The 144,179-nt window shown below is 36.3% G+C and overlaps 2 protein-coding genes across 4 annotated transcripts; both read right to left on the reverse strand.

Moving 5' to 3' along the window:
* Window positions 1-14,100: 14,100 nt before the first annotated feature.
* On the reverse strand, window positions 14,101-71,915 carry LOC129271138 (uncharacterized). Of its 3 annotated transcripts, XR_010295025.1 has the most exons (41): window positions 71,463-71,915; window positions 69,252-69,415; window positions 68,532-68,638; window positions 58,912-59,063; window positions 57,658-57,797; window positions 55,736-55,857; window positions 54,780-54,913; window positions 53,558-53,703; window positions 53,039-53,145; window positions 52,658-52,797; window positions 51,859-52,001; window positions 50,846-50,952; window positions 50,335-50,465; window positions 47,337-47,669; window positions 41,969-42,253; window positions 40,924-41,058; window positions 40,285-40,434; window positions 39,475-39,606; window positions 38,546-38,716; window positions 37,978-38,109; window positions 37,303-37,599; window positions 36,270-36,623; window positions 35,615-35,789; window positions 34,419-34,501; window positions 33,574-33,830; window positions 32,938-33,025; window positions 32,340-32,416; window positions 31,831-31,867; window positions 31,023-31,120; window positions 24,506-24,631; window positions 24,084-24,232; window positions 23,399-23,534; window positions 22,636-22,785; window positions 21,970-22,069; window positions 21,117-21,181; window positions 20,576-20,704; window positions 19,408-19,533; window positions 18,396-18,547; window positions 17,706-17,841; window positions 15,232-16,904; window positions 14,101-15,086 (listed from the first exon to the last, which is right to left on the reverse strand). XR_010295025.1 is itself a non-coding variant. In XM_064106290.1 (40 exons), the coding sequence occupies exons 1-40, from the start codon at window positions 71,545-71,547 to the stop codon at window positions 16,602-16,604; spliced, it is 6,054 nt and encodes a 2,017-aa protein (XP_063962360.1). In that variant the 5' UTR covers window positions 71,548-71,915; the 3' UTR covers window positions 14,101-16,601. The 3 variants fall into 3 exon arrangements, 2 of the variants coding, with proteins under 2 accessions (XP_063962360.1, XP_063962361.1); XM_064106290.1 differs by having other exon boundaries at window positions 14,101-16,904; XM_064106291.1 differs by having other exon boundaries at window positions 14,101-16,904; window positions 69,252-69,409; window positions 71,463-71,911.
* Window positions 71,916-103,030: 31,115 nt separating this feature from the next.
* LOC129271142 (monocarboxylate transporter 12-like) lies at window positions 103,031-116,934 on the reverse strand. Its single transcript, XM_054908504.2, has 4 exons — window positions 116,597-116,934; window positions 113,629-113,769; window positions 105,648-106,529; window positions 103,031-104,603 (listed from the first exon to the last, which is right to left on the reverse strand). Exons 1-4 carry the CDS (start codon window positions 116,766-116,768, stop codon window positions 104,452-104,454), a joined length of 1,347 nt encoding a protein of 448 aa, XP_054764479.2. The 5' UTR covers window positions 116,769-116,934; the 3' UTR covers window positions 103,031-104,451.
* Between the last annotated feature and the right edge of the window lie 27,245 nt (window positions 116,935-144,179).

Raw genomic sequence — 144,179 nt, forward strand, 5'->3', positions numbered from 1 at the left:
TGATTTGAATAAAAAGAGAAAAATCCAACAAGCATAATGTTCACTGAAAATTTCATCAAAATCGGATGTAAAATAAGAAAGTTATGACATTTTAAAGTTTCGCTTAATTTCACAAAACAGTTATATGCACATCCTGGTCTGTATGCAAATGAGGAGAGTGATGACGTCATCCACTCACTATTTCTTTTGTATTTTATTATAGGAAATATGAAATATTCTAATTTTCTCCTCATTGTCAAGTGATACAACAATTAATTCCTCCCTGAATATGTGGAATTAGCATAGTTTAATACTATATGGTTCAGTCAAGTCGGTCCTTATTGTCAAACCTATAAAAAATGAAATATTGTATAATTCAAACAATAAAAAACAAAAGAAATAGTGAGTGATGGACATCATCGACTGACTCACCTAGTTGTGCATATCACTGTTTTGTGAAAAATAAGCGAAACTTTAAAATGTCATAACTTTCTTATTTTACATCCAATTTTGATGAAATTTTCAGCACTATGCTAGCTTGATTTTTCTCTATTTATTCAAGTCAGCATTTTCCTGGGGTGGACTTGACCTTTAAAACCTAATTTTTCCTCACAAAATACGAGACCAATGTTTTGTTTAGGAACCACAAGTGCACACATAAGTATTCATCAATAATCCATAAAGCATTTCATTTTATATTTGAATTTTAATACATGTGGGATAAAAGAGCGCTGTTGATCCAATGCCTTGCTCACTGGCATTAATGTGCTGTGGCGAGGGATTAAACCTGAGGGTTCTTTAATGTGTCTAGTCAGGTGCATCAGAATTTATCTATAAATATTTCATTTTATTTTTAAAAATGAAATTGGTATTCCGAGATGACATCTTAGTGATTTTACCTCTCAGATAGACAAAATTTGAAATTTTATCTGTGATAATTTTCTATCTTGTGCAATACGCGACAAAGCAGTGGCTGCATCCTGCGTAGACATATCCATCATGTATCTAACCATTGCAATGTGGATGATGTGTTTGCGCACATGATTAATACTTTGAAAGATAAAATAACTCCTTGACGTTCATTTCAGCAATATTTCAAGGTGAATTACATGTAGCTCCAAATGTTGAAATTCTAAATGAAGAAAAAGTATTGAGAAATACCTTACATTTCTCCAGTAAATTTAGGAATTATTTCACCAGTAGTTTTAGGAATTATTTCATAAGACTTTTCTCGATAAATATTGTCTTTGTAATGATGCTTACAATGATGAAATTCTTTACATTGAAAAAAAAGAGAGTATCGTAATTTTTTAAAAAGAAATCTCTGTAAAGATGCACTAGCCTATAGTGCAAATTGACGCAATCTCGCTCTTCGCTTTGCCATACCTCCTGACAGAGTGGATTTTCATTTGAATGAGATGAAAGTGCTATAACAGCATTTCTCATTGGATATTACTTCAAAAATTTGTGTGTCTTAAGATACAATTGTTCTCAGCATACCAATTTGGAGATTTTAAGGGTAATTCATCTCAATGATTTTAAAAGAGATAAAATATTTCATTTTATCCGAGATATATCTCAGATATTCTCTATATTATATATATATTCTCTATATTCTATAGAATGGATCTCAGAATACCACCCCTGATACATGTAATCCTTCCAAAGGGAATTTGAATTATGAAACTTGATGAAAACAAGTAAAAAACATAGTATCAAAGCCATTTTTTCTCAAAATAATAAACCACTACTTTTTTTTACTACATTATATATGGTAAAAAAAACTACAAATATCTGACATTGATTTTGTTAAATTCTCAAATTTTTCCCACAGAAAATATAGATTCAGTTAGATCTTTAACTTACTAACCCTGAGACATGTCAGAATTTTTTTGTTCCGGAATCCGCAGGTTTATGGTGTTGCATCGGTCGGAATCCGGTATCCCAATAAATGAATTCACCAACGGGGAAGTACAAAGAAGTCACAGATTATACAATATTGATTTCATTTTTAAACAAATATTCATTAAAAATATTATTGAGAAGACAGGAAAAAACTAGCCGATGTTTACATGGCCATCCTGTTTTCTTTGTTAGTAACTAAGCTACGAGACATATATAGAGTCTGCCGCCCTCTATATGCATTACATGTACGTAGCTTTAATAGCTACTAACTCCTTTTCGCTATTAACTCACCAAGGCTCTTCACTGTGAGTAGCTCTGTACTATTGTAATTTTTTTACAATTGTTATAATGTACATTGAAATCACAAAAAATGAGACGAAAATCGCTTACCTCGGCCTGGAAAGTGGTTTTGCATGTCTCTTCCATGGAAATAAAAGGAAGCTCAATGATGGCACTAATGAAATTCACAAGCTTAATTCAGCTTGCCGGTAGTTCTATAACTGTGTCTGAATTCATTGTATGTGCAATTCCTATGATTGTTGATAGAATATGGGCACCAATAAATGCAATACCTTTGAAAACATACTTTTAGATTATTATTGCTGATGATAACACCTTTTTAAAATCATTTCTAAAGCGACAACAAATAAATTAAAAAAAAATAGAAAAGTTCTACGAGCTTGAATGAAACCAGCAGTACAAGCCTTTGTTCGTTTATCAACAAACTGTCCACCAAAGTCTATAAATGAAAAGACTGGACACTTCGCCAGCTTCACGTAATGCTTTGTGTCGATTTGCATGTAAAATACCACTTTAGGTGCCTAGTCTTTCACTTGTAGTGTCTTTGATATGAATCTAAATTGCGTGCCCTCTTGTGGTGAAAATTACTGTCCCCCGAGTGCAACAGGACCCTCCTTAACATCAACAAAAACATTTTTTATTTCACACTCCAATCCAAGGTAAAGAGGAGTCAGGAGTAAAAAGCAGACCTGTCAACCTCTGGGAATGAAAAATTGTATTATGTGATAAAAACTGTATTCCCCCCCCCCCCCCCCCCCGCAAAACTGCATTTCATAATAAAATGTGCACTGCTATGCTGATAGCAGGCCTGCAAACATTTGAAAATAAAAAGCTTCTTATTCTTTTTATTTAAGCTAGTTTCAGTGTAAGATTTTTACAATAAATATGCATTTTGTCCCACCTTTGCCACTCGGAGTATCAGAGCGAGTTTTGGACCTTGATGTTAGGGTAGGTGGAGCCTAGTGTAGCGGAAGTGAATTGGAGTGGAGCCTGCATGAACATCACTTGAGGTAACTAAGAGTAAGATACATGTAACGTTAGATCTAACGTACATGTAAGGCCTACTTTCTTGGCAGGGGCAAGTGTTCTTCTTCTTCTTTCTCCACTTATATCGGAGATAAACAGCAGGTACATGTAGGGAGTTCGGTGAAATGCCACAATTTTGTCTTTGCACCCATGTATAAAAGCAGTATGAAGCTTAGGCCTGGGACGAATGTCATATTTACCATTCAAATATTTCCTGAAAGAACAATCCAATGATTCGATCGTTCGTTGGGAATCATGTCTTCTAAAATCACAATAGTTGACAGGTGACCCAAAATGCAGAAAATCTACAACTCTCAATGCCACTCTTTAATTGGACCTCACTGCATTGAACATCTAGGGTAAAGAATATTGTCTGTTTCTCCCAAATGAAAGTATGACTATTTGTTCCCCCTTTGATTTCTATGACTATGTCAAAAGAAATTACATGCAATGAGATTGTATCTTTCAGTTTGTTTCAATTAAAAATCTTTCCTGAATCAATGTTTTATGCACCCCTGACCCCCACATATGAATGAATCAGCCTAGATCATTGTTCACAGCTCAGTCCAACTACGTCTTTTTTTGTCTCTAATTCACAGTAAACAATTCATTCACGCTGTATTCTTTGTGACAGAGACACTTTTTGGAAAAAATTATCATCCCTTGCCTACGTGCCCCACCCAAGTTTGTGGCACTGCCCACGGTGCTACACACTGTATTAAAAAAAGAAAGTAATTGCAAACTATTATTCAATTCAAAAATTAAAATTCTTAAGTTCCAAATTAAAAATTTTGATAATTTCATTTGAACCTATAACTGGATCTACATTTGGAGACTATTCGAGACATGGGATGAATAGATGAAGGGTACTTTTGGAATTTTTGGGGGCCTCAGGGGAAAATTGGTATGCCTGTGTGTGGGAGTGGGAGGGGGGGGGGGCTAATACAGATTGCTTTGTTTTGAAATATGAAAGGGTTTCTGCATCCAAAAGGGGAGAGTTGTTCATCTGTGACATCATAGATCTTGGTCGCATTGCCAATGGGAGGATCTCCATAGCATTAGTGATCTCGACATTCAAATGCTCATAACTCTTCTATTGCTAGTCCTATTTTACACAAACTTTTGTTGATCTTATTCTTTGATTTTTCTGCTTTCACAAAAGCTTACTTGCTCCAAGAGTTTCATTCTCCTTTAAGCACCATCTTTTTTTTTTAATTTCACAAGCTTTACAATGGTCAATGGTATCAATTTTGTTGGGATTCCTTCAAGATTTTAAAAAAGACACTGAACTCCCTACAGCAGGATGCGTGTGTATTTGAGTTTTGTCAGAAGTGTATCAATCAGATATGATTATTTACGTCTGGGACCGACCTTTACTACTTTAACATCACCATCCGAAAGACGTGACCAGGGCTCGAACCTCTGCATCAATTTGTAACTTCCCCACATAGCTTGGATTACAGGCGCATGCCACAACCCCCAGTTATGCAGGGTGCTGCATAAAGTCTTAAAGAGTGTCCATCAGCATTTAAAGGTATTGTTTAACTTTGTGAGCAGCCGATTTAAAAAATTCTCAAATCAAGATGAAACATGTGTACAAGTGCATGTGTTAGAACTAATAAACCCTGAAAACAACCATTATTGAGAATGAAAAGCTAAAACTACAAGGCAAACCCCGATTTCGTAAATAGATGCCTAAATAGTACACATACATGTATAAGTGTAAGGGATGAAATAAAGATGGTGTTTTCGGTCACTTTATATTTCAATTTTTGAAGCACTAAATAATTATTTTCGAACGCAATTTTTTCTGGGCTTCATTTTGTAACATATCACAGACACAGGTGACAAGTGTGAGTGTGACCTTCTAGCTCAGATTTTTTAAAAGTCAAACCAATGTTAACCAATCACTTTAATGCCTGGTTTGTGCACTGGTGCAGCGAGAACCGTACGGCAAGGCTCGACATTAGCGGTGGCCCGGTGGCCACCAAAAATTAGCGGTGGCCCGCGGCCACCAAAAATTCACCTCGGGCAACCATTATTGATAAAAAGTTAAGTTTTGGTGGCCCGAATCGGGCAACCAATAATTTTCAAAGTAGCGCAATTTTTCTCCCAATTTTGCACGCATTTATCAACTTTCTTCAGCTCAAATTGCAAGCCAGTTCGTCATGCGCCCTTTTTGTTGATCTAGACACAAATACACACACACACAGTTTGCATATTAGGCCTACAGCTATAGCATACAGTAGCTATTATCCAGCCAGCCGCGCCGGCCGGCTGGCGTAAGCTTTGCATGAAGCCACTGCATACAGCTGTGCTCTAGATCTAGCTCAGCCTATTCAGACTCAGGGAGCTGCGATAAAAAATGTTGCTGCTGAGAAATCTTCCACAGAACTTTGAAAATCTAAGTCAAAGTCACCTTTTACACCAATGAAATGCAATTCTACAGTCTATATTACGAAAATCTGGTGTACCCTGATTATTTGCAAGTATTAAGAAGAGGAATTATGACCTCTCTTTTGACTAAAAAAGACCGATTTCCACATGAATTAATACACATAAAAACACATAGGCAAGTACATCACAGTCCCACGTGTGCATTTGTATGTATGTTGATACTTGGTTTCTTTCGAAGCTGTGTATTTTCTAGCCTTACACAAACAGACAGTTTCTTTCTTTCTTGTTTATAAATGACTTCTTAAACCACTCTTGAGAAAGTAAATACTTTGGGAAGGCATTTCATTGATATGAAATGTGATTTTTTTTTCCAACATTTTGGCAAATATAGGGAAGGACTTTTCTCACACTTTTTTTCCAGATATAGTTTTTGCCGTTTTCTTTTTTTTTCTTTCATTTTTTTTGACAGTGGTTAAACCATTTATACCCCTTCCCATTGAATATGCCTGATTAAAAAATATGTTTCTACTGAAAATAAAATAATACAAACTAAAGGATATAAAAATAGAAATGTGCCATTCCCAAAAGGTAAGTGAAAATTATATGCTTGGCTTTTAATTATATTCCAGTCAGAATAGACTGTTGCCACAGCTGTTAAAAAATATATGTAATGGCTTCTTAATTTTCCCCTTTTCCCCATTTTTATATTAACTTTGTTTTATTAATTTTTCTTTCATTTTCTTTTCTTTTTTCTCTCTAATTTTTTTCTTTAATTTTTTTCTTTTTTTCCCTGTTCTTTGTTTTTTTCTTTCTTCATTTCATTTCTTTTGTTTTATTTCACTAATTTCTTTTATTATATTTGTTTTCTTTTTGTTATATACTTTTTGAAAATTATTTTCGTTTGTTTCCCCCTTTTATGCATTGTTCTAATTTTGCAGCATATTTTTCTGTGATTTTCTCCTTCTATAATATGCTGCAAAAGAGAAAAAAGAAATAAACTGGATTTGGGGCATGCATAATCTAGGTTTTAGGATTCAAAGAGGAAGGAAGGAAAAACCATTGTTTTGTACATCTATCTGAGTTTGCTATGCACTATTTATTTACTTTACCATTATCTCTATACAGAGATTTAAAAAAAAGTCCACACAACCTGCGAACAATACAATTCATTTATTCACTTTCAATCATTTCATTTTTACAACGATAGAAACAATTATCAATTAGCAAAGTAAAATAACAGCAAACAAGGTTTACATACAAGATGTATAAAGTGAAAGGAACTTAGTGGTAGTGGCTGCAGAATGAATATTTCAGAAGTTTGTTTTATTCATTTATAATGTTTTTCTTTATATTTTTCGGGCCACCACACTTTAATATCGGGCCACCAAAAAAAATTATTTGATGGTTTTGGTGGCCCGAATGGGCCACCACCAAAAAAAGTTAATGTGGAGCCTTGCGTACGGTACGTAGATACCGAGCCTGTGGGGCTGTCCCTAGCGTAACCCAGGGAGCTCGTCCGTGTAATATTAGGCAGCGGGTACAGTACTCTCCAAAATGGGGTAGAATGGCCATGCCATGGGGTCGCAATAGCACCCCAAATAAAAAGGGGAAAAAATAAATTATGCACTTACATGTACCTTCGATTAGATCGTGACACAGAATCCTGACATCAAGGCACAAACTAGACCCTCAAAAAAAGGAAAAGTTCTGTCACGTTCGCTCTCCTTCTTTCAAAATTGAAAACAAAATGGCCGATCGATACCGAGGCGATAACGAACGTGACTGACATGGAGGTCTAACCTCGATGTCACTGTCAGGATTCTGTGTCACAATAGACCTTTATCCATATAGATCTAATCGAAGTAAGTGCATAATGTACTTTTCCCCAATTTATCTGGAGTGCTATTGCGACCCCATTCTACCCATTTTGGAAAATACCCATGTATAGTCACGTATTGTATTACCGGACACTATTATGATTCCGGACGCGCATATTACTGCGTTCTAAAACAAATTCGTACCGTAAGACTTTCGCAATTCAATTTCACAGAGCAATACATAGAACAAGATTGAAAAACAAGGCGAAAAATCCGACTTTTTTACCTAATTATCTCTAAAAATGACAGAAAATGCTTAAAATATCATATAACATAGTTTTGTATTAACAATTGATATGTTTTCTAACGGAAATATGGGCCTGATTTGCCGAATTTCAATCTCGTCCACTCCTTCGATCGAATGATGAGGTGTGGTGTATTGTGGGTGATCGTCGACGGCTAGTTCTCAAGGTACCCGTGCGCGAGGTTTACCGTGAGTAGAGCCGTCGATCGGTAGCGCATCGATAGAACTTGATGAGCGTCACGATACGAACGTCGAACGCGAGCATATTATCATTGGAAAGTGCCATGGAACATGCAGCTAACAAGACAAAATAAAATAAGTTATCAAACACGAATTTATTACCAACATCTGCTCAGATTCGATATAAAAAAAAGCAAATAATTCTTAGAATTTACTCATGATATGAGATAAGAAGAAAAAAAAAAAAAAAAAAAAAAAAAAAAATTGTTCTTACATCATTATATTCAAGGATATCTTTACCCGTCCGGCGCGCGTCCGGAATCATGATGTAATTTGTCGCGCACGAAAATAATTGTTTTTCGTGGAGGGGTATGCGGCAAATGCGATGCAAAGTACTAAATGGTTGGTATAATAAAATGGTAAATATAAAATAGTTTTATCATATTCATAATTTTCATAATATTTGGAATAGCAAGTGTGAATTTTTCTTGATTGTATTTCCTCTAGTTGTCATTTTTAAAGCACTGAAATAAAGGTGTCCGGCAATAGGATACACTGCCATAATTATATATCATGTAGGGCCTAGGCCTATATGCCTACCGGTATTACACGGACGAGTCTTGGGCTCCGGCCCGCTTCGCGCGCGGGCCGGGCCGGAGCTCCCTGACCCTGGCCTGGGTTATCCCAGGTGCAGATCACGGGAATTGCTACCGTATGTCTGTCTATAATCATTAATGAAAATGAAGGCTAATAACGGGATGATTAACTCGTCATTCTTACCTTATGATTTCAGAAAACATTCCTAGATTCGAGAGACACATCATATCCAATGACCCAACATATTTTTACAAAATTATACCAGTAGTATCACACGCCGAGTCAGTCGGGTTCACAATTCAAGCTTAATATTGACGTCATTTCAGTATGCTGTACTGTATGTTGTGTGTTGTGCAAATTGAACTGAGCACTAGCAGGCTGCGGCTGGGATACAGATGGCGCTCATTAATCTCTGCACCCTCTGCACAGAGAGTCTGTACCATTTCGCTACTCTGACTCGCCAGTCTGCATATGATTACTGTTTCCCATCACCATAAAATAAGTCGTGTAACTTCGATGGTATCGGTATGTTACTGCAGTAATCTATATAATTATACCAGGGAAGTCTTCCCTGATTATACAGACGCATTACACTTTACAGTTAGGCATAGGGCTTGATCCATTACCTTTGTATATTAAAAAAAAAATATTTGTATGTTTTATTAAATCATTAAGTCATAATCAAGGTAAATACCAATATTTACAACTTATTAAGACAGATCAGAGTTATTGTAAAGAAAAAAGCAATATTAAAAACTTCCACACATAAATAAAGTCTTTTGCCTTGTTACTTGATTTTACTCTGCGCACAAAACTTATATGCGAGCGTGCATAATAGACCAGCAAATTTCAGCAGTTAGATAAATTATTGCATGCTCTCGAAAGAAAGAGAGGGGTCTTTTAATCAAGGAGCTGGCGATTTCTCCATTTAATGCATTTCCATGACAACGTTGACTATATGACAATAGTGGTGATGGTAAAATACGTAGGCTACCAAAAAGCTTCGCATTTTGAAGTTCTTGTAATAATTATCGTGCACCAATAAGTTAGCGTGGATGTATCTCTCAACGACATTCAGATTCAGAGGTGGTTGGACCGTTGGAGAAAACTTATGTAGCCATGCACCACAGACCACATTTACATTGACTGTAAAAACAAATGTAAACTGGAGCCATATTGACTGTGAAAGCAACTGAACATGTAATAAACTGAAGGTTTATTGAATAAAACACCCTACTGTGGGTGAAAAAGAAATTGAAAAAAAAACTCTCTCCTCCCTAGAGGTGATAGAACAATGGCGTATAGAGATGGAGAGGGGCTGGAGTGAGATGGCCAAAGTATTTTGACCAAGAAAAAAAAATAATGGGAAAGGAAGGGGGGTGGGGGAATTATGATGTCTTTCTCTCGATATTATATCAAAAACTATCCCAAGATTCGATTTTTGCATAAAAAATGTATCCTTTTTTCGCTCGATCGCAATTTGGTAGAAATTTAGTCAAATACATGTTCTTTCTCGGCTCATTACGATATGGACCCTATAATTACAGCATTTATATGTTAGGTATCATATTTGCTTTACCCAATTATCAATTATTTTACTTATTGTCTTTATTATGGACATTCAATACTTGATTTTATCAAATCTATGACTATATCCGTATTCATGGGTTCATTCATGGCAGGTCACATGGGTTCCATAAGAAACTTATCAAACTTCACAAGCACACTCCACAAATTCCACTCAGTCAAAAAATTTTGACACATGCCAGCTTCAATAATCTTTACTAAGCACATGTCAATGATTAAGAGATTGGTTTAATATTAAAGAGGCTGTAGCACCTCAAATTAATTGGTTCCAGAATCCAAAGCCACATTATGGCAAAAGAAAGACCAATGAAAATGCGATGGGATTAAACAAAATGGTAATTCTTTGCTTGACTGCTCCATCCATGCATTATATATGCTTCGTTGATTTTAACTTCCTGTAACTTCTTATATGCTTTTCACACTGCACTTTTTCCCCTTAACCCCGGGAAATTGGTGGGGGTGGGGGGTGGTCTTAGCCCCACCAATTTCAAGGGGTTATAGCTTAGCCCACTTCGTTTTCACACTACGTTTTAGCAAAGTGGGCTAGCACGGTAAATAGTACGGTACTATCTTAACCTGCAAAAAAGCAGGGTTATTGTGATGCTAGCACCACAATTGCGGTGCTAAGAGATGCAGTGTAAAACGTAACTGGGCTAGAGAAAAGTAGGGCTAAGCATTAGCCAATCACAGAAGTCGAAATTGCACGTTAATCGCGCTCTGTATGGTGAAATCATCAATATTCATGAGCTGTTTGATAGTTCGGGGTTATTAACCCCGGCTAAGCAAATAGTATGGGGTTAAGAAAGACAGTGAATCCAAAACAAGATAGTAGGTCCTATGGGGTTAAGGATAGTCCGGGGTTAAGGATAGTATGGGGTTGAGCAAATGCAGAGTTTAAAAGCATATATAAAACATGCCGATGGTCATACTGTTAACTTTTGTAAACTGGTAAGTTTGTTTAATCCTATCTCATTTTCATTGGTCATTTTTTGCCATTCTGCATGGATTCCGGAACCATTTGATTTGAGGGGCTACAGCCTCTTCGTGACTAAACCAATCTCTTAATTATTGACACTGCTTAAAGCAAATATTATTGAAGCTAGCCTGTGTCAAAATTTTGTTCATTTTGACTGAGTGGAATTTGTGTAGTTCACAGTGTGTGAAGTTTGATAAATTTCGTTTGGAACCCAGTTTATATATCATGGACAAAGAGTTTGTGATACAGACACGACAGAATAGAAGGAGCAAAAATAGATGTTTTGGGGTACTTCAAGGGATACTCAGGGCTGAAAATATAATTATATGTATATTCAATAAATTGAGTAAAATTCGCGAAGCAAAATGCTGAAAAATTTCATCAAAATCTGATAACAAATACAGAATTTAGTGATTTTTAAAGCAATATTTTGTGAAAACGGTTACATGCACGTCGTCATAAATATCATGAATATTCATTAGGTGGGATGATGATGCCACATCCCCACTCTCCTTTGTCTTATGTTATTGCATGAAATCATAATTGTTTCATTTTTTCATACATGATTGTGTGAATCACAATTATGTCTGCCTTACAATGAAAATATATGTTGCAGCAATGAAATCAGTTGTTAATCCATTTTTTCTAGTTCTTAGAGGGAAAAAAATGAATAAACCTATTTCATAAATAAAATATAAAAGAACAAGTGGGGATATCACATCATCAGTGTGCTCATGGAATATTCATGGGAACATTCATGATGCCTAAAGCTGTTTCTCTGGGATGATGCAAATCTTTACAATGCCATAAGTTTTGTTTATATCTTGTCCGATTTTGATCAAATTTTCAGTGTTTTGTTTGTCTGATTTTTCTTTATCTGTTCAAATCTTTTTTTTCAGCCCGGAGTACCCCTTTCAGTGTACAAAGAGGAGAGTTGTTTTATTGTGTGGCATTCAAATCTTGATTGCATGTCGAATGGAGGATCTCCATACCATCAGTGATCTTGACATTCAAACGCTGTTTGCTTTTTAAAGCTTAAAAGTTTTTTATTATCATAACATTGTTTGTGCAATTTTTCTCAAATTTCCATTGATCCTATTTTTTTATTGTTCTGTTTTCAAGCAAACTTGACCCAATGGCTTCACTCTCCTTTAAGCTAGGGTTACACCGTAAAGCCCCACTTATTCCGAATCAAGCAGAATTGGCCTGAATGAAAGGACTATTGTTTGACCACCAGTTGGTCATTTAAATCTACTTCGAACACCATTCGAAAATACCCCTCGAATGTTTTGAACATGACCAAAACCTTCGGGACAGCCAAAAGAAATGACAAAAATATTTCGAATGCACTCAGAATGCAGTCAGAATATTTAGAATGCGCCTAGAATGTCCAAGAATGTAGCACGAATTATAAATCTGACTCCATTGCAGTTCATTTTGACTAGTGTATGATGATTCACCTGGTCAATTTACTGAATTTTAACTCCAGTTTGGTGAATTCATAAGTTCCTCCCAAAAATTCTTGGATTTTTTAAATATTTTTTTCGTCCGACTTCTGCTTGATTCCTGCTGATTCCGAATAAGTGTGATGTGGGCTTAACCGATTCAGCTCCCAAATCAGAGACGAATAGATCTGGAATAGGTCCAAAATCAGAGCAGAATCGCCAAGAATTAAACTCAAATGCCTCTCAAAATCAATATTTTGGAGGATGTTCGACTGATTTTGAACATTTCAAAACGAGCCGATTCCCTGCACGAATTGTCCCAAATGTACCCGAATGTACCCGAGTCCCTCCTAAATTTTCTCGAATGTACCCGAGTCCCTCCTAAATTTTCTCGCATTCGGGGAGGGAGAACAGAATACTCCCGAATTCGTGTATTCGGATTGATTCGCAGCTGATTTGGTTCGGGTGTAACGCTGTCTTTAGCAACTTTGATCAAGAATGGCATGAATGGGGATACAGACGAACTCGGACAAACGGATTTCCCAGATTTATCACGGCTTATACAGATTCGGGGTGGGGGCTTAGGGCCATAGACCCCACAATTTTCGCTACCTATAAAAACCTAGAGAAAGGTAAAGGAAAGGGGGAAAATTTATTTTATTGAATGAATATTTCAAAATCTACAACAAAATTATATTTTAGTAATAAAAAGGCAAAATTTTTACTCGCTTCGCAGCTTTTATTTTTTTTAAACAAGTGCACACCAAGTTAACAATAATGCCTATAGCATTTCCATTTATTTGAAAGCAGGATAAAAGAGCATTGCACATTAAATGCCTTGCTCACAGGCGTAGGTGCCGCGGCCGGGAATCGAACCCCGGACTTTTTATGTATATAGCCAGGCGCCTTAAACCACTTGGCCACGGCACCTCCGCTTTTATGAAATTTTGCCCCATACGCCACGTCTGGCCGTTCAGTTTTATCGGCTCATTACACTACTGTTCTCGTTCAGTAATCACAAAGGAATTGAAACAATAATACCAGTGAAATAAGTCCTTTAGTGTGTCAAGGACCCTGGATAAATTACATGTAGGCTATCTATAGAAGATATGAACCCCTTCGCGTTCATGTTGACACCCAAAGTCTTACAGATTCTGATTTGAGCATTCACGTTATTAAGGTGTGTACAAGATGACCGATAAGAGGAAAGAAAGGGTGTGTGTGTGTTGGTGTATGTGAGAGAGAGAGAGAGAGTGGGGTGTGTGAGGGGTGCGTCTGTGTGTGTGTGTGCTGGGGGTGGCTGTTGTTGACTTTGCTCCGGTAAAAAGATAATATATTTGAACGCTGTTGCCAGATTCTTAAATGGATGCGAATTCCCCATCCAGCATGTCAGGGGGATTATAATGTCACTGTTTTAACAGAACAACTTCTACACTGATACCCGATACCAATAAGATAAATTGCCTGATTCGCTGCGCTCATTCGTTAAAAATTTCCCATTTTGTTTTTAAGGAAGAAAGTAAGTGGTTGCAGCGCTGCAGCCAACGTCCTCAAATTGAGATTTTCTAAAACTCTTGAAGTCAAAGTCAAAGTAAATTATTATCATTTTTTTCTCATGGACAGCCAGTGAGTATCTTTATTGGAAACAATAAATCGTGAATAATGTATTTTATACATCTGAAGTTATATAAAAATAGATGGTATATAAACCGACTAAAAACTTACATAGAAAGTTATAAATTCTTGTTTGTTAACATTACATAAAATGAGTATTTGATACATATCTTCAAATGAAACATAAAAAACTACAAAAAAAGAAAAAAAATCCTTCATTGAATAAACTGTATATACATGTATATCATCCTCAATAAATCAGATAGTCTAATGGACCCTTTCCTCGTACATGTCATATGAAGAAAGGACTGCACACCTCCATTTAGAAAATATGTGTTTTTAAACAATAAATTACAAATAACAATAACCAAAATGAATATTACAATACCCTGTAGGCCTCTTCAAATGAAAATCAAACAAAACCACAAAATGGTAGGACAAAATAAACATTGGTTCATGAATTTGAAAATAATTTTTGTTTCCGATTTTTACTGTATTTAACAATTTCCTTTCATTGAACAAAGCAGTGGTCTGAAAGCATTACATTACTAGTAAAGCAGTTTTACAATATCGAACAGCAATAATTAACCTTACAATTGACATATTCAAGTGAAAAAAGGTGAACCGGTCCACAGATCTAGGAACAAACGATTCTATAAAACTATACGACCATCATTTTCCCGCAATTCTTATTAAGCAAGTTAAAACTAATAGTAATAATGCACATTTTCCTCTCATAATAAAATCTTAGTACTGTTACATATAATTTCCTTTAGTCAACGACTTACATGACTAAATTATTTCTGTAGACGAAATAATGTGACACTCTTAAATATATACCTACTAAGACACGATAGACACTTTAAAAGAACACAACTGAAGCTTTTTACAGATTATGAAGCATAGAATATAAAGCCAAATTGAATCTACGATTCATAACACAGAGAGCAAGGGAGCATGTCATCGCTTCATGAAAGGAATTGTCAGACATTTTATCTGACTGTTTTTATTGTAACAGTGTTCTTAGCCAATGAAAATCAAGGAAAGTTGTCATTCCCGACAACTAGTCGGACGTAAATGTTGATGAAACGCTCCCCCGGGAATCTAAAAACATGAAGGAAACATGGTCAAGCTTTATCGTTGCCGTATACACAGTAAACAAAAATTATACAACGCTGTTTACTATATGAACCTTACAGTAATTGTTTAAACAGTTTAAACAACTGTTTAAATCTTAAGCAACAAAGTTTAACTTTCAATATCTAATTTTCAATAAATTAAACATGATTGTTTAAACGGTAAAACAAATACTGTAAGGTTCATATAGTAAACAACGTTGTATAAAATCTTAAACAGCGTTTTTACTGTGTAGTGCCCATGGTCTTTTATTTCATACAATTATTTTTTGTGGTACCACCGTTGTGTGTGAATAATATTTCACAAATCAACTAGTTTAGCTTCTAATTTCATGATTACCTATTGCTTTACAAAAGCACGTAAAAGGAAACAAAAAAATAAAAATACACTTTAAATAGTCCTGGCGAAATCTTGCGAAACCTGATAGACTAGATTGTCATGAAAGTAACAAATTGAAAAGAGTAATGAAGCAAGAAAACCTTATCAAAGGGTTGACTTTGGGAGTCATCACATGATAAGCACACATAAGTGCAAATTCAAGAAACTGAAGACATCAAAACATTTGAAAATGAAAATATATAAGATCTTTGTTAGATGAGTAAATTGGTCACGTGCCAAAAATATACTTTCCAAGAAGATGGAATATAACTTAAAACGTCACGTAAATCGGGAAGAGAAAATTTGTCAGTGACTTGGCAGACCCACCATTCTTGCTCTCCCTTGTAATGAAGCTTTGGATTGTTAGAAATAGATCATATTTTATGCTCATATCATTTTTGCGGGTGTTTTTTAGGGCAAGGTGGTACAATAAACTCCAATCGTCGTTTGAACAACTTTTCTTCACAGAGGAAGCGGACATAGAAATCAGTTCTAGGACGGCTTCAACGTCTTTATCTGAATCGATTGGAAATAATGGTAGGCTAGAGTAGTGAATGCAATGATAAGAGATGGGAGTAAGACAGGGTTGTGTTTTATTGCCACAATTATTCGATATGTAGTGAATTTAGAATGTATTGATCGGAAGTCCACAAAGAGTATACGTGAACTTGTCAAGAGGAAAATATAATTGGATTAATTTCAAGAAGCATCTTACTACCCAGTTACGACATACACTCAATGAAACAAAATCGTCACTTGCAAATAAGGTACATGTAAGTATTTAGTGAACATTAATTTGAAATATAAATACTTAACAACAATAGCACAGTGACAATCCTGATAGTTTAATTATATTTTGCAATGATAATGATGACTTCATCTAAAGTTAAATAGGTTCGAGCACCATCTTCAAAATTTAGGTCCGACTGTCATTAAACTCACCACAAGTCAAGCAACAATTAAGATTCAAATGCAAAGTTTTCGTAGACTAAATACGGTTCTTGAGGCTTGGGCTTCGGTCTCCCCTGGTCCTTTGGCCTATCAGCATCTGGGGCATCTACGTTGCCGTATACGAGTGCGACGGCTCCAGGTCCTGCTTCATTGGGATCTGTGACCTCATATGGGTTCTCCTCCGGGTCAGGAGTATGGCGTTCTGTCTCTACATTGCCGTAGGTGTGATCGTCAACAGGGTATGGAAGCTGTTCATAGTTTTCAGTGTGTAGGTATGCACGGATGACATCATAGATGAAAGCATAGTCCTCCTACATACACAATACACAAATGAAAAGGAAAGGACAATCTATAAAGTTCGAGGTATATATTCTCGAATGAACAGACATTGGTAAATGAAACTAAGAACAGGGGGCATAAATACACGTAGTAAATGAATATGATTTATTAGTCAGGGGCCGCGGAACGGTTTTCAAAGTGGGGGGGGGGGGGCTGACCATGCAAAAAATCACAATCATATGGTCATTTTTACGTTTTGTACACGGTTTTGGAAAAAAGGCCCCCCCCCCCTTCAGCCCTCCCCCGCTTCCGCGGCCCCTATTAGTAAGAGGGAAAGGGAGAAAAAGAACAGACTTCTTTTTGTATTCCCAGTGTTGTAAACTTCTGCAGCTTTTTTAGAATGAGTTTTGTTCTGCGAGACTGTATAGACTGCTATTTAAAGAAATAGTGAAAAAAAGCCATATGGATGCACATCTTGTGCTCTAAACAAAACTGTGTCACAATCAATCTCCACTTTTAATATATTGTATAAAAATAAAAGTTGTTTTATATAGGCCTACTTGCATCCGAAATAAATCTTGTTTTGAATTATTACATTATTGAAATAATATTGTACCTAGTCCTTCAAAAATGCGTTTATTCATTCAAGAAAGTACTCAAAGAGGGTTCGGGATCTTCTTGGAACGGTAGATGTGCTTTCTGACTAATTGCAAAGGAAATAATTACCACTTCAAAAGTGTGCATCCTTTTCTTTTGGCGGGGTAAAGGCTATTGATATTTTGTCAATCCCCCCCCCAAAACACTCACACCATTTGAAAAAAAAAAATCGATACCTCTGTTTGGACGAACTGCATCCTATCAGCCCGCAAGATCTTGACTGTCTGGAATATATCGACTGAGTCACTCTCTGCTATTTGGGCAATGCACTCCATAGCACTGCAAAATACACCTGTACGTCCAACACCACTCCTTGAAATTAAAGAGAGAGAGAGAAAAAAAAGCACCCGTGTAAGGTATATGTACACGAAACGGTTGGTGTTTTATAAAGCTTTTCGTAAGTATACAGACGACTGGAGACCCTTCCTTGTACTAAATGATATATCCCTGTGTAGCTGACTAAGCACGTAAAAGCATGTTCTAATGGTCATGCGTAAAGTAATGCGCAGCTTTACGAAAGGATTCAAGGTTCAATTATGATATAAATATTATTTTTCCAAATGTTATAAAATCAAAATTTATATTGATGATAAGAGTTACATAATGACGAGACATTGAATATTTTTATTCATCACATGGTTTTACCTTTACAACTGAAATAACATGAAGGTAATTAAGGTTTGATATCAATATAACAAATATTGGTTTTGGATCATGTCCTTCATGTTACACAAGTTCCTGATCTTCTCTTGGCATTCATGCACACCTGTACCATTAAAAGAACGGTTGACATTGTTTCCTATACAATGAAGTCATATCATAAACTTTAATAGGGATAACACTTATTTCAAAGTACCAGCACTTACAAACAATGGACAATAATGGAAAATTTTCTCTCATTGTTGGTGGAACTTTTGACAGCACGGATTAGGCTCAGCAACGACCGTGCCCCAGACTTTCGCTCTGAAATACATTTAGGCCATCCATGGAACTGGTATTGAGTTACTGTGTGACTGGCCTGAAGAAGAAAGAAGAGATATTACATTAATAGTATTGCAGTTGTCATGTGTAGAATTATGTCATGTTATAGTTCAGTACGATATAGGTCTACTGTATTCTAAACTAAGACCTCGTAATCTTTTTTGTGTAGACATATTAAAAAAGGGAAAATATTAAACGAATATAAATAACAATATTAATAATAAATGGTCTCGTCAGATATCAAAAGTGGTTCTTGGATGCCCTATTATGAATGAAACAATATTTTGTATTATGAACAAGGATTATTATCAGTGGCGTACCTGGGATTTCTCACAGGGGGGCAAAACCGTCCGCCAAAAAATTTGACAAGACAAAAAAAAAAAAAAGGTCTTCAATCACAAATGAAGAAAAAAATTTGACAAGCAAAAAAAAAAAAAAAAGAAAGAAAGAAAAAAAAAAGGTCTTCAATCACAAATGAAGGATTTCGTACCAGAAAAAAATTTGACAAGCAAAAAAAAAAGAGTCTTCAAGCTCGTCAGGGGGGCAATAAAGGTCTTCACGCTCGTCAGGGGGGCAGGGATACGTCCTTTGCATGGGTTGTGGCTCGTCAGGGGGGCAGACTGCCCCCTCTGCCCCCCCCCGTAGGTACGCTAGTGGTTCTTATTATATATCGCTATTATCAACCTTCGTCTCATATTGTGATTAGCGTTTTGTCTGATTGATGGCACCATTGTTGTCAATAGTGAAAAAGTTTAGATATTACTGATACCCGTCCTAATGACAAAAATTTGCTGGATGAATCAGGGACTTCAAGTATCAAATGAATATCGTTCATCACAAATTTCGAGATATTTCTGACAGGCCAATACTTTCATCAGAAGTATTAAGCAGACGTACATGTGAGTCGCTGGTAACTTGCAGCTGTCGAACGGTCATGTCATCATCGGAGGATGTGGATAAGGTTGAAACAGTGTAAGATCCAAACTGAGCAGTTCCGTGGTCTTGCCAGTACTGTGCACAACTCTGATAGAAAGAATAGCAAAGGAAGTTAACATCACGCATGCTCCATTCTGGTTAGCAACTAGCAAGCGGTGGATGGCTAAATAGGCTTTAGTGGTCGTGGAAAAGTGGAATATATATTAAGTGAATACGTACATGACGTATGTATCGTTCGCAAGCTTGCAAACGAGCTACACGTCAACAAGTCGCCAACTATCAACAAGCTTACAGCGTGCTTACATTCTGTAAGGGAGAAATTAGATCATATACCGTAGATAGACGTGGGTAATGACAAATCCTAAACTAATGCTAATCGAAAACCTACAAGCTACAATGCACAATGAATGTTAAATGCATTTTCATCTTCTTTTCAGCTCTGAGATTTCTGGTTTAAAACACTCCTTAAATCAACGAATTTCGAAAATAGGCTTAGGTTTTTATTATCAAATGCCAACATTCTAAGACGTCATACTGTGTGTTCAGGACAGTTGTTACCACATACGTATAATACAGGAGGGAGTATATTCTTGATTATACAGTTAGCAGAGGAAAGTCTTTGACAATACCTAGTTCTCAAATGAAGACTCAACTATCTTGTTTATTTTGAGTCCCGTTTATATTTTGCGCAGCTTTCCACTTCAATCTGCATTCAAACTGTGCGTAACAGTTTGCCTGACATATCAATAATGACCAGACAAGGCCATACAAAGAAAAAAGGTGACCAAGAGCCGAGTCTTTATCCATTTTAACCTAGATAAAATCTAACCTTTCTCATCCATGTGGCACTTGGATTCATTTAGATTGATAAGACATATTTACGTCCTCTTTGCGAATACGACACAATATAAGGTGGGCTTTTATGATATCAGCTATGCCTTGGGGAAGGGAAATTTCATGAAATAAATCGTGATTATTCCCGACTACATGTATTTCAGTAATTCATATCAAAATAGTGAGTGGAAATCACTAATTGTTCAAAATAAATGTTCCTCAGAGCTGATACATTTTGTCTCGAAACTTTCTCCGACTTTGAGATAAGAATCAACAACAAAACTCAAAACATTACCTTGTCATCTTGACTCTTGTCGTTGAGCATGATGATAGTAGATGGTTGATTGTTTATAACCATGGAACAGAAATCAGATACAGTGTTTGGTAATGGCATCTGAGTTGTCAAGAAGGTACACTGCACTCCCTGGTTGTGAAAAGGGTAAACCACAGATTATTTCTCTTGTACTAAAAAGAGTAAGCTCAAACCCTATTTTTATCAAAAGAAAGGTTTTTAAATCGGGTTTATGGGATGCTGGGGGAAAATTTTGGGCTTTTTGAAAATGACATTGTTTAAATGATCTTAAACATGATGAAATAAATATGACATGTATATATAATATTACATTATTAAAGCATGATTTGGTAAATAATGTCATGTCTGTACTGTTTTACCTGTCGGATATTAGGAAAATGAAACGAAGCTGATTTGACATTTCATTTTTGTGCTACGAAGTAAGTCATGGATCCGTCACTGGATATATTGAGTTTTTTTTCAATGTTTATTTCTTGTATATGAAATAACAAGAACCATGACACATGAATGCATTATTTTTTACCTTGACATAACTAGCATTGATATAATCGTGATCCGGAGAGTCCAGCGTCACTCGATTTCTCTGCACTGTAAATGAAAAGTTGAAAAGACGAAGTGTCACTCAAACAAAATAGACACCCAATACACATTTTAAAGAAAATTACTCATAAAATATTTTAAAACTTCATAAAAAGCGAATCTGAGGGTTATGTCAAGGGTATTAACTAGTAATGAAATATGAATTATGTAAACCCCGTTAAAAAGCCTTCACCATTTTGCAAATCATCATGATCATCATCATCATCAGCATCATCATCATAGTCAGCATCATCATCATAAAAGACATCTTCCAAAGCTAACTCAAATATGAAATCGAAATTGCATATATTGACCAAAAGCTTTGAAAAGATATACAAGTACATGGTTACTTAAAAATTTGATTCTGTGCTATCGTGATAGAGTAAATGTCAATGATAATCAAAGTACCGATGCAAAATCTTGTCATTAGACTACACACATAAAAAAAATCTTCAATGCGCATGGCGCCTTTAAAACTAGCATTTCAAATCAATTTTCGAAACATACACATTGTGGAGCGTTGTAGCCCAGTGGATTAGTCTCCTGACTTTGAAACAGAGGGTCTTGGGTTCGAATCCCAGCAATGGCTTAATTTATCGTGCTCTACTCAACCCAGGTGAGGTGAATGGGTACCCGGCAGGATTAAATCCTTGAATGCATGAGCGCTGAAAGGCAGCTTGAGCTAAAGCCGGGATAATAATAATAACAAAGCGCCTCGGAATATAATATTTCTAGATAGATGGCGCTATATAAATGCCTATTATTATTATTTTATTAAACATACACATGATACTCACATGGGAGGTTGTTGCCGTATCTGTTTCGATTTTGATTATCTGCAATGCGTCCTGATCTTGTTTGTGAAGCTGGAGGATCTGCACAGATACTCTTTAGAGTCTAAATGGAGGTAGAAGGATAATATATTTGTTTAATTCGATTCATGGAAAGCTACTCGCATATGATGTCACAAATAAAGAAAAACTCCTATAACTTTTAAAATCTTTGATGGATTTTCCTCATATCTTCACCAATATTTCATCATTATTTGTATTAAAAAAACTTTTTGATATAATATATTCATAATCTGTTACAACACTACACAATGATACATTTTTAAAGAGATGCATACATGTATAGACTGTAATAGACAGATAGATAAATGTGGGTTCGTGAGTGTGTTTGTATGTGTGTAAGGGTGTGTGTGTACGAGTAAGAAGAGGACGGGGAGAGACAGGGAGATATAGGAGACTATAACAGCGGTAAACCTGGTTAACACTTTATCAACTGTTATCAAATCAGGGCCCATTGCATAGAAATAACCATTATGGTAACTTTGCCATGCAAAGGCAACTTGCATGAAATCAAATCCTTTATTTTGATTGGCTGTTGATCATCGTTACCATTGTATTACCATTGGATGACAAAGACACCATTTATTTATAATGGGGGCCAGAATGTGTTACCTCAAATTCCTTAGTCATATTGGATCGTCTATGTTCATCAAGAGAAGCGTGTAAATCTTGAAGATGATCAGTAAAATGAATAATAGGGATCAAAGTATTCCTCCAGAGAAGGTCTTCCAGTACAGCTCCATAGATGAAAGCATACTGTTCCTGTATTCGTGTAAGAAACATCTTCTCTTGAATAAGTGTTGGATGCATTTCTTTTGTTTATAAATGCTAAATGACAGCGATATTGATATCTGCATATCCTCATATTATGCAAAAAATATTACTGACAAAGGTTTTTAAAGTTCTGTCAATAATATCCTAAGGATTTGGTTTAAATTGATATATGAAATATCTACATGGATTAAGGGACTAGCAAGCATTTAGAAATAACGTAAGTTATTTTCTCCAAAAAACAATTGTCCATTGCATGATTACTTTGTGAATGAATTACCATACCGATTCCTTTGCACATCATCGTAAAATATAAATGCAATGTTGGCAAAACAACACATTTTGAGGTGGAAATCATGGGCCATGCTTTGAAATGAAAGTTAACTCTGCTAATGAGGTAAATATATAACAACATTATTTTCCTTTTATCGAATTACGCTAAGATTGCTAACTTGTTTGTTGGTATATGTCTTGATTTCTTCAATTTATTCAACTTAACTAATTAGTGGGATGGTGTGGACTTTCTAATGTTTTCTCAACTGTAATCATTGTGTGCAATTTTAGAATCACTCAGTGAACAATAACTAGAATTAATTTAACTGACCTGTGTCTGGACCATGTATGGTCGATTCTGTCTGATCTTTGTGACGAAGTTGAAGATATCTACCATACCAGTTTTCTTCGCATGAGCTACGACGCTATCAATACTGATCACCACACCCGTTCGTCCAACGCCAGCACTAAACAGAAATTATAATATTGGGACATTTCTAGAGATCATGAATGTCTGTTCGATACTTCGATTGTCTCTTGCTTGAAGCAAGAACTACTAAGAAATTTCTTGAATTAGACAAAATACAAGCCTGATTATATCATGGCAATAACATAGATTTCAAGGGATATTAAACTGATAAAAAATAATTTCCGACCCTATTATGTAAGTCATTCATGAACGAAGTTCTCTGTTTTCTACGGTTCATATGAACAGTTAAAATTCAATGAAATTATCATGGCTAGAGCAATGGGTAGAATAAAGTTTAAATTGGTAAAATTGGTTGATAAGTTTACAGAACTACCCTTCACTCGATTCTTGATAGCTTTTAGGCTTTCACAATTTGTTTACCCCTTTTCATTGAGCAATAACTGGCAGAAAACGTCAGCACTGTCACTCTTTGTTATTCTTCTTCAGGTACACTGCCCAAAGTAAGATTCAAACTGTCAGGGTTATTATTAATGAAAATTGGGTACATTAACGTCGGGAAACATGAGGGGTTGATAAGTAAACATACCTGCAATGGATGAGGAGTGGATTTGGGTTCTGTCCGTGATCATCCTTGACTTCTTTGATAAACTTCAGGAGGTATGAGGTATGTTTAGGAACACCCTTGTCTGGCCATACCCTGAAGTGAAATTGAGTGACGGTCCGCGATTCGTCACCCTGTGATGAAAGCAACACGTTTCTTAACATGAAGGCCAAGTTCACTCAAAAATGCAAAATATGATTAAAAGTTGATTCAATAGTGATTTACGAACGAAAATTACAAGAAAAATGTTAAAAATACCACCATACCACCATATCCAGTCAGGTGTCGGCGTACAATGGGGCAGAGATGTCCCTGCTTTTGTTTGAAGGCGATGGTGTTCCAAAATAATAAAAAATCCCTGGTCATAGAATCTTGACAATAAAAATGAAGGTAAAGTATATACACACCTTCTCCATTGACATCTTCCTTTTCACCCCACCGGTGCATGGTTCCAGCAACTCCAATACCACTTTTATTTTTCCAAACATCACTGAATCTCCTTGTTTACTGGGCCAGTACTGACGGCATTTTATCTATCGAAACAAACCGAACAGAAAATAATCGGGGACATCCCGATAGACCGCGGGTCCGATAGACCGCGGGTCCGTTAGACCGCGGGTCCGATAGACCGCGGGTCCGATAGTCCGCGGGTCCGATAGACCGCGGGTCCGATAGTCCGCAGTGTGTGTAAAATTATGATCAGATATATCAAATGTCATCGAGAGGTCCAAAGGTCAAATGATACGAGGCCATGGGGTTCTATCAGGTGCGGATCCATGGAGGGCCGAGGGGGAACTGCCTCACCCCCCCCCCCCCCACCCCCAGCTCAAAAAAAAAAGAGGGGGGAAGAGGGGAAAAGGGAGAGAATAAAAAAAGAAAGAGGAAGATGGGAAAAGAAGAGAATAGAAAAGAGAGTAAGAAGGAGAAAGGAAGAGAAGAAAAAGGGGAAAGGAAAGACAAAGAAAAAAGGGAGAAGAAAAGGGGAAAGAAGAGGGAAAAAAGAGGAGGGAAAAGGAAGTGAAGAAAAGAAAGGAGAAAGGAAAAGGAGGAAAAAGAAGAAAAAAAAAGAGGAACGAAGAGAAGAATATCTAAATAGAGAGGAAGATGGGAAGAAAGATAAGAAAAAAGAGAGAGAGAGGAAGAGGGGAAGAAGAGAAGAAAGAGAGAGAGGGAGGAAGGGGAGAGAGAGAAGAAAAAATATTAAAAGAGAAAAAAGGGAGAAGGAAAGAAAAAGAAAAAGGGAGAAGTAAAGGGGAAAAGATAAAAAAAAGTGGAAGAGGGAAAAGAAAAGAACGGAGTAAGGAAAAAGGGAAAAGAAGAAGAAAAAAGAGCGAGAGTAAGTGGGAAGAGAGGAAAAACGAGAAAAGAGGGAAAGAAAAGACAGCAAAAAGAGAAGAAAAGGGGAAAAGAAAAGATGGGGGAAAGAGAAGAAAGGGGGGAAAAGAAGAGGGGGAAAGAAAGAGAGAGAGAAAGGAAGGAAGGGGAATGAGGATAAAAGAAAGAAAAAAGAAAGAAAAGGAGATGGGAAACGGAAGAGGGAGATGTTGACCTGGACGTCGATTTGATGGCGCCAAAATGACGTTCGAACTATGGGGCGCCGAATTGATGTTCGATCGCGCTAGCGGGGCACCAAATTGATGTTCGAACTAGGGGAGCGCCAATTTGAATTTTGACCATAATGCGACAAATACATGTTTCAGAGAGGGGAGGGAGGGCAAAGTTATATTTCACATGATGGGGGCGCCAAGTTTATGTTCAACCGAGGGCGCCAAATTGACCTTGAACTTAGAGGGCTTCATGCAAATTCATTTTCGACCGGGGACGCAACATTGCCTGTTTATAGTAAAATATATGTCCTGCCAAAAAACTTCAATTAATGCGGCTGAATTAAAATATCCCGTTTTTACGATAACAGAAAAAAAAATGTTTTCGAGTTTTAAGTCTGTTTAGCGAGATAGATACCCTGTTCAGGGTCACAAAAAAGGGTTATTGTCAAATTCAGCTCGCGCTACGCGCTCGCAATATTTGATTAATGAGGTATGCATCCTCTGCTTCAATCCCACATGTAAGTGTTAGTGTTTTTCAAGTCAACATACATAGGTCGATCCAGGGGGCAAAGATTTTGCCCCCCCCCCCATGGTGGCGCAAAAAGGGGTAAGAAACAGAAAAAGGGAAGAGAAAAGGACAAGCAATTAGAATAGGAATTGTACCTTAGTCCTTCTTAAGTCAGTAAATACAGCTCAATAGGCTGATATAGTTTAAAATATCAAGTTTTGATATCAATATACAAAACATAATTCAGCTCGGACATCGATCTTTCATTATTTTGTTTTATTTACCAATTTATGTTTTAAGTGCTCTGGAAAATGTCCGTTTTATGGTTTGAATCAACATTTGCAACATTTTGTGCGCTCGCACTATATGCCAAGTAGGCCTATGTATTGTCTTTTTATATTTCATATAAGATTCTCTAAATATACCTTTTCAGGTGTCTCGATTATAAAAAAAAATAATAAAGGCCTATGAGCTAGCGCTGTGCGCTCGCGTTTTGATTGGTGAGTTATGTATACCTATATATTAATTTTATAACAAACTACTTAAATCCCCCCATTAAAAGAAAAATCCGGATCGCGATTTGCGCTCGCATTATTTGCTAAAAATATATCAACCAATGAATCCTATTCATGATTACAAAAATACTTAAAATATCCAGTTTTCATGCACTGTCAACAAATTTCACACACTCATTAGGCTTAACAGATTAATAAATATGAAATAAAATTTGTATAAATTCATTATAACTAAATTGTCCCTTTTTCAGAAATAAATTTTTAGGAAAACAAAGAGAAGATAGTCATCATTCTTATATGATGACAAAATGTCCTTAGGCCTAAAATGTCTCGACCCTAGGTCAAATAAATAATAAAATATCAGCTCGCGCTTCGCGCTCGCATTATTTATATAGTGCTATCAAATTTCCCTATATACACAGTGCTGTAAACAGTGCTTAAATTGACCCTTTTCATATCGGAATTTCAAATATTATTTTCAGCTCGGGCTCTGCGCTCGCATTATTGATTTTTATGATGAAAAATGAAATGTATTCAGATTGCCAGGATTCTGTCTAACTCTAAAACACGCGCACGCATGTTTTTAGGATACAAAGCTTGATCTTATTCAAAACGTGCTAAAATTATCCAGTTTCGAATCAGAATATCAAAAAAAATTTGCTCGCGCTTTGCGCTCGCATTATTATTGTAGGAAGATACCAAAAATTACCCATCCTTTTTCATGATTGACAAACATGAATCGAATGTCCCATTGGGGGATTTGAAATCTCATCTTTTTAGGTTGGAATATCAAAAATGTTCAGCTCGCGCTTCGCGCTCGCATTATTTAATCGTTGAAATACGTATCGTCTTAATGGCTAACTGCAAAACATCCTTAACATGTCCCTTTTCGACCAGGCCAGAACGAATATTTAACATTTCTGCTCGGCTTCGCGCTCGTGGTAATTATCTAGTTATATACGCTGTTCAGGTTCACAAACATTGCCCAAAATGTTCAATTTTCAGGACAAAATACATGAAATTTCATTTTTAGATTACATAGGGCTTAAGAGATTACTACACATTTATGTTGCTTATAAAGTAAAGCTAGGAAATGACTGTTAGGACATGGGTGTTTTGCCCCCCCCCCCAAAAAAAAAAAAAAAGAAGAAGAAGAGAGAATCAAGACTAAGAAAAAATAGAGAGAAAAGGAAAGGGATAAGGATGAAATATAATATTATTTTCCAAATAATATGTCAAAATCTATCACAACCTTGTATTTTTGTAATAAAAATGTCAGCATATTTGCTTGCTCGCTTCGCTCACTGGCAACTTCTTATTATTTTTATGCGATACACCATATCGAGCCCCCTCGAAATTGTTGGCTCATTACGGCACTGGGACAACCCCTTCAAAGAAACAAAAAAAAATCAACTTTGAGCGGCCGATCGGGGAAAATATGGGTGAAAAAATGGCCCCTCCCCCTAATGGCGGAAGCTGGGTCCGCCCCTGACTTAGGCTTTCAGGATATAATACATGATAAATCTATTAAAAAAAAATCAGATCGCGCTTCGCGTTCTCATTATTTATTTAGGCCTTGTGAGATACCTCAATTTGTTTTTAAGAATGAAATATCAGATTTTCTTTGACGTCTACCCCCCCCCATTTCATTTTTTTTTAACTTGGTGCCCTCGCCATCCACCCCCCCCCCCCGTGCACCCATGCTGAATAAATACGCCACTGATGAGGAGAATTAGTCGATTGCTTCGAGATTGCATTATTCCCAAGAGGTTATCATTAATATTATTGAAGGGTATTCTAACACAACAGTACAGAAACTACAGCTCCCGTTCACAGAATATTCTAGTAGGGCCTACTCTGGTAAGAAGTTAAACCAAATTGAACCCCCCCCCCAAAAAAAAAAAAAAAAAAAAAAATCGCTCGTGCTTTGCGCTCCCATTGATATTACATTATATATTCATGGATTTTTTTTCAAGAACACATGAAAAAGTGGTCTTTGGTTTTTTTTAAATGTGATTATAAGATAATTCAAAATCCATTTAAGGCACTTTAGTTAGCCTGGCCGGGAGGGAGTGGGCGCCATTTTTCGAAAAGTACACATAATTATGGGCGCCAAAAATCAGGTCAAATTTGCCCCCCCCCCTCCCTCCCCACGAAATCCTGGATCCGCGCCTGGGTTCTATAACAATAACCCAATTAGGGCAATCACCCCCTGACAACTACTTCAAGGAAAATATTATCCCCATATTTTTACCGGCGGGGACTGATACCCCCCCCCCCCCCGGAAATTTACCCTCCAGATAATTACCCCGGATAATTACCCCTAGTATGGAGCCTTGAAAATGCCATTAACGTGACGACATGGCGTGGTACTTTATCTTGCCATGTCTTAATTAATCATTGGCGGCGGAAGGCAAAAAAATTTAGGGGGGTCCACCTGAAATTTTGGGATGGACACAGGTAAAAAAATTGACAAGCAAATCAACCAAAATTTGTAGGAAGGACCACCAATTTTGAAAAAAAAATTGACAAGAAAAAAGGTTATAAACCAAAATTAGGGGGACAAAAAGATTTTAGGGGGGGTCCACCTCAATTTAGGGGGGACGTAGAAAACAAATTGACAAGCAAAAAAAAGGTTCTCAACTAAAAATCTAGGGGGGACCGTCCCCCACATCAAATTTAGGAGGAAAGGTCCCCCCCCCCCGCTTCCGCCGCCTAAGTAATTAATACGCTTATTATTTTGACATAGCGATATATTCTATCTTGTCAGGTCGATATGTCCACATGGCGAGATATGAAGTGTACAAGCCCCGGCGAGAATCCCGATATATCGCTAAGTTGACATGTAACTTATTTAAGTCGACTTGGCAAGATAAAATATCTCGCCATGTTGACATATAACTTTTTATAAGTGGACTGACTTAATTGGCAGGAGAACTTATCGCGCCATTATTTAGTCGACATGGCAAGATAAAGTATCTCGCCATGTCGTCAAGTCGATGGCTCCGTATGGCGTCTAGAGGGTAAATTTCCGGGGGGGGGGGGGGGTAACAGTCCCTGACGATAAAATATGGGGATAATATTTTCCTTGAAGTATAGATGTCAGGGGGCGATTGTCCTTTGGGTCATCATTATAGAACCCCAATGGACTCGTATCATTGGCCTTTTGACCTCTTGATGGCATTGGATCTCACTATATCCTGACCATAATTTTACACACACCGCGGGCTATCGGACCCGCGGTCTATCGGACCCGCGGACTATCGGACCCGCGGTCTATCGGACCCGCGGTCTATCGGACCCGCGGACTATCGGACCCGCGGTCTATCGGACCCGCGGTCTATCGGACCCGCGGTCTATCGGGCTGTAACCAAATAATCAACCTAATTGCTTCACCCTTGGGCGAAATAGATATGTCCGATATATAACTGCTTCCTACACTCCTGACATCATCAGACATCTTTTTAATGGATTTGAAAGGTTACAAATGTAACTTGTTGCTTCTATTGAATATTTGTTTTCTTTTCAAAGAAAAGCTTTATTCACTTTTCTCCACAAATCATATAATCAAATACAATATGCATGTAATACATAACAAATATATCATACATACATAGAAAACCAGAAATTTAAATAAATTTGATGTGCCTGGATCCATTAATATTTGCAATAAACTGAAGTTGTCGTATATTCACAATGCGTTACTCATGTTGGTATTTTAATTTCTTTTGAAATGAGGAAAATGTTAAATAATCTATTAAACATCGAGTTGAAAAAAATAACATTTAGCATATATAATATGAAAATTACAAGAAGAATAATTTCCGCCTGGTACGCAAAATATTAAATCATTAAAAGATAACATGTTGAATATGTTGATAGCCAGTGTAAATATTTTTCCCTATATAGCTGTAATATAAAAAACCAAGACCGTGGTAGATAGGGTCTGTGTCAAGAATTTCATGACAATTGTAGCATATTGGATAAAAAAAAAGTTGGTTGATGATCTTTAGGATTATTTTTAGATTGACCCAATTTTTACCGGATCAATGTACCCGCAAAGTATTAATTTATCAATAAATGGATACATAAGGATCAGGTAAAGTGACCTTGGAATAGCCTTTTAAGATAAAAAAGATATCATGAGCCTAACTTTTCACAAACATGACCTCCGTGGATTACTGTTATAGCTCTACCCTTTAACTGACTCTACCAACACAAACTACAGACGTTATAAAGTTACCTGTTAGAAAGTTGTTGGTATCCCGTTCAACAACTTTGATTTTATCATGAAGATTAACTATTTATTAACTAAGTGAATTATTGAAGAACTCCTCCCCTGTATTTCCCCTACCTTGTCCCCTTCTTGAAGCCTCGTAACCATGGCAATGGTCGTCACATTCTCCTGCCAGACCATCCTCCAGAAATCATCTACAGATGCATTGTTGGGCCCTAGACAAAACAGTGTATTATGAATTATATTTCAGGTATCGAATTATTTATTATCCTGGTTACATCAGAACAGGGTACATCAATAGCAATTACTTCAGTGTGGTTTTCTGTTCTAATTGTTGTAGAATTTAGTAGTTTGTACAAAGTAAGGTTAAAGTAATATTCAACGTTTACATTCATAATGCGATGTATGCCCAAGTGACTTTGAATCGACCTTTACTACGAAAAATGTAAATGTAGGCCGATATGGTTTTCACAAAAATACACAAACAAATCATCCCGTGTAAATACTGTTATCAATATCATTATTCTTTTTTTTTTTTTTTACATAACTGTACATGTCACAAGTGAGTCAATCCCAATTTACAATAAACTAAATTTTTGATGACTGCCGATCATTGAATAAATTTTCAGCATTATGCTTGTTTGATTCTCTACTGATTCAAATCAAAATCTTTCATTGGTGGTCTTAAAAGCTTTAGAAATCTTCGGTATCATTTGAATAAGTAACGAAATTGACTTTTCTTTAGTGTATTTAATGTGTAAACAAGTTACTGTTAAGTAAATGCAGCATGTGCAAAGTAAGGTGTTGCTCAAGATTTGAACGAATTTTGAAACAATTAAAATCGCTTACCACTAAATAACATATTAATATATATAATAAATCTGATAGTTTGTAAATCTTAAATATGAATGTAGTTCCGACATACCTTGTGATGCAATGTAAGCCTTGTCATTTTCAAAACTCTGTGTGTAGGGAAAAATAACAGTGATCCAATAATCATCGCTTAGAGACGTCGTTCGATGTATTAAGCGCAATATAAAAGCGGATAATTATTATTACTATTATCATTATTATTATTATTATTATTATCATTAACCAATTAAACAAACTTCATACTTATTCGCGTACGAGTAATAGTTAATTGAAACTTTGTATACATACAATGCATATTGTAATTGTAATACAGTTTCTGAACCCCAAAATAAAGATGAGGAAAAGAGGAAGAGTCAACTGTCCGCATGGGTGTGTACCATATCCCCGTTCACGCATCTTTTAGGTGAGAGTGGGTCCATTAGAAAAAATGCGCAGTGTATACATGTGTGTGTCCTTTATTCATCATTTCATTTCTATTTTATTATCCATCTCTTTTCTCTATCTTCCAACAACGAAAGAAAATTGTCTCTTTGTCTGTATCTCTTGATCTGCTATACTTACAGGAATGTAAGATGCGTTGAAGTAATCTGAGTGGGGATCGTTGTTGATGACAGCCAACTTTACTCTTGCTGAATCATCTGAAAAAAAAGAAGAAAATTGTCATTTTGACACAACAAATTAATTCTAGCAGATTTTTTTTTCATTAAATGAAGTCAAATATTCTATTTTTTATGTAAAAATTGAAATATACTTTTAAGGCGCAGCAATGCTACTCATATATTCAATTTTAAATAAACGTTTATCTTCTTCCATTTTCACAAGATATCAATTTTTAATATGATCCATACAAAATCATTTATCATAAAAGGCTTTAAATATATAAAAGCTTTGTTAACAGAAGATGGCATAATTCCCCCAAAGCAAAAAGCTTGTGGTGGGATATGCCTGAAACACAAATACAATACAAATACAAAAATATATGATTAAATTCAAACACGGAACGGAAATGAATTTGCTGTTGGAGGTGAGTGTAGATGTAAACTGAAATCTACGATAAGTAATAAATGACAATCATGACGGAAGATACTCTTCTTTCTTACTTCTGGTCTGTCAACTTTAATCTCTATCAATCCTTCATCCAATCAGGTAAGATACTCACATGGTAAGATATTCTTGTATCTGTTCTTCTTGAAATTAATCTTCTCTTGAGCCACTGTCTGTGGATAGATATCTGCAGCAGGTAGGTCCTAGGAATAAAATGTAAATAAAGTTGTTAAAAAAATAACGAGAGGTTGGTCACATAAAATATTTCATGAAAATGACATACCTTATAGTGTGAATGTGCCAATGGATGGGAGTCTTGAACAAAATGGTTATAGGAATTAACATGTTGCATTATACTGTTAAGATTCTGAGTAAAAAAAGTAATGAAGAGGGAAAGAAGAACTCAGCTCCCGGTATTATTCATTTTGGGTAGCCACTTCAGCTCCTATGAACTTTTCTCAAAGTGGGCAGTCACCCGTTTCATGAGGCAGGGGCAGGCGCTCTTCCACTCGACCCACAATGTGCGGTTGAATTCAAGGAATAATAAGATTCCAAAGCTAAATGTAAATTTAGGATATGTCGCTGGCTTCCATCATGTTCATTTATCAGGAACCTGCAAAGGTACATCTGTACATGGAGATCATCAAATGTCAACTAGTGCTGACTACCTTTTAAAAATACTTTTAACTGCTCTTTTGAGCAAAATGTTAGTTCGTCAAACATGAGAAACTTTTTTCAGTTAGTAACATACATGGAATTCTTCTGAGAAGAGTGCAGTGTGTCTGTTCCTGTTGACATATGCAGGAAACTGAGCGACAGGAATCGGCTTGGGTGTGGAAAGTGGTTTGCTGCTTGGTGACCCTGGGCCACCATCGGTAGCATCAGGTTCTAAGGTTTGCCGATGAGAGGGCTTGGCGGCTATAGCTGGTTTAGGTCTGGTGGTGCTCCGGGGAAGTCCCTGGTCGACATGGTCTGGGTTTAAAACGGAGGCCCGGCTGTAGTCATTTTCTGCCAATTATAAAACATCTATATATGTCAAGATTTCACTCCTTTCATTACCTCGGTTTTTGTTACAGAATAAGGAAAGAGAATCACCACTCATATAGTATGTTTGGTTTGGAAACAGTGCATTTTTTTTTACTTGGATCGCATGAGATCATTTATTTCCACTATCAAAAGTCAGAGGTATTAACATTGTACTCTTAGACATAACTAGTGCCTACTCGCTGTAATGTGTTGCAAAGAAAGAAGGGGCGACTCATTAGGATAGCAGACCCACCTGTGCAACATCTTTCCATTCTCTGATCCGTCTCGATCTGTAATTTCTCATTCACACACACACACGCGCGCGTGCACACAATCCCCCACCCACACACCTTAACACACAAACAAGCACATCAGCATAAATCTACATCACGCACCCGTGCTTTCCGCCTCATACACACACACACACACACACCCACACACCTTAAATCGCGTGCAATTTTCCTTTTGCACTACTGAATTTGTGGCCAGTCGTTCTGCATTGAATGATGTATAGTTATGGAATATATTATCTATTTATATTTTTAATATGAATATATCATTATGCCAAACCTCCATCTAATGACGTGTCTTGAAAGTAAAGCGATGCCTCTTTGTCCTCAACGTAAGCATTTTTAGATGGTTTATCATCATTTCTTTGAATAAAAAGAAATATAGCAAATATTAAGAGTTTCAAATAAAAATTATGTAACACATGGGAAAGGGCTATCAATAGGGGTCATCAGAATCAGTCCATTGTTTGTAATATTATGCCCTTTCATGGAAATGGATGGGAACTTATTTCAACTGACTTATAAAATGCTCTATTATTGATAACAAAGACTTATCCATGTTTCGTCATCGAAACACACCTTTTCTTCTCCGAGAAAATGTGTATGTAATGCGTTTTTTTTTCTTTCAAAATTAATTCAAAGATTAGACTAAAGTTGACGTTAAAGGAGAATGAAACCCTTGAAACCAGCTGAATCCATATCAAAGAGAAAACTCCAAGAAACATATTGTTGAAAGTTTGAGGAAGATTGAATGAATAATAAGAAAGTTATGAGCATTTGAATATTGAGATCACTAATGCCATGTAGATCCTCCCATTGGCATTGCGACCAAGATCTGTGATGTCACACACGTACAACTCCCTCATTAATTTAGTACTTATTTCACTTATATTCTCACTTTTATAGAGTCTATCACAAGGTGAGGTGTTCTCTTTATGAGAGGACAAGTACAGAGGTTTTACAACATTATATCATAAATGAATCGTTTGTCATATGATTAGAATGAGCAAAAGGAGATGTTTTGGGGTATATTTTCAGTGTCCAAAAGGGGAGAGTTGTTCATCTGTAACATCATAGATCTTGGTCGCATTGCCAATGGGAGGATCTCCATAGCATTAGTGATCTCGACATTAAAATGCTCATAACTCTTCTATTGCTAGTCCTATTTTACTCAAACTTTTGTTGATCTTATTCTTTGATTTTTCTGCTTTCACAAAAGCTAACTTGCTCCAAGAGTTTCATTCTCCTTTAAGGTGTGTATAGATTTTATATGTTATTCATGGTTTTAATTTAGGCGATCCTTGGATATTAAACTATAAGCCTCTCAGATATCCAGTATTTTTTGCTGTCACATAATGAAACGTAATGCAGGCCCTATTCATATAAATTTATCCATTGCAGTATAGTGAACAATTATACTGTTAATAGGTGGAAGTATATCTTAATACAACGTTTATGAGAGTTGACCTGACTAACCTCCGTCGTCTTAATACAATGATGACTAATACAATGATGACCAATATGACGACGATGCCACCTACGGCTCCTCCAACTGCCGGTCCTATAGAACTACCAGTTGGACCGCCAGGCAATTTAATCATCGAGGTAGTTGAATCGGGTGAAGGACTTGGTGTAGTCGGAGGCACAGGAACTGAAATTATGATCCGAGTAGTTATTCAGTAATATCATTGACAAATCGCCTCTAATATTATCTACTAAAGGCATAGAGCTCGGCTCTGATTACGGATGTGAAAATAACAATCAATTCTTTTTAAAAAACTTTTTTTTCTCTGATCAACCTCTATAACTCTTCATTAAATGAATGGTGCATAATATAACTCAAGACAGAGACGAGCAAAAGTTAATACCTTTTGCCATGTGTACCCTCTAATCTTTCTAAAAACATTTTTTCTCTGATCAACCTTTATAAATTTTCATTAAATGAATGGTGCATAATATAGCTTAAGGCAGAGATGAGCCCAAGTTAATGCCCTTTGCCATGTCTACCCTCTAATATTTGATGCATGTTTGTGTGAAGGAAAAAAAGTTAGATGAAGGGAGCATAAAAGCAAGAAAGGAGAAAGAGAGAGAGGGGGGGGGGGTAAGTTGAGAGAAAGATAGGAAAACATACGTCTTTCTGTTGTCAATGTTAATGCTAGACCCGGTTCCCCTTCACCATTGACACCATCTCTGATCGCTGCAATCTGGACAGAGTAGGTTGATCCCGCTTCAAGTCCGGTGGCATTGTATACGATCATCTCCGTGGCATTCTCAGCAGATCTCTTCGATACCGAACCATCGTGCGAGCTTGGAGACTGAACCTCGTCTGTAGACAGGAGATCGGCTCCTGATCGCACGAAGATCTTGTAGCGGACAACGGGTCCGTCACCAGTGTCACTGTTAGGGTCCCATTGTCTCCAGCCAATCACAGCGTGGTAGTATCCACGACTAACTAGTTCAGGTGTGCCGGCAAAGCGTGGCAAATCTGCAAGGAATAATTAACACGGATAACTTTACATGTTTCCCTTAGCATGATAACCTATTGAATCACATCCCCAGTTTTCCATGCTATGTTAGCCACCCTCCGAGTATTTTGTTGAACATCAGTAGGCAATTCATCTTTATCATTTATATGGCAATAGGTGTCACAATAACCATGGCCAACAACTCGACCTTAAATGAATTGTTACTGATAATTGGGCAACCCCTTTTATGTGGGCATTATATGAATGATTTGTCATTGTTTTTAGTCACTATGAACAGTTGTTAAGAATGGCGGGAAATGTGGTCGGATGTACTAAAAAAAATGATAATTTTCATGAAAATACTTGCTCATGCTAAAAGCTAATTGCAATGCAATCGTGTCTGTTGTTATTGAAATCATGTGACCATTATGGTTATGTAATGACACTGTTCTTCCAAGACTCTGAAACATGCACCAAAAGCTCAATTCATTTTCCTACAACTGAAATATTCAATTGAATCGACTGGTATAGGGTATTTGGTAAAATATCACATATCATAAAACCGAGATAGTATAAAATATCTCGCATATATAACTTGGATATTTCGCTTCAATGAAATAAATACTCTAGAGATTCAAAATATAAACTAAAAACGCTTGGAGTGAGCATTGATTCTGTCTGTCAATGCAAAAGGCCTACCAAAAAACTCTCGAGGAGGCAATCTGGCAAAAGCAAACGTTGATGCATCTCCAGGAACGCCAACGAAACAGTAAATCGGTTCCTCCTGACCCAAGTACTCATGGTTAAAAGAATTGTTGAGAGATGTCCCTGATGCATTTGAACTGTCTCTGTGGCTAATCCAATGTTCTTCAGAAAGTGATCCTATCGATGCCTTCACGTAATCAGAGGAAACATTTTGACCTGGTGGCACAATGTAGGAGCAGGAGAAAGCAGCCACCCCTGGATTGGTCTTCTTCGAGCTTGCTTCAAACCGATCTAGATTTATTGGACAAAATATGCAAGTAAGAGACTATAACTCATACAAGAGACTCTATGATGAATTAAAATTAATTTAAGTAATACAGCATAATAAGCACGATGGCGTTGTCCTTAATTACATATTATCCTAGTTGGCTTGTCTTAGGACGGGAATATCGTTATCCCAGTAAACCCCACATACGCCTAATACTTTGACATCTTTTGTGAACATCGTCAACAGATCCTTGACAAGGGTCAATGTATACGCTGTTCGACTATTAACCCATGCATTCTGCTAAAGTGGCGTTTATACATATCGTCATAATCTGCTATAAGTGAATATTATTGGTTCATATGTACTTCAATAGACCAGGAGATCTTATGTGGTTGAATTACCCGTTCGGCATTGATCTCCTGTCCATCTAGGATGACAGATGGATGAAATGCAGTTCCCGGTCAGAAAGTTACAATCATCAATCCCTCCAGAACAATGGCATGTCTCTGAACAAGAGCTGTGACATCCTGAAACTAAATCATATACATATTATCAATCAGAGGAAACTCATACATGGTAGAACCGAACCACAACTGTATGAAAAGTAAACGAATATATCCAAATTTGTATATAGGAAGTTTAATGTGCAAAAGAAAGAAACGGGAAATTCTTAGAAGTTATCAAAAAGGGGTTTTATTGTTTACAAATATTAAAATGATTGACAGGCCTAATTTCAGAAAAATGAGCGGTAAATGTATCGGAAAAAAATCATTTTCAGACGATGCATAATCATTAGCTTCCTGAATATATTCTTTGATATAAAATTCTAAAGTAAAAAGTTACATAAAATAGTTTATAAAGTTTGTGACAATAGGAGACAGAAGAAAAAGGCTGTGCAGCAAATGATTAAGATATGGGGATAATTCAAAAACCTATTGCCAGATTTCTTTAAATAAATCGACTAGTTACATGTTATACAGTTGGATGGAAATTCAACAGAGTCGGTGACATATCCTTTCTCACAAAGCCCTTCAGCTTCGTCACAGTATCCAGAATCTTTATGGCATGATGTCCCATTCCTGCAGTTGCATTTCTGAGTGCAGTTGGTCCCGAAGTATCCCGTTGGACAAACAGAAGGAACTTGAAGAAACGAATTGGCAAGGTAAAGTATTACTTGTACGTGTTCACATTGATAATAAGAAGGATGTACTGAAGTAAAGATTATACCGAAATATCTTCTTCTAGTAATCTTATACTGCCAACAATCAGACAGAAAAGAACATAATATAAGCGTTTCCAAGACCATCGCGCCATTCTTTGCGCAATGTCCTTTTTTGACTTGTTTGATTTCTTATACGATCTTTCCGATCTTATTTTCATGATAAGCAAAATATCTTCCAAATTATTCTTTGAATAGATTCTATCACGAGCGGATCAATGATTTTCCAAAAGGAGGCATATTTTCTTCCTTTAAGAAATGGTCTTCTCTGTGCCCCCAAGGGTCGGAGGTGCTCCCATCCCCCTGGATCTGACTATATTCCAAAGCGAATCCAGCTCTCATTGTTAAACGCTTAGTGCTTAGTAACTGCGGATTGATTTTTCATCATTGACATGAGAGAATTGGTATGACCAACCAAAGTGACCAACTATCAACATCACTCCTACTGGTACGCTTTTGACAGCGTATCTCGTTTCCGTTGCTCGTGCAGCGCTGATGGCGCAGCGGCCCTCTAAAAGTACATTTTCAAGAAGTCTTCCAAGGGGAAGCATCGCGAAAACAGAGCAATCGGTTTCTTGTCTCCGCCCATCTACACTGGGCATGCACGTATATGAGATGTGACATTTTCCTAGCATATCCTATAGTTGTTCACGATTTAAAGAAAGGAAAATGAGAGTACCTTGGCACGCTGGTCCTGACCATCCTTGAGCGCAATCAGCAGGACATTCACCAGTGAAGTCATTACAGTCTGCTTGACCATCGCAATGGCATTCCTGACGGCAATCAACGCCAAACCAACCACCTTCGCATGCTGAAAGAACAAAACATTTACAGATAGGCCTTTGTCGATAAAAGACTATACCAACGTCCAAGGCATAAACAAATCTACATATGACATGTATGAAGAGTTTGGTTGCAAAAGGGGTTAGGTCCACTTTGAACCATTCCGAGAAAAATCGTGTTTTTTATTCTCACTTATTGCCATATTCTTATGAGAAACTAAATTGTCATGATTTACTACCCTATCATATGAACATAAAACTGGGTATAAAAGAAATCTACCTGTCTTCAATTTCTTCTTTTTTTCTTCAAAATTATCATTGTGGACCTAACCCCTCTTTCAACCAAACTGAAATGGACCCAAAACCGTTTGAAAAAAGTGATTTTTCTTTGCCATTTTTGTTCACTTTTTAATGGGAATTTCAACTTGTTTTCAAACAAATCAAATTTGATGAAAAATGGACCTAACCCCTTTTTCAACTGAGCTCTTCATATCATATATTTCTACTTAAGACTTCATTCATTCTTCAAAAAATTAAAATTTTCCCAATTTCTATAGTAAATGAATCGTCCACCTTGGTATTTTCTATTTATTATATATTCTATTCGGACATTAAAACATAACAGTTCTAAATCTGATAAAAAAGGGCTATTTTGATCTTCTTTTAAAAGTAGACGTGCGTGATCAAGATATAGATTCAGTACTTACTTTCATTACAGTAGATTCCTTTGTATCCGGCTAAACAATTGCATCCATACGGATCAGGAAGACATATCTGAGAACCGGCACACTGGTCCAAGTACTGATCAGTTCCACATTCATACTCACAATCCCATCCAAATGTATGCATCCCACACGCTGTAAGAATCAATTTTCTAAAGTTATCAATTTCCTCAATTTTTTTTATTGCTATAAGGTTTCCACTCTAAAATCTATGTTCGTCTTTGGCAATAGTTGGATTAAATGATTTTAGCACCAGTTTATCCAAATGGAAATGTTAATATTTAACATGATTAAAATAATGGATAAGCATATACTGTTTTTCCTTAGAAGTTTACCAATGTTGCTTATAACAATTCAACAGGTGCAAATAGTAATAAGCAAATTATTGTTCATTTTTTTGTCCTAGATATTCTTTGTGATGACTTTTGATGACAAACATTTTAATTGAATCGTAACAGCTACTACAATAAAAGAAAGGTATATGATGGTTAAAAACAGAAAAATACTTTCACCAAATAAGAGTTATAATATACATTTTTCACTGTTTAATCCTCATTTTATTCATAATTATTGTATCATTAGAGTAAACCCTGATAATATTAATGGAATCAGTATTTTAAATACCTTGTAGGCAATTTGCTCCAGCAAAACCAGGAGGACAGATACATATACCTGATGATTCGTGACAAACACCTCCATTGTAACAATAATCGCACAACTGATCGCATAATGGTGGGTTCCATCTTCCATCCGGGCATTCTATAAAATGCAATCAATCAAACAAATCAGGCCTAGGTAAATACAAACACGAATTGTGTACCAATTAATGTATAAGTCTCCAGACTAGGGCCAGGGTTCGATGCCCATCCGCTGACAGGAAATGAATCTACGATCATCAGTGTCCGCCAATGGGCACCGGACATGGGAATGGCATGAAACGGTCCGTTTAGGAAATCACGTTACTCCGACCATGCCGCCCTTCATCCGACCAAGATACTTGTGGGAACCAGTATATTTATCTTGGTCGGATATAGGTTGGAGTAATGCTGTCCAGACGGGCAATACTCCGACCTTTCCCCCGACCCTTCCTCCGAATAAAACAGCCTACCTCATGGTCGTGATAAGATAGATTTCTTTGGAATTTTAATATATGCATAACAGCTTATTAATTTCACTAGGATCCCAAGTCTGAACGAGGCTAAACATATTGGCCCGTATTCTGATGTCAGGTTTAACTTAAGCCATAGCCCAACTCTGTCGGCTAAAATTATGGGAAGCCAAAAGTGTCAAAATTTGTATTACATTGTTCGTTTCTTATGTTAACTGTGCTCTTTCCTGATTCTTTGATGGTGAAGACAATTATCTTATTAATACTTCCTAGACAATGGAGGATAATTGAGAGTCAAATGAGCTGAAATATGACATATCCTGATAGTGATTTATGTCAAAATTGGCTATCCATACTTAAACTACAACTTTAAAACCGACTTAAGAATACGGGCCACTGTCTTTGTTTTGGCGTTTTGTTACTTTCACCAAAAATATTTCATTTAGCTGGGAGGCAAACGTAAATAGATTTTTCTTCCATTTTTCAAATCGAAATCCATGTTTCTAAAAGTTAGCAAATGAAAGCGTTTTCATGGTTAATGAGTTATGGAAGAAATCTAACCTTTCACGATAAGTCTGATGAGACTGAATTGACGTTGGTCCAACATATTAGACATGTATGTCACATACACACCAGCGTCCGAGAGAGATGCAGATTGAATCGTGTGTGATAGACTACCCGAACTAGATGCGATGAGTGAGTTATCCCAGTCTTCTTCATCGATTAATAAGCCCCACCTAGCCCCGGTTCCGTCTTCCTCTCCTGTTGGTCGCATTACACTGAGTGTGATATTATCTCCCATGTTTACTGTCTTTGTAAATCGACCATCCAGTGGTTGCAAATCACCTATTCAAATGAATGAAAATAAAATAATGGTAGAAGATAGAAGAATGATGAAAGTAGAAGATATAGAATGGGGAAGATGTGGAAGAAGAAAAGGAAGCACACACAAAAGGAACAAGAATAAGAAGACAATGGAGGATAATTGAGAGTCAAATGAGCTGATATATTACATATCCTGATAGTGATTTATGTCAAAATTGGCTATCCATACTTAAACCACAACTTTAAACCCGACTTCAGAATACGGGCCACTGTCTTTGTTTTGGCTCATTGATTCTCCTACTATTGGGCACACCCGCGCCACACCCCCTGCCACACCCCCTTCCACGCCTTCTACCGGTGTTCAGTATGACGCAGAAGGACCACCTCTTATTGATCGCATTGTCACAGCGCAAGTGCATCGGGATCCCGACGACGATGATTTGGTTATTCCTTGATCTGAATGGCATGGAACTATTTTGAATAACGAATTGCGAAAGGTATGAAAAACATTATTTATTCTACTTATGTTTAGCGAAAACACAATTCTACTGCCACAGAGTTCTTGTTCGCGATACTAAGTCTTTCGGTGGAATCTTTCGGTGGAATGTTACAGAAGTTACCTTTACTCATTCACGGAAAAAGAACCGATATTGAAGCAACGTTAAAAGTTGATCTTTCGAACTTTTGTGTACATAGACACTTTAATTCATTTTCATGTTATGATGGACAAAACGTTCAAATTCAAGCTATTAATAGTACGATTGAAACGAACCCATTTGTAATTTCATGTAAACACGCTGTAGGTTAACTTTTAGGTACTATTAATGAATACTATGACTGAGACAGGAATTTATTCTATGAATGCCCGTGGTCTAGGAGACCGATTTAAACGGATACAGGTGTTATCTTGGCTACGCATAAAAAATGCTAGTATTTTCTTTTTACAAGAAACCCACTCTACCATTGCTAATGAGAAAAGTTGGGTAGAGGATTGGGGAGTGGGTTCAGTTATCTTTTCGCATGGAACCTCCAATAGTCGAGGAGTATGTATTCTTTTGAAAAACGTTTTAGATATTACTGTTAAAAAAGAATATCATGATGAGTTTGGTCGTTTTGTAATATTAGATACCATTTTAAATCAACAAAAACTCACACTGATAAATGTGTATGGTCCTAACGATGATAATTATACATTTTTTAATGAAATACTTCATAAGTTACATGAATTTGATTGCGAATCGATTCTTTGGGGTGGGGATTTTAATCTGGTTTTGGATGTAAATAAAGATAAAAAAGGTGGCCGCCAAACCACACATTTGCACTCGTTAAATTCAATTGATATAATAATGGATGAATACAATTTAGCAGATATTTGGCGTTTTCATAATGCGGATGTCCAGCAGTTTACTTGGCATTCAAGAAATGTATTCTGTCGCTTAGACTTGTTCTTAGTATCGCACAACTTGATTACATAAATTGATAATTGTGATATCCTACCTGGTTTCAAAACCGACCATTCGGCGATATTTTGTAATTTACATTTTTTAAATAAAACTAGGGGGAGAGGTTTTTGGAAATATAATACTTCATTATTGCAAGATGAAACATACACTGAATTGGTTCGAGATTGTATAAAAGAAAACAAGAATATGTTTTTGAATAATTTAGATCCTAATACGTTCTGGGATTTTCTTAAATGTCAAATTATATCATTGACGATTGGCTATTCAATAGAGAAAGCCAGGCAAGGTAGAGCTCGAGAAAAAATATTATAGCTAGACTCAAATCCCTTGAGTCCAGTTATTCCCAGAATCAATCTGAATTGGTTAAAAATGAGATAATATCTTGTAAAGAGGATCTTGAGATGTTATATGAGAGAAAGACGGCAGGTGCAATTATAAGAGCAAGAGCTAATTGGATCGAAAATGGTGAAAGAAACACACGTTATTTTATAAATCTTGAAAAAAGGAATCAACGACAGAAAGTCATAACTAAATTACAAATTGATAATCATATAATCGTGACTTCACAAAAACAAATATTAATTGCTCTTAGAGACTATTATCAATCTATATTCACATCATCTCACCCATCTCAAAATGATCTTTACGATATTTTACCTCATGGTGATGAATGCAATATTTTATCACCAGAGTTACAAAAGAAATGTGAAGGTGTTATAACAATGCAAGAATGTGTTAATGCTCTGAAATCAATGAATAACAACAAAACTCCGGGAACGGATGGGGTCCCGTGTGAATTCTCTAAATTTTTCTTTAAAGAATTAGGAGATGTTATAATCAATAGTTTTAATTATTCCTTTATACAAGGTAAATTGTCATTGGATCAGAGGAGAGGAATTATTCACCTCATTCCTAAAAAGGACCAAAATCCTTTGCTTTTAAAAAGTTGGAGGCCCATCTCTATTTTAAACACCGACTATAAACTTCTTGCAAAATGTTTAGCTTTGAGATTGCGAAAGGTGTTAGGAAGTATTATTAATAATGACCAGACAGGATTTTTACATGGTCGGTATATTGGTGAAAATATTCGCTTAGCCTTAGATATGATTGAATTTACAAATGAACATGATATTCCAGGTTTTATGTTAATGGCCGACATAGTAAAGGCATTTGATAAATTAGAAGGGTCCTTTTTACTTCAAGCTTTGAAATATTTCAATTTTGGTGAAGATTTGATAGTATGGATTAGAGTTATGTACAATGATATATATTCTTGTATTTTGAATAATGGGCATGCTTCATAATTTTTTCAAATTTCATGTGGAGTAAGGCAGGGCTGCCCTTTAAGTCCTCTTCTTTATATCATTTGTAATGAAATTATGTGTTTATGGATAAGGGGAAACAGTGATATTAAAGGTATAACAGTGAATGGAATAGAAATTAAGCTTAACTCTTATGCAGATGACACAACATTTTATATAAATGACGTCAAGTCTCTTATATTTTGGATATATTTAAGGTTTTTTCAGGGCTTTGCATTAATCGAAATAAATCTGAAATTGTGGCACTGGGTTATTATAAAGCACATCCTCCAGACATATCCTTTTCCGGATTAAGATTTTCTAATGGCCCATTTAGATTATTGGGAGTATATTTTTCACCTGACTTAAAAGACATATTTGAATTGAATTTCATTCCAAAGCTTTAGAAAATAAAAAATGTTTTAAGAGTACGGAAAATGAGAAATTTAACTCCAATAGGGAAAATAATTATTTAGAAGTCACTCGGCCTTTCACAAATTATATTTCTATTGTCTGTATTACCAAAACCTCCAGAAGATTTTTGAAAGAATTAGAACATTTAATTTACTATTTTATTTGGAATGAAAAACCGGATAAAATCAGTCGTCTTACAATTATTGGAGACTATAGTCAAGGTGGATTGAAAATGTTACATTTACCTTCCGTAATTTCTGGCTTGAAAATTGCGTGGGTTAAACGTTATATGAGCACAAAAAATAAAGGAAAATGGAAATGTTTTTTCAAACACAACTTGGTCACCTTTGGAGGAGAATTGTTTTGGACATGTAATTTAAAATACGATGATCCCAAAATATTACAAATAAAAAATAAATTCATTCGAGAAATCTTAATTGCTTGGAGTTATTTAACTTTCTCTCCTAATTTATCTGTTATGGAATAACTCATTGATCAAAGTAGATGAGAAAGTTATATATAAACAACTTTGGCTTTAAAATGGGATCATCAGTATTAAACATTTAATGGATGAACAAAACAATTTTCTCTCACATACAACTTTTTTACAAAAATACAAAATTAATTGTAATTCTTGAATATTATTCATTGATTTCTGCAATACCCAATGAATGGAAACATTTTCGTCAACATCTTGTTGAGAGTAGAACAACTCAAGAAGATTTGTTGTATAATTTAAACAATGTTTTTAAGGTATGCAAGTTTATCCATAGAATTTCTGTTGATAAAATCTTAAAGTCCCCTACTTCGCAAACAAAATGGGCATCCATTTTAAATGAACCGGTTAATAATTGGAATAGATTGTATATGATTCCCTTTAAATGTTGTCTTTCAACAAAACTCCGCTACTTTCAATATAAACTTTTCAATCGGATAAAGGGACAAACATCTTTACGATATTGGCTTGTCTGAATCTAATTTATGTACATTTTGTTCTTCCTCTGTTGAAAGCATTTCACATCTGTTTTGGGACTGCCCTGTAACTCAACAATTCATTCAAAACTTCCAAACCTCTTTTTTTAACAATGACGTGTATTTGAATAAGAATTTATTTTTGTTTGGTTGCCCTGACGCTCAATACTCTACTGTAAACCGTTATATTCTTTACGCTAAATATTTTATTTTTTCGACACGTTGTAAGGGAGATCGGTTGTGTTTTAGTTCTTTTAAGAACGTATTGAAACACTATTGTGAAATTGAAAGGGTTCTTAGTCAAAAACATCATAATTTTGTTTTATCAATAGATAATAGTACGCATGTACAGTTGTTGTAAACATGTTCGCTTCATGATTTTTCTGTAAATTGAATTGATTTCGTGTTTGATTTTGAATAAAATCTTTCTATGAAAGAAAAAAAAAGAATAAGAAGATATATCAGCGAGAACTGATAAGTCTTTCTAATGCATTATTTGCCGCTGTATTAACCGTTTCGCTCTCCAACAGTCTTCCTCCATTTATGAATTCATCAGCAGTGAAGCATACTCTGATACTTATCATGATATACAACTTTTATTTAGAAAATCTTAGAATAATTACATTATTACCCAGCTTTATCAAATCTGCCATTAAGACACTCTAAATACTTTAAAAATAGATTCTTGCCGAGTACCCATTTCCCTCACCTGGATCGAGTGTCTCAAATGCAGATAAAAAACAGTGTCGAAAAGGGATTCGAACCCCGAATATGGTCCCGAGATAAGGACATATCCATCTTGAGATCACAATTAATTGATGAGTAGGCCTATGATACCGATTTTTCTTTTCAGAAAACTTAGTTCCAATTGTACATATTTATAAACATCAAATACCTAAAGCCTACAGCAAAACATTTGAAAATTGATATGAATTGATGCTATTCTACACGCACGAGTTGAAAGAAGAATTCCAAGAGGAACCGATGTCATCCTGCTTGCTGTAACCGAGGAACACTCGAAAAATCCCAATCCTTCCATAGACGCTGGGAGGGTATGCTTTTTTACTTCGGGGGATTCTGAAGGCGATACAACAGTGGTTTGTCCGGGAGCGGTGTAGCTATCAGCAGCTATAGATTGGGTCAGACGGAAGAGTCTTCTGGTGGACAGTGTTAGGATATCTTCATCCTCTGAGCCGAGTAGACATAGGAATGAAGGGCCATTAAGACCTCCTCCGTAGGGTGTCGAAGTAGCTGCCATCAGGGGTATAGGAGGAACTGGTCGCGGTCCTAAGAGAAAGTCAAAATATAAAGAGATATACATATGCCCTATTGTAGATAATTATAGAAATAGTGACGATGATGATGATGATGATGAAAATGCCATCGACCTCATACAACCTGCGAGGTACGAAGGATAGATTTCTTTTGGGAATACCATTCTCTAAAACCAAAGCTACACTTGGAAACTGTGCATTTAGCTACGCAGCTCCGAAATTATGGAACCAACTTGGTCATACCAAGTTGACAATGTATGTAAAAAGGTGTATGCCAGCCTAGGTATGCTAAGAAGGGTTAGGCCTCATGTTGACCAAAATACCCTCAAGACTCTATACCTATGTTTAGTCCAATCACACCTTGATTATTGCTGTGAAATCTGGGGGTTGCGTTTCAATATGCACACAGATCGTATAAGAGCGGCTAGATTAATCCTAAAACGTTATTTGTATACCCCCTCAAAAGAAATGTTTCGTGAACTCCAATGGCTCCCCTTCATCGATCGCGTTACCTATTTTAAATTCTACTACGACTTCTACCACTACTACTGCGGTCTTCTGGTAGAATCTTTAAAGCTTTGAAAGAACAAGGCAAACGCCAAGCGTTGTCTCGCCTGCATATTGCAGTCATGAAGAGACTGCATGTCAAAACTACATGTATGCTATATGACTTAGATGGACCTCTGTTACGAGTTTGGCGATCCCACCTCGAAGCTATAGAAAGTTATTGTGTGTACAACACAGCACAGTGCCAGTCATGGAAAGTTCATTGACCTTTGACCTTAATCAAATTCAACTCACATTTGAACTTGACCTGCACCTTCAAGAGATGGACCTCTTGTATGAATTTGGCAATCCTACCCCGAAGATATAAAAAGTTATTATGTGTACAACACAGCACAGTGCCAGTCATGGAAAGTTCATTGACCTTTGACCTTAACCAAATTCAACTCACATTTGAACTTGACCTGCACCTTCAGAAGATAGACCTCTTGTATGAATTTGGCAATCCTAACTCGAAGATATAGAAAGTTATTGTGTGTACAGCACAGCACAGTGCCAGTCGCGGCTATCATGGAAAGTTCATTGACCTTTGACCTTATTCAAATTCGGCTCACATTTGGACTTGACCTGCACCTTCAAGAGATGGACCTCTGTTATGAATTTGGCGATCTCACCTCGAAGCTATAGAAAGTTATTGTGTGTACAACACAGCACAGTGCCAGTCATGGAAAGTTCATTGACCTTTGACCTTATTCAGATCGACTCATATTCAAACTTGACCTGTAGCTTCAAGAGATGGACGTCTGTTATGAATTTGGCGATCTCACCTCGAAGCTATAGAAAGTTATTGTGTGTACATCACAGCACAGTGCCAGTCATGGAAAGTTCATTGACCTTTGACCTTATTCAAATTCGACTCATATTCGAACTTGACCTGTGCCTTCAGGAGATGGACCTCTGGTATGAATTTGGTGATCCCACCTCCAAGATATAGAAAGTTATTATGTGTACAACACAGCATAGTGCCAGTCATGGAAAGTTCATTGACCTTTGACCTTATTCAAATTCGACTCATATTCGAACTTGACCTGTGCCTTCAGGAGACGGACCTCTGGTATGAATTTGGCGATCCCACCTCCAAGATATAGAAAGTTATTATGTGTACAACACAGCACAGTGCCAGTCATGGTAAGTTCATTGACATTTGACCTTTGACCTTATTCAAATTCGACTCATATTCGAACTTGACCTGTGCCTTCAGGAGATGGACCTCTTGTATGAATTTGGTGATCCCACCTCCAAGATATAGAAAGTTATTATGTGTACAACACAGCATAGTGCCAGTCATGGAAAGTTCATTGACCTTTGACCTTATTCAAATTCGACTCATATTCGAACTTGACCTGTGCCTTCAGGAGACGGACCTCTGGTATGAATTTGGCGATCCCACCTCCAAGATATAGAAAGTTATTGTGTGTACAACACAGCACAGTGCCAGTCATGGTAAGTTCATTGACATTTGACCTTTGACCTTATTCAAATTCGACTCATATTCGAACTTGACCTGTGCCTTCAGGAGATGGACCTCTGGTATAAATTTGGTGATCCCACCTCGAAGATATAGAAAGTTATTATGTGTACAACACAGCACAGTGCCAGTCATGGAAAGTTCATTGACCTTTGACCTTATTCAAATTCGACTCATATTCGAACTTGACCTGTGCCTTCAGGAGATGGACCTCTGGTATGAATTTGGTGATCCCACCTTCAAGATATAGAAAGTTATTATGTGTACAACACAGCACAGTGCCAGTCATGGAAAGTTCATTGACCTTTGACCTTATTCAAATTCGACTCATATTCGAACTTGACCTGTGCCTTCAGGAGATGGACCTCTGGTATGAATTTGGTGATCACACCTCGAAGCTATAGAAAGTTATTGGGTGTACAACACATTTGTTGACGACGACGACGCCGACACCGGAAATAGTGATACCTATGTCTCGCTCCGCTACGTAGGCGAGACAGAAATAACAGAATAAAGAAAGATTCACTAAAAAACATAACATTTGTAAGCCTTTCATAGTTTGTTGCATTTCAAACTTTAATTTGGTTTGGTTACACGTTTCAAAGAATGCCTTGCGGAAGGAACAGAGAATGTGATCCAAACTTACTCGGAGGTTTTGCACATGCGACCCTCAAGTAGGATGTACATGGTAGTTTTCCCCATCCATCATTTAACTGCTGATGAATACAGTTTTCGTTCTCAAACAGAGTAGTAACATAATTCGACCAAGAAGGAAATCTGTAATGGTGAAAAAAAAGTTAGAAGCAATAGCATATTTAATACAAGCGTCTAGTAATATGAGGTTTTTCTAACATTCAATACAAAGCAATAATCATATCTAAAAAGTTAGCATAGTGTATACAGTTCAGTAGACAACATAATATATAGGCCTAGTTTCTAGGACATTTCCCTCCTCTTACAGAGCAGACTAACATGATGTACACAAATAAAATGTGCACCAGAATTGTTGTTTGAAAGGAATGTTGTCGTACGTCTTTTCAAATGTATTCATGAGATGATATTGTCCTTAAATGAACACAATTTGCCTTCTTTTCAATCTGAAGAATAGCATAATGGTGGTCGAGCTACACTGATTAAAACCACAATTTGACACATACTGATCTTCGTTGATCTGAGTGCCATCGATCCAACGGAAAATGCCATCTTGCATCCGATCGAGTCCAAACCAGAACGAGTTGCCTCCTGCAAGCATGGTGAGATGCGTCTAGTAATAACAAATGGATCAAGAGTTTAAGGTTTTTATAAAGGCCCTAACTAACGAAACTGATTCTGCATCATTTCAATTCATATTGGCTTAAAGTGATGTCATCCCAGTAAATGACAATTCTGATTATTAATAAGCATTTTAATGTGTGTTATCGTAACCCCCCCCCCCGAAATACAGTATCGTCAAAACAACTGGGGAGATTTCAGGTCTCTGGTTAGTCACAAGAGCATGACGTTCTAGGGCCCCTTCTTACAAAGATTTATGATTGATCCAATGAATCGTCACTCTATGGAAATCCATCAGTATCATAATTTTTCCAGGAAATTTTCACAATGTCCTTTGTAAACAAAAAGAAGCACGCTGAATTTTCAAGAAAACAATTGTAAGAACATACATCATATCTAGAAACTATTTTGAACACATGTCCATTTTAGATGTTTACGTTGCTGGATTTCCATAGTTGTGGTTGATCAGAACAATCGTAACTCTTTATAAGACGGGCCCAGTTGTTCATGAAGCCACCCGACGAACAGTAACAAAATAGGCCACACCATCCAGGGCCCCGTAACACAAAGGTGAGCGATTAATCGTAAAATGAAATGACCTATGAAGATCATTGTTGCATGCGCATTTTGTTCAGTAGACTGACAAGAAACAAATCAGAACTGTTCTTTCCAATAAGGAAAAATTAATTAGTGGCCTTTGCGGGGCCAAGGAGTGTTTCGTGGAGCCTGAAACGTTTTATTCAGATCATGAAAGTGCGCATCTGATAGTTTCAGTCCAATTGATTTTTTAAAGGAATATTAAGACTAAGTCAGCATATGTGCCGCAAAAATGCATATCTTAACGACAAAGTCACTCTAATGATCTAAAATAAAAGTCGCTCGCATAGGCTATACTTACATTCATTTCTTGTGTTTTAGGTTGGGCAAGATCACCTCCCTGATCCCGACAAAAGCTCCTCGCCAACGTGTACGACGTCAAAGAGGATTGTGAGACATAGTAGAGAGTTCCACCAAAATGACTCCATTTCTTTTCATGAACGTCTACATTGAGATAAGACATGCAAGAAGAGTCTAATTATAGAAATAATGAATTGAATTGAATTGAATTGAATTTATTAGAACTTCACTGGCAATTGCCAGCATTTTGTTCATAACAAGAAGTTCATAACAATAATGATAATAACAACAACAGCAGCAACAATAGTACTACGAGTACTACTAATAATAATACTGATAATATTAAAGATAATAATAACAATGATAATAATAATAACAATTATTAGTATCATTATCAGCGTCAGTATCGTTATTATAATTTTGGAACATTATCATTATGAATATAATTATCATATTTAATATAAGTAGCAGTAGGAATAATAATGCCTTTATTACTGTTATTATCCCTAAGAAAATTTGAACAGGGAAGGATTAGGTTCAAAGGGTAAGGAGTGGGATAATGAACACTCGATTTAACTTAATTCAGTTCAAAGATTTAGGCTACATACTTTTTCCGTGTTGTTATTCTGAATTTTGCTCAAACATTTTGTTCAAAGAATTGAATACAATTTGATTTTCTTCATCACCATTGATGTGTACATTGTCACCTCTCAAATTAATTTCATACATTCTGCGCACCAAATCTGCGCTTTGAACTTAAATTTTGGAAATAGCAAATATACATCCCGTCATGAACTTACACTGGTGGCGTTCACATATGAATGGTCTTGCCTCAGAGCATGAGACATCGATCCATCCAAAATTACTTGACAAAGGATCTAAAGAGGCACAGTTTTCATTCGTGTTGCCGTTGGGTTCGGGAGATAACCATGAAGAATACCTGCGAATATTGAATCAAGACAGTTGGAAACAAAATACTTTTAGATTTATTAAGACACTATATGGACAATCGTACCATAATGTATTTGGAACAGTGCAATTATTTCCAGTTCCTATAATGCATGCATACCTAGTAACTAAATTACTATGAGGAAATACAAATGTAATTCGCTGTAGTATGAGACATTACTTGTTAAATGGTTCAAGTACAGTTATCACAGAATAAGAAATGTTGAACCTACTGTAAAGGTGTGCCGTCGATCCATTTGTAAGTGCCTTCGACATCCCGATCAGTCAATCCAAAATACACTAAAGTATTCACTCCCGAAATCCTTTCATGAAGGAAGACCTGTTAGCAAGGATTAAGGGTAAAACACATCAGTGATATTCATGAATCCCTTCATGTCATCTTCTTACAAGGCTGAAATACTACTTACCTCTCGAAATAAAAATGTAATTTAATGTATGCCGATCAACGTTAACATTAATATGATGGGGAATGTGCCTTATTTCAAACGGTAATTCATAATCACTGCCATCACGAATGCTTGAAAGGTGGCGTACAAATGTAAAGTAAAATGGAGAAAGAGAGGGTAATACGTACACAGAGATCTAATAGTTTAGTTAGTTTTAGAAAACTAATAAATTACGCAAGTACAGCAATCGGAAGAAGACACTCTAACTTTGGGTCACTTTTGTCACTGAATTGCTGTTCCAGATGGAGGAAATTGCAAGGGCAAAATGAATCTATCAGAGCTTACGTTCACGTCATGTGATTTGATGAGTGCTAAATCGGCTCCATGATACTGACAATAGGTCCGTGCATTCGAAAAATCCCGAGATAGCCAAGAAGGAGAGACAAAGTAATTTACACCTCCAAATGATGCTTCGTTGGTGCCATCAAGAGCTGTAATATAACCATCGAATGATACAAACAATTCGTTTTATTATATAATGCATTATCTTTTCCCGAATGAGTCGTGTGAATATTAATTCACATGTAACAACGAACCACTTCCAAGTATAGATCGGGGGTCTAATGACTTTCAATACCCCAAAATGTAAAGAAATCATCATAACGGTATGGAAGGCTACTTTAGATTCCACCCCTCACATGTGGTTATCGAGAGAACTATGGAACTATGTTTCTCACTTAAATAGCAAAAACCTATACATGTGAACTGTGACATTAGAATTGATAAACCAAGATTGAATCACATCATCCTCACTCAAATATTAGGCACATCTCCTCGGACGGTTTTTTTTCCAGTTATATATCCCGAAAAAGATGTATTTTAATGTACATGCATAATGGGCCTTTAGATAATTGACCTTTGACATGACATCGCAAAGTAACATTTGGAGATAGGATAAGCAAGGTTTCAAGACAAGACGCTACGGAGGCGTACTCTTGCATAACCTACAAACTCTTTCAAGTGAACGCCACATGAAGATGGTGACCCTGAAACTCATCCGTTAACTATCGCTCCTTATGCATATTGTATGGCCCAAGATCGAGGTTGATCCTTCGTTCGTTTTTTGAGTTATTAGGGAAATTTCACTCAGCGACGTATGGACACTTCATTGAAAATGCCTGGAAGGCTTTTGTCGAAAATTGTAGAAGCGGAACAGCAGTTTTGTCCTAAAATTGAGAGCTGACGAAAAATCGTCCAGAATCAAAGACTCAACTGCTGTTCTGATTCACAAACTTCCAAATAATTTCTTTGTTTTCTTTGTCATGCCGGGTATTTGGCAACACATTATTTGTTTTCTGTTCTTGAATCCTCTGCACGTTGCAGAGCGAACACTCTCTCTTGAAAGAGCGATAAAAGGACGGACAGATGACCTGAAATAATAAATTCCTTCGTTGGTTGGAGGCATAAGAGTTTAGCAAATGAAGAAAAACATATAATGAAATCAACAAACTGCCTGACGGCATGTGAGAATGAAATAACCGTGGTTGGTGCATTATGAATTTCATACCGTGTGTGCGCTCACAAATGTAGGGAAAGGGGGATCCCTGCAGCTGGTCGTACCATGAAGGACCTTCACGAAAACCAAGACATCCCCAGGAGTTGAAGTCATTCGGTTCCGTTGTAGTAAACCAATCAGTATATCTTTGGAGGAAAATAAGAACATTCATTATCTCATCATGAATAATATCTAAAGGAGCCTTTGTAATGAAAGTTAAACTTTACTTTAAACACAAGAATATTGTTGGTGGTACAAGCTAAACATCAAAGGGTATAAAAGGAGGAATCATTCTCTCTCTCAAGGGCATTTGGGGTATATAAGCTTTAAGAAATGTACACTGTTAGGTCCTGATTAAAAAAAATAACTGCTCTATCCCTTTGTGATATGATGTTATGATTAAATCCTGAAAATGCATACGAAAAAACGTGGCGTACATTGAGAATTTTCCCTAAAAGAGGTAAAAAAGAAGCCAATACTAAAAAAAGGTAACCAAACTTCCACCAGCTATGCTAGCGCCTGAAAATAGTGTTAAATAAAAGTACAAATGACCGGAAGATTATGATTCTCCTAACATTGTTACATTTATTGTTACCTGCAGATGTTAAGCGTTTTTTTTTTGTTTAAGTCCCAATTATTGTTAAAGTGTTGGCACGTATTTGACTTTCTTCCTGTGCGTTTTTGTCTTTGCATCAATATGATTAGAACATCAGATTTTCGCCAGAATGCATACCCACATTAATAAAATATGCCGGAAGCCATAATAATCAAACTAGATTACAGCCAACAACACATTGTAGGTTCATGTTACATCTTAGTCATGTTCTATTTTGTTCATGTACGTAATCCATACCTTGCGGTAGATATTTCAATAAAATCCGTCATAAGAGGCTTAAGCCCCCCCCCAAAAAAAAAAAAAAAAAAAAAAAAAAAAAGAATAGTCATGTTTGTTGAGCAAATAAACATACCCAGGAGTAGTACCATCTAACCAGGTAAAATCCCCCCATCCATCTCTCTCAAGCCCAATCCAGTAGCAGAAATATTGACTAGTTGAAGTTAATGAGGGAACTATGATGTCTTTGAGAAATGCCTGTGTGTAGCATGGGAATAAAACGACAATTGAAAATTCATTGGAGGAAATATGAAATGATTTAATATCATTAGAATATTTTTAAGAATATATGTTAGTGTTATCATCATGGTTTCCTATACACGGTCAAACGGTTAAATGGAAATAGTGAAAATGTCATTCTTTAGCTGCGCCGGGGCCGTTTCTACCTCTGCCGTTTTTACTGCTGCAATCACCTCCTTCATTTCTCCCGCTGTCATTTTACTTCTGTCATTGTCATACAATGCTTCATTGTTCAAGTTACTCAACAATACCTTCGGGATATACAGCAACATATATATCAGTCGCACTCAGTACACCTTTTGTCCCATACACACCAATACACACTCATCTTACACACGCACGCACCCCCGCAGAGCGCCGAGAGATTAAAGGTCAAGTTCACCCAAGGAAAATGCTGACTTGAATAAATAGAGAAAAATCAAACGAGCATAGTGCTAAAAATTTCATCAAAATCAGATGTAAAATAAGAAAGTTATGACATTTTAAAGTTTCGCTTATTTTTCACAAAACAGTGATATGCACAACTAGGACAATAAGGACCAACTTGACTGAACCGTATAGCATGTATAGTATTAAACAATGATAATTGCACATGTTCAGGGAGGAATTGTTCGTTGTTTCCCTTGACAATGAGGAGAAAATTAGAATATTTTATATAATAAGATACAAAATAAATAGTAAGTGGATGATGTCATTGGTCTCCTCATTTGCATACCGACCAGGATGTGCATATAACTGTTGTGTGAAATTAAGCGAAACTTTAAAATGTCATAACTTTCTTATTTTATATCCGATTTTGATTAAATTTTTAGTGTTATGCTTGTTGGATTTTTCTTTTTTTATTCAAACCAACTTTTTGTTGGGGTGGACTTGTCCTTTAATTTTTGTTTCCTTATACAGTATATACATGTATGCAGTTGAGGCCAGAAGTTTGCATATACCCAGGAAATTCAAAAGAAAAGTTGACACTTGCCAAACATCATAAAATTTACTGTATCTTATAAAATGTTTGTGCTATACAAATTTGATATCAAACATGCCCCTTCATCACATTGCTTTGTCATCAGGAGCTGAAAAACATTTAGGTGTCATCTTTTCTCCAAAAATCTTCATATTTTAGACAAATTAAAAATAGAAACTTGATAAACATTTTATATCTGTGGTAGTTACTTCTCAACACAAAAATTTCAAATTACACTTTTTTGTTCAGTGGTGACATATGATAGAAAATGTAATGTAAATCATAGATTTGACATTTATGTATTTCTATGAAACAATGTTTAAGAATATAATATCAAACAATATAATACATTTGACACAAACATTACTTTTTTTTTCTACAAAGAAATTCTACCTGAAATATACTTTAATCCCAACGGCATCCCAATCAGGTGAAAGAGCATGATACACTCTTTCATTTGATACCAAATTGGTCATGGTAGTATTTATTTTTCTGAAGATATAGTAAATTTTACGAGTTTTGGCAAGTGAACATATTTCACTGAATTCCATGGGTGTACATGTATGTAAGCTTTAGGCCTCAACTATATATATATATCTAACTGAGTAACTCTTCAAAATCGGTAAATTCGTAGATCAGGCAAATAAGTTTGTTTTGATCCCTGACATATTGAATTATTTTCGGGAAAAAAAAATCGAACTAGCCGCGAAAGGGGGGTCCATCAGATAATTAATGGTCCGGTAAATGTTTTAAGTCTGCTGTTTGGTCTAATTCAATATTCCTCATAAGTTACTTACATTGACTTCTTCAGTTTTAATGATAGCTAAATCACCACCATATTGTTGACACGTATCCCTGGCGTCACCTAGACCTTTATAGGGTACCAACTTTATGAGATACTGAGATTCACCAAACTCATGCCATCTACAGCCATCGCCTGGTTGAAGAATGAAAATGATAAAGCTTTTCGTTTCTTTGAAATCGAATGAAACCATAGTAAAATAAAAAATGCATAGACACTGAGAAAAATGTGATAGTGTTTCGGTTAATTTCATTTCGGTTATTTACCGCATACCTCAAAGTGTCAGGAAGTCGTCAAGCAAGATTGTGAATCGCACTCTAGACAAGGTTAACCCAATATTGGGTAAAACGGGAACATGCATGTGGGGGAACGTGCATGTTGGGCAAAAATATACCAAATATTTTGTAAATTTTACGCAATGTTGCGTTGAAATTTACCCTTCAAACATGCATTTTGCCCAATATTTAGGGAAAATATTACCCAGCAATCATGTTCCCTTTTCTACCCAATATTGCGTTAATTTTTACTTACTGTTTTTAGAGTGCATGTCCAATAGTGTGACAACATAAATGAGGCTATAAGTTAAAATAAATTGCTCCATAATAGAAATAGATAATCGTGATAGAACTAGAAAGGGGAACTCTGCCCCCCCCAAATGATGATAAATGAATATGGAAAAAATACAAATAGGACATCCAAAAACCAGGGTCCTCGTTCTTTCTAAAGAGCTGCACTGAATTATTTTGCCCGGATCTTAATAAAATTCGCAACGCGCGCGTGCTGCCAGATTTTATGAACGTTTCTTCATTTTTTTTTCATGGCCTATAGAAAGCTGAACGAGACATCAAATTACCGAAAATTAAAAAAAATGGGGAAAGTGTTTGATGACATGGCCTGATCACGACCCAATGACGGACCTGAGTAAACATATATTACCTTTTTATATGTAATAACAGACTATATTCTACATAAATTACGAAAATTTGAATTAAATGAATTAAAAAATAACTGTCAGATTCGGAGATATTGCGCCTATACGGAAACTGTGGGCAAATCAGATAACATAAAAATTAAGAATAAAGAAAAATCTGTCAAAATTGAGAGGCGATCTGTCAGACTAAAGAAGGACCTAATGATTATAGTACTATCATGACTATACTACTAATAAAAGTTATCATGGTGGTACCATAATGATGAGAGTAAATATCAATTGTCAAAACGCAAAAAGGGAAAGATTTAGATTACCAACCTAGTGGTATTTGGCAGATATGTCGTCTTTGTGATGTACATTTTCTTCGATTCCAAAGTCCATGGCTAGAATCAGACAGGCTGTTCCCAGACCTCATCACAGCACAGTGTGGTGGCGACCAATCGTATAAGAATGGATCCCAGTTTAAATACCTTCGAAAGAAATAAAGCAGCCATTAAGCACATACTAACAATCAATCGGTTTCTCAAAATTAAGAAGGCTACATTTTAACACAATGAATTTAATTATATTCATCTCTATTAATATCCAAGAAAACATGACATTACGATTCGTTCGTTTTCAAAAACTTTCACATCATGGGCCCGTTGCAGAAAGAGTTGCAATCAATCGCAACTCTCTAAATATCATGCGTAACTTGACTTTCAACCAATCAACAGCGCGCATTTTGGGACTACATGATCATCCAATATATTCAAAGTCCACTATGATTCAAAGTTCTGTTACCAACATGGGCGGAAATCCCAGGGGGGCAGGGGGACGTGTCCCCCCTACTAAAAATAGTAGGGGGGACACAATATCAAATGTCCCCCTACTATTTCTGGTCTTTTATGATGGTAAGAAATTCATCATTCAAAATCGAAATAAAAGCTGTATGATAACCTTTTTTTCCAGCCTCTTGTCTCCCCTACCCCCTTCTCCCCCTTACCAAAAATAATGATAATAATAGTTACATTTATATAGCACTTACAATTCTTTGTTTCTAAGCGCTTTACATTGCAATTAGTATTACCCCGTTCATCGGATCCTGAAAAAGTGTATGCACTTTCTCCAAATCCTGGGGAGCATTCCAACAAGAGTTCCAAGACTCAATTGCTATAGGCATACTACATACTACAATAGATGCGTGTTGTCCAAAATGTTTAGGCAAAACGCGTTGTAACTGGAATCTTTGGAAACATTGGATCCTGTCAGGTAGATGTGCATTACCAGCACATTTTGGATAAAAAGTTATTTTGCCCAAATCTCAGTTACCAAAATGTTAATTTACTATCCATAACATGTTGCCATGACGCCTAGAAGCGGAGATTAGCATATTCGGCGTAAACTGAGTCAATGTGTATAGAGGGACATCGATTTCTGCATTTGAAGAAATAACTTCTAATTTAGTCTCAAGGGGGGGGGATCATGCGCGTATTCGGGGGGGGGGGGCTTTCGGGGCCCTGGACCCCCGGCAGGCGAAAAGGGGGCGCAAAAAAGAAGAAAAGAGAGAAAAAACGGGAGAAAAAAGGAGGACAAGAAGAAGAGAAAGAGAAAAAGGGGAAAGAAAGAGAGCACAAAAAAGAAGAGGGAATTGGGCTCCGAATTAACGTTCAAATAGGGCCGGGGAGCGATGAATTGTTGTTCGACCTAGGGGTGCCGAATTGATGGTCAACATGGGGGGCCCCGAATTCATGTTTTACTTAGAGGCGCCGAAATGATGTTTGCCAGGGGGGTGCCGAATTGAAATTCGACATAGGGGCGCCGAATTGATGTTCTACCTAGGGGCGCCGAATTGATGTTCTACCTAGGGGCGCCGAATTGATGTTCTACCTAGGGGCACCGAATTGGAGTTTGATTTGGGGGGCGCCGAATTTGTGTTCGACCTAGGGGCGCCGAAAATTGATGATCTACGCAGGGGCGGGGGCGAATTGATGTTCGACCCAGGGGCGCCGAACTTTTGTTCTACCTAGGGGCACCGAATCAATGTTCGACCTAGGGGCGCCGAATTTATGTTCTACCTAGGGACGCCGAATTTATGTTCTACCTCGGGGGCGACGAATTGTAGTTTGATATAGGGGGCACCAAATTCATGTTCGAACTAGGGGACAAGGAATAGATGTTCGACATAGGGGGGGGGGTGCTGAATCGATCTTCAACCTCGAGGGTGCCTAATTGATGTTTTACCTAGGGACACCGAATTGAAGTTTGATAAAGGGCACACCAAAAATATGTTCGACCTAGGGGGCGCCGAATTTTTGTTCGACATATGGTCGCCGAATTGATCTTCAACCTCCGGGGGGGGGGGGCGTGAAATTGATGTTCTACTTAGGGACACCGAACTGGAGTTTGATATAAGGGACGCCGAATTTATGTTCGACCTAGGGGGCGCCGAATTGGTGTTCGACATAGGGGGGCGCCGAATTGATATTCGACATAGGGGGGCGCCGACTTGAAGTTTGACATAGGGGCGCCTAGGGGGCGCCGACTTAAAGTTTGACATAAGGGCGCCTAGGGGGAGGGGCGCCGAATTGATATTCTACTTAGGGGCACCGAATTGGAGTTTGATATAGGGGGCGCTGAATTATGTTCGACCTAGGGGGCGCCGAATCGATGTTCGACATAGGGGGGGGGCGACTTGATCTTCAACCTAGGCGGGCGCCGAATTGATGTTCTACCTAGCGGCGCCGAATTTATGTTTAAAACTAGAAGGGCGTCGAAATGATGTTCGACCTTGGGGCGCCGAGTTAATGTTCGACCGGGGGCGCCAAAATTGATGTTCGACCTAGGGGGCGCCGAATTAATGTCGAAGTATAGGGGCGCCCAAATGATGTTCGACATAGAGGGGCGCCAAATTGAAGTTCGACATTGGGGCACCGAATTGATGTTCGACATAGGGGGTGCCGAATTGATGTTCAACCGAGGGGGCGCTGAATTGATGTTCGACATAGGGGCGCCGAATTGATGTTCGACATAGGGAGCCCCAATTTGATGTTTGTCCTGAGGCGTCAAATTCATTTTCAACCTATAGGATGGGGGCGCCAAATTCATATTCGACCTTTCAGCTCGCGCTTCGCGCTCACATATAATGATATGTAAGATAACCTTTCCTGTTCATGATTACCAATTGTAGGTCAGAATGTCAATGATTTTCAGCTCGTGCTGGGCGCTTGCATCAATTATTTAGATCACATCCATCATGTTAATGGTTACGAAAAGTGCTTAGGTATGTCCAGTTTTGGGTAGAAATTTTAAAATTTTCAGCTTGCGCTTCGCGCTCGCATAAAAATGTTTTGTTAGATATTCATTCTGTTCATGAGGGGCGGATCCAGGATTTTTCGAAAGGGGGTGGGAGGTACATTTTCCCTAGGAAAAAAATGACAAGCCAACAAAAACAAATTAAGGTTTTAACCAAAAATTAATGGGATTTCGTCCACGAAAAAAAGTGAAAAGCAAAAAAAAAGGGTCTTCACTTTCAAAAGGTGGGGGGGGGGGGGGCACATTTCTGTTTTAAAACCATTTTTACATTACAAATTTTAATTGGGCCGGCTGTGCCCCCCCCCCCTGGATCGGCCAGAGCTGTTCATGATTATCAAAATATGCTTAGAATGTCCAAATTTTAGGTCAGAACATATAAAATGTTCAGCTCGCGCTTCGCGCTCGCATCAATTGTTTAGATCACATCCATCCTGTTCATGGTTACGAAAAGTGCAAAGGAATGTCGACTTAGGGGTAGGAAATTCTAAAATGTTTAGCTCGCGCTAGCATAAAATGTTGAGATAGATACCCATCCTGTTCTCGAATACCAATAGTGCTTTTAGACTTTCCAAATTTTAGGTCAGAATATCAAAAATATTCAGCTCGCGCTTCGCGCTCGCATCAATTGTTTAGATATACGTATATTCATAATGTTCACGGTTACATATAGTGCTTAATATGTCCAATCGGGAAACATAGATTGAAATAATATCCCCCCCCCCCATTAGTGAAAGCTGGATCCGTCCCTGGTACAGAAATTACAGCTCCCAATTACATAATTTTAAAGGCCTACTCTGACGAGAAATTAAACTAAATTGAAAGCCCAAAGTGTTTAGTGCAAAGTGGTATTACAACATATTTATGGATATTTTTATAATTCAACATGCATTTAAGGCATCTATAGTTGCCTTGCGGGGGGCGCTATTTTCCGAAAAGTATACAGGGGCGACAAAATTAAGTCGGGCCCCACGGGGTACAATAGCCTGGATACGCGCCTGTGAGTGGTCCGCTGAAGTGGGACCTTTCATAAGCCTTGTTACAACCGATAATGTCGCAGCAACGCATAGTGTCACACCACCGCGTAATGTCGAAGATGGCGATATTATGCCAAGAGCGTCCAACGCATAATGTTGTAACTTTTCTAACGCATAACGTCACATGTCGCAACGCATAATGTCGTAACTTTTCTAACGCATAACGTCACATGTCGCAACGCATAATGTCACAGCGGTATTTGCTTCAGGACGCGAGTTACATATAATATATGAAATATGTTTTCACTCAGTATTTTTTTAAAGCTCTTTCTTTAATCTGTTTTGAAGCAGTGGCGTAACAGGCGGGGGGGGGCAGTCCCACCCCCCCCCCCTTGGTGGAGTTACCTGGAAAATAAAAAAAAGGTGAAAGGGGGAGGAGAAAGAAAGGAAGGGAAAGAAAAAGAAGAAAAGAGGAAAGAGTGAAAAATAAAAGGTAAAAGAAGAAAAAAGAGGAAAAAAGAAGAGGATGGAAATAAAGAACATAAAGAGGAGAATGGCAAAACGGAAGCGGAAGGAAAGAGGAAAAAGAAAATGTTAGAAAGAATAAATCATACCGAAATACTAATTAATAAGTGAGAAAGGGGAAATAGATTAAGAGATGGAAAATATAACGTGACTTCTTGACGGAAAAGGGAAAGAAAAGAGGTAAAAAAATAGGGATATAAGGTAAAGTGGAATGAACTAAAATGCAAGGGAGAAGTTGAACTGGAAAAAGAAAATTGAGAAAAAGAAAAAAAATCCACCCCAGAGAAATGTTTATTGCAATCAATAGTCTAGAGAAAAATTCAACAAGCATAATGTTGAACATTACATCGAAATCGGATGTTAAATACGAAATTCATGACATTTTGAAATTTCGCTTATTTTTCATAAAACAGTTATAAGCATAAGTCAGTGATGTGCAAATGAGAGAGTCGGTGATTTCCCTCACTCACTATGTCTTTCGTTTTTTTATTGTTTGAATAATATTTTAATTTTACAAATTTGACAATAATGAATAAGGACCAACTTGACTGAACTATAAAATGTTAAAATAATGGTAACTTCATATATTCAGGGAAAAATGAAATATTTTACATTGCCATGAGGAGAGAATTGGAATATTTCATATTCCAGTTAATAAAATACAAAAGAAATAGTGGGTGGGTGACGTCATCAGTACCCTCATTTGCATACAGACTAGGAAGTGCATATAACTGTTTCGTGAAATTAACCGAAACTTAAAAATGTAATAACTTTCTTATTTCACATCCGATTTTAATGAAATTTTTTCAGTGTTATGCCTGTTGGATTTTTCTCTTTTAATTCCAATCAGCTGTTTTGTTTGGTTGGACTTGTCCTTTAAGAACAAGACCGGGCTGCCAAGAATTAAAAATAAATGATTGGAAGAAAAAATGGAAGGGCGTATGTGTATGAAATATGTTATTGCTATTTTTTGTGCAATCTAGCCAAGAGCTAGACATGACCCTTTAATTACATAAATTATATGACTTCATTTTCATACACATTGTAAGACTAAACATTTTCTCGCTCACTTCGCTCGCTCGTGACGTTTGATTGAAAATGGCGGCCATGTTGACGATCTCTAAGCAAAAAAAAAAAAAAAATGCTGAATCTCGAGAACTTCCGGGGACTCCGCCCCAGGACCCCACCAACATGGAATTTTTTTACCAATAGAAGGGTTCAGGGCATGGCCCCAATAGATCTACAACCAAGAACAAAAAATAAACAAAAAAGAATGAAAAGGATCGGAAAAGTGTAAAATATATTATGATTGTTCTTTTTAATATCATTTCAAAATCTATCACTAAGTAGACTGTAATGAAAGGTGAAAAAATTCTCGCTCGCTTCGTTCGCTCGGGAGTTTTTCTAATATACCTTTTCCACATACGCCATGCTGTGCCCACTTTGATACTATTTTTTTTTTACTCATCTCGCTACTCCCCAATAAAGCTTCGCGCCAACGCTCGCGTACATAATGATGGAACATATCACGGAACATCATGATATGACTGGGAAATGTGTTGTTCTTCCAAACCCCAGCCATCAACCCATGTACGCCCCTGCTTTAAAATGTGCGTGTCTTGGGCAGGCGCAGGGGAGCAGGCCCAGTATTGAATTCATAATCAGGAGGGGGTGGAAATATATTTTTACTTTTTCACCGAGTGGAATCATCCAGCACCACTTCATGGCAAAAGCCCTTTCTTGGTCGTTATGGTCCCTCGCTTTTATTTATCTACAAAGACCTGAACAAATCTTGTCACTGACGAGTTAAATGACCTTAAATACGTGTATCTGCTGCATCATAAGATTAGGAAAATTTATACAATGAGAATTTTATGTCTCATTTAACTCATTGGCCTTATCTGCCATCCCACGAAAGGCAGTTTTATACTTATCTCGGTTCCCTTTATGAGAAAAGGTGCTATATTGTTTTGGCCCCCTACGAATCAGTTTCACCCCATCGGACTATATACGTCTACCACTGATTGTGAGTTATATTAAACAAAAAAGATTGTAACAAGTAAATTGATTATGAAGAAAGTGATTAAACAATTATCATAACTGTTCATATATTTATTAATTGATAGACCATTTATTTTAACCTTATTAATCGTTGTATCTCTTGAGAATATGGATATCAGCCCCATAAAAGGTTAATTTCTGATCTCGAAGTGTCCAGTATTTCGTCTGTCTTAATGCGGTCATCCTAGATACATCCCCCATCTCCCTGAATTTACGCCAGTGAAATCAACACTCGCGTGCGCATGGTCAGAGACGAGATTAGAATGGAGAAATTCCGTTAAAATAACCTTATACCGTCATGACTGTAATAGGTCGGGTTCGATATGCATTACATACCATTATTTCACCAAATAAAGCATGGGTACTCACTTTTCTTAATTGAATAAAACATTAGAAAATAATTTATGCAGAAATAAATAAATGGGAGCAGTTTGAACAAATATTGAAATCTTGACCCTTACATGACCTTTGAACCCATCATCCGCATGGACTCACATGTGGTATTACCCAAAGCTCATATGTACCAATTGTAAACATAATTGATGCAGAAAAAACAGAAACGAGAGCAAGTTGAACCAAAACTTGACCTTTTGACCTTTGACCCATTTTTCAAACAACACACGTGGTATTACCCAATGATCGTTTGGACGTGTGATCAAAATAGATGGACAAATAAAGAAATGAGAGCAAGCTGAACAAAAACTTCGAAAAGGGATAAAATGACCTCATATGACCTTTCGACCCCTAGATGACCTTTGACCTCATCATTCTCTTGGGGTCACATGTGATATTACCCAAGGATCATATGTACCAAATATGAACATAATTCATGCACAAATAAAGAAATGAGAGCAAGTTGAACAAAAACTTCGAAAAGGAATGAATATGACCTCATATGACCTTTCGACCCCTAGATGACCTTTGACCTCATCATTATCTTGGGTTTAACATGTGATATTACCCGAGGATCATATGTACCAAATATGAACATAATTAATTCACAAATAAAGAAATGAGAGCAAGTTGAACAAACACTTTAACATTTTTTAACAGAATATCGAACTTACAGAAAGAGTGATTACTAGGTCTCTGCCAAACTTCGTTCAGGCAGCGGCGTAACAGGGGTCGGTGGCCGGGGGGGGGGGGCAAGAGCCAAAAATTTCCCCGTCATATCATGGTATGAACAGGCGTAATGGTATAATGAGGCGACGATTTTGAGAGAACCAGACATTGCATATAAGGCAGAATTTATCTTTTTAAAAAAGTTGCGAGCGAGCGAAGCGAGCAAACATTTTTGACATTTTCAATACAAAAATCAAATTTTGTGATAGATTTTGGCATAATATCCAGAGAATAATATATTTTACTCTTCTCTCTTTCCATTCCATTTTTTATTTGTGGTCTGTATGCCACTGTGAACATGATTCTTTGCGGCAGTAGCGTGAAGAGTAGAAAAACGAGAGGCGCAGTATGGCGCATGTGCTTAAAGGCTGCTTATTATAAGTCCCGAGCGAGCGAGAAAAAATCACCTTTTCATGAGAATCTAACTTTGATTTATTTTTGACATTATATTTAGTAATTTCAATTTCACTTTTCCTTTGCTTTTCTTTCCTCCTTTTTTTTCTTGATTGTAGAACTTTTGGGGACCATGGCCCAACCCTTCCATATATACTCATATACGGCAGTGCTATGCGGTTGGGGTCCGGCTGGAGCCCCCGGAACTTCTTGAAAGCCATTTAAACCTCGCAGATTGCCGCTATTGTTAATCAAATCGCGGGTAAAGACAGAATATAGCTTTTACACGACACATTTATTCAACCCAGTTGAACCAAATATTTTGAGAGGGTGAAACATCGCAATGTGGGAAAATTTGTAAAAAGTCGCCAGCGAGCGAAGCGAGCTGGAAAAAAAATGCCTGTTGAAATTGAACGCTAATTATATGTGATAAATTTTTCCATTATTCAGCAAATAACACATTTCATTGTTTCCATACATTTCATTATACGTTGTCTCCTATAATTTCTTTTATTTCCTCTTGGGTGTGGTACCAAGACCCCGCCCCCGCGCCTGTACGCCAGTGATTGAACGTACAGCTTAATGTAGGTAGGGTCCCCACAGGGGGGCGTTATAGAGCCATATGAAGGTTATAGATGAAGAGCCCCTACTGCGTTGGGTCTGGGGCAAAGCCCCGGTAGCTTATTTGGATAAAATCTAGCAAGCTTATAGCACAATGTTGTATGCAGTCCATCTTTCTTCCCGCTCTTTATTTTCAATCCTCGGCAGCCCGGTCGTGTTATTAAGTATTTTTTTTCTTTGTCCCTTTTCTTTGTTTTCCAATTTAGCTTTTGACTAATTCCCTTCTACATTCATTTCCCGCTATTGTTTGCATTTTATCATCATCTAATTTATTTCCCATCATGCTACTGCATTATATAGGCCTATTTCGGAATGATTTGTTCTTTAAAAAAAAAAATCTTCGTTTTCTTTTCACTTTTCCCTTTCGTTTTCATCATTTCCTTTCCCCTTTCCTTTCCCTTTCCCTTTCTTTCTCCCTCCCTTTTCTTTTTTCCCGTGTTTTTCCCCGGTGAAATCCGCCAGGGGGGGGGGGCAGATTGCCCCCTCTGCCCCCCCCCCCCGCCTGTTACGCCACTGCGTTCAGGCGAGACACAAAATGTTCAGATGAAATAACTTTAACAAAATACTGAGTGAAATCACTCGAGTCCTGAAGCAAATACCGCTGTGACATTATGCGTTGCGACATGTGACGTTATGCGTTAGAAAACTTACGACATTATGCGTTGACTGCGACATTATGCGTTGGTGTGACATTATGCGTTGCTGCGACATTATCGGTTGTAACCATGGTAACAGGCCTCATGAAAATCCCTATAACAGCTATATCAAGCTGATAAACAGAGGGATGGTTATTAGGTCTCTCGTAGACACAGGTGATGATAACAGTAATAATGTCAATGGTGGCAATTAACAAATCATGAAAGTAATGATGATGATGATAATAATATCAATAATATAGATACCAGTAATAAGAATCTAAATAGGGTTATATTGTATTGCTACACATACCCGGGGCTTGTTCCATCAATCCACTTATACTGGCCATTCTGGTCCATATCTTTTAAGCCAATGTAATAGTTTCCCCCATCAGTCCTTAATTTTGAGGCAACGAAGTTCTGTTATCAAGATGAAAACAAACAAATGTAACCGAATTGACATTAATAACGATACAAATAATAACGATGGGGATTTAGATGGAGATTCATATCTCTAGATATGTATTATTTCTTAGTCATATAAGTGGGGAAGTATAATGAAGACCCCCCCCCCCATATTACCAGTTTAATTATATCAATGCACCAGGTAGGTCATGTTTTCTTCTTTTACACCCTTTAGGCCAAATGTATAAAAATGAGTTTCAAACGTCTTCAGGAACGAAACCGAATAAATCTTGTTCGTTCTATCATGTCGGTAGTATAACTTCGTTCATTTTTGCCCCCTTCAAAAAATCAGATCCTTCTGTTAGCAGTATTCTGCTAGTTGAAACAATATCTGCTCTTATTTTATAGTAGTAAATAATTGCTAGCTTAACGTTTTTTTTCAACATCCTGTTCATAACAAAGAACATCACTATATACATCACACAATCAGACATTATGACTAGTAACCCTCTTTGTTTATTATCACTATAAATGTGTCCTACTATGAATAAAGACCCATTCCTGTCTATTATTGAAGTGATTAAATAGGTTTTTGTAACGTTGGAAGTAAACGGTATTTCATACGTACATTTTGTGCTTCTGATGTGATGATGGGCATATCACCTCCTAGGCTTTGACAGTGTGTTCGTGTGGCTGAGAAACTTCTGTGGACACCATCAGTACCATGGTAGAAAACATAACGATAGCCTTCAAAGACATTTTCCCCTGGAGCGGAGCAATCCTGACCTGCAACTTTACAAAGTCGTGAAAGAATAATTTAAAAATGCAATCTGATAACATTTCGGTTTCGCTGATTGTAAATGGACACCCCTCCCCGAAGTGGAGCGGAAACATTCTTTAAAAATTGACCTATATCAGTGCTTTATTGATTTTATCCTCATCCAGGGGCGGATCCAGGATTTTCCAAAAGGGGGGGCAAATTTTTCGGAGGATATTTCGTCCCCGAAAAAATTTGACAAGCAAAAAAAAAAAAAAAAAGGTCTTCAAGTTCAAAAGAGGGGGCACACCTCTGTTTTCATGGCATGTCTACATTACAAATTTTTAATTTTGCTTCTCAAAAGGAGGGGGGAACAGTAGGCGATTAGCCCTCAATGAGAAGGGACGTACGTGTGTATTAAAATAATTAAAACTTGTTCAAACGGAAGTCGTTGAACATGTTGAAACCAACCAAATTATCAACGATCGTTTATTCGTAAAAGGTATACACATTTAGTAAAAGTTTGAATAATGGAAGGGCTCAATGAATTCGTATTAGATACCAAACAATAAATATCTTAATCAAATTCCATCTCCACAGTTAGCTGATGGGGGAGAGGGGGGGGGGGCGTGTCACTAAAATTAGTGTCACCCCTTAAGATGTACATCAAAGCAATACCATGCCATCACCAGGAGTGTCGTTTGCGGCCTCTCGACCATTGTCGATTATTGGTGGAAAACACAATTTGTATTTAAAAAATGAGAAAAACGGTTGCTTATTGAGTGTTACTAACATGCAGCATGCACATTTTGAAGACCAGAATGATCATGTTGATATTGCCATTGTAATTATCGAATAATCGAATGGGAAGTAAAAAAAATGTTTCGAAGTAACATTTTCATAATCATTAGTGTGATGTAGGATTAGATATTAGGGGCGTACACAAAATATTGGGTAAAAATGCTTCATGAAGGTAAGGCTCATAGTCTCGCTCTGCTATGCAGGTGAGACAAAATGAGAGAGAGAGAGAGGAGGGGGGGGGGAGTGAAATATTGTATATGTTTTTTATATAAAAATCTATCAAAAAATGTCACGATTTGTTATGACAAATGTCACTCAGTCGCTCGCTTCTGTTTAGAACTATTGCTCTATCTGTTATATGTCGGGCCCCCTCAAATGTGTTCGACTAATTACGCGATCGGCCTGCCAAAGTTAGGAAAGTATTGTCAGGCTTCAACATTCCATATTGAAAATAACCAACAAATGTACTACCGAAATGTTTTTCTGTGAAGTCAAATTGAACAGTTTTATGATTATTCTTATTGCCTTATCATTCAAATCGATTTACATGATTTAAAAGAAATGTGACCAATAGTTTTGAAAGTACACGGTACAAAAGATGAAACCATTTTAGTGGTAGGTCAAGGTTTGAAATGCAAGTAGGTACAAATAATCAATATCCTGAACACACACAAAATCAGGAAGGTAATGGTCGGAATCCAGAAAAACCGCGATTCACAGAAATCTGCAATATTTGTTTTCAATTAATTTGTCATCCTATTTTTTATTGGTTTTTATTCCAAATTCTAGAGTGGGATGGCTCAATTAAAGGATTTTGATATTATAACGGGAGTTTACCCGTGTTATAAAAAATAAGTTTTCTTCACAGATTGTGGATGATGCCCCCGAAAAGAAATAACGATATGTGACCTGCAACGGGCCGCAGGGGCCCGTTGCAGAAAGAGTTGCAATCAATCTCAACTCCAAAAATCATGTGCAACTTGATTTTCAACCAATCAACAGCGCGCATTTTTGACTTACGATTGATTTTTTGACTTGCGTTTAAACGCAACTCTTTCTGCAACGGGCCCCAGGCCGCATAACTTACATCAGTTATTGTTTTTTTTTCACAGATTGTTAATGATATCAAGAATTAAATCTGATTGGTTTCCCGAAAAATTGTGAATGACGTTGAAATAACAACATGTGAAAATGATGACGAACATATTAATCGGATTGGTTTCTCGAAACTTTAACAAATAGAACGTAGGCACACCAAGTAAGTTCGATCAAAGCACAAACCTCTTGCAGGAGAAATAATCCATAAGAGCATGATGGGCAAATACACCCTGAAGCATCCTAGAACAGCATCTCCAAACAGCATCATTATGAAGTTGATGACTAACTCCAGTAGTAGCGTATGAAGCACCTGTACTTCAGTGTCATTTAAGAGTTTGCGTTGAATTTTTCCTAATATCCATTCATTTAGAGATCGTCGTATCCTGGTATGAGGGAGAAACTTACGTGCACTGCATGCATGACTCCAATCTCAATGAGACAGGAATTTAGAAGGAAATAGACTAATACCGAATGATAATTTCAGAGATGGTACTTCCGGTTTGTCAGTCGATCTACAGGATCTACACCACTTGTCAGTCAGTACCGGTATCGGAGGATGGTGAAGCTCGCTACCACTGCTTACGCTGGCGTCATGACCGTTGTGCTTGCTTACGGTAATGCCTGAATTGAATGAAATAAATCATAGTTTCCTATTGCGTTTGCAGGTTAGTATTGAGTGGGTATAGGTTTCTTTTGTGATTCAGCCATGTGCCACACGGACAAAAGAACACCCGATCAAGCTATTACCATCAACAAATATCACCTTAATCAAGGTTACTTCTTGCATGTGAAAGGACTGGATTTTTTAACTACTTCCGCTTTTTGCTTGTTGTTCATTGCATTTGGAAGTAGAGGAGCAGGAGGTTGGTGTGTGTGGGTGGGGTGGGGGGTGCGTGTGTGTTTTTTTATTAAAGAATTGCAAAAGTCATATGATTCACAGATAAGAGATGGACAAAATAATTATGATTATATAGGGAAAGAAATTGGTGAATGTTTTTTTAGACCAAGAATAACATTATTGATTGGGAGACAAAGAGAATTTCAATTTAAGCTACTGCATGGGGCAATTTACACTAAAGTTAATTTGTTTAGATTTGGATTTGTTGAAGATAATCTCTGTTCGTACTGTAAACGGGAAACGGAAACATATACTTGTCTTCCTTAAAGGTTAAACTGATATGGGAAACTTTGATACATACTTGTCTTCCTTAAAGGTTAAACTGATATGGGAAACTTTGATACAGCGATTTGAATTAGATGAAATAAAGGACTTGAATTTGAATATATTTGTTGGTCTGTCAGGCAATACAAATAGAATAAAAAGTTGTAATACTATTATCTTTATGGTAAAATATATATTAGTTATATTTAGAAAGGAGGGGGTATTACCAACCATTGACGATATACATAAACGTATTTTAGAATATAAGGATCAAGAAAAGAAAATAGCTATTAAAATGTGGAAATTAGGGCGGCACTTGCAAAAATGGGAAACAGTAAAATTATGACAAGGTTAAGTTTGTAAGTCTTTATTTGCTTTCAATATATGTAATGCTTCTCCCGTGAGCTTGTTATATTGAAAATTGTTCATCGAATTATTTTGTACTTATAAACATGATTTATTTATGATGAGTGTGAGCAGATCTTCTGGAACAGTGGTGTGTTGTGTGTGTGTATGTTTGTGTGTGTGTTGGGGAGGGAGGGGGGGAAGATTTGTGTTTAAGCATTTTTATAATAACTGATTTCATTGTTTTCTTTTAAGATATAATGATTCATGATTATATTAAGTTAGTGAAAAAAGTGAAAATACGAAATGTAAAGTATTATATGTGATTTGAAATGTTCAATTGAAATGTTATGTAACTATTTGTTCATGAAATCAGAATAAAAACAGTATTCAAAACAAAAGAAAGTGTGTGACTGAGGTTGTGTGTGGAGTGGTGTTCACGTCCGACCTATCACAAATGGAAGTCTGATAAGAGTTTCGATAAGCATTCAGTGTGTTCAATTACAAAATTGTATTGTATTGAGGGAGAGTGAAAATACTCTCATTCATTTCTTTCAATAATATATACATGTAAAAACATACAAATGTCATACATTATTTTGAACATAAATATACAGCTATAATCATGAAACATTAAGATGAGATTTAAAAAGAATTATGAAAGAAAAAGGTATCCCAAAAGCCTCAAAGGCTTGAAAAAAAGGAAACCGAGAATAAAACATAAGAATGAGTATAGTAGAAAATGATTCAAATGAATCATGAATCAGTGTGGGGGGGGGGGCTGAGCCAATGAAATGCTAACTCACTACAAAATCAAAATATCCTTGTTTTCTGGCATGGTCTGCCAAAATACCCCGAGTCCTCGATCACTGAATAGAATTCCTCAGCCAGAATATTGAAACTACAATAGTCAGTTGCAAGGTTTGTTTAACCTTTGATGTGAATATTAAGGGTGTGATGCCATTCCTGGACCATTGTCCGCGGTCACTGAAGCTTTTGTTTTCTGAATAGCTCCCAATCCACCGTACAGTAAAGAGCGTTGCACCGGGTTTCGTAGGGAAACCCCCGATTTATGTGAAAGCACAATACAGGGGCCGCGGAAAGGATTTTAAAGTGGGGGGGGGAGGGGTTCATTTTTACGTTTTTATACACGGTTTTGAAAAAAGCGGAGGGGGAGGGGCGCTTCCGCGGCCCCTGCAATAGGTCAAGATTTGAACGCAGTTGCATGTGAACGACGACGGGGGGGGGGGGGGGGGGTACTCGCTTTGTTCTAGCTTATTGTCCAATATAAGATGAATGATTTTTGATGACGGGTCCTTTATTCCATGTACAGAGGGTATGTTTTGGGATCAGGGTCGGCTCTACGAAGAAGGGTGCACATGGGGGGGGGGCGACCTCCTCTATAATTTTCAATTAGGCCTACTTCAATAAAATAATTTAAAAAAAAACAAGGAAAGAGGGATAAAATGGAAGAAGATCGGAAAACTATGATAAGGAGAGCCCTGGACTGATTAACTCTTCTATAAAATCCCTAAGATCGGATTGAAAAAAAAGACATGACAGTGGGATTCCCTTGCCCCATTCCTATCAAAATATATTGGCACCTCCCTGCTTATGATAGAAAAGAGTCTAAAATATCGGCAGAATTGTAATATTTACTGTTAACACAAAATAATATAAGTCCTGAATAAAGCCCCATAAAATCTAGGGTGCTAAAGTAAAGATCCACCTCACTCCCGCCAATTCGGGAAGTACATACATTGACCAAATCAATATGGATTAGAATATATACATATTTGATTTTGTTGCACTCTTGTTATTCCTCTTGACTATAATAATCGTAGGCTTAATGACATCAATATGCTCAATTGAAATTAACATTTTTCATTTTGTAATAATTAAATTTAAAAGTTTCACCTTTTTAATTTTGGGAGAAGTATTGTCAAAAGCCCAATATAGATAGCTTCTAGGACCTGAACTAAGGTTGTTGTTTTTTAAATACGAATAAAATAGTCACTGTTCACGAAACTAAACAAAAACTGCTCTAATAAACTAAACGGTTAAAATATTGATTGTTTTATTTCCAATTTCTTGTATTCCATTTATGATGTAAATACGAAACGATTCGTTGACTACTTCAGGATACAACATCTTGCAAACTGCAATATTTTGTTATTTTAAAAGGAAAATGTCCCTGTTACTCGCTGCAAAAAGAGTTGTTATATTATAGCGCAACTTCTTCTAGTATTAAGACCATGTATCAGCCCATTCTAGCCAATTACGTGGCAGAGAAAACAAGGAAGAAATTCTAACAAACATCGAATGTATTTCAATAAAATTGGAATAGGGTTGTTATGCAGTTTTGGAACTTCTCAGATACATTATATGGGGAATGGAAGTTGCACATACCCGATTAAAACTTTGATAAACAAGTGGTTCCTTACAAAATAGTAACTTAGTCAAAGTACAAGTCCACCGAACCAGAAGTTGATTTGAATAAAAAGAGAAAAATCCAACAAGCATAACACTGAAAATCTCATCAAAATCGAATGTAAAATAAGAAAGTTATGACATTTTAGAGTTTTACTTAATTTCACAAAATAGTTATCTGCACATTCTGGTCGATATCCTAATGAGGAGACTGATGGCATCATCCACTCACTATTTCTTTTGTATTCTATGAAATATTTTAATTTTCTCTTCATTGTCAAGTGAAACAAAGATAAATTCCTCCCTGAACATAGCATTGTTTGATACTATATGGCTCAGTCAAGTTGGTCCTTATTGTCAAATCTGTTTATAAAACATGTAATATTGTTTAATTCAAACAATTAAAAACAAAAGAAATAGTGAGTGAAAGACATCATCGACTATCTCATTTGCATGTCCCCGAATAACGCATATCACTGTTTTGTGAAAAATATGCGAAACTTTAAAATGTCATAGCTTTATTTTACATCCGATTTTGATGAAATTTTCAGCATCATGCAAGTTTGATTTTTTCTCTATTCATTCAAATCAACATTTCCCTGGGGTGGACTTGACATTTAAAACTTGCTGTTTCAATTTTTGATCGAAAGGGCCTTCGATACATAAAGCATTGTAGACTGTGTATTCAGACCCCTTAACTCTAGTGAACGGTTTACACAGCAGACTACCAGAATGACCCGATTGATGATATGTTTCCTCTCCCTCTGTCAATGCTTTTGTGTTTTAATCAAATAGTTCTAGAAGAGCAGTCTATTGCAGTGAACGGTTTTTATCATATATTTGTTCTAAACATTCTGAAGAGAAATGATTTGATATAGCACATTATAATTTTATCATTAATCTTTTATTTATCTTTTATTCTCCATTACTGTTTTGATGCCATGCCAACAACTGATCATATCACGAAACGGGAAGTAACCTCTTCAATGCCAGGACGTGATAAAATCGATATCAAATTTAGGTTAATTCCTGATTATCATTTGTTTTTATTATCAGATTATTGATACTGAACTGCATGTTTGGCTTTGTTTCTCTTGGCTTGATTGTTAAAGGGAAATAGCCGAAGCCAAATCGTAAAGAAAATGAAGAATATAAGATAGGCGGAAGTTTGAACTGAATTGAACAAATAAGAAAGTACTTTGTTCTAATGTATGGTCTGGCGATTTCTCCATTTAATACATTACCATGACAACAGGTGACTCGAGTGAGTGATTGAATGACGGATTATGGTATGAACGGCCCGGTCATACCCCTCCCCCGTCTACTGCCCTTCCGTCCACTCACCACATGGTCTACCTTCATTTTGTCTAATACCATTTCGTCCACATTTCGTCTACCACCCATTTCGTCCAGTCACCATTTCGTCCAATACAATTTCGTATAATCATCAGTTCGTCTATGACCATTCCGTCTACCGCCCATTCAGTCTGATTCCATATAGGCTGATACCAACTCGTCCATTAATCAGTTCGTCCTATGTTCATTTAGTCCAATAGCCATGTCGGCTAATATCAGTTGGTCCAATATTCAAATCGTCTATTTATCAACTCGTCAAGTTACCATTATGTCTAATTATCATTTCGCCCACCACCCATTAGGTCCAATAATCAGTTCGTTTATCAAACAAATCATCTAATAACCATTTCGTCCAATTCCCAGTACGTCCAATAGTCATTTAGTCTAATAGCAAATTGGTCCAATAGCCATTTTGTCTAACACAAATACATTGCGTTATCTGAGTTGGGGCGGCGAAATGACTTCTTAATTAAAAGTCGAGTCCACCTCAGGAAAATGCTGACTTGAATAAATAGAGAAAAATCAAACAAGCATATTGCTGAAAATTTCATCAAAATCGGATGTAAAATAAGAAAGTTGACATTTTAAAGTTTTGCTTATTTTCACAAAACAGTGATATGCACAACTAGGTGAGTCAGTCGATGATGTCCATCACTCACTCTTTCTTTTGTTTATCATTGTTTGAATTATACAATATTTCATTTTTTATAGATTTGACAATAAGGACTAACTTGACTGAACCATATAGTAGTAATCAATGCTAATTCCGCATGTTCATGGAGGAATTAATCGTTGTATCACTTGACAATGAGGAGAAAATTAGAATATTTCATATAATAAAAAACAAAACATATCAGCCAGGATGTGCATATAACTGTTTTGTGAAATTAAGCGAAACTTTAAAATGTCGATAGCTTTCTTATTTTACAGTTTACCCCAGAGTATGCAAACTATAACATATTTTCCCATATTTAAGAAACAATCTAGAATTTAACTTTTAACTCTGAATTTTAAAAAGCAGTATTAACTTTGATTTAATGTAAATATTATGGTTGTGTTATTTCAGATTTAATTTAAACTTAATGTAAATACTCTGCTTGTATGTGATTTTAGTTTTTTAATTTTAATTTAATGTGATTTTACTTGAGTAAATATTTGTAGTTAAGTATATAGTTTTAAGTTTTTGTGTGTAAATTGTTATTTATATGTATTTGTTTTTTTATTGTGCAGGGCCCCTTGGTAGAGCAGTTTTGTAACTGAAAGGGCTACCCTGTTGAAATAAAACGGAAATAATAAATAAATACATCCGATTTTGATGAAATTTTCAGTGTTATGCTTGTTGGATATTTCTCTTTTTACTCAAATCAACTTTTTGTTGGAGTGGACTTGTCCTAAAATCATACCTTGACATTATTGAAGATAAAATAAATTCAGGTCTTTTTTCAATTCAAATAAACATTTATTTTCTTCCATTTCATTACATTCTTAAACATCAATTCATACAAAAATCAATTTGTTATGAAAAATATAAATGAAAAACAAAACCATGATCAGATGATGATAACTAGGCCTACTATCTGGAAAGGAATGATGCGGTACAGCGATACAGCCCCCCCGCTCTCTCTCACACACACACCACGCACACAAGGGGGGGGGGGTAAAGTGGTTAAAATGATAAAATTGAAATAGGGTCCTTTGATTTGGAATTTACCCTCCTTTCTTTTTTTTAACGAGTGCACACATAAAAATGATAATCATCTTCATATAACAATGATAATGATAATAAATGATAGGCCTATAATAGTAATAATAGTAATAAATAATGATAGTGCTAATAGTAATACATAAGAATGGTAATAATGGTAATAATAATACCATTAACATCTATTGGCGGCACAAAAATGGGGGGGGGGGGGAAGAGGAAAGAAAAGTCGGAAAGGAGGTGGGGAGAAAAGTGAATAGGTGAAATAAGAGGAGGAAGACACTAAAAGTGAATAAAACGTAAAGGGAATACATGGAAAGTATAGATTCTCTCATATCATAAATTTTTCGCTAGATCGTCCTTTGCGCTGGCATTGCCTGTTCGATGAGATACATTATCTTTCGTAAGAACATTTTATGATTTTGAAATTAATAACAAATCACAAGAGCAACAGGAGTCGAGTCAGCAATACACAGGCACCTAACACGTAGGGCTGCTAGTAGTAGACTATTTATGATTGTAGACGAAATGAATATTGGACGAAATGATATTAAATTGGCCGAGATGGCAATACCAAATGGCAATTAGACCAAATGATTGTTAGACGAAATAGATTTAGACTAAGTGACAGTGGACCAAGTGCAGTTAGATCAAATGGAACATAGACGAAATGAAAATAGACTAAGTGGTCATTAGACCATTTGCCTTTAGACCAGTTGGCTAAATGGTAATAGACGTTATGAAAGTAGACAAAGTGGCTATTGGACCAATTGGCAAAAATTCAATTAGACCAAATGGCTATTAGATCAAATGATAATAGACGAAATGGTTATTAGACCAACTGGCTATTGGACAAAATTGTAATTGGACGAAATGGTAATTGGACGATGTGGATAGTGGACCAACTGATGGTAGACGAAATGATATTGGACCATGTGGTGAGTGGACAAAATGGCAGTAGACGAAATGGCAATAAACCTCTTTCTCTTCCTCCGTTTGTTTCTCCCTCTTCCTGTGTCTCTTCCTCTCTCTCTCCCTTTCTGCCAAACTCTCTCTCCCTCTCGTACCCCCTTCCTTTTCTCTCCATGCTCTGGCTATAATAGTTTGATTATATAAAAATACAGGTAAGATTTAGTTTGGCTGGCTATGCGATCGTGGAGGTAGGCTAAACATGCTAAATGTATTAGGTAGAATCAAGGTACTAATGGATAATTCGTTTTTCCGTCCCAATCATCGAAGAGCAAAAAAGGAAATCAGGCCCGTGGTTCGGACTTTGAAAACACAAAAACGAAATCACAATGAGAAAAACGTGTTGTGATTTCGTTTTTGTAGATAAAAAACAGAAAATTGAAATGAAAAATACTTTTGGGCTTTTTCTGACTTCTCATTCTAGATTTGTGTTTTTATGTATCAAAAACAAAATCAGAACACGCTTTCCTGCTGTGGTTTTTTTTTCGCACAGCCAACAGCCATATCGAAATACCGTTTCCGCTCGTCTCTGAGCCGACTTGTCCTTTCTTTCAAGTATGGGAGTGTATCCTATTGCCGGACACCTTTATTTCAGTGCTTTAAAAATGACAACAAGAAGAAATACAATCAAGAAAAATTCGCACTTGCTATTCCAAATATTATGAAAATTATGAATATGATAAAATTATTTTATATTTACCAACCATTTTCTTTGCATTGCACTTGCCGCATACCCCTCCACGAAAAACAATTATTTTCGTGCGCGACAAATTACATCATGATTCCGGACGCGCGTCGGACGGGTAAAGATATCCTTGATTATAATGATGTGAGAATAAATTTCTGTGATTTCTTTCTTCTTATATCATATCATGAATAAATTCGAACTTTTGTTTGCTTTTTTTATATCGAATCTGAGCAGATGTTGGTAATAAATCCGTGTTTGATAACTTAATTTATTTTTTATTTTTTGGTTAGCTGCATGTTTCATGGCACTTTCCAGTGCTCGTTCGTATCGTGACGCTCATCAAGTTCTATCGATGCGCAGCCGATCGTCGACGGCTCTACTCACGGTAAACCTCGCGCACGGTACCTTGAGAACTAGCCATCGACGATCACCCACAATACACCTCACCTCATCATTCGATCGAAGGAGCCGACGAGATTGAAATTCGGCAAATCAGGCCCATATTTCCGTTAGAAAATATATCAATTCATTCAATTGTTAATGCAAAACTATGTTATATGATATTTTAAGCATTTTCTGTCAATTAGACATATATATTATGTATGCATATAAATGTAAGAGAAAATAATATATATTCCTTAAAATAATTATGGAATCAATCTTGTTAGAAAAAAAATGTATATCAGATATTTTGAGAACAAATTGAATTGATTTAGAATTTATTCATGACATTGTTTTACTTCATTTTCGTTAAGAATTGTCAAATGTATGGATGTGTTGATCACAATATTTGTACATTCAAACCAAGCTTTGTAATTATGGTGTAATTTGATTTGATATCGCTTTTTAATTTATGATCATGAATGTAATATTTTACTATTTTCAATTTTGTTTGATGAGAGAAGAGAATAAAAGATTATAAAAAATGCAGCGCAGTGCATGCATGTTGAAGTTATATTTAGTAAGTTGGTTGGATATTCGATATTCAAACTGTAAAGATGGACAGTTTGATATTTAGGTTCGATATTAAAATGCGTGTGAAGTTGGACCAATATTCGATATTTAAAAATTTAGGGATTTGAAGGCTAACTAGGGGGTTTAACAGGTGAACCGCGTCTCGGGCAACCATAAAAACACTGGCATGCCCTAGTGCGAGAACATCTAGGGGACCAACTTCAGTAAATAAAAGGGCATAACATTTTTAATTTTTGATTTTTTTTTCGAGGGGCCCACTAGGATATCCCTGGGGTCCCTTGAAAAAATTCTTTTTTTAAATAAAAAAAATGCGTTAAATAGCCCTTTATTCCTTTGATTTTGTTAATTTGAGCCCCCCAAATGTGCATGCACCGGGTCAAGTTAGTGTTTGTCTGGTTGCCCGAGTCGAGTTCTACAAGTTAGGATATCTGATTACCCCGGCTAGGCCGTTTGAATATCCCTGGGGACCCCTTGAAAAAAAATGCTTTATTCCTTTAATTTTGTTAATTTGAGCCCCCTAAATGTGCATGCACCGGGTCAAATTAGTGTTTATCTGGTTGCCCGAGTCAAGTTCTACAAGTTAGGATTAAATTTTGATAAGTTGGCAACGGCCCCCTAAAATCCTTATGAAATCATAAATCAATATATTTCAGATGTTTTTGGGAAATGACAGATGGAATTTTCTCTCTGTGCCGCCCTTTCCACATCCCTTCTATCATTTTCCCCATATGTCTTGTATACAGGGCTTTGCCGAATTGCGCAGGTTTACTTCCCCATGTACGAAATTCTGCGTTTCTTTGCGCGCTCTATTGAGTGCCCCCTTGTAGTATCTTTAATAATGTGAACACAGTGTGACATACGGTGTCGTCACTGTGTTTCAGTGTGACGACTTTTAATATATTATTTCGGGCGGGAGTATACAGGGCCTACTGCACATCAAAATGCATATGACATCTGAACTCAAGGACAAGTCCACCCCCAACAAACAATTGATTTTGATAAAAAAAGAAAAATCAAGCGAGCAAGGCAATAAAAAATTGATCAAACTCGGATGTTTAATATGTTTAGTATTCTTTGATGTTATGTATAATTATTTGATGTCTAATTTTTAAATATACAATTATAACCACATTTCTCGCTTTCCTCAAGCAGGTGTAGGTGTAATGCGTATTAAGAACTGTACTATTATTATTATTATTATTATAATTATTATTACTATTATTATTATTATGTAAAATATGTATCACACACATCATCTTCAATCAATTAAAACAAATAGAGTATAGATTTCTTGTCTACTTCATTGTATTTTGTTTGTTGATTTTTTTTTAATATCTTAAGGACGTTCCACAGTTAAAATGAAGTTCATGTCATTTTCACCAAATTTTGCAGAGAGTTACTTTGGTATCTATGCATTATGAAAATGCAAAAAATAATATAGGTTCATGTCCTTATTTTTTTTCTATGGGTCTTCAAAGTCGCTGTATTTGAATGATATGCAATCTTGCGCAATCAAGAGAATTATGCCTCTCTTAGACCTCACGAATTCACCAAATGAGTTTAAATCATCTTTACTCAGTGGATACCGCATCAAACTTCATCAAGTTTTCAAGATATATAACAAAGTGTAAACCAAAGTAAGAGAAAGTCTTGTAATTGGTAAAACTATATCTATGTGGAATCAGCAGCGACCTCATTTGGCAAGAATGGTGCAAAAACTCGGAAAAACAAATCTTCAAAGACGTGAATCGACTCAAAAATTAAAAAAGTATTTTGTAAGCTGCACTTATTTCAAAATCCATGTCATTTTCATCAAATTGTAAAGGAATGCATATCGAAGGTGTAGGGAAGTTAAAAACATGGGGTCCATGTGCTTGTTGTTTAACTATGAGTGTCCAAAGTGATGCGAGTTGGCATGAAAATCACCCAAAATGCGCCCAAAACGTGCAAAAGTCTAATAATGCCGTCTAAAATGCGAATGGTTCCATAGTTTTGCCCCCAAAACATTCAAAATCCATGTCATTTTCATCATACTCTCCAGGTATGTAGAAAAATATATTCTAAAGACATTAAAATATTGAAAATATGGGGTCCATGTGCTCGTTTTTAAACTATTGGTGTCCCAAGTGTAGCAAGATGGCTTGAAACAGCCTAAAATGCGCCGAAAACATGCAAAAGTCTGATAATACCGTCTAAAATTTCTAAAATACGTATGGTTCCGTAATTCTGCTCCCAAACTAATTCAAATTCAAATTAATTTATTTTCACATCTCTTAAAAACAGGGTACAATATATACATGTAGTGAGTTAATCTAATAGAGTAAACACAACAATGACAGTTGTACAATTTAGACAAAATTAACAACTGAAGACAAAACATAAAGTATATGAATGGGATGTGAGGGAGTAACAAAAAGCCATTGGCCAACCTAGGCGGGGACATCCCGATAGACCGCGGGTCCGATAGTCCGCGGGTCCGATAGACCGCGGGTCCGATAGTCCGCAGTGTGTGTAAAATTATGATCAGATATATCAAATGTCATCGAGAGGTCCAAAGGTCAAATGATACGAGACCATGGGGTTCTATCAGGTGCGGATCCATGGGGGGCCGAGGGGGAACTGCCTCACCCCCCACCCCCAGCTCAAAAAAAAAGAGGGGGAAAGAGAATAAAAAGAGAGAGAGGAAGATGGGAAAAGAAGAGAATCGAAAAGAGGGGGAAGGAGAGGGAGAGAAGAAAAAAAAGAGAAGAAAAAGGGGGAAAGGAAAGACAAAGAAAAAGGGAGAAGAAAAGGGGGAAAGAAGAGAAAAAAAGAAGAGAGGAGGGAAAAGGAAGAGAAGAAAAGAAAGGAGAAAGGAAATGGAGGAAAAAGACGAAGAAAACAAGAGGAAGAGAATAATATTTAAATAGAGAGGAAGATGGGAAGAAAGATAAGAAAAAGAGAGAGAGAGAGAAAGAGGGGAAAGAAGAGAAGAAAAAGAGAGAGTAAGGGGGGGAGAAGAAAATAGAGAAGAAAAGGGGGAAAGAAAAGATGGGGAAAAAGAGAAGAAAGGGGGAAAGGAAGACAAGAAAAAAAGAGAAGAAAAGGGGAAAATAAAGAGAAGAAAAAGAGAGAGAGAGGAGGAAGGAAAAAAAGAGAGGAAGAAAAGGGAAGAGGAAGAGGGGGAAAGAAAGAAAGAAAGAAAGAAAGAAAGAAAGAGAAAGGAAGGGGAATGAGGATAAGAGAAAGAAAGAAAAAAAAATAGGAGATGGGAAACGAAAGAGGGAGATGTTGACCCGAACGTCGATTTGATGTTCGAACTATAGGCGGCGCCAAAATGACGTTCGATCTATGGGGCGCCGAACTGATGTTTGAACTGGGAGGGGGGGGGGGCGCCAAATTGATGTTCGAACTATGGGAGCGCCGAAATGATGTTCGATCTAGCGGGGCACCAAATTGATGTTCGAACTAGGGGAGCGCTAATTTGAATTTTGATCATAATGCGACAAATACATGTTTCAGAAGGGGGGGGGAGGGCAAAGTTATATTTAACATGGGGGCGCCAAGTTTATGTTCAACCGAGGGCGCCAAATTGACCTTGAACTTAGGGGGCTTCATGCAAATTTATTTTCGACCGGGGGCGTAACATTGCTCGTATTGCCTGTTTATAGTGAAATATATGTCCTGCCCAAAAAGCTTAAATTAATGCGGCTGAATTAAAATATCCTTTTTTTACGATAATAGACAAAAACAATGTTTTCGAGATTTAAGTCTGTTTAGCGAGATAGATATCCCTTCAGGATCACAAAAAAGGGTTATTATCAAATTCAGCTCGCGCTACGCGCTCACAATATTTCATCAATGAGGTATGCATCCTCTGCATCAATCCCACATGTAAGTGTTAGTGTTTTTCAAGTCAACATACATAGGCCGATCCAAGGGGCAAAGATCACCCCCCCCCCCCATGGTGGCGCAAAAAAGGGGTAAGAAACAGAAAAAAAAAGAGAAAAAGGACAAGCAATTAGAATAGGAATTATACCTTAGTCCTTCTTAAGTCAGTATATAAAAAAATTGAGCTCGCGCTTCGCGCTGGCATCAATAAATTGTTTAGTTATATACGCATCCCTACCTCACAGTTTTTTTTTATGCGAACGAAAAACACAAGCTGAAAATATTTGATATTCTAACCTGACAACTGAAAATGTATTTTTCATTTCATCATTATAAAAGTTTTCAGCTAGCGCTTCGCGCTCGCATTCATTTCTTAATAGATATGCATTATGTTCATCACAACAACTACTAACATAGGTGGATCCAGGGGGCCCGAGGGCCCCTCCCCCTATTGACGGAGCAAATAAATTGGGAAAAACGGGGAAAGAAAGAAACAAAGAAGAGGACAGATAGGAGAAAAAAAGAAGACGAAAGATAAAAGGAGGAAGACGAGTGAATAAAATAAGGTCAGGAGAAGACTTAGAAAATAATTTTTGAAAATATTTAATGTCACTATATTAAAATTTCGCTCGCGAATCACGCTTGCATTGCCTGTTCGATGAGATACATATCTCGGTCAATATAGGCTGATATTTAGTTCAAAATATCAAGTTTTGAAGTCAATATACAAAACATAATTCAGCTCGGACATCGATCTTTCATTTTCTTTTTTTTACCAATTTATTTTTTTAAGTGCTCTGGAAAATGTCCGTTTTATGGTGTGAATCAACATTTGCAACATTTTGTGCGCTCGCATTATTTGCTAAGTAGGCCTACATATTGTCTTTTTGTATTTCATATAAGATTATCTCAATATTCTTTTTCAGGTGTCTCGATTCTAAAAAAATGAAGGCTTATGCTAACGCTGTGCTCTCGCATTTTGGTGAGTTATGTACACCTATATATTAATTATATAACAAACTACTTAAATTCCCCCCATTTAAAAATTTCGGATCGCGATTTGCGCTCGCGTTATTTGCTAAAAATATATATTAACTAATGAATCCTATTATACTAAAATACTTAAAATTTCCACTTTTCAGGCCTCATACACTGTCAACAAATTTCACACACTTATTAGGCTTATTAGATTAATAAATATGAAATAAATTATTTATGAATTCATAATAACTAAATTGTCCCTTTTTCATAAATAAATATCGACACGTTTTAGGAAAAGAAAATGAAAATAGTCATCATTCTTATATGATGACAAAATATCCTTAGGCCTAAAATGTCTCGATCCTATATAAAATATCAGCTCACGCTTCGCGCTCGCATCATTTATTTAGTGCTATCCACATCGACGTCACAATTTCCCTCTAAACACAGTGCTGTAAATAGTGCTTAAATTGACTCATTTCATATCGGAATTTCAAATATTATTTCAACTCGCGCTCTGCGCTCGCATTATTACTTTTCATGATGAAAAATAAAATGTATTCAGAATGCAGATTCTGTCTAACTCTAAAACACGCGCACGCATGTTTTTTTAGATACGCAGCTTGATCTTATTCAAAACGTAGTAAAATTATCCAGTTTCAGATCAGAATATCAAACATTTTCTGCTCGCGCTTTGCGCTCGCATTATGAAGATACCAAAAATTACCCATCCTTTTTCATGATTGACAAAACATGACTCGAGTGTCCCGTTGGGGGGTTTGAAATCTCATCTTTTTAGGTTGGAATATCAAAAAATGTTCAGCTCGCGCTTCGCGCTCACATTATTTAATAGTTGAAATATGTATCGTCTTAATGGCTAACTGCAAAACGTCTTTAACAGGTCCCTTTTCGACTAGGCCAGAATGCATATTTAACACTTCTGATCGCGCTTCGCACTCATGGTAATTATCTAGTTACATAACGCGTTCTGTTCAGGTTCACAAACATTGCCTTGAATTTTCAATTTTCAGGAAAAAATACATGAAATTTCATTTTTTTAGCTTGCATAGGGCTTATGAGATTATTACACATTTATGTTGTTTATGAAGTAAAGCTAGGAAATGACTGTTAGGACATGGGCGTTTTGCCCCCCCCCCAAAAAAAAAAAGAATCACGACCAAAAAAAAGAGAGATAAAAGGAAAGGGATTAGGATGAAATATGATATTATTTTCCAAATATTACGTCAAAATCTATCACAACCTTGTATTTTTGTAATAAAAATGTCAGCATATTTGCTTGCTCGCTTCACTCACTGGAAACTTCTTATTAATTTTATGCGATACGCCATATCGAGCCCCCTCAAAATTGTTGGCTCATTATGACACTGGAACTACCCCTTCAAAGAAACCAAACAACCAAAAAATCATCATTGAGCGGCCGATCGGTGAAAATATGGGTGAAAAAATTCGCCCCCCCTCCTTATTTGCGGAAGCTGGGCCCGCCCCCGGAATTAGGCTTTCAGGATAAAATACATGAAAAATAAAAAATAAATCAGATCGCGCTTCGCGTTCTCATTATTTATTTAGGCCTTGTGAAATACCTCAATGTGTTTAAAAAAAATAAAATCTCAGATATTCTTTATCTTCTACCCCCCCCCCCATTTCATTTATCTTTTTATCTTGGTGCCCTCTACAAAAGTTCAACAAGAACCTCCCACCCCCTGTGCACCCATGCTGAATAAATACGCCACTAATGAGGAGAACGAGTCGATTGCTTCGAGATTGCATTATTCTCAAGACGTTATCATTAATATTATTGAAAGCTATTCTAAAACAACAAGTAAAGAATCAACAGCTCCCGTTCACACAATATTCTAGTAGGGCCTACTCTGGAGAGAAGGTATACCAAATTGAAACCCCCAAAAATCGCTCGCGCTTCGCGCTCCCATTGATATTTCGTTATATATTCAATGATTTTTTTTCAAGAACACATTAAAAGAGTGGTCTTTAATTGCCTTTTTTTAATGTGATTATAAGATAATTAAAAATCAATTTCAGGCACTTAAATTAGCCTGGCTGGGAGGGAGTGGGCGCCATTTTTCGAAAAGTACACATGGGCGCCAAGAATCAGGTCAAATTTGGGCCCCCTTCTCACGAAATCCTGGATCCGCGCCTGGGTTCTATAACAACAACCCAATTAGGGCAATCACTATCCCCTGACAACTACTTCAAGGAAAATACGATCCCCATATTTTTACCGCCGGGGACTGTTACCCCCGGAAATTTACCCTCCAGACAATTACCCCGGATAATTACCCTTAGTACGGAGCCTTTAAAATGCCATCGATGTGACGACATGGCGTGATACTTTATCTTTTTTTTTTAATGAGTTTTATTTGCAATTCACATTTTAACAAAAATATCTCAGAAACAGATACATGATTCTTTTACATTCATATAGATAGACACCATGCTAGGTTAAAGTAATATACAACAGATCTAATTCAAAACAACAAAAAATAGATCTATGCCCTTTACTCTTTCATAGTAATTATATTCCACTTTTTTCTGTGAAACTCCGAACGATTATGTTTAAAAGAAATATAGCGTTCTGTTTTTTCTAACTGTGTTAGAGTGCATATAAACGATTTAAAAAGAGGAATTGTTTTACTATATTTGCATGAAAAAATGAAATATTTGCCGTATAGTATTATGGTATTTACCAAATAAAAATTTTCTCTTTCCAATGTTCCAAAACTAATAAGAACGGATATTTTTAAAAGTCAACCAAGTACACAAATCGTTCCATAAGTTCGAAACAAATCGGCATTAAAAAAACAGATGCATCAATGTTTGATTTTGTTCATTGCAAAAATCACATATGTCTTGATAAAAAATTCCGATTTTATATAAATAACGATTTGTCGACACTTTTCTGTGTATAAATTTAAATTGGAAATTCCTTAGTTTGTTATCTATTGACGATTTGTATATCAGGGTAAAACGAGAATTCCAAATTTCATCATTTGATAATTGCAGTGAAAGGTCGTTTTCCCATTTGTAACGTTGATCTGTCTGTGACACGTCCAAAGTATAATTATTTATAAAATGAGAATAACATAGTTTAGAAACTTTTTTTGTGTTTAAGGAAATTACGTAATCGATCGTCGTGTGGTTCAAAAGGTGTATTCTGTTTTATGTATTTTTTCTAATAACTCTTTTCCATTCATTTGGTATGGCAGATAATAATGAATTATACATCATGATGGATGTGTAACCGTAGTTTTCAACTATAACTTCAAAAGATTTAAAAAGTCCATCTTCTGTTAGAAAATCGTAAATAGTGTTTAAAGAAGATTCTGACCATCTTTGAATATAAAGAGGTTTTCCATCAACTAAAATGTGTGAATTGAACCACAGAGGTTGCGACAGTATTTCCTTAAACTTAACAGGATTATAGTATCTGTAATATGACCATGAACTCAATACATCATTCCAAAAAGTTTCGGTACATGGATTGAATAATATATGACTTTTGCTAATATTCCAAATCGTAAATTTGCTCTCACCAATGAAACGAACAGATTCTTTAAAAAAACTTTTCCATTTCCCATTGTTATCATCATCTAAAAATATTTTGACCCATGATACTTTAAGTGCTTGATTAAAACATGACAAAATGTAACATTTTTAGACCACCATCTTTGTAGTCATTGTATCAAAGAAAACGCTTAATTTTATCACCTTTTTTACTCCATATAAAATTAAATAATAGCTGTTGCATTTCGATAAAGAATGTCGGTGGTGGGTCTGAAATAATGCTTAAAAGATATATTAGTTTTGGAATGACCAATGTTTTTATTACTACTATCTTTCCATACAATGTAAGAGATCTACCATTCCAAATGTTTAACAGAGATTTGATCTCATCCAGTTCTGGTATAAAGTTTAAATAAAAAAAAGTACGTTTATCGCTTAATGGGATTTTTATGCCTAAATCAGAAAAATAATCTACGGGCCATTGAAAAGGAATGTCTTGGCATATTACATCGTACAATTCCCAAGTTGAATAACATTACACTTTTCAACATTGACTTTCAATCCAGACATTTCTTTAAAAGTATCTAATACAGATATGCATTTTCTTAAGTTTTGTTCGTTGGGTTCAAGGTAAATAGTTGTGTCGTCTGCGTATTGACTTATTTTTATTTCAGTATTATCATATATTTTTAAACCACGGATTTCTTGATTTTCTCGAACTAAACAACCTAAAATTTCAACAACTAAAATAAAGAGATATGGCAAGAGCGGACAACCTTGTCTTACTCCGCGGTGTATTTCAAAAATATTTGAGGAATAGCCATTATTACAACCTTCAATATCAACATAAAGAAGTTGAACCTAACGAACAAATTTATCTTGCCATGTATAATTAATAAGCTTATTATTTCGACATGGCGATATATTCTATCTTGTCAAGTCGATATGTCGACATGGCGAGATATGAAGTGTACAAGTCCCGGCGAGAATCCCGATATATCGCCATGTAGACATATAACTTGTTACAAGTCGACTTGGCAAGATAAAATATCTCACCATGTTGACGTATAACTTTTTATATGTGGACTTGGCAGGATAACGTATCTCGCCATGCGGACATAATAAGCTTATTTAGTCGACATGGCAAGATAAAGTATCTCGCCATGTCGTCAAGTCAATGGCATTTGAAAGGCTCCGTACTAGGGGTAATTGGCGTCTAGAGGGTAAATTTCCGGGGGGGGGGGGGTAACAGTCCCCGACGATAAAAATATGGGGATAATATTTTCCTTGAAGTAGTTGTCAGGGGGCGATTGTCCTTTGGGTCATCGTTATAGAACCCCATGGACTCGTATCATTGACCTTTTGACCTCTTGATGACATTGGATCTCACTATATCCTGATCATAATTTTACACACACCGCTGCAGCTGACTATCGGACCCGCGGACTATCGGACCCGCGGTCTATCGGACCCGCGGTCTATCGGGCTGTAACCAATCCATATCAGTAGACTATAGTAGAAAAAAGAACATCTATTAAAAGCAAAAAATAAAGAAGTAAAAAAAAAAAATCAATAAAACAAAACAAAGACAAAAAACATAGAACACAACTGACAAGCTCATTCAATGAGTAGTACAATTATTATTTAACAGGTAATACTTACATTTTCTTTTGAACGAGTTTAAAGAAGGACATTGTTTCATTTCAGGGGGCAAATTGTTCCATACGAGTGGTCCACTATAACTTATGACTGTTCTTGAGAAATTATGACGGTAAAAAGGAATATATAGTTTATCAGATATTCTTGTATTATATTTGTTTATACTTCGGTTCGTTATAAAATAACCGTCAAATGTTTCAGGCAACTTATTCGTGTAATATGAAAACATAAAACGTGAAATTTGAAGGGTGTGTATATCATATATTTTTAAGATCTTTAACTTTATACAAAATAACTGATGGGAATGAGCTAAGTATGAAGAATTTGTTATTATTCGAATTGCCCTTTTCTGTAAGCGAAATAGTTGTAACATTAAATGATTTGCACAACCCCCCCCCCATACGATATTGCAATAGCTAAATGTGTTAATATCATTGTATAATTGTACAAGGACATACAATGGAAGATCACCTTTAAGTCTATTAAGAACACCAATGGTTTGAGAGATCTTCATGGATATATTATTTACATGTTGTTTCCAAGTCATATTGTCATCAATTATAACACCAAGGAATTTTGTATATTGCACTATTTTAATTTCAACATCATTGATATATAATTTTATTGTGTTTTCTTCCATTTTCTTATTTTTGGGCTTAATAATCATAAATGAAGTTTTCTTTGTGTTTATTTGAAGTCTGTTCGCTTGGAACCACAAGTTAATATTTTCCATTTCAGAATATAGGATATTGTTTAATTGAATGGGATCCTTACCAGATAAAAATAAACTTGTATCGTCAGCAAATAAGGTAGTCTCTAAAATGTCACTTACGTGTTGCAGATCATTAATGTACAATAGAAAAAGGAGAGGGCCAAGATTAGACCATTGGGGTACCCCTACTGTAATATCCCGGAATTGTGAAGAAAAATTGTTAATACATATTGCTTTCGATTTCCTAGGTAACTTTTTAACCATTTTAATACCGTACCCCTAAAACCATATGATGATAACTTATCAATTAAAATATAATGGTCTATACAATCGAAAGCTTTCGATAAATCTGAAAATACTCCAACTGTTAATGATTTATTTTCATATTCCTTAGCTATTTTTTCGTTAGATCAATCAATGCATGAGCAGTGCTGTATCCTTGTCTGAATCCAAACTGGTTTTTTTAATAATAAATCACCTCTTTATTGATAAATCATATAAATTATATAACAAAGGTAATAAACATATAAACCCAGGATATCAGTTCTTGTCGAACGAGATACAGGGTAACATGACATAGGTGTGAACATAACATTGTAACAGATACATGAACGAAACATATTTATAAACATTGTACAAATAACAGAACATGAGTGAAGTGCGCAATTCAGGAAGAAACTCATTGGAAAACTGTAAATTCATTGTATATTTGAACAACTTTGATATTCAATTAATTAATTATAAATGTGAGCCAGATAAATTTGAGTACATTTTTACAAGTAATAATCATTAATCTAAACTTAATCTATACATATTGCATTATACAGTTAAAATCGACATCCGGCAGATAAAAGGATAAGGGTAAATAGTGAATGACGGAAAGAGATAGAAAGAGAGAGGGGGAGAGAGAGAGAGAGAGAGCATTAGAGAGAGCAAGAGCAAGATAAAGGGGACGAGAGAAAGAGAGCGATGGTAAGAATGAGAACTAGAGAAAGATATAGATGGTAAGAATAAGAACACGGCAAAGCTTAAAAGTATAAACATTCTCTCACATGTTAATCTGCTATCAATATTAAGGTAAGTGCATGAACATTCGCTGCTGAATAAGGCTTAATGGTAGCGTAATTCGAGGGGGGGGGGGATATATTGAATTTCGAAATAAATGCTATAAATTTGTCATATACTATTTTTTCAAATATCTTACTAAAGACTGATAAAATTGATATCGGTCTGTAATTTGTTGCTAGTAACTTGTTGCCATTTTTTAATATAGGAATTACTTTGGCAACTTTCAATGAGTTTGGAAATACACCTTTTTCAAGTGACATATTAATAATTTTACATAAAGGGGAAACTATCTCATGAATTGAATATTTAACTATCTTAGGACGTATATCATCGTAACCCGCGCTCTTATTTGCATCCAATTTTGAAATAACATCATATATATTCTTTTGTGTTACTGGTGTAAAGTACATAGAATGACATATACTGCTTTTCATAAACCTTTTAAAATTATTCTCTTGAGATAGATTAACAGTAGTCCTATGTATTTCAGATCCAATACTACTAAAAAAGGTCATTGAATATCTGTACAATTTCTTGCTTGTTCTCGGTAACTACTCCATTGTTTTCAATGCTGTAAACGGCATCTCGATTCTTATCTTTTGTTAAAATATTATTGATTATTTTCCATGTTGTTCTAGAATTATTTTTTACATTTTCAAATTTATGATGATAAAATTCACGTTTCTTTTTACGGATAAAGTTATGAACAGTGTTTCTGTAACTTTTATATACATACTCCCTGTGCGATGTTGGGTTCTTTAAATATTTCTTGTATAGTAAGTATTTCCGTCTGCACATTTTCTTAATATCCGTATTAAACCAGGGCTTTTCGGCAGTAACCTTTTTTGTTTTAACATTTGTTATTGGGAAACTCTCGTATAGTTTTTTTGTAAATGTCTAAAAATCTATTATAAACTTCATTAACATTTTCTGTATTATTTAAACATTCCCAATCAGCACTTTGTAATTTCATAACAAATGTTATCATATCTTTTTCACAAAAGTCTCTTATATTATAATGAGTGTTTGGACTATTGTTGATCAAATTATGGATTATAACAAAAGGAGTTAGGTGATCACTTACATCTGTTGTAATAATACCAGCTTCCAAAACATTTTCAGGCTGATTATTAAAAATATTATCTAATATTGTTGACGAGTTATCTTGTGGGTTTCAAAATTCAAAATCCATGTCATTTTCATCATACTCTCTAGATTTGCAGAGGAATATATTCTGATGACGTTAAAATATTGAAAACATGGGGTCCATGTGCTCGTTTTAAAAGTATCAGTGTCTAAACTGTTGCGAGTTGGCTTAGAACAGCCCAAAATGCGCCGAAAACAAGTAAAAGTCTGATAATACCGTCCAAAATGTCTAAAATACGAATGGTTCCGTAGTTCTGCTCCCAAACAATCAAAATCCATGTCATTTTCATCATACTCTCTACATTTGTAGAGGAATGTATTCTGAAGACGTTAAAATATTAAATATATGGGTCCATGTGCTCGTTTTAAACTATCGGTGTCCAAAGTGTTGCGAGTTGGCTTGAAACAATCTATAATACGCCTAAAACGGGCCAAAGCTAATACCGTCCAAAATGTCTCAAATACGAATGGTTCCGTAGTCCTGCTCCAAAACATTCAAAATCCATGTCATTTTCATCATACTCTCTAGATTTGTAGAGGAATATATTCTGAAGAAGTTAAGACATTTAAACTATGGGGTCCATGTGCTCGTTTCAGTGGCGTACCTAGGATTTTTCACAGGGGGGGCAAAATCGGCCGCCAAAAAATTTGACAAGCAAAAAAAAAAAACCAAAAAAAAAAAACCAAAAAAAAAAAGGTCTTCAATAAATTTCGTACCAGCAAAAAATTTTGACAAGCAAAAAAAAAAAAAAAAAAAAAAAGGTCTTCAACCTCGTCAGTCAGGGGGGCAAAAAAGGTCTTTTAAGCTCGTCAGGGGGGGGGGGGGGCAGGTATATGTCTTTTGTATGGGTTGTGACTCGTCAGGGGGGGCAGAGTGCCCCCCCCCTGCCCCCCCCCGTAGGTACGCTAGTGGCTCGTTTTCAAATTATCAGTGTCCAAAGTATTGCGAGTCGGCTTGAAACAGCCCAAAATGCACCGAAAACAAGCAAAAGTCTGTTAATACCGTCTAAAATGCAAATGGTTCCGTAGTCTTGCTCCCAAACATTGAAAATCCATGTCGTTTTTATCATACTTTAGACATAGATACTTTAGCACCTGAATATTCCAAATATGCAAAAATTAACATGGGTCCATGTGCTTGATTTTTTGCTAAAGAGCTTCAAAGTTAACCCAAAATGAATGATCATGATGATGTTCTTAAGAATTGTGCATCCAAGAGAATTTGGCATAATTAGACCTCACGAGATCACAACAATGAGTTTAAAGCTCTGTTACTCAGTCAAGACAGGACTTGTCAGACGTTTTATCCGAAAAGTCCCATTTTATCCGACAGTTACCATAGGAACAGTGCGTCTCAGCCAATCAACATTAGGGAAAGATGTCAGATCTGACAACTTGTCGGATGAAAATGTTGATGAAACACTCCCCTGATTAAATCACCAGTTCATCCATTGTGACGCCAGCGCGCGGAGTGTAAAATATGCGCAAAACATAATGCGCACAAACATAACTGTAGAACGTCCTTAAATAAAAAGAGTGCTATTTTAGTAAAATTTATACAGAAGGACAAAACACAGTAAATGCTATTCGAAAAACTAATACAATATGTACACACTTAAAATGTTGGGCAACACACTGTCCAATGTGTTGGGTAATGTAAGTTGGTAAAAAATACATATATATTCTTGGCAATTATTATCCAATTTAGAGAATTTATTACCCAATTATTAGTTTTTATTACCGAATTTAGGCAAATTGTAACTAATAGTTGTGTGGACAGGGTTGGTTAGAAGTTGGGCATTTTTTGCCCAACTATTTTAATTGTGTACAGTGATATTTACTTAATATGCAAGATGACACCTATGGCAAACGATGAACCCCCTCACTTGTTGAAACCAGGCAAGTGTTTGAAGATTTGGTTACTTTTTTTGCACGAGATGTATTCGACAATTGACAACTAAATTGGGTGAAAGACAATAACAAACATTGCGATTGATACTAAATATTTTGCGTATCTCTTAATTGGAATAGAAATGATGATTCCGAGACCGTAGAAAATTGAGCCCGAAGGTCTGTTATAGGTTTAGTCCCTTCCAACAACATGCTTATGTAAATAAACAGGGAAAGAGAAAAAGGGAAAAACACACTCTAAAAAGTGATAAAAATTTTACCCAATATTGGGTAGAAAGGGAACATGCATGTTTTCTGGGTATTTTTTATTCAACGGAACCAACATGCATGTTTCCATTTTACCCAACATGTAAGTCGATTAACCTGATTACCAATTTTGAGCCGATGTTATCTCTTCATATACATTAAAGAGTGATTGACAACGTTTTTTAATCATGGCTAACAATAAAACTAAGACGCGAAACCAAAGTGAGGTTTTAAAGAAGTTATCGAAGTTGCAGCCTTGTCCTCGTCCGAAGATCCCCGGACCGACTGCTGACACATAGAGGGTTATTTGCGATTTTTCGCAAAGCTCGGGGACGCGTCATTAGGGTCCGGTTCACTCGATTTTTAAGATTGATTGTACATTATTAGTATCCCGTAATTAGTAACCAACTGGAATAAAATTATTGGAAATGGTTTTTTGACTGATTTGAGTAGGTATGGGTGTCAACATTTACCAAAAAAAAGTTAGGAGGAATACGGGTTGGGGAAAGTGCTTTTTTTCAAGGTCAAAGGTCAATGACCTTTTTAAATATACTGTATCATGGTATCTCCCAGATAAAATATTACAGGTTGGTGATCATGGTGTCAAAATGCACAGATTCTTACAAGAAGATCAAATAAAATAAAATCAAGTACCTACAATGCTCATTCACCCATGAAATTCAAGGTCAAAGCCTTTCAAAGTTCAATGACCTTTTTTACATTATATACCATATACGGTATAATGGTATCTCTGAGATGAAAAGGTGCAGGTTGGTGATCTTGGTGTCGAAATGCAGAGGTTCTTACAGGAAGATCAAATTAAATAGAATTAAGTACCCAGAATGCACATTAAACAATAAAATTCAAGGTCAAAGCCTTTCAAAGGTCAATGACCTTTTTTTACATTATGTATCGTACTGTATAATAGTATATCTGAGATGAAACGGCACAGGTTGGTGATCGTTGTATCAAAATGCCCAGATTCTTACAGGAAGGTCAAATAAGATAAAGTTAATCACCTAGAATGCATATTAATCTATAAAGTTCAAGGTCAAAGGTCAATAACCTTTTTACATAGGCTATATATCATATAAAGGTATCTCTGAGATAAAACGCTGCATGTTGGTGATTTTGATGTCAAAAAGCAATTTTTGCAAGAAGATAAAAAAGACTCAAAATAATCATACAGAATAATCCAATATCCAAAGTCAAAGGTCAAAAGTTGATAGATTTTTATATATCCATGCATGATTCCCCCCCAAAAAAAAAAAAAATTAATCCATTATATTCACATTTTATTTGTAAATAATAGAAAGAAAGATAACTATTTTTAATGAAAACATTGGAAGTCTATTAAATAATTTCATTCTGAAATAAGGATAAAAAATGGCCATGGAAAATATATTTAGGAGTTAAAGGTCAATCAACTATGTCAATAACGTCAGGGAATTTAAGTAAATAGGTCGATATAACGTGATTGTGGCATGTAGGTATAGTGATTCTGATGGAAAAAAGACTGACCCGCGTGGAAAAAGAACACAAATTTAATAGTTGAATCCTTGACCAATTATGATGTCAAAATACAAGTCCGAGGTAAAATTGGATCAAATAGCACTTTTTCTTATAATATACTGTAATGGATTGACAAAAGTGTAAAAAAATCATGTGTGATATAATTTGAAATGGTGACAATGGTGAAGTTACCTAAAGTAGTAGCATTTAGATATGCATTTTATAAATCTAAATCAAGGTACTAATTTCTCTGTAGCAATAGGTCACTAACCTCAAATGCTACAATCAATACTATAAAACTATAACTTAATCTGTAAATGGAAAGGATAGGCCTAACTCTTAGGGCAAGCATCATCCGATAACATTTTCATATAGCCAGGGACAATGACGAAGAATTAAAATAAGGCAATCATTAGAGCTGCAGCTAATTTGTCATAGATGAAGTTAAGTGTCTCAACTTCAGCAAAGAGTAATTGAACTCTTGAAAACCTTCTGACATTTTCCAGACTTTTATCTGGCCCATTCAATGAAAGCCTTACGTTCTGTCAAGGGATATCAGACCAGGATCTATATTATGACTGATATGTTGCACAGCTTGATTCTCAAGAACTGGAAGTGGTGCTGTAGGACTTTTGTTAGGTCGATGGATGTGTACTTGTAAGCTATTATCTCCTTTTGAATTTCATTGTTATATGCCTAATTTGTGCATGATAGCAATCAGTTGTTCTGGACCAAAAACATGATCCTTGTACAAACTAATATCTAGTAGAAATAGCATCATGGGTGACGTACGGCAGAGAGCAGATATGAAGTTTTCTCCTGCAACATTAGCATCACAAGAGATTCTGGCAGTTCGCAATGAACTGATGAAAGGTAATGAATAATAATACGGGAATTCACCTTTGTTGAAGTTGATATATATGTAATTTACTACATGTATGACAGAAGCTGCAGCTCTAATGATGGCCTTCATTTCACCATCATCATCATCCCTCTGCTGTTTGGAAATGCTCTCAGATGATGCTAGCTGTGACATGAGAGTTAGACCTATCCTATCCATTTTCAAAAGATTAAGCTAATAGTTTATAGTATTTATTATAGAATTGAGGTGAGTGGCCTATCGCTGGAGAGAAAAGACATGACAACCTTGATTTAGATATAATGATGCATTAAATGCTGCTACTTAAAATAAAAATCATTTCAAATTATATACTTGATTTTATTTATTTTTTCAGTGCTTTTGGCAATGCATCGCAGTATATGAAAAAGTGTTATTTGGTTATCAACATTTTTTAAATTTCCACTGATATTTTGGAAAGGGCTCATTGACATCTGACCCCTAAATACATTCTCCATGGACTTCATTATTTCAGACCGAAATTATGAAACCTCCATGTTTTCATTACAAATTAGCCATGGTTATTTACGTTATTCAGAAATAAAATATGAACACAAACATTTTTTTGGGGGTCATTTTTATGTCATATAGATTATATATTTCCTCTGATGTAGGATTTCAAGGGTGAAAGTTTATTCTTTATACTTATTTTAGTGTTGTTTAATTGTCTTGTACAAGTCTTTGCATTTTGGCACCAAGATCACCAACCTGCGGTGTTTTATCTCAGAGATACCATTATTATTATCTAATGTTAAAAAGGACATTGACCTTTGTCCTTGAATTTTATGGGTGAATGTGCATTCTCGATGCTTAATTAGGTGGTCTGTCTATGACAGATCACCTCTTAATTTCGTCAGAATTTTCTTTCTTTATTATTTATTTTTAGCACCTATGTTTGTCGCCAACTTTTCTCCGAATTGGCTGAATCAATTTGGCTGATTTTTCTGTCATATATGGAGTCTATCATAGAGACGGCATACTAAGCTTTTCAAGGTCATCTGGTCATGATTACGTCATCTACGCGCCATTTTGTAAAATTCTCAATTTGATCATATCAACATAATGGATCATCAATAATCAACCATATTTACATCACATAAACTTTAGGTCAAAGGTCATCTGTCAATGTCATCAAAGGTCATGTAAAGGTCAAGACGCGCGCGTACGCGCGCGTCAAAGCCAAAAAAATTCTCCAAATGGCCTATAAATTTTTTTGGGTACGTTTCAAGTCATTTTAAGCATTTCAAAAAATTTGCGCGCACGCACGTATGCGCGCGCGTTTCCGCGCGTAACGCCATAACGCATCACAGAAACACAGTTTTTTTTACATCATTGCATTGATGATATAATTCTGAGCAATTTGATACCTTGATCAACCTTCTATGACCATTAATAACGAAATTAACACCCGTTAAAGTTTGCAGCACGTGTGCGTGCGAGCTCTCTTTATAGGCTATATATGGGCAAAAACATGCCTATTGAAAATTCACTGTAGCCCTTTAAATAGTCCGTTGACCCCCAATTTTTTTTTCAAATGTCGATAGAATATGAGTTGTAGATTTGATTTCATGTCACCATTGTCTCTCAATTTGATCATGACGTCATCAAAACTGCGTTGGAAATCAAAATATCCATTTTGCTTGTTATGACGTCATAACAATTATGCAAATTAGGCTCTAACTCCGTGAATATTAGTCAATTTTCGCCCAATTTTCGATATGTTGTAGCTTAGGTCTTACTCTTTCTGAGTTATTGCCTTTATTTTTCATTTTAATGAACAGATCATCTTGAAAAATTGCAAATAATAAAGGCATGTCATTTTTACTCATTTTGCGTGTAATCTCTATGGGACATGACTTTTTCTCAAAACTAGATTCTACATTCCTCTATTTCGTGAGCTATATCTCCATTTTCTTTTGTCAGTTGTCTCTGAGCTTTGAATATGTTGTAGCTAAGATTCTCAGCTTTCGGAAGTGTGCCCTCCATTTTTTGATCAGATGTCGGGATCATGCCCGTAATTCACTTGCAAGATTGGATTTGAGATTCTGGTGTTTTGCTTACGTGTTAAGTCTATGGGGAATATTCTAGCTCAATCGGTTAGGCGTCAGACTTACTTCTCATTCCATCATGCAGGCAGGGGTTCGAGTCCGCGGGTGAACATGATTTTTTTTTTTTTTTTTTTTTTTTAGCTATCTTGCCCACGATCAATTATAAGAATTCTAACAAATAATAGCTAAAATATTGCAAAATAAAACAGATTATAATTACTTTTTTATATCATATCTATTTATCTGTCTGTCTATCTACCTACATGACATATCTATCTCTCTGTCTAATATATATCTTTCTGTTTGAATACGTCCCTCTCTCTCTATCTATCCATATGTCTGTCTGTCTATCTACCTACATTGTATATCTATCTGTCTGTTTATCTCTCTCTCTCTCTCTCTGTCTAATATATATGTATCTATCTGTTTAGATATGTCTATCTATCTATCCATCCATCTGCCTGTCTCTATCTATCTATCTATCTATATATCTATCTATCTATCTGTCTGTCTGTCTCTCTATCTATCTATCTATCTGTCTATCTATCTATCTATCTATCTATATGTCTGTCTCTCTATTCATCTATATGTCTGTCTCTCTATCTATCTCTGTCTCGATCTCTATCAATCTATATGTCTGTCTCTGTATCTATCTATATGTCTATCTATCTATCTATCTATCTATCTATCTATCTATCTATCTATCTATCTATCTATCTATCTATCTATATATCTATCTATATGTCTGTCTCTCTATCTATCTATATTTCTGTCTCTCTGTCTATCTATATGTTTGTCTATCTATATGTCTGTCTATCTATCCATGAAGCTATCACGAGAAGGAGAACCATCTTCCAATTTCTCTCTTAATCCTTTGTTATCGCTTCCTTCGGGCGAAGGATATCTAACATCAATTGGCGAGCCGCCAGGCGAAAGTTAGAGCCCGCTTACATAACGCGATAGGACCACGCAGCATGAAGCTATTACGAGATAGCTCGTAATAGCTTCATGATATGTCTGTCTCTCTATCTATATATATGTCTGTCTATCTATCTGTCTATCTATCTATCTGTCTGTCTCTCTTTCTATCTATATGTTTATATATGTTTTATTAATATAACCACCAATCATCTCTCTATCTATCTATATATCTATATATCTATCAATCTATCTCTCTATCTATAAGTCTGTCTCTCTATCTATCTATATGTCTGTCTCTCTATCTATATGTCTGTCTCTCTATATCTATCTATATATGTCTATGTTTTATTAATATAACCACCTATAATTTATCTCTCCATCCATCACTCCATCCATCTAATATAATTATCTTTCTTGTATGTATCTGTTTGATTATGTAAATCTGTTTGTCTATCTATTTTTCAATCTAATATCTGTTTAAATATTTTTTTCCTGTTTATCTATCTATACGACAGACCACCTAATTCGTCCGCATGACGAATTAAAATCTAGTTTTATTTTATCTTCCTGTAAGAATATGTGTGTTTTGACACCAAGAACACCAACCTGCGCCGTTTTATCTTAGAGATACAATTATATAATGTGGTATATATACATGTAGTATAAAAGGTCATTGACTTTTGGACTTAGATTTTACGCGTGAATGTGAATTCTAGGTACTTAATTTTATTATATTTGATCTTCTGGTAAGAATCTGTGCATTTTGACACCATGATCACCAACCTGTGCTTTTTCAGCTCAGAGATACCATTATACAGTATGGTATATAATGTAAATAGGTCATTGACCTTTGAAAAGCTTTGACCTTGAATTTTATTGGTGAATGTGCATTCTAGGTACTTAAGTTTATTTTATTTGATCTTCTTGTAAGAATCTGTACATTTTGACACCATGATCACCATCACGTACCTTATCATCTCATAGATACCATTATACGGTATGGTATATAATGTAAAAAGGTAATTGACCTTTTGAAAGGCTTTGACCTTGAATTTTATAGGTAAATGTGCATTCTAGGTAATTAATTGTATTCTATTTGATATTCTGGTAAGAATTTGTGCATTTTGACACCATTATCACCAACCTGTGCCTTTCCATCTCAGAGATACCATTATACAGTATATACAAAAAGGTCATTGACCTTTGACCTTGAAAAAAGCACTTTCCCCAACCCGTATTCCTCCTAACTTTTTTTTGGTAAATGTTGACACCCATACCTACTCAAATCAGTCAAAAAACCATTTCCAATAATTTTATTCCAGATTGGCTCTTTTGTGGTCTAATTTAGGGATACTATATAGTCAATAGAATCAAACGTAGACAATTGTTATACAATCATTGCTAAGATTATTTTGTGTCACACAGTCAGACGGCAGGTCCCAAGAAAGTGGCTTCTTTCATCCAAGTGATATTCATGACTTGAGATGTTTTGCATATTTAATGAGCTTGATGCCGACCAAAACACCTCTTTTCATTCGGTCATTGCTGCTCTAATTGTGCATCGAATTTCATGATTTTGGTATCATTGTAAACAAGAAGAATCATTCTTTTAGGTCATGTGTTTGAATTTATTCAAAGATTTTGTAATATAGATAAAAATTTTGATCTAAAACATGCTACAAAATAATTATTTTCACCTGACAAAAGCTGCTATTTCACACTTTATTTTTGTTTGAGCCCAAATGATTTTTAGATCATGATAAAGCTGAATATGTAAGCTTTAAAATGGTATAAGTTTCAAAATAACAATTGGTTTAATCAGGTCAAGATCACACTTTTCATTGGCCAAGTACATAAAGCAGCTTGAAAACAAGAATACTGCACTCTGATTGGTCAAAGAGACCACGGTCCAGTGCCTGGGTTCATGGGAAGGTCACACTTCCCATATGGTAATCTCCTCAAATTACCCGCGCCTGTGGTTCTGTGAACCTTATCCAGCCAATCAGAACTCTGGATTTCATGCAAGTACAAAATTTCAGAAATCTCGTCTTGTACCTTGGTGGAAAAAGTGTGATCTTGACCCGATTAAAAGGTGCCGCATATCAAGAGTGGCACTGTGAGAAAGTACAGAAGTTCAGCTTTATGGTAATATATATATTATTGAGGCTCAAAATAAAAAGTTTTGCACAATTTGCAAAAGAAAACAGAGGACGAAAATTCAGTTTTGAGGCACATTTTCAGGCCAGAAATTTACTTATTTATCAAGATATTGTATACAAAATAAATGACCAATATGAAAGAATAACATTTACTCTATCTGATGGTGCAATAATATTTCATTTAGCTTGAGTATAAAACAGGTAAATTCTTAGAGAAAGAAAATTTCACGAATCACGAGATTTTGCAAGGAGGAGGATTCACATGATTTTGATGAATCTGGCCTTTTTGCTCATTAGCATAGGGACATGCGGTCTGACTGCACAGGCCCTATAGATCTGCTTTTCGTGTGCAAAATTCTTTCATGCGACACCATGCATGCCTTTCCAAGATGTGAGATTAAATCCCACTTTCATGCATGTACGACTGGTCATCAGCGTATACCGCCTGAGCCTGCGGTGGGCCTCTACTCTGGCAACTGGCTGGAGATATGCGAAACGCTAGATTATGACATGGAAAAGAAATTGGTTTTTCAAACAAATCGAGTACATATTGAATGAGGAAAAACGATCACCTCTCCAGCCGAAACCATTTCGCATGCGTTGATATGTACACATCATATGCAATAGGCCTATCCGTCTGAAAACCATCAGAATATGCATGTTTTTTTTCATTTGCTCTCTCCTCCTACACAAACGAAATAACTTGCTCTTCTTTCGGGAAACATAATATTGCCCTTAAAAGAACCATATTGCCCTCGTCTAAAGACTCGGGCCAATATCAGGAATATGATTATTTTGCGGGCGACATTTTGATGCTCCCCTCAAGGCCCGTCAATATTATATAAATATTATTGCAGCTGTATCGATCTGAATATCAATATTCTCTATCTCCCTTCGCCATGCTGTCAATGTACATTATTTTCTGGTGTATGAAGCTCAGGATCAGGATGATCACGCCCAAAATATCGACAAAACCCAGGAAGAGAAAAGCTGTGTCCAGAGACCCTGTTACATCCCAGATTTTACCTGTAATTATAGAAAAAAAAATCATTGCAAATGAAAGTTAGCATAATAGGTTAGAATTATAGTTTGTATTTGTTTGGGGCTGTTGTTGCCAACAAAAATTTAAAAAAATTGTATATTCGGTTTATTTATCATAAATATTTTGTATCGTTTAATCTCAGAATTTCCATCAGATTTAATTTGCCATCTTACCGATTTGACAATTTTCTCATGTCAAAATCATTACGAAATAATTCGTTAATTTTATCAATATAATTTGTTTGCTGGTTCGATTTGCTCAATCGATTAAATAATGTTTGGTATATGTGCCGGTCAATTCAATATTAAATAAGTATTGTTCAGACATAGATGTAGAATAATATTGATGTTCACCCCCAAAAAGGATCACCCAAAATCATATCAGTTATTTCCCACATCTAGCTATTCGTATGCGCAACTTTACGCACAACTTCAACCTGTTCTTAAATTTGTGCTGAACCAGATCCCCCCGAATTTCCCATCATCATCATCACCATCATCATCATCCCCTTACGTCAACGGATTGAAAATGCCCGTAAAATGACAAAGAATAGTTATAGGAGATCTATGTCGGAAACATTGATGAACCGGAACAGCAGTTTCGTCCTAAGGCTCGGAGCTAAAAAATTTTTTTACAAATATGTCATTTAATTGTCCAGAGTCAAGGACGAAACTGCTGATTTGATTAAATAATTTTCGAGAAAGACATATTGGTTGTTTTTTGTTATGAGGGGCGTTAGACAATACTTTTCTTTGTTCTCCGAAATTCCGCAGAGTAAAACATCCATATTTCTCGTAGGCGATCCTACAACGCCGCATTTTGCAAGGCAAAATCGACACGCAAGCAGTCGTTTGGTAGGCCTACCTGCATACTCCCGAGGGACCGTAAAAATTGTCATCTACATGTATATCCGCATTTGAAGGGGATTTGGGATTCAGTTATTGTCTTGCTCTGTAAGCAATTTCCTTAGTTATTAAGTGGCCATCTCCCCCCCCCCCCCATTTTAGAGGATGTTGTGGTGTCCTTACCTGTGGCCCATCCACCGGTCACTTCCCCCATACCGGAACAGACTAATGTGAAAGCTAGTGCTGTTGACGAAAACGAGTCCGGAACAACGTCCACAGATGCGGCACTCTTCGCGATTGCCTTCGCTCCTAAAGCTAGGCCGTTGAGGCTGGCAAAGACGCCTAGCATCGGTAGACCTGTCGCTGCTGCGTTCAGACAAAGAGGCACCGATCCGATGAAACCAAACAAGAGAAATGAAATTCTAGATGAAAATAAATCTTTATTTAAAAACTTCAGTATAGCTGGTAGAAGACGACCGATTGTGTTGCCAATACCGGCAATAAAAGAGAGAAAGACTGCACTGTGTTCTGGATGACCCTTTACTTCAGCATTGGAAATTACGAATATAGTCCAACCAGCATACGTAATTCCATGAAGATATGCCGCTATTAACAAGTAGGTCAGTAGTGGATATTGTCCAAACATACTGATATTTGACTTTAGGTAAACGGTTGAGATAATTGCCCACGAACCGGTTATACAGCGTTGACGTAGGGAAGTTCGTGGATTTTTTATTTTTCCATCTTGCTCCTTGTCAACGACAGTAGGCTGCGACGACAGCAGTGCCGAAATGCGTGTTGATTTGTCCTCTTGTGATACCCGCGGTCTTAAAGTCCCTTTGAACAACGCCCCTGATACTACCGTGTGCAGATTGAGGCCTCCAAGAAGAAGGATCGTTCCTCTCCACTCATAGATCTCCAAGAAATTCTTCGTACAAAATGGAAGCACCATCATTCCAACACCAGCTCCCATTGCGCTAACGCAGAACGGTATTAAGTAATTGTCGCCATAAGCAGATATAACAGACGCTTGAGACGGGAGGACGGTCATTGCAAATCCAATACCTACGAAAAAATATGAAAACACATTATTTTTATCAATTCCTTTCGTTGGGTTAAAATTGCACCATTTATTTTTTCATTTATTTATTTGTTTGCCATAGGTAAATATAAAAACATTAAAGCCCCCCCCCCTTACTCTTCGCGCGATTTCTCCGGAACGCACAAAGACATCACCAAAGATTAATAAAGAAAAAACAGCATTAATATGGTCAGGAGATACAAGTAAGAAATATGATATTCAATTCAATTCAATTTATTTCACATTTGCATAAAAAGACAATACATACAATTAAAGTGATAAAAGGCATATAATACATGAGATCACACAAATACAGAGAACAGGCGCGTAGCCAGGGGGGGGGGCGGTGGGGGCGGTCGCCCCCCAAAAAAACGTCCCCAAAAAGAAAAAAAAAAGAAGAGAAAAAGAGAGGAGAAAAGGAAAAGCGAAGGGAAGAAAGGGAAAAGGGTAGCTTTGTGGGTTTTTTCTTTTTATTTTATTTTTTTCTCAAAAGAGAAACTCCTTCACTCTTGCTCTAAATTTATATTTTTGCTTCCGCGCTGCGCGCGGTTAAATGACAATATTGCAGTTCTCCATTGTTTCCCCCACCCTTTATCTAACCCTGTTTTTCCACCTCAGCTATATGTGTTTCTTGCCAGTTAAAGTTCAAATGTATACATTAGGGCATGGAATTAGAGTAAGGTTAGGCCGAAGTATATGAAGTTATCATTTTTTTTTTATTGATCGCGCAACTTCTGGTCGGGTCGGCTCCGGGCGGGTAAAATCTTTATATCAATTTCTGCCGTCACCTCCATATAGGCAAATTCTCCCGCTTTTCATCTCATTACTAAACAACCATAATTTGGGGGCAAACAGGTTCCTAATTTAAAAAGAGGAAGGTATAAATTTCGTGTCGTATTAAATAAAAAAGTACAATATTTTTCATTCAAATTCTATTAAACTTCATGTCATTTCTCTGCACATTCATCTCCTGTTTTGCGCCCTCAGATTGAAATTTTGAATGACAATTAAGTTTCTTCATCATTCAAAATGAAGCGCTTCAGGATAAGTCAAAGAAATTAGGCATCCTTTTTTATATAATTTCAATAAATCAAAGAAGTTTCAACTTTTTGCGCACTATTTTCCTTGTAATGAAGTTCAATAATCTTAAATAATCAATTGAATTAGAGCCGATGTGGTATTAGAGATATCTGCATTTGATGAAACGTCCGCCCTTTAAAATTTCAGAGTTTCATTGCTCTGCGCGGGGAGGAATATCTTCCTCCGGCATATACACTTCTTCTCTGTTTTGCGAATTAAAGATATGCACTGTCGCTAATTGTTTGTAATCAAATCTGATCTTTCCAAGGGAAGTACTCAATATATCTTAGAGAATACCCTTTTCTTTGAAAAAAATGATAAAACGCTCTAGCTTCCGCGCTTCGCGCGGGGTTATTATTACTTTAATTTCCTCCATTGTATTCCTTTTTTGTGCGTTCACAATCACTTTCAAAAACAAGGTTCAAAATCACAATATAGTCGACTGAATTGGAGCTGATATAGGTACTAGAGACAAGAGAGACGGCTCCTATTTTCATTTTAATTTATGAAACACCAAAAGCTTCGCGCGGGAGGGGGAAACTACCCCTCCCTGCACCCACCCCCTAGGGAGCGCGCTTCGCGCGCTCTGTAAGTGTTGGCACGCTTCGCGTGCATTTACCGCCCCCTCCAAAATGAAATCCTGGCTACGCGGTTGACAGAGAATACAAATGTGTGGAATTTAACAAAGGCCAAAGGCCTATCAAAGGCAAATCCCAAACGGTTGCAAGCAGGAAAAAAGTTTTATAGATAAAAACAAAACATAAAAAGAAAAAAAAAACTAACCAAACACAAAAGGAAACGACAAAACGGCTTAAGGAACAATTCATGAGTTTACAAGATTTTTTTTATACTTTCTTTTAAAAGAGTTGAGTGTTGGACATAATTTAAGATCAATGGGTAAACTATTCCACAGAGTGGGTCCAACATATTCAATTGTAGTTCGTGAGAAATTATATTTGAAATTAGGCAAATAAAAGTTGTCAGACTGTCTAGTAATGTAATTACAAACATATTTGTTTTTCACAAATAAATCATCATAAAAAGAGGGAAGAGCATTGTGAAGAAACAAGTACATGAAATTTGCAATTTGATAGCTGTTTATATGACTGATAGTAAGTAAATTAAGTTTTTTGAACAAAGGTTGTGTACTGATTCTTGGGGAGGAATTGGTAATAACTCTTATTGCACGTTTCTGTAAAACAATTATTCGGCTTAAATGGACCATTGCACAGTTACCCCAGAGTATATTGCAATAATTAAAGTAGAGCAAGACAATCGATTGATATATCATTAGAAGTATGTTTAATGGAATTGAATTTTTTAATCTGTTGATTGCACCAATGGATTTAGAAACTTTACAAGATATATAATTTATGTGGTCTTTCCAAGTCAGTTTGTTGTCTATGACTACACCCAAAAATTTCGTAGAATTAACTACAGGAATTTTACTATTTTGAATAAAAATATCAAAGTTGTCGGATGAAAAGTTTTTATTTTTAGGTTGAAATATCATACAACATGTCTTGTCAACATTCAATTTTAATTTATTGGCAAGAAACCACTCATTTATTTTTTTCAGTTCTAGATTTATTGTTGAGGTTAAATCATCTATATCATCCCCAGATAAAAACAGGTTTGTATCATCTGCAAAAAATATAGAGTGTAGGATATTACTAGCATGCTGTAAATCATTTATAAAAATCAAAAAAAGTAACGGGCCTAACACAGAGCCTTGGGGCACTCCGATATTGACATGTTTCATCTCAGAAGAGACATTGTCAAAAGAAACATATTGTTTTCTGTCCTGAAGATAACTCTTAAACCAGTCAAGGGCTACTCCTCTTACACCATAATGTTGTAATTTTTTTAATAATATTGAATGACTAATACAATCAAAGGCCTTTGATAAATCTAGGAATATACGAACTGTGAATTGTTTGTTTTCAAAGGCCTTTGCAATTGTGGAAGTGAATTCAAGTAATGCCATGTAAGAGGAGCAGCCCTGTCTAAAACCAAACTGTTTCGAATACAGAATGTTATTTTTACATAAAAAGGGCATGAAACGATTGTATATCAAACGTTCAAATATCTTAGAGAATGTTGTTAAAATGGATATCGGTCTATAATTTGAAAGCGACTGTTTACTTCCTCTTTTGTAAATAGGAAGAATTTTTGCTATTTTAAGACTACTAGGAAAACAACCAGTGTTCAATGACAGGTTAAAAATAAAACACAATGGTTTAACTATAAAGCATATACATTTTTTCAGAACCTTTGTACTTATATTATCGTATTAAAAAATACTATATCATATTAAAAAATACAATTTATCTTGGACTGTTAAACCTGTAAAATACTTAGGTCATTATATTTATTCTGATAATGACAAATCGCTAAACTCAGAGTGGGAAGAAAAATTAACTAAATTGAAAAAGACTCTTGACAGCTGGTCAAAACGAAACTTAACTATTTTTGGTCGGGTAACTATTCTTAAATGTTTAGTACTTAGTCAAATAATACATTTGAGCATTGTTGATTCCATTCCAACAAAATTCATGACAAGTTTGGATAATATAGTGTTTAGATTCATTTGGAACAGAAAAGTAGAAAAAATTAAAAGATGTACTTTAACAGAAAATTATATTAATGGTGGAATGAAAATGACTGATGTGCACAATCAAATGCTAAGCTTTCGGTTAAAATGGTTAGGAAGGTTTTTGAATGACAAAACAGAAACATGGACAAAAATGTGTTCGTATTGGTTTGACCTCCTAGGAGGTATCTCGTTCCTTTTAAATTGTAATTTCAGTACTAAAACACTGAAAATTATAAACGATAGGAAAATACCAACTTTTTACAAAGAAACATTGAAAGATATTTGTATGTTTAACCCTAACTGTAATGATATTCGAAATCAAATACTTTGGCATAATAAACATATAATATTTGATAACCATGCAGTCTTTATTTTATAAAGACTGGTATAGAAGTGGTATAGTTTACTTAACATATATTATTGGGAGAAATGGTTACATACCAATGGGAAACATTCAGAGAAAGATCGATATACAAAGAAGTAAGAATACTGTTATTTTCGACTACACAAAACTAAAAAAGACAATACCAGCAATATGGATAAAAAGTTTGAGCGATAATAGTGGCATCACTATCCGACCTCTTGGTTTTATTGTTCCCCAGGTAATGATTGGAAAAAGTTTGAAATGCATCAGTGATCTGAGTAGTAATACTGTATATAAACTGTTCCCCTCAAAAAATACTTTCACCAATAAATGCTGTTTACATTGGGAGAACAAATTTGATATTGATGTAAATTGGGCAAATGTATTTAAAAATAATCTTATTCAAGTTAGAGAAAATAAATTACGAGAGTTCAATCTTTAGTTATTATATAATCTCTTACCAGTAAGAAGTAACCTGTTTAAATGGAATCTTGCAACAGACGATTTGTGTCCAACATGCAAGGTTAAAGAAGATATTATACATGATTTTATTGACTGTGAACTAAACAAATCCTTTTTTTAAATATATCAAAATTATTTTGCGAGAAGTTTACAATGTAAAAGTGGAAGTAAACATCAAACAATTGCTTAAAGTTGAAAGTGATAGTAAAACAAATCTCTTTGTAACTATTGCATTTTGGTCAATATATAAAGTTATTTTGGATAGGAACAAATCAGGAACCGAAAAAAGAAGTTTTGTTTTGAAACATGTATTTATAAAAGAAATTAAAAAACGGATAGAAATGGACAACATTGCTAGTAAAAAGACCAAAGAAAAAGATGAACTGCCCAAGGGCTTGCTACGATTCGTGTAAGAACAATCTATGTAACTTAAATATGATTTTGTAATTACTGTAATAATACTTATATGTTTCATGATTTATGATTAATTGATATGCAGAGGGAGGGAAGAAAAGGAAATAAAAGGGAGATAAAAAAAAAAGAAGGGGAAAGAAGAGAAAGAGAAAAGGGAGAAAAGATAGAGAAAACGAAAAAAGAAGCCAGGGAAAAAGGAGAGAAGAGAAGAGGAAGAGGGGGGAATAATAAAAGTGCGGGGGCGCCAAATTGATGTTCAACCTAGGAAGGGGCACCAAATTTATATTCTACATTAGGAGCACCAATTTCATTTTTGACCAAGGGGCGTCAAATTGACGTTCAACCGGGGGGGGGCGCCAAATTGATGTTCGACTCTGATCTGAATATTATAAGATCAGTAATGTTCGACCTAGGAAGGGGGGGGGGGGTTAATTCGACCTATGAGGTGATTCGCGCTTCGCGCTCGCATCGAATAATTAGTTTAGATGGACATCCTGTTAACGATTACCTAATGATTACCAAAATTGCTTAGAATGTCCACTTTTGGAACGGAATATAAAAAATGTTCAGCTCGCGCTTCGTGCTCGCATCGAATGATATTAAGGTGCCCATCCTGTTCATGATTACGAATAGTGCTTAGAATTTCCACACTTTGAGTCAGAATATCAATAAATTTTCAGCTCGCGCTGACAGATAGATACATAGATAGATAGATACCCATCCTGCTCATGCTTACAAAACTTCTCAGAATATTCTATTTTCAGGTCTATACATAACATATCAAAAATCGCGTTCGCATTATCTATTTGGACTTATGAAATAAATCTCCCTTAACTTGTTTGTATGAATAAAGTAAAGATGTTAATAAACGCGTCAGTCTTTTGTAAAAACTACACCCTAAAAAAAAATCAGCATTTAACTCCCGATAATAATGATAACAATAATAATAATAATAATAACTATAATAATAACAATAATAACGTCGTATTTTACCCTGCCGCTTCAGCTCTGAAAACTGTTCTCTCAGCGGGCCCTGCTTAACATGATAATGTTTTTTATAACCCCGGCTTTAGCACGGCTATACCTTGATCGAGCGCTCTAGCATTCGAGGAATTTCTTCCTACCGAGTACCTATTCACCTGACCTGGGTCGAGTGCAGCACAATGTGAGTAAATTTCTTGCTGAAGGAAAACACGCAATGGCTTGGATTCGAATCTATGCCACTCTGATTAAAAGACAAGAGTCGTAACCACTATACCATGACACCCCCACGCCCGATCGGGAAAATATGGATAAAATTGAAAATACCCCCTCCTCCCTATTGGCGAAAGCTAAATATACCCTTGGTAAAGAAATAAAAGCTCCCATCCACATAATTCTAGTAGGGCTTACTCTGATGAAAGTACTTAAATATATATGCTTTTAAGCACCTGTTTGCCAGGCTGGGGGTGGGGCACCATTTTTTTCGAAAAGTACACAGGGGTTAAAATTATAGGTCGGGTCACCGAGGTGCGAAATCCTAAATACGTGCCTGGTGCCTCTCAAGCAGATAACACAAAAGGAGAAGGGGAAAGGAGGGAAGAAGAACACAAAGGCAGCCGCACGGCCACCGTACGCTCGACGTATGGCCGCCGTAGACAACTCTACGCCATGGCTACGGCTAGTCCAATTTCGAACGTAGAAAAGAAAAGATGTTATAACTCCGCGTTAAATTTCTACGGCCACCCCTACGGCCTGTAAAAATTAGGAATCCGCCGTACGTCGACCCTGCGGCCACCGCAGAAATCTCTCGAATTCAGGTTTCTACGACCGCCGTAGAGCAAATGTGACAGAGGTATAAGACACCTTGACATATCTTACGATTTTGCATTTTTCTAAAGGCAGAGCCGACGCCATGATATTTATATAAAAGGGTGGAGCAGGAATCTCAATGTTTCCTCAATCGAATTTCAAGGGTGATAAAGATAAACGGCTAATACCTTGTGTCCTTCTCTTCTCTCTCACTATTATTTTAAATTGTTAACTCTCTTATTCCATCCAGGTCTTCCCTATTTCTCATTTCTCCTTTTCCCACTAATTGAAAACTGTAGCGCCGTCCATGGGTTATAGTGATGCCATGGGAATTCGAATTCCTTTTAACCCGTCACCGCTTGGAATGAAATCTCACCTGAGATGACGAGGAAAACTGCTATGGTGATCTCGGTGTCGGCGATAGAACACATCATTAAGCCAGCCGACCCAATCATTCCGCCAACCATACATAACCGACGGGGCGAAAAATGGTCCAGCAAAACATTAGCTAACACCCCTAAGAGAGGGATAGGGGTAGGGGGATGAAAATGTAAAGCATATTTTATGCTAATTAAAGGAATAATTAATATATTCATTTTTATCTCTAACCACAATGGTAACACACTCAACTGCTGCAGCCTGTGAAAAAAATCCAGGGTTCGAATCCCGCGCAGTCTGCCTGTATTTTTTTTCACAGGCTGCAGGAGTTGCGTGTGTACCCGTGTGGTAATGTTGGAGAAAAATGATCTCATGGGTGGATTTCATTTTCAAGCTTTCCTACTTTATGAAGTGTTGTTGCAACATTGGACAAAGTCGGTCTTAGAGAGTGATCTTTGAACATATTGAAGGTCTAGAGAAATTTTTGGATGCTCATAGAAAAAGACATTGATATTGGCACTGCTAGCTCGCCATAGTTGAGTGCGATTTGATTAATCACACTTTTTCGTGTGTGTTTTGGGGGCGTTCAATGCATTCGATAAGACGTAATAACAATATTCATCGACCAAATTTTCGTATATTAAAGTAGTTATAGACTTGAATCAGTGATCATACTCTTGACCATGTTCAGTTTGTGGTCTAAACAGAAAAAATACTCTCGCCACGAGCGAGAACCGGGAACCGGGAAGGAGGAGGGACCCCCCACCAAAAAAATTGTATATATTCCCCGTAAAATGGAAAATGCCTTTTTTCAAAATTAAAACCATTTCTGAAGTCAAACAAAATACAATTTAGGTTAGAAATTTGCCAAATTGTTAGTTCAGTTATTGTTTAGTAAGGTACTCATCCTGTTCCTGGTTACCAAAACAAAATGCTTAGTTTTTCACAAAAAAAATCGCGCTCGCATTATTCGATAGGTGAGATATGTATCCTATTCATGAGCGACTAAATACAGTCCTTAACAGGTTACTTTTCTGGTCAGCATATTAAAATTTCAGTTCGCGCTTGGCGCTCGCTTTAATTATTTAGTTAGATCGTCACATCTTTTTTTCAAGAGTACAAAAACTGATCAGAATGTTCAATTTTTATGTCGTATTACATGAAATGTCAACAAGTTTGACATCGCGATTCCCGCTTTCAACATCTCGCAAGGATGCCCTTTCAATAGGAATTGGCGCCGTAATAGACCAAGAGGGAGTTTTGCCACTTCAGATTTGAATTTTTCCACACCCGCGCGATCGCTACGCTCTCTCGCGGATGAGCCTAAATAGTTATCTTTTCACTCTAAAATCAATTCAAATGGTTTTGCTCAACTTAATTACTACAAAACACACAAACTACTTCAAGCAGATGATAATCTCATGGTGAAATTTCCGTTTGCACCAAAATGCCCATTTTGACATATAAGTGCCCCTTTTCTGGCTCCCCCAAGCGAAAAAACGTTCCGCCGCCCCCGACTCTTGCTATGATAGCAGAGAGAGAGAAATATATAGAGGGAAGAGGGGGGAGCGCGCAAGGAGAAGGGAAAATAAAGGAGAGAACGAAAGAGAGAATAGAAGTGTGCGCGCGTGTGTGGGTGTGAGGTGAGCTTGTGTGTGTGGGGTGGATGCATGAGGGTATGTTCGTTTGCGTAGGGGTTGTCATCTCCACCACAACCATTTTCCCCTACACACCAAGACGCGTAGCTAGGCATCTCCTAGCCATACGACTTGTGGGGGAGGGGGGGGGGTGTAAATATATCATACCGCGCTTTATTTGTCATCCTGTCACTTTATGGCTGACAGAAATGAATTAATAGAAATTTGATTTGTGATTTTATATTTTATACTACTATATATTTTCTGTCATGTTTTTATTTACTGATTTGATTATCATTATTTTTTGCCATTGGAGAATATTATCAAACGACGAGGCTCTCCCTTGATGTTCATAGGCGGACAGACCCCCCCCCCCCCCAGAAAGAGAGGAAGAAAAAAAGGAAGAAAGAAAGAAAAAAAAAAACAAGGAGGAAAGGAAAAGGATACACAAAAATTGAAGGCCGACTGAAAAGCTGAAACAAGAAATATTGAAACCTATATATAATAGCGAAAATTACAATTTTTACTATGGAAAATAGTACACAAATTTTAAACTCGTTTCTTACACGATTTTGTTTAGAAAAAAAATGACAAGCAAACATTTTTTTCCGCACCACAATGAAGGAGGTTTTGACCAAATCCCTCCATTATATAATTCGAGAAATTGTTTATAACACTTCATAATCGCAATGTTATATAAGAAATATAACGATTAGTAGTAAAAAGACTGGAAACACAAAAATATTGAAAAAGAATCTGAAAATGCAAAAAACTTTCCAAGCTCACTCTCTGCGCTAGGCTAAGCTCGAAGTTCCTCACTTTTCCTTAAAAACCCCTCATTTCCCACATTCAGATTCAATTTGGTTTATTGCATACAAATTTCACAGAATATAGAAAAATACATACATATTTTCAATGGATAAACATCAGAAAAGATTAAAATGTACTCTGCTAGGAATATTCACGTATCTCGTGTTCATTTTCCATTATACATGTTATAAACATGTTTAAATTTGCATAAATGGATATTCGACTAACATTATATTCCAAAATGCATGAAAAATAGATTCTTAGAAAAATTCTTGAAAATTGATAGTGAATGCTAGACAAAAATGATTTAATTAATCTAAGAGGATAGAAATATCATATGTATCAAACTAAAATAGCAGAAGATAAGGGAAAGTTGTGAATTAAACACACTCGATTCACAGAAAACGCCATGTAGATTTGGCTCCTTTTGGAATAAAACAATGAATGTATCAGTCTTCCCAAACCCATCCATCTGCATAAGACTTGAAATTAAATTAAATTTCTGCAATCGTGACTTACCAAATATTACAGTGAAGGCATGAAAAATCCCGATTAAAGTACCAATATGACTTATTGTGGAGTCGATGTCTTTAGCAATATGACGAATAAGAACCGAGAACGATTTGATGGTTCCGACCTCGAAAAACTGAATTATCCAAGCACCAAGGAGAATGAATACTTTCCTGTTCATGTTTTACTGTCAACTGTTCTTTTTTCTTCTTCCTCATCTATGGATCTTCCGTATTTCTGTTTGTGTTACTGATACAAAAATGCTCATTCGTTACCGATTTAAGAAATCGTGATCATGAAGATATGTAGACAGTACCTGCATCTCGAAATGTTTTGAGCCCTAATGTAAGGCTAAGTTCACATACTAAGTATAAGTACTTGGCTATTCACTATACGCTGTACGGGCATGGCAGGGTCGCGAAATTTTTTTTTCCCACCGCAGTTCCGGAAACCAATATGAATATTCATGACTTGCGTCTTCGGAATAAGAGTACGGATGCACACATCTTTTTACAAAATGGTATTGCCATAAATGAATCAGCACCTTCGAATTGCCCGTACCCTTATATTGGCCTTAGCACTAGCGTACCTAAGGGGGGGGGGGTGGGCAGGGGGTATACTGCCCCCCTGACGAGTCACAACTCATGCAGGGGACGTATCCCTGTCCCCCCTGACGAGTCACATGCAATGAAAACAGACGTGTGCCCCCTCTTTTGAACCTGAAGACCTTTTTTATTTTATTTGCTTGTCAATTTTTATTTGGTTGAGCACCTTTTTTTCTTCTTTTTTTTTGGCTTGTCAAATTTTTTCGCGGACGAAATATCCTCCAAAAAATTTGCCCCCCTTCTGGAAAATCCTAGGTACGCCAGTGGGCCTTAGACTTTATATCAGGCTAGATCCACTTATCAAATTGCCATTAATGACAGAAAAAATGCTGGGCTAGGGCTAGGCTAGCGCATTAACTTTATCTAAAATCTGGACCTGTCTATTATGCCTGCGGCTGACTAATGCCATTATATTAACTTAGAATTAATCCCGAAATTTACGTTTACTTACGTTAGACCTATGGTCGCCTTGGTTTAATCGGTCGAGTCCATATATAGAACTAGTGACACAATTGCCGATTTGGAGCACGTGAAATTAAAAACTTAATTATTGGTAAAGAAAATGCAAATCGATCTATATATATATTTTGTTTATCAACACGGGAATCAAGATCGAGAGTTTACTCTGCGATTGCAATAGTATATGCAGAGGACAGATTTCCGCCCATGTCAACCCAACTATTAAATATTCATGACGACATGCACATCACCATTTTCATAAAGTATTGCTAAACTTTAGAATTAAATAACTTAACTATTTGTTATCAGATTTTCATAAAATTTATTTATTTTGATAAAATGTATTTGATATAAATATTTTCAGCCCGGAGTACCCCCAAAACAAGCTGCGTATCTGAATAAACATGCGTGAGCGCGGTTACAGTTAGATCTAGTATCTGGGCATTCTTAATACATTTGTTATTTTAAAAATCAATAATGCGAGCGCGAAACGCGAGCAGAAAATATTTGATATTCCGATCTGAAAAAGGGTGAAATTTAACACTATTTTAAGTACTGTGTCGGAAAATTTTGAAGGGGGTTCTACAAAACGTCGTTCATTTTCATTACATTTCTGTCATTTATCATACCTATACCACTAGCTTTCCAGGAGGTGCTGCCTATGGAAAATAACACATGCAGCACCACCAAATTTTGGGGGTGCTTCACCCCTAGCATCCCAGCTTCTCAGGGCCATGGGGCAGGGCGAAAAAGACTGTGAAATTTGATTTCTATTGTCTGACTTGTAATTGTTTATACAAAACACGGGCGGTCGGGCGCGTGCACACTTGATTCGACATAAAACCTGGAAGTTTCAATCACACCCATATCCCATATGTCCCTCCCTACTATCAAGTAGTGTGTAAACTATGGTTATCACGTATCGCGTGCGACAGCGTCTGTATCGGAGCGCCGGAGCTTGAGTCGCGATGTTATTGGAATATGTGAAAGACTATGTAAATGATTTGCGATTGTCGGATGTGATAATTATGTACATTATAACATATTCAAAAATACAGGGGGAACATGATTTCGTAGGGGTGCTGCCTATGGAAAATAATACACGCAGCACCCCCAGGAAAATTGCTGGGGGTGCTTCGTCAACTTTGATACCTTATAAATATGTTAAAAAGAATGAAACCAAGTTAAAATTTCATCCACATGCTAATAGTATATCAATAAAGTTTTCTGAAACATTTCAAGGTAATTGTTCTACTTTTCTTATATTTTATGTAAAATCATGTATTTCCAAAATTTTCAATTTTGGGAAAAATGAAAAAAAATGCAGTTTTATTACTTAAAATATCATCCAAATGACCTATTTATCCCCTATAAATAGTACCAAATTGTAGGAAATTCATTTCTGTTTCATATGACACCAATTTCGTGGAAATTAAATGCTCATGTCAAAATCTATGTACAAAAATTAAAATTTTCTGAAAGTTTGGCGGCCATTTTGGATTTATGCAAATTAGACGTCTTTCCTCCACCACTGGGATTTTTCTGGACTTTTAGTATGTAATTTGGGGGACTTCAGGGGGAATCAGGGATATGCATTGCGGTGAAAAAATTATGTTGCAATTTGTTTGAGGTTGACCCCCCCAAAAAAAATCCGCTATAGGTGGTTTCAGACCGCCTCGAAGTTCGCCAGTTCCAGGTATTCTCTGATCGGGAAATTTACCCCGATCAGAAAATACCAGGTATTTTGGCGGTCTGAAAGCAAACTACGCGTAATATCCCCGAAAGAAAATACCCGATAAATAGTAGGTACTTGGCGAAATTACGAGAACTTTCGCGGGGATTTTTCCAAGGTCGTGGGTATTTTGGCGGTCTGAAAGCAAATTACGGGAACTTTTAGCCCAGCGTGTCGTTGGGTGCGGCGCCGTGCATGGGTTGCTGCTGGGCTAGTGATTTTGAATTTCGCGCCTTGCTGCTTATCAGACCATACTGCGCATGCTCGTAACTTCAGGAACTTATCCCGAAGGGTTTGTTTCAGGGCGGTGTGAATGCAGGAATAATTAATGGGTATTTTTCAGCCTAAAAAAGTTCTCGTAATTTAACGGGGATTCTTGTGATCGAGGCGGTTTGAAACCACCTTATTTTTCCTGGACTAATACGTGTTTGGACCTTTCCAATTTTACAGAGCGTGACAGAGGTGGTTTCAGACCGCCTCGAAGTTCGCCAGTTCCAGGTATTCTCTGATCGGGAAATTTACCCCGATCAGAAAATACCAGGTATTTTGGCGGTCTGAAAGCAAACTACGCGTAATATCCCCGAAAGAAAATACCCGATAAATAGTAGGTACTTGGCGAAATTACGAGAACTTTCGCGGGGATTTTTCCAAGGTCGTGGGTATTTTGGCGGTCTGAAAGCAAATTACGGGAACTTTTAGCCCAGCGTGTCGTTGGGTGCGGCGCCGTGCATGGGTTGCTGCTGGGCTAGTGATTTTGAATTTCGCGCCTTGCTGCTTATCAGACCATACTGCGCATGCTCGTAACTTCAGGAACTTATCCCGAAGGGTATGTTTCAGGGCGGTGTGGAAGCAGGAATAATTAATGGGTATTTTTCAGCCTAAAAAAGTTCTCGTAATTTAACGGGGATTCTTGTGATCGAGGCGGTTTGAAACCACAGAGAGTGAAAGGTCGTTTAGCAAATTATAACAAGGATATAAAACAATGAAAATACCATATCATGCTTCGATAAACAAAACGTAAACAACGTTTACACCGTGTAGATAATAGCAATGGGCAGATCGGAATGTCGAAAAAACACAAATTCTAAACACAAAGCAAGGAATAATTTGATATTGATATTAGAATAAAGGAAAGGAATACTGTTTGGACCTTTCCAATTGTTACAGAGCGTGACAGACAGTGTGAAAGGCAGTTTAGCAAATTATTAACGATATCATACTTCTATAAACAAAACATAAACAACGTTTACACAGAGTAGATGAAAGAAATGGGCAGATCGAAAAAAAAAACATATTCTAAACACAAAGCAATGAATGATTTGATATTTTCTTTTTATTAAACCCACCATGGGCATGTATAATATTTATAATTGAACATTAAAAATCACATTACATGTTTACCATATTTGTTTTTCAAACAAATATTCCAAATTAAATTCTCGACAATCTTTTCCTGTTTTATTTCTTATAAGTAATATAATATTAGAATAAAGGAAAGGAATACGTGTATACAAAAGGCACTATATGTATTTTTGGACCTTTCCAATTATTACGTCATTTTTTTTTCTTTCTTCCTGTTATCACTCACATCGCTGTTTTTAATGTAAAGTTTTGATTACTTTAAAATCACAAGGGGTGGTCTCCTCTAGTCATTTTGGGGGACCCCTTCCATGCATGGGACACATGCCAATTTCCCGACAGTGTTGACAGCAGTATAAAATGTATCAACAACCAAACTGATTCATTTCACAAAAGGAAAAGTGATTGATGATGATGATGTTGATGATGATGATGATGATGATGAAAGAAAGAAAGAAACAAGAATGTTTGGCCCAAAGTTTACTAGGATTATGCTATTCCTGAGTAACGAAGATCGTGATTATGGTTTTATTGTCGTATCCAGTATTTTAGGTTTTACATGTAAAAGCTAAGTTTGAAAGAACAATCTGTGGGCGGTTGTTTAAAAAAAACGTCTTGAACCGCCATCCTCCTGTAGGCCTTATATCGCTTTAATATATTTATAGAATACCGGAACATTCAATAAAAATAATACTTTTATTCGGCTATTATCATTCACTAGGCTGCAACTGTTCTCATTCAATTAATGTGTCAGGAATGGTTAGCTGTCGAATTATTTTCGTTCTTTTTCAGTTGCCAATAACATGGCTCCCTGGCTAGCCCATTGATCCGGTAAAATGACGTGCGCTTTCCCGCTTCGTTTCGGAAGGCCAGTCTACGCCAGATGTTCTTCTTCCACCACGTCCACGCAAATCCCCTATGTTCTTACTTTTTTTTGCGTGTTTTGCATGAAATTCATATATGATTTTCACATGCATGGATGTTATTCATGGAGAGGAAGCAGGGGCGGATCCACCTTTCGCCAAAAAGGGGGGGGGGGTGGCGATTTAAATAAAAACAATATTTCTCTTGATCTGCCGCTCAAAGTTGATTTTTATTTGTTTCTTTGAAGGGGTAGTCTATATTGTCACTTCTTACCTTTATTTTCACAAAACATGAATAAATAATAATCTCATGTAAGCCCTAATTGAATAGTACGAGAGCGAAGTAGTCTGCAGGGCACAGATTCTGATTGGAACTTTCATCAACAAGTGTGCCTCTAAGCAAAGACTAGCACATACCTGAGCGAGACAGCCTTGAGTACACAAGGCATGAGTAGGCTGCACATTTAGACCCTTAACTCGAGTGAGGGGTTTGCCAAGCAGACTAAGAGCGAAGTGTGAGCTAATTTTCAAGGAAATTTCATTTATTTTGTCCTGAAAATTGAACATTCTGAGTAATGATTGTGATCGTAAACATGATGTGTATGTAACTAAATAATTACTGCGAGAGCGAATCGCTAGCAAAAATTTTTAATATATGATCTGGCCTGATGGAAAACAGACCTATAGGACCGTTTACAGTTACCCATGAAAACGATACATATTTCAACAATCAAATAAAGCGAGCGCGAAGCGCAAACTGATTTTTTTTACATTTTGACCTAAAAATTGGACATATGCACTTTTTCAAATCATAAACATGATAGGTATATACCTAAACATTTCATGCGAGCGCGAAGCGCGAGCGAATATATGCGATTTAGACCTAAAAACGGGACACACTATTCATGTTTCGGATATCACGAAGAGGATGACTATTTGGGTATCTTCCTACAGTAATAATGCAAGCGTGAAGCGGGAGATGAAAATTTTTGATATTCTGATATGAAAGTGGATAATTCAAGCACGTTCTTAAGAGCACACTGTGTATATATTATGTGCGCGTGTTTTTGAGATTTAGACCTAGAATCTGGGCATTCTAAATACATTTATTTTATTATGAAAATCAATAAAGCGCGAGAGCGAGGTGAAAGAAAATGATGGCGATCTGAAGAGGGTCAACTTAAGCACTATTTCAAGCATCGTATAGGAAAATTGTGAAGTGGACATGGATCGTAGTTCACAAATGATGCGAGCGCGAAGCGCGAACCGATTTTTTTTAAACTATTAAATCAACAAGTGGAATGCCTCTGGCCGTCTCACCTGCATCACGCGATTCAATATAGCAGCAGTGCTGATTTTGAAAACTACTATAACTCGCACAAGATGTTCAGTGATACTTGGTTACTCTTATTTCCACGTTTTATGAACTAGACCAATACACTTATAGAGATATGATGGCAATTCAACAAATACCCCCAACGTGGCCAAAGTTCTTTGACCTTACATGACCTTTGACCTTGATCATGTGACCTGAAACTCGCACAGGATGTTCAGTGATACTTGATTACTATTATGTCCAAGTTTTATGAACTACATGTAGACCAACACACTTTCAAATTTATGGCTGTAATTCAACAAATACCCCAATTTGGCCAAAGTTCATTGACCCTAAATGACCTTTGACCTTGATCATGTGACCTGAAACTTGCACAGGATGTTCAGTAATACTTGATTACTATTATGTCCAAGTTTCATGAATCAGATCCATAAACTTTCAAAGTTATGATGGTAATTCAACAGATACCCCCAATTCGGCCAAAGTTCATTGACCCTAAAATGACCTTTGACCTTGGTCATGTGATGTGAAACTCATGCAGGATGTTCAGTGATACTTGATTAACCTTATGTATAAGTTTCATGAACTAGGTCCATATATTTTCTAAGTTATGATGACATTTCAAAAACTTAACCTTAGGTTAAGATTTTGATGTTGATTCCCCCAACATGGTCTAAGTTCATTGACCCTAAATGACCTTTGACCTTGGTCATGTGACATGAAACTCAGGCAGGATGTTCAGTAATACTTGATTAATCTTATGGCCAAGTTTCATGAACTAGGTCCATATACTTTCTAAGTTATGCTGTCATTTCAAAAACTTAACCTCAGGTTAAGATATGGTGTTGACGCCGCCGTCGCCGTCGGAAAAGCGGCGCCTATAGTCTCACTCTGCTATGCAGGTGAGACAAAAATTGGTGTAATTAATACCTTCTTCGTACTTTTCTCATTTTTTCAGCGTTTTTCTCAAGTTAAAAGGACATTTTTTTTTTTTTGCCAAAAAATAGGGGGCGGCTCTGCCCTCCCCCCCCCTTGCCCTTGGATCCGCGCCTGGGAAGAATATTTCTAAAATTACAGGAGCTCTTGAAAAAGTGCCACTTCACGAAATACTTGGCACTTGGTGTCTAAGATGACCAACATGACGTTTCTTTTCATAGGAATCTAAAAATTGCATAAAAAACTAAATCCATATCATTCATTTATTGAGGCCAAGAGCGAGTAAATTTATATCACAAACGCTCCTGAAAGGAAAAAAAATTGTCATCATGAACCAATAAAAAAAATTGAAACGCGTGCATTTTATATTATTATAAAACAGATGGGCCAGCTGCTCACGCTTCAAAAACTTAAAACTCTTATAACGTTCTTAATCTTCAATGGATTTCCTTAAAACTTCACCAATGTATTTAATTATTTTTTCTGGTATTTTTGCAACAATTTTTTGTTAAGGTGAACTTCTCTTTTAGAAAGCCAAACAACATAGATTTTTTTTGTGAACACCGATGGAATCCTACATCCGCCCCTGTTCGTACTATATACATATGAAAATCTAATTATGTTTGTCACATTTTCATTTCCAACATTGATCTTCATAATCAGGGATCTAGGGAAATTATCGATTTCCGTGTGTCTTGCCATGGACCTAGTAGGTCCATGGTCTTGCTGATCGAGGTAATTTGCGCTTGCGACAATTGCTAACTGTGATGATTAATCGGAAGATTCTATAAAGTGGGCACTATATCGTTGCGTATATCCGGTCCCGATCAGTTGGGGATGGGGGTATAATACTAGCAATAACTTGAGCTGAAAATTCCAAATTTTGCGGGCATAATATAATTAGTTATCAATTTAGGTGGTGACAGTGAAGGCTTTTCGCAATTTTTTTGTCGATGCCTACTTTAATCGTGACACAAACTATTGAATTATAGTTTGGCTGCTGAAAGACTGAATGGTGTCCAAATCCGTGTTACCTTTTAACCAAAACGATAAAATGAAGATTTAACAGTCGAACTGTATCATATGACCGGGAACTCATTTACCCATTGGTATAATGAGAATGGAAGAAGATGTCATCATAATTATAAGGAATAAGGCTGGGCTGTCTTAAGAAATTAATTATGTAAAATCACAGACGACAATACAAGCTTCACTAAAGGTTTCATGTGTCACCTCAAAGGTTGTGAAAAATAGCACATTGATATAAGTGAAATCGAAAATATTGCTAAACTTAATGATTTTGAAGAGTACTTGAAATTATAATTTGAGATATTGTAACATTCAAAATTCTAAACAAGACTTTATTTACATTTGAAACATTTTTTTTATTTGATTGTTTTGCTAATAGATGGTGTTTAAGTCTCATATAAAATGAATAAAATCGTAAAGAATAACACTGTTCTTGTATATTTTACTCGTATCGGCATTGATTTGATCAATGTCAGCGGTGAATGAAGTAATAATCCAAACATTTTGGGGAGGCTAGACATGGTGTATGGGGCAACATTTCAAGAAATCTGCGAGCGGGCGAAGCGAGAGAGCAAAACATTGTCATTTTTTTATACCAAAAACATATTTTTGGGATAGATTTTGACTAAATAATGATGATATCACATTTCAAAGCTAAATGACTAACCATACTCAACGTGATGCAGCGGTTATAACCTTTGAAATACAGTCAAATGTAGCAATTTGGCAAGACCAAATTCTGAGGTACATGAAAAATCATGCGCGGGAACGAAGCGACCGCGCGTGAAAATATGCGTTTTTAGAATGCAAATTGGGCAAATTCATGTACAGTATCTTCGCATTTAAACAGTAGTTTTACCAATTTGACTATTTTGTTTTTGCCTTAAAAAGTGACGGGGGAATGATTGCATAGGTCATCCCCCCTGTTGCACCACATATTGTCGCCCCATTTACACTTAACAAACAAAATAGGTCATGTAGAGTTGCAAATGCAATTAGACCATTTGGCTATTAGATGAATTGGTCATTAGACCAAATGAGAATTAGACCAATTATCCAACTATATAATTAGACTAATTGCAAATAAGACCAAGGTATTAGTAGACCAAATGGGTTTAAGCCCATGTGTTATTAGACAAACAGAGAATTAGTCCAACTGTTGTTTGACCAAGTGGATAAAAACCGAATTTTCCACGGGCTCTGCTGCTGTTCTCTCCATCAGCCCCCCCCCCCCCAAGCTAAATTGCCAGTTGGTCTAAACCCGATTTGACTAATGGCCGTTTAGCCTCATCTTACACATGGTCTGATTCCATTTCGTCTACAACAAGTTTACCTTCTAGTCTAATTGTCATTTGACCAATTTACCATTCCGTCTAATTTCCATTTGGTCTAATATCTGATTGGTCTAATACCACTTGGTCAATTCCTGTAACAGACTGGAAATATTTATTTGGGATTAAGACTAAAGGGTGATTAGACCATTTGGCTATACGACGATTCGGCATTTATACCAACCAATTATATTCGACCAAGTCCTATAAATTACACCAAATGGAAGCTAGACCAAACGGTTACTAGATCAAATGGGTTTAGCTGGTATTAGACGATCAGAGCGTTTGACCAATTCCTACTGCTGGACCAAGTGGATATAACCTCCAAAAGAAACTAATAATAATAAGAAATAATAATACACACATATACTCACCCACACACACCCTCACCCCCACACATACACGCACAACACTCACCTCTAACACAACGCACACAACCTTACCACAAACAACGACACACACCATGGACGCACAAAAACTACACACCAGACTGGTGGTTGAAGACAATTTGTGTAATGGGGGACAAAAATATGTGGTTCTAGGTTTCTTTTTGTCGACACAAATTGGCACAATACATGCTTTAAAAAAAATTGAAACCGGCATGTGCAGCACAAATTGTCACGAGGCGACAATTTGTGCAGGGTTGACAATTTGTGTTGTCAAATTTGTGGTGCAACACCCCCCCCCCCCTCTCCGAAAAGTGTATTGGGGGAAATATATCCCTCATCTCCCCCGGGATTTACGCCCGTGACGTTTGGGTTAAGTTTGGGTTAAGGTTGTGATAAGTTCAGGATCATGCTATGATTATGATTAAGGTTAATGTATTTTTTTGAATGCAGAGTGTGTGTTTGAATTAATAAAATAAAGGGAAAATATTTTTTTTTTCTAATGAGAACAATTATTGATTTAACGCATAAATGTAATTCAATACTGAAAATAAAGTCCGAGTCTCTGGTCAACAGCTCTTCCATTTTAATTTGGCATATTTCTCAACAACTTACCATTCGCTTTTAATTGTGTTCTTATCCGAAATTCATATGTTGTGTTTTTGTAGAGATAATAAAACCTACAACTGTAGTCACAGTCGTATGGAAATTCAATAGGTTCTCAAGCAGGCCAAAACCATGAAAAAATGAAAGAAAACAACAACAAACAAAAAACGACACTGTATTTCTATTCACTTATTTTCAAAGAAGTAAAAAACAAACTTCTACATAAAACTAGAAACATAAAGTGAAACACTAAATTTGATAATTGACATAAAATACGTGTCAACATTCGATGAAAACACGCTGTTATTGAGCTATTTTTACGAATCCTCATTGCCAACCTTTTCAAGGAGACCAACGTCAGCGAATCGTAATTAATAGCATCTTGAATGTCGCCAATCCCCATCGTATCATGATTCTTCTCTTTCTGTCTCCTCCTCTCTATCTCTGATTGTCTTACTTCATTTCTCTTCTCCATTCTTCATCGCTTCATCTCATACGTTATTATCCCTGTATGTTCAAAATTTAGACGATAACTCAAGACGATAACTCCCCAATGACTCTACTTATCCGTTGTATCACTTTAGCTCCCATGCATCTTTCTTTAATCCATTTTCCTTCCCCCTGCGCTATCCATCTCTATCGGACTCTTTCTACCAATTTATCGCCCTCTCTCCATCTCTATCCCATGGCAACCCAAACGAGACCAGTTTCCTAATTAGAGATCACGTGCCTCCTTGGGCGTGACCGATTGGAAGGAGATATATAATCTGGAGGATAACATATCTTCCTCTCAGATACCAAACTCCATCGTCACCTGACGACTTGAATCCATCCCAGACATACCAAATAAAGGTAAGATTTTACATATGTATGTATAGTCAACCTACTTTATATTTGAGAACATACTTGTTTCTCCCATTTCTCTAAATTTCAGTTATTCTCAGTTAAGTAGTTGATTGTCAGAAGCATTATCGTGATTATATTCAAATATGAATTTCATGTGACTACTTTTTTATTTTTATGGCCAGGTACTCTTTCCTTTTAAACCTAATATGTATTTTAAGTATCTTTTACTATATATCTTTTAACCATTTACGTATTGATGTTTTAGTTCATAGGCCTCTAATATTTTTCACTGTCACGATAAAATAGCTTATTAAAATCATAGGTCGGTTGTTCTTTGAAGAGAATTTGAATAACCTTATTCCATTTATCTCGCTATCCTTATTTTAAAAATATTTTTGTTTTTTTATAACAGTAACATGGCCAAGGCTCTTTTCTTCGTACTCGCTGCCCTCCTCATCGTCGCCGTCATGGCCGACTTCGAATTCCTCGACGACGACGAAGCCGAAGACGTCGAGTTCATGAAACGCGACCCCGAAATGCAAGAGATGTTGCTCGCCACAAAGAGGGGCTCCAAGATCAATAAATACTTTGGTGAGTACACTTCTCTTCTTCGCCACTAACAATAAGTTAGGCAAAAAAACGACTTTTGTATTTGTTTCAAAATGGAGATAGCAGTGGCCTTCTGTATCTTTATAACCTTGTATTTTACATACTCTTCTTTCTTCTATTTTCTTAGTCCTCATATGCCATTTTATCTTTTTAATTTTCTCCTACAATTTTATAGATTATTACCTGCCTCCATCTCACTATAGCATTACCGTTTAGAAAGCTGTATTAATTAAGGGGGAACAGTTCAGTCGGTCAGTTGTCAGCTGGTCCTGTATGGTAGAGAGTGTTTTCAAGAACTTGTTAATACAATATTTACAAAACAGTGTCTATGCCTTTTTTGTTTTGTAACTTTTAGAAGACGTCAAATGATGATTTACTTAAAATTTTGGCTGGAGCAGGAATTAATCGGAGCAAAAGGGCATCCATCGTTAGAATTTTATTGAGATAAAAAATTAAATTATAATTACAAGACATGAAGATGTATAGGAAATATATGATGGTTTAATATAAGATATTCTAAAAGAGATTATTCATATATGCTTTTGGAATTTTGTGTCATGCTTCACTGCTTGTGTAAGGCAATTCCTTGGCTCATGCCCTAATGCTTTTAATCCTCTCACACTGTAACTTATCGACACATCGGTTCTCAAGAGGCCCCTCAAGGTTTTATAGTATCCCCGATCTTGTTCCCAAATAGAAAGCATTAACACGGAAATAGTTTTGGTAATGTATTTTTGCATATCATTTTTTAGAGGGTCCTTCGCGAAACGTGTGGTTCAGCACATCATATATATGACGTAATTATTTTAATTATTTGACAATAAGGATGCTAAACAATGGTAATTTAACATGTTCGGGGCGAAAAAAAACTTTATTTCACAGGACAATGAGGAGAAATTTGAATATTTCAGCTTTCATTATAATATAATACAACGTGAGTGGGTGATGTCATCAGAGCCCTCATTTGCATACCGACCGGGATATAACTATTTTGTGAAATTAAGCGAAACTTAAAAATGTCATAACTCTCTTATTTTACATCCGACTTTGATGAATTAATGTTGTGCTTGTTAGATTCTTCTCTTTGTATTCAAATCAACTTTTGTTGGGGTGGACTTGTCCTTTAAATCAAGGCCCGGAGCTATCTACCCTTTGGAAAAATTGGTGAGGCTGAAAAATGTCTCTGCCGGGAATCGAACACAGGCCCCCAGCTTATACCGGTACCTAAACCACTAGACCACAGTGACGGGTTAGTGGCTAGGGCGACCCCGATCCGAATGGCCTTCAGAGATTTTCGACCCCACCAATTAAATTTTCTATGTCGGGTGTAAATCGTTTTGAACAATGACAAGCCGCTATGCCTCAGCTGCATGGGCGGAAATCCCAGGGGGAAAGGGGGGACATAATATCAAATGTCCCCCTACTATTTGTGGTCTTTTATTATGGAAAAAATACATAATTCAAAATCGAAATTATACACATGGATATTTTCACGGTAACTGACATTACAAGGCACAATTTTACACACTTTTCATTGTGTGTATGATTATCTCTAAAACAACAAATGATGGGAGTTTTGCTTTAAAGCAAACCATATTTCGAAATATATATAAACAGATAGCTTTTGTTAAGAACTTGGATAGGAAACAAGGCATACCGGCCCGACTATTCTCGAACTCGCATCTAGCCCTATATGCCAGCCAAAGAGTGATGACATTGATGGCCATTGTCAATTTCATAACTAATAAAAATGACGAAAAAAGAAAATCACCTCTGGATACTTATAAGTAAATTTAGTGCATAGATAGTAGACGAGAATGTTCCATACCCCGTAAGAACATACCTTTGTTAAATAAATTCATTTTCCCTTTATTCCACATTTACTTGGAATATAAGAATACTTTCATTGTTCGCGTACTCAGTAAAAAGAATAGTTTTCATGAGTTATGATGAATCCTTCGCTATGAGTTTGAACTATATCTAATCCCCCAAATTTGTTTTTAAATACTCTATTAACGAGAATTTTATATTCCATGTATACACGAAATTCCTGCCGTGGGATGGGTCATCATAGGCAGGCGCGGATCCGGGGGGGGGGGGGGGCACTGGAGGCACGTGCCCCCCCCCCCCCCCTTGAGAAGCAAAATTTGTAATGTAAAAATGCCTTTAAAACAGAAGACCTTTTTTTTTTTTTTTGCTTGTCAAATTTTTTTCGGGTATGAAATATCCTTAATTTGTGATTTTTGGGGCTTGTCAAAAATTTCCTCCGAAAAATTTGCCCCCACCTTTTGGAAAATCGTGGATCCGCCCCGGATCATAGGTAGATCGTATCTCTGTGGGGGTGAAGCGGTGGCCCGCCCCTATTGGCGGCACAAAATAGGAAGGTGAGGAGAAAAATAAGAAGAAAGATAGGACGAGGAAGAAAATTAAATGATGGAAGGGGAGGGTAATAATTGGAAAAAAGAGAAAACTATCAGGTCATGATATACAAATTAAAAAACCGCTCGCGCTTTGCATTAAGACACAGCCATCTCTTTATTTCAAAACGTGCTTATTTTTTCACTTTTTAGATCGAAATATATAAAATCAAATCATTCATTTAGGAAGATATCCATCTTTTTCCTTATACGTAGGTTTAAATCTTTAAAAAATAGAATAGCTCGCGCTTTGCGCTCGCAGTGCTTATTGAAATAAACTCCTTGTTCTTTATTTCGAAAGTGCTTGATAGATCAATTTTTCAGATCTGAATATTAAAAAATATTCATTTCGCGCTTCACGCTCGCATCAGTAATTATGGTTGAGTCAGATACTATTCTGTTTATTGCTATAAGGTGAAAAGAAGATGACTTTTTTGGTCGGAAAATAAAAAGAATCAGGATACGCTTTGCGCTCACATTAATCAAAATTTAGTGAGATAGCTACCATGTCCTTGATTTTAAAATATGCTAATAATACAAATTTTTAGGCCGGAAATGACATATCTTGAGCACAGACTTCGCGTTCGAATCTAATATTGTTTAGTAAAATTTCTATCCTGTTCATGATTTGAAAAAGTGTTACGATTGTCCAGTTTTTAGGTTGGAAATACAAACTTTCAGCTCGCGCTTCGCGCCTTCATTAATTGTTTAGATTCCTATCCTGTTCGTTTTTTAGGTTCCAGGTAAAAATGGCGGAGGTAATAATGGCAGAGGTAAAAATGGCAGAGGTAAAAATGGCAGAAGTAAAAATGGCAGAGGTAATAATGGCAGAGGTAAAAATGGCAGAGGTAAAAACGGCAGAGGTAAAAAGAGCAGAGGCATAAATGACAAGAGGTAAAAATGGAAGATGTGATAATGGCAGGGGTAAAAGTGGCCGAGGTACACTATTAGAAAAAACAGTAGATTCTACAGAAAAAAAACAAAACAGGTTTTACAGAAAAAAAAACCCAATAATTTTCTATAATTTTACAGAACAGATGTTTTAAAAAGGGGGAAACAGTTTTATTACAATAAATTTGTAAGGGTACGCGCACAAAATACAAATTTTCTGTAATTTTACACAAATGCATGTAAGATTACACAGTGCAGTAAGATTACAGGTGTTCTCCAGACTCTGTTGCAGGAATTTTTTATTTTTAAGTAATAAAATTTCTAACAGTGTAAAAAATGACGGAGTTGAAAATGGCAAAGGTAAAGATGGCAGAGGCAAAAATGGAAGAGATATTGGGTGCTGGTTTGTTAAAAAGCCGAAAACAAAAGTTTTCACTCCAAAATGAAAGGGGAAAATGACACAAAAAATCATTTCAACTAAATGAAGTTATTTTAGGTCAGAAAAAGAATTACAACAAAAATAATAACAATTAGATAATAAACAATGTTTTTTTTTTTCTGTTTGAAAAATAACAGAGATTTGTATCAAATCTCTACATTTTAGCATACCAAGCTAATTACCAAGAGGGTGCTGCTTATGGTGTACAAAATAACGAACAGCACTTCCGCTTCCAAGGGTTATGACCATCAAGCCGTTTATATCATATTGGATGCAGTGGTAAAGGTTCAGTGTCTTCTTTTATGCAAAGAATCTGAACCAGACAGTCCCCCTCGATCGACCCCAAATTGGTTTACCAGTCAAAACAAGATTATTATTGATTTTCATAATCAGTTACATATTCAGTTCCAAGCCTGGGAACGCATGCTTAACATTGTCATTCAAATATTCAAAAAGAATAGTACAGACGACATTACAAATAACGAAATAATATTTAACCACAATCTTTCGTGACAATTTCAATGTCTAAGCTTTCCTCGCTATGTTCTCTATGTTTTTCCCCGCCCCCTAACCCTATCTGTCTCTCCACCTCTCTTATGTCTACTCTTCCTCCTTTTTGCATCGGGAAACCTGGCAAAACTTTAGATATAAAAAAAACCAGCCAGACAAAAAGGAATGTTATAAAATGATGAATGAGAATAGTGCAGTTTCATTTTGCTCCTGATAAATTGAATGAAAAAATATCTGTCGTTTGATTTCTTTTTAAAAAGCGTTCACGGTACACCTCCAACGAATTCGTAAATAGCATTGTTAGGCCGATGAAGACATAATGCTACGATGAAATGTCTAACCGTGACATGCACTTCTAATTTAATCGATGTACATGCGGGGGCTTTTTGACAATTCATTGCATGGGGGTTTAAGACTGGCCATATTTTACCTAGAGCTGTCAGCTATTATTTAGTTGAATTCCTATTCTGTTCATAATTCGAAAAAGTATTACGAATGTCCCAGTCTTTAGGTAATTCCTATCCTGTTCATGATTTGAAAAAGTTTCACGAATGTCTAGCTTTTAGGTTGGAAAATCAAAAACTTTCAGCTCGCGCTTCGCGCTCGCATTATTTATTGAGCCTTTCATCTTTAGTTAGGAATACCTCCCCTCTTCGAAATATGTACTGTATATATATATACATACATACATATATATATATATATATATATATATATATGTACATACATACATATATATATATATATATATATATATATATATATGTGTGTGTGTGTTTGTGTGTGTGTGTGGGGGGGGGGGTGAGTGTGTGTGTGTGTCCCCCCTACCTTCGAGGAGAGATTTCCGCCCATGCTCAGCTGGATCAAAGCAAGTGCTTAGATACATTACATGTATGTTTATCCGACGGTAAACGGATCGGGGTTGCCCTAGCCAATAACCCGTCTCTGTGGTCTAGTGGTTAACTCACCGGCGCTCTAAACTGCGGGGCCTGGCTTTTAGTCCCGGCAGAGACATTTTTTTCGGCCTCAACAATTTTTCCAAAGGATAGATAGCTTTGGGAAAGCTTATTGCCTAACATTGTTTTCTTCATTCATTTCTTTCATATTTGAAAAAAAAGAGTTGTCAAAGCTGTTGTACATTTATAATTTCTCACATTTATACGTATAATTCACAGTATAAAGTTACAGTATAACTAGTGAATATTCGTATTAACATAATATTTTTATACTGTAAAGATAAAATATATACACTACAATGTCTTTTTGTACAGCTTGCCCAAGACGCGACGCTGATTGCTGGTGTAACAGAAAGAGCAGGAAGACCGTTTTCTGCCATGGTGGTGGTAAGAAAAACAATTTTTTTCATATTTTTCATAGCTATCCATATTCCTTAATAAAATGTTATTAAAATTGGCCTCAAAATGCTTGTCTTGTCCATTTATTGTTTCTATAGGGAAAATAAATATAGAATAAACTTCCGAAGTGTCAATTGAGCAATTTATACGGTTTAGTCATTTGGCAGGTTTGGAAATTCCAGGTTGCACAAATATTGGGGGAAATGTGAAGTAAATTAACAAAACAAATATTGATCCATTATTTGATTATTATTATTATTTTTTTTTTTGGGGGGGGGGAATATAAGCGGTTTTATATATAATGAATTTTTAAGCAAAGTTGTTATCTTTTTTTTTTAATACTATAATGTAGCCTTTTTTTCTTTCTTTTTTCTTATCCCATGCAGGTGCAGTGTAAACTCCACTAGGACAAGAAACAAGAAAGATTTTTTTTCAATTTTCTTTTCATTTTCCAAGTCGTCTCGTTTCTTGGTGTTTGTTTATTGCATCGTGTTCGTCCTAGCTCTCTCACTCGAATACGGATTCAACCATCTCCAGATCAACATCATGTTCCCTGGTCGTTTTCACACCAAAAGTTATTTTTCGTTGTATTTTGTTTAAATAAAGATTATTTTTCTCCCCTCACCAAAAAAAGAACAAAAAATCCAATTGTTAGAAAGTGTATCATTAATGTCATGGACTCCAAGGTATCCTACCCTAGCTTTGTTGCAATATAATTTCAAGGAAACTGTGGACACTACTGTTTAAATAAAAGTATATTCAACGAAATATATCGAGCGTCCCAAGTAACAAACCCAGAACAGTGGATGTTAAGTACTGTCTTTCAAAATGTTCAGTATTTGTTTACATCGTTACTTCGAACATCTTCTAGAGAAAAAAATGGTACCAAGCACATTTAATGTGGTAAAGAAAAGAAAAATGCAAGTCATGGTCGTTTCTTAAAGTCATTTTTTTTATTTCGCCAACTTTGACGACAGCCTGATGAGAAAATATTTGTGCCCTTTAATCAGTTCATACGGATGGGGAAGTCTAATGGTGCGTGCTAGCACAAATAACGGAATTTCGTTATATGCAAGAGATGCAATTATCAAGATATCACTCATCCTGGTACAAGTTATGCTTCGAAAAGTGATGTGAACAAAGAAAGAATAATTTTTGGAGGAAAGTATTTATAATCCACCGTTCGTCTACTTTTTTTCTGTGACCCCCCCCCCCCCCCATAGAAATTCTAAAATCGAAACCTGAATATCAGGCCATTGCATATTCAGTTGTTGTTTTTTATTGCCACAAAGGTAGAATTCGTTTGATTTGATGAGAAAAGTATAAAAATGAGAATGGAAAGAGTGAGTAAAATCGGGGGGGGGGGGAGGGGGAATAATAGAGGAAAAGAAGTGGCAAGGGTTTGAAAAAATGGATGAGCATGTATGTGAGTGGGTGAGTGTGGGCATATATGGGTAAGAATTGGGATATGCGCATGCGTGTGAATGAGAGACAGATAGAGAAAGAAGACGGAGACATATTGAGAGAGAGAGAGAAAGAAAGAGGGTGAGTATATAGTATTGGAGAGGAAAAACGAAGGTTAAGGAAAGAGAAAACTAATAATCTACAAAGATCAATATAAAAGTGAATTAAATGCTTCTTTCTTTCGGATCTCTGACTATATAGGCCTTCAAATCAAATTACTTTTATTCATCATCCACTTGGATACATACTTCATTCCTTCACACCAGACACAGAGTATATAGGGAAATGGAAGAATGGAATCGCTCGTGCGAATGATATTAATTTGCAGCTTAGCAATGTACCGATCACGGGCTGTGACGAATTGCGACTTGATTCGTTCTTCGTGGTTGATCACGTGATGGAAAAGCAAAAGTTGTTGTCGACATGTGTGATTGCGATTACAGATGGAATCGATAATACACGATAGCTTCGTGCAGACAAAGATATACAATGAGATATCCAGGTAGTTAGGTGATGAGCATTACTGGGAGACAATTGGAGGTCATGACCGATTTCACCATGGGCATGATGGGAAGGCGTTGAAGGGTTCCAGGGAAATATCTATAAATATAATGGCGTATTTTTTCAAACAAAAACGAAAGCATAATATACATCTACAACAACACTCAATAAGAAATATTACAAATTGCAAAATTGATATAAGAACAAATATATATAAAGCATGAATAGATGCCAAAAATGAAACCAAAATTAAATATATGTAAAATAAATTGACATTCATCAAACATGGTGGGTAAGGAGGGGAACAGGAAGCATGCGAAAATGTATTTGTCACCTATTTTAAGCAGCATTTAGGTATCTTTATTTAGAACAAGCACTAGAATGATTAACCCAATGGACTGAAAATGGGAATACGGCAACTTAAAAACTTAAAGTGTATAAGGGGTGACTTTATTTATTTAAAACGGTTTATTTGAACAAGGGTATCTAAAGCGGCTGAAAAGCTGAATTGCATAATCCTTTACAATCATTTACATAAAAATACAATCAACATCAAATAAAAAAAGCTAAATTTACACAAATTCTACATCATAAGAAATATCAAAACACATAGAAAGGTTGTTTATCATGTTGGTGGCGCATGTATTAAATTATTACATTCATCCCCATCATGTTAAACCGAAATTGAGAATACATGCGGCCAAATAACATAAAAACAATGAATTAAAGTTTGTGTTTGCGTGTGTCTTTGCATGGACCTATAGGTCCATGGTCTTAGTATGTGTAGGAGAGAAAGAGGAAGAGAGAGAGAGAGAGGGTAACTTGTATTCATAGGGTAAGTAAAGTGTGTCTTCATAATTTAGGGTGCATGGATGTGCGTTTGAAAATGTGAGAAAGGTTTATTGTAAATTGTGTGTGAGAGGGTGTGGGTACGTGTGTGTGCTATTTAGAGCGCATGTGGGTGAGGTTGGGAGATCGGTGGAAACGTGAGGTAGATTGGAGTGAAATGAAGTAAGATAATGATCCAGAAGAATATAGACTACATGTATTTTTAAATGAGGTATCGTGAACGGATCAGCGATTTGATTGAAATGATCAGTAATCATCATTATCCATCTTCAGAATTGAGGAAGAGGAGGAGGAACAACAGGGAAGGAGATGAACATAAACAAGAATAGGATGAAGAATTTAATAATCAAAAGATGAAATAATAGTAGTAGTAGTAGCAGTAGTCAACCGCGTAGCCAGGATTTCATTTTGGAGGGGGCGGTAAATGCACGCGAAGCGTGCCAACACTTACAGAGCGCTCGAAGCGCGCTCCCTGGGGGTGGGTGCAGGGAGGGGGAGTTTCCCCCTCCCGCGCGAAGCTTTTGGTGTTTCATAGATTAAACTGAAAAGGAGCCGTCTCTCTTGTCTCTAGTACCTATATCAGCTCCAATTCAGTTTACTATATTGTGATTTTGAACCTTGTTTTCAAAAGTGATTGTGAACGCACAAAAAGGAATACAATGGAGGAAATACAAATCATAACCCCGCGCGAAGCGCGAAAGCTAAAGTGTTTTATCATTTTTGTTTGCCATGAAAAGATTCCCGAGAAAAGGGTATTCTCAAAGATATATTGAATACTTCCCATGGAAAGATCAGATTTGATTACAAACAATTTAGCGACAGTGCATATCTTTAACTCGCAGAACAGAGGAGAAGTGTTTATGCCGGGAGGAAGATATTCCTCCCCGCGCAGAGCAATAATACTCTGAAATTTCAAAGGGCGGACGTTTTATCGAATGCAGATATCTCTAATACCCCATCGGCTCTAATTCAATTGATTTCCTAAGATTATTGAACTTCATTACAAGGAAAATAGTGCGCAAAAAATTGAAACTTCTGTGATTTATTGAAATTATATAAAAAAGGATGCCTAATTTCTTTGACTTATCCTGAAGCGCTTCATTTTGAATTATAAAGAAACTCAGTTAAGTGTCATTCAAAATTTCAAACTGAAGGCGCAAAACAGGACAGGAGATGAATGTGCAGGGAAATGACATGAAGATTAATAGAATTTGATAAAAAAAAATATTGTACTATTTTATTTAATACGACACGAATTTTATACCTTCCTCTGTTTAAATTAGGAACCTGTTTGCCCCAAAATTATGGTTGTTTAGTAATGAGCTGAAAAGCGGGAGAAGTTGACTTTATGGAGGTGACGGCAGAAATTGATATAAAGATTTTACCCGCCCGGAGCCGACCCGACCAGAAGTTGTGCGATCAATAAAAAAAAGAGATAAATTCATATGCTTCGGCCTAACCTTACTCTAATTCCATGCCCTAATGTATACATTTGAACTTTAACTGGCTGAGGTGGAAAAACAGGGTAAGAGAAAGGGTGGGGGAAACAATGAAAAACTTCAATATTGTCATTTAACCGCGAGCAGCGCGGAAGCAAAATTCATATATAAATTTAGAGCAAGAGTGAAGGAGTTTCTCTTTTGAGAAAAAAATAAAGAATAAAAAGAAAAAAAAAACCACAAAGCAACCTTTCTTCCCTTTTCTCCTCTCTTTATCCCTTCTTTTTTTCTTTTTGGGACGTTTTTTTTTTTGGGGGGGTGGGGGGGCGACCGCCCCCACCGCCCCCCTGGCTACGCGCCTGGCAGTAGAAGTAGTAGTAGTAGTAGTAGTAGTACAGTAGTAGTAGTAATATTAGTAGTAGTAGCAGCAGTAATAGAAACACATTTATTCGGCATTATATTTTCCCATGTTATGAGAAAAGACATATAAATAACATAAAAAGAAACGCCAATGTAAATTTCAAATAGATGATTACTTCCATTTTATTCATCTACAATCTATACGTATTCACATTATTTACAGATCAGCAAGATATTTAATGACAGGAAAATGTGTAAACTACATACACATCAGAGATATAAACACCATACATGTATTTACACATAACTTAATTATTTACATACAAGGATAGAAAAGGTACTTATTTTCTATGAGAACAAATTCAGAATTAACAAGTTTAACGAGCCGGTTTTACCTTTAAAATACATATTAAGTTTAACTGTCACAGTTTTTCGCTCATGTCACTAAGATACACAGATTACTTTTGTAAATCTTTTTTTTTCCTGTCAGGTGGTGGATGTATGGAAGTCTACACTACATACAAGTGAAATTACACTCATCACATTTTAAAAAATTAATTAAGGATATTCTGGTTAGGGTAGAGTGTGTGTTTGACAAATTCTCTTTGACAAGTATATCCAAAAAAAAATTGAACAACTTTGAACTGCTCTCATCTCACATATTTATGTAGTCTGTTTAGAGCATTCATGGTGAAAGCAGTATAATTAGGCAACACCAGACTTTGCAAAAAGCATACTATATATGCAATATAGCTCAATCTTTTGGGTGCAGCCTATGAAACCGTCCCTAAATCAGGTCTATCGATTAACAAATTCAATTCTATGTTTGGGTTATGAACACCAAATGGTGATAAATTACATACTTTTCAGTACACAAATCAAATCCAAGCCAAAGTAGCAATTGTTACACAAAAGTTAGCGGTTGATAATACGCTTGATTTTTACAATGATTGTACATTGTAGTCAATGCAATTAATCATAAATAAATGTTCTACGATCATTCTTAAGTTTTGTGTTACAGGCCCCGATCTCATTTCTGCTAGAGTAGGATTTTAATGTAAATTGCTGAGCTAATGACATGTGGTATGATAAGGGTATCTCTGTAGGAGACTTGAAATCTAATACAACACCATTTTCAAGTCAACAAACATAACATATATGCAGAGATGAGTGCATCAATATAGACCAAAATGTAATCACAACATATTTGAATCAATACTTTTCTTTGAGTGTTCATGTCAGATGCTTAGTAAATTACACTGTTAGAAAATTTATCCTTAAAATAAAAGAAGTTCCTGCAGCAGAGTCTCGAGAACACCTGTAATCTTACCAGATTGCATAATCTTACAGGAAATTGGTATTTGGTGTATGGAATCTTACAAATTTCCTTCAATAAAACACCTTTTTCCCCTTTTTAAACAGACCTGTTCTGTCAAATTGCAGAAAAATTCCTGTTTTATGAATTTACAGAATGATTCTGTTACTGCTTTCTGCAAAATCTTCTTTTTGTTCCCTGTAAAATCACAGTTTTTTTAACAGTGTAAAATTAGAAGAAAAAAATATTTTATCTGAATGATATTCAGAAATCAGAAGTATTTCATAATACATGTAGGATACTTTTTCTACATGTGGTTTACCAAGAGTTTATCAACAAAAATATTATGGTTTGATCAACAGTCTGTGTCAGTGCCATCAAAATTAATGTTTAGCTAAATAAAAATCCACAATCTCTTGCTTCTAAATTGAATTATTTGAAGCAGTTTACCAATTGCAACTTACAGAAATAGATGTGCACATGAAAAAAATATATATCATGTAAAACCTGGATATGCTTGATAGCCTTCTGACATTAATTCAATTTGATATACAACTGTGAACATGACATGCACATAAATTAAACATCAAAACAATTACATTTGAATCAAACCAAATGTTGTCCTTCACGGTGCTTATGATAACTAATGGCCCATATCACTGATTGAATAACAGAAGGCAGCCAGTCCCAGAAACGAAGTATAGAAAGAGAGAGAAAAAGACATAGGGTGCCATGAGCCTAATTACATCAGGACGGCTAAAGATATTCGTTCGACCCAACCCATTCGAATTTTTTAAATTTGATATTGCTGATTGACAAAAGTGTATGAATATGATTCAAAATCTAACACTGATTCTAGAAATGGTAACTACTGAACTTCCTTTGCCCAAATTGGGAAGATATATCAATGATTTGGAACTATTTTTTGACTGGCGGAAGAATTGGGGCTATTTTACTGTTTCAGTTGATGAATTTGATCCCATCATAGTTATCTTCATAAATGGCGATTTATTTTTAAAATGAGCTGGCTACGATACCCTTCTCTGGTCAGATATGGAATGTCAGATATATATCCTATCCAAAGGTAGTAAACATTCAACCCTCTAATTTCACATTTATTTTTTATGAATTTTTCTTAAGTGCCATTTTAACACACAAGTATATGGGGAATGTTTTACGCCCGTGAGACCATAGAGAAATGGAAAGGAGAGAGGGAAGGGGAGAAAGAGAAACAAACAATGGAGTAGGACAGAGAGAGTGAAAGAGAGAGAAAGAGGGGTTGAAAGTGGGGTTGAAAAAGAATATTGACTGAGAGAAGGTAATGAACCAGAGGAAATAGGTGTCATGGGGAGCACGAATAGTGACACAAGTAATTCCCCTCAAGAGAAGGGGAAGAGAGGAGGGGCCTGAATAAGGAAGGGGGTGTTAAAAAGGAAACTTCGATCTAGTACATTATACTTCAAGGTCAAGTTCTTCCCAGCCAGCACAAAAAAAGAAGTTAATTGGATTGGAAGAGAAAAAAATCAAACAAGCATTGTGTTAAAAAAAATAATAAATTTCATGTTTTTCCTTTTTAGATATGAAATATTTCACAAAAATTCATATGCAGTTCTGAAATTGCACATTTCCTAAATGCATGTCAGACCCACAATTGCTCAAAAACATGAATTTGTGTACAAACCCAATGCAAATTGTGTTCTTAGCCAAAATTCACATGTATCATTATTTCTACTTTTACTGATTAAACTCAATTAAATTTGTTAATGGCCAGAATAAAGTCTCCAATGATTTCAATTTAAACAAGTGGAATGCCTCTGGCCGTCTCACCTGCATCACGCGATTCAATATAGCAGCAGTGCTGATTTTGAAAACTACTATAACTCGCACAAGATGTTCAGTGATACTTGGTTACTCTTATTTCCACGTTTTATGAACTAGACCAATACACTTATAGAGATATGATGGCAATTCAACAAATACCCCCAACGTGGCCAAAGTTCTTTGACCTTACATGACCTTTGACCTTGATCATGTGACCTGAAACTCGCACAGGATGTTCAGTGATACTTGATTACTATTATGTCCAAGTTTTATGAACTAGACCAACACACTTTCAAATTTATGGCTGTAATTCAACAAATACCCCAATTTGGCCAAAGTTCATTGACCCTAAATGACCTTTGACCTTGATCATGTGACCTGAAACTTGCACAAGATGTTCAGTAATACTTGATTACTATTATGTCCAAGTTTCATGAATCAGATCCATAAACTTTCAAAGTTATGATGGTAATTCGACAGATACCCCCAATTCGGCCAAAGTTCATTGACCCTAAATGACCTTTGACCTTGGTCATGTGACGTGAAACTCATGCAGGATGTTCAGTGATACTTGATTAACCTTATGTATAAGTTTCATGAACTAGGTCCATATATTTTCTAAGTTATGATGACATTTCAAAAACTTAACCTTAGGTTAAGATTTTGATGTTGATTCCCCCAACATGGTCTAAGTTCATTGACCCTAAATGACCTTTGACCTTGGTCATGTGACATGAAACTCAGGCAGGATGTTCAGTAATACTTGATTAACCTTATGGCCAAGTTTCATGAACTAGGTCCATATACTTTCTAAGTTATGCTGTCATTTCAAAAACTTAACCTCAGGTTAAGATTTGGTGTTGACGCCGCCGCCGCCGTCGGAAAAGCGGCGCCTATAGTCTCACTCTGCTATGCAGGTGAGACAAAAAAAACTAAGAAGAAAATAATTCTGTCATTGATTTTGTTTTAAAGATACATTTGATCAGAAACCTACACAAAGTATGTGAATAACATATTAGCATTCTGGGGGCATTTTTTAGTTAATTAGATCAATCTTTTGATTTTATACATAAATTAGCATAATCTATTAGTAATGACGTTTTTTAAAGAATTGATCTTACAGTTTAATAGAATATGCCCTGTATAACGTGCAGTCGAAAGCTGAGATCAAAAGGGGGGGTGAATCAGGCTCCCCCTTTTTCTTTGGTGTCAAAATAGCCAACTCTTATAGGGGTAAGTCTCCTCCGAAAGACTAGAAAATTTGAGTAAAATGAATTGCTCAAGGGCATAAATGTTATGATAGGAAATCTGACAGTTGAATGGATGGAATACATCAAAATGCTAAAAAAAGAATGATATAAATATTGCATGAATCATATCATTGTGCCAAAGAGTTCAACTAGAGAATTTGCTTGCAGGGTACTAATTTTGTGCAACTATGGGACGAAAGCGAGATTCATGCCCCAGTGTACCCCGATTTATACATGTAAGCCATTTAATGCGCAGTAACAACGCAAATCATCACCTAAATTTATCTAGGTATCTATTGAGGCATAATCTACAAGATTTGAAAGTCAAATTCTCCCCAAAATGACCCTTTTATGACAAATTTTACTAGATATTAGATTTGTAGTGGATTTGTACATGAAGTGAGCCCCCCACCCCCATCTTGTTATGGTTAAACTCTGCTAGAGAAAGATCTCAACATTTCTGCGGACCTCAGCGCTGAACGCCTTTCACCAATATATCCTGTAGCATACGATTGTAGTCTCCGACCTGTTCTCTCACTTTGGCCACTAAAGGGCGGTAATCACTCTCCATACTTTTAGCTGCAATAACTGGGGAAGAAAAACTGTCAAGGAAAGGTAACATTTTCATTAAAGATAGAACCAAGGTAATGATCTAAAATGGATTCTCAGTTAATGAAATAAAAGTGACAACCATACATCTCTATGTACTATGTCACATGATTTGGGGAGAAAATTTAATAGTAAAGCCTCATTTATTTCATACAATGTGCATCAAAGCTTGACAAAATTTGTCACGGTCTTTGCTCATGGTGAGAAATAGCCCCTCTCATTCGAATAAAAGCTAATTATGATTTCAAGAACAAAAAATTACCAATGTTGTGCAG

This window comes from Lytechinus pictus, chromosome 11 (genome assembly GCF_037042905.1).
Source record: "Lytechinus pictus isolate F3 Inbred chromosome 11, Lp3.0, whole genome shotgun sequence".
In the NCBI taxonomy this organism is placed as follows: domain Eukaryota; kingdom Metazoa; phylum Echinodermata; class Echinoidea; order Temnopleuroida; family Toxopneustidae; genus Lytechinus; species Lytechinus pictus.

What these genes read in the sequence shown, in the direction of transcription:
- LOC129271142 (XM_054908504.2), bottom strand. Translation starts at nt 116,768, where the DNA reads ATGAACAGGAAAGTATTCATTCTCCTTGGTGCTTGGATAATTCAGTTT. An exon ending in TGCCTTCACTGTAATATTTG is followed by an intron (nt 113,770 to 116,596) that starts GTAAGTCACGAT and finishes TCCCTCTCTTAG; the next exon opens with GGGTGTTAGCTAATGTTTTG. An exon ending in GACCGGTGGATGGGCCACAG is followed by an intron (nt 104,604 to 105,647) that starts GTAAGGACACCA and finishes CTATAATTACAG; the next exon opens with GTAAAATCTGGGATGTAACA.
- LOC129271138 (XM_064106290.1), bottom strand. Translation starts at nt 71,547, where the DNA reads ATGATGCTGTTTGGAGATGCTGTTCTAGGATGCTTCAGGGTGTATTTG. An exon ending in AGACACGTCATTAGATGGAG is followed by an intron (nt 33,831 to 34,418) that starts GTTTGGCATAAT and finishes TATAATTGGCAG; the next exon opens with AAAATGACTACAGCCGGGCC. An exon ending in TCCATTATTGTCCATTGTTT is followed by an intron (nt 17,842 to 18,395) that starts GTAAGTGCTGGT and finishes TTTAATTTCAAG; the next exon opens with GAGTGGTGTTGGACGTACAG.